This window comes from Lacerta agilis, chromosome 3 (genome assembly GCF_009819535.1).
Source record: "Lacerta agilis isolate rLacAgi1 chromosome 3, rLacAgi1.pri, whole genome shotgun sequence".
Lineage (NCBI taxonomy): Eukaryota > Metazoa > Chordata > Lepidosauria > Squamata > Lacertidae > Lacerta > Lacerta agilis.
This window is the reverse complement of record NC_046314.1, coordinates 103,480,890-103,594,391: the sequence shown is the minus strand read 5'-3', so window position 1 is coordinate 103,594,391 and position 113,502 is coordinate 103,480,890. Positions and strand designations below refer to the sequence as shown.

Here is a 113,502-nt window from a genome sequence, read left to right as displayed (position 1 = left end):
CCAGGTGTTGGACTGTCAACTCCCATCATCCCCGACCACTGGCCAGGCTGACTGGGAGCTGATGGGAGATGGAGTCCAGCAACATCTAGAGGCCACCATATATAGTCCATCCCTGTATTACACTCCAGTGTAGAAGACCACACCTGGCAATACATGCAGCTAGCTTGTTGGGAGTCACAGCTCCACTTCCAGCCCAGTGGCCTTCATGCATCAGTTGCTGTTTCTGGGTGTCACATTCCTACCTTAATAAAAGAAAACGGCATCTATCATTTGATTCCTTTGAGTTTTAATTCCATACTGTAGAAATGGGCTGGAAAAGTGGCTTGATCCCAGCTGGGCATTGACTGCCAACTCAACATGCACTTTAATGCAGAATTCCAGGAACGGAAATGAATGTATGTTATTATATAAAATTCCAGAACCAGAAGGTTCATTAAAAGTGCTAGTTCCTTTTCTTTCAGAAATCACCAGTAAATAATTGTATCTAGTTAGTATTAATTTGAAGAAATGCTGAAACACATGCCATATGAAACCATCACCCACATATATTTTCTTCTTCTTATATGGGTCTTAGTGGCCCTGCCAAAAAACATGATCGGCATGGTGATGCTTAGCCAATGCAACTAGATTGGCCTGGGTATTGAATACCCCATGAAAATAGACACTAAATATGTTTTCAAGGCAAATTAAAATTAATTGCTGAAAAAAATCCATAAAACTTAACAACTTTGTGAAACAAATACCTGAAAAGTAACGCCCTTCGTTGTCATTTTCATTTCATGACAATCCACTGTATTTTCATCTTTTAAAAGTTTGTGTAGTTTTGCCGCAGCTTGTGCAAAGGTTCTGTATTTCTGCTGTAAAATACAACACTTTCTGTTGTGTGGACCACCAATTTGATTCAGTAAGCACCTGTGATAGACATTTAAATCTTGCATGTTTATGCAACATCCAAGTGTATTGTCAGATAAATCCTTCACTACTGCATCTTTCTAGTTAGATGCTCCCAAAACACAGTTATTGTTGCTTTAGAAAAAGGCATAAATGTATCTTTCTGAATCTTGCAGTAGGCATCAATTAATAACCTTAAAGGAAAAGGGTAGGGGTTGGAATATGATGTTTTGACCAATGAATAATTCCCCCTTTCAGCACTGCTTGGCAGGTGCAGGGAGTGCAGCCCAGGACGCTTGCGTTTCCTTACCAAGATGGTGCCTTTCAGATGTTGTGGACTACAACTCCCATCATCCCTAGCCATTAGCCATGCTGGCTGGGGATGATGGCAGTTGAGGGAAGGGTACTTTCTGTATTGTTTCTACTTATATCCTTTGAACCTTTGACCTACCTATGACCTTGGTAACTATGGGCTATAGGTGCGGTACCAGAAATAGTCACTATATTTAACAAAGATGTTAATGTTTATTGAGTACACAAACCTATGTGGTTACTTTAATATGCTACTGCCTCTTTTAATTGGCATACACTGTCTGACTTGTTGCTGTCACTTAAATACCAACTGCTTATTTTACACTATTAGTAAACCAAGAAAATGTTGAGGAAGCAGTTATCCTGTTAAAACCCTTTTGCCAGATTGTCCTCATATTTTACTCCACCCCAGCTGAGCCTCACCAATGCTGTTAACTTAGGACTTTTGTTGAAGCCTCTGTCTCAACGCCTACTGACCTCCCGGAGATCTGTTTTTGCGATATTGTCCTGGAATCTTCCTTTGGTTACCAGACATTCCAAACTGCTTCTCCCTCATTTGCCCAAGCCAAGTGATTCAGCTACCTAAGCAAAACTTCGGCCACCAATCCACTCTGCCTTCCTTTCAGGTCTCCTTTTTCTTTTTCCTCGATCATCTGCTGTTGTCTTCTTCTGGCTGTCTACCACAGACACCAAGCCCCAACCAACACAGACTGACCCAGACTGACTAGCACCCAGCCCTTATATGCCCCACCCTGTCTAGCCCCCAACCAATCACATGGTCTAAGTAAATGTTCTAAACCTGCAACCGCCAATCAGAATAGACATACTCTCTATCCTTCTTTTGCATACTCAGGGTTCCATCTCCAACTGCTCCTCAGCTGTCAGTTAAAGTCCTCCAGTGATAGTTAAACCAACTCTCACCTGACTAAACAGAAGACGTCGTCCCCCCCCCCATAACACATTACAAAACAAATTACATTAACAAAACAAATAGCTATTATAACAGAAGTTCAAATAAGCAGGATATATTCAAGGGGTCCTGTGAAGGCACCATGTGGGCTAGTCCTGTTAAAAAAACACTTCTTTAATCTGAGAGGATCAGTTGCAAAGTGCAAGAATTATTTAAATTACTCCCATTCTATTAAAGCAGAAAAATTAATAGTTTGGGTGCTCTCATGCTTGAGTGGACTACAAACTTTAAATGCAGTGCATACTACATAGAATGTACCCAAGGGTATGAATATAAAGTCAAAGAACACACTAGGTGACACTATGGACTAAAAACAGCATTTGAGTGGGCATGTGTAAGGTAGAGAACAGTAAATTAGCAAAATATTGAAGACAGGGAAGAAAAGGTGGGGTGGAGATTGGCAAAGGTGAGAATCCTGATTAACCATGTTCTTTTTATAGTCTTCTGACACAACCATCACAGGCCCCTTTTACCCCCGACCCCCCAGATGTTGTTGAACTGCATTCATCAGCCCCAGGCACCGTGGCAAATAAACAGGAACTGTAGTCTATGATATCTGGAGGACACCATAATGTTTGCCACATATCTGGAATGGTGCTATCACATCCTCATCGTACCCCTCCAGGTGTACAACAAATTGTGTGCGGTGACGAAGACCTTGCCTAAGGCCACCAGATACAGCTGCCTCTAATTCAAACCCAACTCTTTCATCTCCAAATGCAGTATTTGGACAAAAAATAGGTTTAAAATAACTGAAGGTTACCTGCTTCGGCTAGGGCCTGCAGAAAGGCCATCCATCAAAAGAGTCCCTACCTTCCTTGCCTTGCAAGCTTGTTCTGTAGGCTCCCATGAAAATTGTGAATGTTGACCCTTCTTAATCATTCCAAGAAATGAAGATGGTACAACTAAGACAGCAGGAAGCCAGCAAGTTTATAAGCGAACAATAGGAAATGCTTGACTGTAAAAAGGACATTTCAAAGAGGAGTGGAATAGTTTGTGGCAACCCAGTGTACTCCATCACTGAAGGTTCAGACATGTAAACGTGCTTTTAAGGGCATCTGAGACAAGGGCTAGCCTCTACCATCTCCATTTACGCTGAGTAGGCTTGTGGAAATCAATTCTTTATTCCAATGTCATTGTTAGGAAGCAAACATTCTGCTTGCCTTCCTTTGCATATGCAAATCTGTCCCTCCATTGAAGTGAGTGGGAGAGCCCCTATCAGTACACAAGCACACTGGGTGTGAGGTTGGTAGGCTAGAGTTGATACATCATGTGCTTTTCGTTCATTTTATCAAAAGCAGAACAAGCAATTGAAGGATTTCCTGGAAGGATGGTTTTGGAATTTGAACATTAAGGCTGTTAATCTCACCCTTGATGGAACGGTTTATAGTTTGATTACAGGTCAGTATTTGTATGCCTTGTTCTGCTGTGTCCATCTAAAACTCCAAATATAGGGTTGTGTCTAACGTTGGCGTAGACAGTTGAAATTAATGGACATTACTAACTCCAGTCTATTATTTTAAGTGTGTTTAACTTAGCTGGATACAACCCATGGGAATGACATTGTGCTCTCTTGAGTATTTCTCGTTATGTCTATTTAAATATACTTTTAAGCAATCAGGAACATCTATCTCTAATGATAAAGCACTGTCCCGCTTTGAGTCTCAAGCATAAAATGTCACATGCAGACATTCCCACTTTGCAATGCAATTTTGTTTATATGGCCTAAAAATCCAACCTAGTAATTAACTTTTACTGCAAAGATGGCATTTCTTCAGACAAGAGTGGGCTGGAGTAGCATAATTGGATCATTACTGAAGATCTCTGACTTAACCAAAACAGTCCATTGCTTGCAAAATAAATGTTGTTTGTCGCTCTCATAGCACTTTCAAAACTTTGGGATTTTGAGTTTGTGTATGTGTGTGTTTGATATACTACTCTCAATTTCTTGTGCTCTCAAAATTATTAAAAGTCACACAGCCATCCATTGTAGTCGCTCTTTATTTCCCTATGCATTGTACAGAATTATTGCATTACGTGGACACAGTGCTGACAGTGAATGGACGTTGGGTGGGATTCAGCAGGGCTTTATTATTTTTTAAGGAGTGCCAGCATAATCTCCTGTAGTTCTGCTGGTTTGGTTTCCATATAACGGGCACCTGTACATCAAAATGTTCTTAACAGGGTGGCTTATCCTAATGAGAAGAATGGGGGAAAGGCTATCCAATGAAGTCTATTGGAAGATCACAACGTATATAGGGTTGCCATTTCCTCTTTTTCCAGGACCCGTCCTCTTTTTCATGGGTATGTAAAATTAGAGTCGTCATAGTGATCCATAGTTAAAAGTAGAAGTCGGCAAATGTGTCCTCTTTTTTGTTCTTCAAAATATGGCAACCCTATATAGAAGGAAGTCCTTCAACCACTCCATAGTTAAATTGTGGACCTGCCCACCTTGAAAAGAAACTCAGACAATTTAATGGGGGTCTTTCAATGGCAACCACTCATGATGGCTATATACTATATCTAGTATTGCTTCTGAATTCCAGCTGATGGGGAACAGCAGCAGGAAAGGGTTGTTTCATTCAGGTCCTGACTGAAGGAAATGAGCAATAGAAATGGCTTGACCCTGTTGCATTATCTCCCCCCACCTCACAAACTCCTCTGTATGTTTAAGTATAATCTGCCAAGTAACATTTAACATATCTGACCAAGTACAGTAGACTCGGGTCCAGAAAATCTTGGGCCACAATAAATCTTAGCCCTTAAGAGTGTCATCGGGCTCTTTGCTGAATATTTCTTAGAAACAGAGCCAAAGATGTGCGTGTCACCACTAACTTCCCAGTGTCCACTTTGGTAGGAATTCAGCTGAGTAAATCCTCAATTACTATATATATATATATATATATATATATATATATATATATATATATATATATATCTTATACCTAATATTTATCCCTCACATTGTAGGTAGACTTCCTCCTGTCTCCTCTTCCCGCGTTCCTTGTCTATCATCTTTAGTAATTTCTAAACCTCTTGCCAAATCTTATTTTCTATAAAAATTACTTAAGTGTTTAATCTTAACTATTTTACTTAACTCATATTCAACTATCTTAAACTCTTAACCTTACTCTAAATCTACAGTGTAGCCTTACATTCCTAGTTATATCTAATTATCAATCATACAATAATTTTTTTAATACAATTTAAATTTCTTCCAATCTTCTTCCACCACGTCGTCCTTCTGGTCACGAAGTTTCCCGGTCATCTCTGCGAGCTCCATATAGTCCATCATTTTCATCTACCATTCTTCAATCGTTGGTAATTCTTCTGTCTTCTAGTTTTTAGCTATCAAAATTCTAGCTGCTGTTGTGGCATACATAAATAAAGTTCTATCACATTTAGCAATTTCTTGGCCTAGGATGCCCAGTAAAAAGGATTCTGGTTTCTTTTTGAACGTGTTTTTCAACACTTTTTTCATTTCATTATAAATCTTTTCCCAGAAGTCTTTTACCTTTGGGCACAACCACCACATATGGAAGAAAGTTCCTTCTGCTTGTTTACATTTCCAGCACTTATTACTTTGTCCATGATACATTTTTGCTAGTTTCACTGGGGTAAAATACTACCTATACATCATCTTCATAATATTCTCTCTAAGCAAATTACATGCTGAAAATTTTAGTAAATCCTCAATTACATAGCTCTACCACCAGGGTACGGATCATTACTGGACACAGAAGTACCAGTATTCCATTTTGCGTGCAGCTCTTTGTAAAGAAAGATATCAATGGGAGGTCACAAGACTTGCAACAGAACTAACAAATATTGAAGAAACAACTTTTACCTAAATTACACCTTTCTTTCATCCAGAAGCCTCTTTTCACATACAAACTACGTTTCTGGTAAATGTTAGCTGTGTCAGTATATCCAAATGGCTAAGTATTTCCCTTGTCTCAAGCAACCGTTGTGAAAGGGAGAGGCCTAGGGACTTCTCCAAACTGCAGTTCCCAAGATTCCTTGGAGGCAGCCATGAAAAATATAGGAACATACCTGTAGGAAGCTGCCTTATATTGAATCATGACTTTTGGTCTGTTTAGCTCACATTTCAAGCAGAGGACATTTCTTCCCCAAAGCTATGCTGAGGTGTAAGATGCTCCTTGGGCAGTATGTGGACAAATGTGGGTGCCAATAAAGATGACGATTGTAGGACACTTCACAATGTAAAGTTCTACAGAAATTATAATGAACAGCTAAACACATGGACCGCAATCCACAATTTCAAAGGACAAGAGAGGAAGTCACTCAGCAAATAGGGAATAGAAGAACTCGCAACCCTACATATTGAAAATTGGTTGCCGAACATAGTATATATACCAACTCTAGGAAACAAATCCAAAGTCCATTGTAAGTACAGAACACATGAGTGTCAGACTTGGGGCAGTGATGAATCACATGCTACTGGCTACTTAATACATTTCTGCTGCTCAGGGGAGCTTTGAAAGAAATCAGTTGTATCTCTGTTCCACTATTAGCCCCAGACAAATCACACTGGGCAGGATCCAATATTTCCTTGAGTAGTCAGAAGGTATTTCTGCTTGCCTCTTTGTCCCAGATCCCCATCCATACCCAGCTGCACCCTCCCCCCCACATCGACAGCATTTGAGATGGTCCCATAACCCCAAGGGCTGAAGCAGAAAGTCCAGTTGTAAAAGCAAAATTCCATGCAGGATTATTTAGATCCCATCCAATATGCTAGCCATTTTTAATTCTGTGTCTTTTTGATAGTATTTTCCTGGGCAGATCCAGATGCCCATAATTTTTATTTTTATAAAAAGGCTACTACAACAAAAATTCTTAAGTAATTTGTTTTATTAAAACTACACACTTTTTAGATAAACATTTCCATTTCAATGTGTATCACTGGCCTAATAATTGGAACATATGTTTCGGAATAAACAGCACTGATAACATGCGCTGGAATCTAATTTTTGTTGCATGGGAAGAGGTGCCATTTCCACATTGGTTTGTACTTTTACCAACACTAAGGTGGGCGATAGCAGCAGCGGCGTTACATGGAACATTCTGTTTGCTTTGACAAGAAAGGCAAAGTTAAGTGTTTCTGTCCTTGTTAGTGTAGTAAACCAAAGCACATGGAATGGAGGAGGGAAGAGATGGGATTGTATATGTGGCACAATTTGCTCAGATGTTATGGTGAATCAAAATCTTGGTAGATCTTACTACAGCAGAAAGTCTCACTGCAAAGAACAAGCTACTGTCTGCTTTGGAAGTATGATAATCTCTAAAATACAACTCTTTGATGCATGCAAAACCAGAGTATCCCATATACAGACAATTATTAGCAAACACTGCTCTCTAATACACTTCAGGCTGAATAATTCACTTCTGAACACTAATATCTAAGACTACTATGCCAAATGCTTGTATGTTTGTGGAATGATATAGGTCAGGGCCAATGACACAAAACCTGGAGCTACTGTAAATCAGGCTGCTAGGACCCAACAGCTAAACTGCCCATGGCCCTCTGATTCCTACTCACAATGTCTCAAATTGCCTGCCATGCCATGCCTGCATGAATGGTGGACTGAGAATCCTGAAGAAGACCATGCTGAACTCACGTCTGGTTTAAACAGAAGCCCTGACACGAGTGAGATGGGGAAGGAATGGCAGTTTTCAGTTAAGAGCCATGGTGAACTGCAAGTCATCAGGACTCTTAAGGTCTAGTATTGCACTATGTAGCATCCCCTTCAAACACCTCCAAAAGATTACTAAAGTGGTCTTTACTGTCTTCTTCTCAATATGGATGAATGCATTAAAAAAAATCTGTAAATTCAACATAATGGCTAAATGTGTCAAATTTTTACGCATCAAAAATGGACTCCAGCAGCCACAATGAGACCGAATCATCATGAGGTATATAAGGCCAAGGCCAATAAGGGAAAGGAATATGAATTTTAGATTCAGCATTTGTTACTATTAATTTACTATCGTGCTGCCTGCTAAAATTTCAATTCAGGCCAGGATTGTTTTGCTACAGCTAAAAAAATGAAAAATAAGTATTTGTTCCTGGCATGTGCCAACTGAAGGAAACATTCAAGGCTGGTCAGGAAGTTTTCATACACCTCTAGCTTTTAATTAAAATATATACAACAAACTAAATATTTTATGCAAAAAAAGAATTTTGTTTTCACTTCCAATGCCTTTGCTTGGTCTGAAAAAAATTAGGGCTTTCAAATATAATTGCTAATATTTTGCTGTTAAGGAAAGTCAGAGCAAATGTTTTATTGCCAATGAAAACCAACATAATTTACCAGATGAGAACTTCAGGTTAAAGTATTTTGATGTAATTTCTCTTACAGAAAACTTTTGACCAGCTTTAATGTACCTGAGTATTGTTATTTTTTAAGGAAATGGAAGGGTTGTAGGGGTATGAAGGATCATGATTATGAAAAATGATACCAATTTTCTCATCCCCAAAGTGCTTATATGTCTCTAGAGGAGACTGGAAGACATCTTCATCACAGCAGAAAAAAAAATCTCCACCCATTCTAGACAAAGTATAAAGACACCTTCTATTTACTGAAGGAGTCTTTCAAACAACTTTTGAGGGTGCAATTTGTATTCAATACATCTCACATCACCCATTGGACCTGTACATCTAAATAAAATGGTCTGGAGATAAGAAAGAATCTCAAAGTCAGAGGAAGAAAGAATCTTAAAGAGGATGCGTCTGTATATGAGGTATAATAAAGATTTTTATATATTATCTATATGTAGGAGACAACTAAGAAACTTCAAAGCAAGGCAACAGAGAAAGAGAAGCTTAGTCACAATTAAATAGTTGCCTCATTTTAAAGGAGAAATCCTTCATTGGATTCTGAAATGTTTTCTTGAAAGCATCCTGAACTTTTGAAAGTTCTCAAATGAATTTCAGGACCAAACAACCATATTCAGCAACTCTGCAGTTGACAAGGGTAGGGAAACTCCTCACTGAACTAAATTCTATTAAAAGAGCAACCTGCAACTCAGGTAAACTAGATGCAGCACTGAAATATTAATAGCAGTTACATTTCTAAAGACAATTGCAGTTCATTTGCGTTTCCGAGTGCAAGGGTTTTTTGTGTTCTAAAAGCTGTTGCGGCCGAACAGACACTTGTAGGAATGTTCATAATTTCTGAAAGGTTTTTGCCAAGTCCTTCTTGTGCTTAAACTTAGTTGTTTTGATTTGTTTGGTTCTCTTGTTCTTTAGAAGAGGCTTGGGGGGAGAGGGAGAGAGACAAGCCAGCGACATTCTTTTCTTCGTATCTCTACTGCCCCAGAGGCTGGGTTTCCAAGTGTATGCATTAAGACTGAAGCAGGAATCTGTGACTTATTCAGTGTCTGGGTTTAAAAGAATGGCAGACCTTTTCTTGTAGATGACAACTTAAGTCAACCATGCAGTTAGTCCTCAGTGACGATGCTCATGTCCCAATTTCCCCAGGAATTCCCTAAGAGGGGAAAATACACACACACATATGTATCAGCAGTGTCAGTTGTTCTGGTACTTCAACTTCATCCATTCTCTTCCCACCTGCCCTTCTAGGGCCAGTAGATTTCAGAACTCCAAAATCAACTTAAGTTTTCCCACTTAGATGCTCTTAAATGCCCTACATTGCAGAGCAATCGCTCTCTTTCAAAGATGGGATCATGATACTTAAAAACAAACAAGCAAAACAGATGGACACAAACATACACATAATCTTACCAAGCAACTTGAAATTATGTTTGTAGCTGTTTTTGTTTTTATTTACATTAGTTTTCTATATCTTAAGATTTTTATTAAAAGTTTTTTGTAAAACAGTTAACACAAAAAAGCCCTTGAGGTTCTGGGTTGCAGCCTTTTTTTGCTTATTCACATGTCAACCCCACTTATACATTTAAAACAAGGGTGTGCTGCTTTTGCCAGTGGTGGTGAGAGAAGATGTATGACTATAATGTCAAAGGGATGCATAGGGAGTGGAACTTTCCCTGCCTTAGGAACACAGCATGCTGCGTTTCAGACACGGCTCTTTCCCAGCCCTAGTTCTAGGAGATACTAAGGACTGTTTTTATGATATGTTTGTAAATCACTTTGATGTACATGCAGCAGGCTATTCATCAATTAACTGCAACAATGAACCTTTTTCATACAAAGCATGTGCTCTACTACCAAACTTCCTTCCTTTCCCCTCTCCTAGACCTGCTCAGATACTGGATGTGAACCAGGGTGAGAAAGAAGCACCCTAAGTGAAGTGACAGATAAAAAGGAGGCAAGACAAAAGGGCGGGGGGGGGGGGAAAGGAGGATTGGCTACTCTCACCCACACACCCATTTTTATGCAAAACCCAAACCCACCATCCTCCCTTGCTTTAAATGCATTGTAAAAAGAGGAGACATGCAAACATGCATGACTGCACCAATCATATCTAGTTTGGCCCTCAGTCTCACACAAGTCGCGTGGCAAATGTTGCCGATTTAATCAGCAGTTACTAGCAATGATGTGCTTTTGTGCTTGGGTCCTACAATAAACCTCTGGGGTAAAGCGGAAACCAAGGGAAATTATTCCAGAATAAGCACATGCACACGCACACACACCCTTTAATTGCTTAATTGCATCTGTCTGTGCAAACAGCAGAACACACATTATGAGCGACCCTTTTAATTACCGCAATATTCGAGGTAGTTCTGGGCTCTTGTAGATGTATTTATGCCTGTAGCCTAGGTCTGTGTGAAATGGAACAAACTGTACTTTGTAATCACGGAAGCTCCGAGATGGGGCAGCAATGTTGTATAGCTGTAAAAGACATTTCAAAACAAACGCAAGTTAATGAAATGTATAGCCCCTCAATACAGAGCAGTGACAACGTTTATTTCTGTAACTATATTTGATGTAACTAATTAAGCACCAGTTATTGCACAGCAATTTCTGTGCCCAAGAAACAATCATACTTACTTCATGTCAGCTGGTTATATCACTCTTTGACCATTCTGTTCTACTTGAAACTGGGTAGTTACAAGAACGTTGAAGGGACAAAGTTTCAAAAGTAACTTTCAAATGTGACTTTATGGATTGAGGGAGAGATCAGAACCCCCAGTTTGTGATATGCGGATCTGTGATATGTGAAGCTGCAGCCACAGGTTTGTGATATGTGGATCTGTGAAGCTTTGAGTTTTAAGCTGCAATGGAAACTTTTCCAATGTTGTATAACAATGAACATGCACAAAGTTCAGTTGTTCATGACTTGTGTACACAAATATATGCAACATGGGCCTCTTGGACAGGTGTTGTTTTCCAAGGGAGGAAACCCATGTTATCTTTTCTAAACACAAGGGTTTGCCTGTGGAGCCTGATCTTTTTCTGACACAGGCTGCGGAAAGTCAAACTGATTCTCAAGTGAAAGTCCACTTGAAGGATAGGTATTTATGTAAGACACTTATGTACCACTTAATCATGTGTATGTGTGAATAGCATACATAAAAACAAACTTCAAAATTGCTTTATCATAAAACTGAACGCTGCTGGAACAAGGAACTTTTATTGATGTGTTCAGCAAGGAGGGGGCCTGTCTAATCCCACCTGGGAAGGAGTTCTACAGGCTTGGTCCCATTACATTAAATACATGGCTTCTAGTAGTTGCAAGTCATGCATTTGAGCCATGGGAGGCTACCAACAGACACTCTCACAAAGCCTCTGTGATTGGGACAGGGTATATGGGATCCGGCAGTCCATAAGTTGTCTTGGACCAAAGCTGCTAAGGGCCTTTGTAAAATTAATAGAAGAACCTTGGAACCTTGTCTGGGCAGCTTTTGAGTACCAGAGTTAGTCCTGCTGATAGTTTGTCCCCATCAATAGTCCAGCTGCACCAATTTGCACCAGCAAAACATAGTTCCAAACTCATCCCATTTATGTTTTGCATCACACTGTTCCTGAAGGGACAATGTCCTTGTCTGTCAGATAAAGAGGTGATTTCCATGAAGTCTGAGCCCTCAGAGAGGTGGCTTAAGAGCTTCTCACCCTAGACATGGGATAGCTGCCACCCCCTCAAGACTGAAGCACAAACTGGGCAGCAGAAATTACTCAAGATTAATTAGTGTAGAGTACAAAAGTTACAGTCAAGCATATGCTGCAATATTTTTGGCACCTCCCTTTCACCACTGCCTCTTAGGAGCCAACTATTCCCAGCAATTTTAGGAGCCACCTGTGCGGAGCCCTGTGAGCACCGTACAGAGAAACGAAATTTGCTTCAGGGCAGCTAAATGATGGACAGTTCTGGATTGTGGCAAAGGAAAGCAGAGGAAAGGAAATAAAAAGGAGGTTCATACAAAGCCAGATTCTGCCCACAGTTGTGTTCTGGTTAGCCCAGGCCCTGGCCCAGGGCTGAATTACACATTCCATGCAAATGTGTGCAGAACAGAAACTTAAGCGCTGCTACTACTTGAAGGGAACAGCAGTTTTGCCAGTATCTTGCCGAAAGGGAGCTGCAGTGTAAAAGCAGCAGGCAAGGAAAATGTTAGGCAATCTGAAAATAGCTTCCAGCCAAAGCTGTTTTTATCTAAACCAGCCACAGGGAAATACATGTTACATGTTAGTCTGGTCCATGGAACCTGGAACTAAACATGGCCCTCCAAAGCTCTCCCCCCAGTTTTTTGTGGGTTTTTTTTGTAAGAGTTTTTTTTGTTTTATATAAACAAAACAGAGAATCTGTTATAAACCACATGGACAGTAGGAAGTATATTTTTTTGTCATATAAACATGTATTGACAGAAACACATGCTTTATTATCAGGCCAACAAACTTCACTGAAGTTGTGAGCTACAGGAGATTGGAATCCTATTTGGGGGTTAATAAAATAGATAAACTGAAACCAAGACATCTCAAACATGTCATTTGTAGTTTCTCCTCTAGCCACTCTGCACTTTGAGGTTGCTCTCCCAGTTCTAATTCATTCAGGATATTTATGAGTAGAGATGGGGGGGGGGGGCCCTTAAGCTAAGGAAACACACCTTTTTTCCAAGATGAAATGGTACTACAGGATCATCTTCAGCATGAAGAATTAGCAGAGAGCAAGAAATATGCTTCACACTGTAAAAAAACAATACAACATTAATATGCATTTTTAGAAGTCTACCAACTCAGAATATCTACAGCTTAAGTCTACTGTGTAACTCAGAACAAGAAGTTTTATTTAAAATAAAAAAGAACATTTCTGGTTAAAAATGAAGTAGGCCTTATAGATCCCAACTTTCTAAGTGAACAAGTTCAATAAACAAAAATTTATGTTATGAAGACAGCAAAAAAGCAGGACTGTAGGAGCTATCCAGTGAGCTTGAGATTGTCACATGCCAACTAGGCAGAATTTATGGGTGTACTTGGTGCAATTAGCTCCTGGCACTAAGTTGCACAATTTGATCCCTTGAAGCCAAGGCAGACCTAGAGAGGCTGATTGAAGTGGAGAGATTTGTGGACTAGGGGATGAGACAGCAGCTTCTGATTCACAGGATTTGGAAACCTATCAGGAAAAGCCTCAGTCAGAAAGAAAAAGACAAAGAACATTCAAGAGATTTACTTACTTTTCATCATTTGCAAACTTAATTCCACTCGATGTGATGGGATCAAGGAAGAACCAATCAAATCCTGGGAAATATCTATAAATCTGAATAAAGTTCACAAGTATGTGAGTGATAAGAGTATTGAAGTTTCTTTAGAAGATTTTGGCTATTTGTGAACAAATAAAAAAATACCAAACCCTAAATTGACTATAGTCGCACATGAATCTAAAGAACAGGCAGAACAATGCAGACTGTGGAAGCATTTTTTTTAAATGAAATGCTGAGCTGCAACCATCAGAAGGTGATGGTTTTAAAATCTTCAATTAAGTTACTTTTTAAAAAGGTGCAATCTGTTCTATTACTTAAGATTTTTGCAAATGTTTAAGATTGAAAAGTTGGTCATAATATCAACAGCTTGCACACAGTAGCTCAGTTCTTATCGGGGAGGAGAAGGTGGGGCCAAATAAAGACATATTCACACCCTGCTCTTTGCGCTTGCACAGCTTATTCGTATAATAGAAAAAAGGAGTATCAGTTCTCCATTGGATGCTAATTCAGGAGTTGCTTCAAGAAAAAAGTGGGAAGTAAATGGGAAAGCAGGCTTCAATTCTTCCTTTCAAGAGAAGGACTGAAGCCACCTCATTCCCTGGTGATCATTTCCTATTGAGGAATATTTTGACGAGGACAGAAGAGCTGCATCAAGCTAAACAGCTAATTTAAAAAAAATAAATGGGCCAGAGTAATTGCGGAGGATGGAGGAAGGCTTCTTCTCCAATCCTAGCTTTTCAATCTAGTTCTAATATTTGACACACTATGCTAGAAGGACTCTCCTTTTCACTCCTCCCTCATTAGTGGAAAACACTCACATATTAGAAAGGAAGACTTCAACAAGCAGCTTACACTTTCCTCAATCAACCAACAGGTGGAGCACCAACAATTACTCCTCACCAAGTGTTCCCAGGATGTATGGCTCTTCACAGGCTCAGCAAGGCCCTCTTTAGAAGATATACAGGTGAAACTCAAAAATTAGAATATCATGGAAAGGTTCATTTCTTTCAGTAATTCAACTTAAAAGGTGAAACAAATGTATGAGATAGACTCATGACGTGCAAAGCGAGATATGTCAAGCCTTTATTTGTTATAATTGTGATGATTATGGCGTACAGCGGATTAGAACCCCAAATTAACAATTTCAACTTTGGGGTTTTCATCAGCTGTACGCCATAATCATCACAATTATAACAAACAAAGGCTTGACATATCTCGCTTTGCATGTCAAGGGTCTATCTCATATATTAAACTCCAGTAGCTAATGAAAACAATTGCTTCCATAAATGGATTTTTCCACGATATTCTAATTTTTCGAGTTTCACCTGTATATACCTGGAGAGTGTAGCTTACACCCATTTACATTTCAGAGTAACCTAAAAACAATGATGGTTTATAAGACCCAGTTGCAGGCATACAGATGCATTTAGAGCTCCTTGACAGATTATCCCAGCTTTGTGAGTCAGTATGAAAAATCGAGAAGTGCTACACTCCATCTTCTGAGTGCTGATGCTTATTACCTTTTATTTCTACACTCATCTCTTAATAACTTGGGAGTCAAAGGAGGTCAAGCTTCAATTATACTGTACTATTAGGAACGTATTAGGAATGCATTTGCAGAGTGTGCTTCTGATGGAATTTTTTTGTACCTCTGGACTGGCAAAGCTCTTGCAGAAGAAAAAACATTTCCAGAATGTGGAAAAGACAATACTTGATTTTCAAAGGCTAGATAGCTCATGAGCCAACAGACTTGAGGTACAATTAGAATTCTCAAGTGAACATGTGCATATACATTTTTACCAGATATGACATGAAAAGATAGGAAATCCAGCATATAAATCTGTACTTGCCACTGAAAAAGGATGGCTTTTTGCTTCTTCACGTATGTTCGTAAAAGGTGACTCTAATATCAGGGCATCAGGGGGAGTTTCTGAAAAACAAATAACAAAACTACAGTGCTGTCCATTTAAGACACTAATGAGGGTTACTGGTGATTAGTGTTGCTAGGCTAGGTTGTGGGAGACTAGGGTTCAAATTCTGATGCCTACTATGGGCTAGTAACTAGTCTCACAGGGTGGTTGTTAGGATAAAATGGAGTGGGTGGAAAAGTCTTTACACCAACTTGACCTCCTTGGAGGAAAGGTGGAATACAAATGTAAGAAATAAATCTCTGTGCTATGCACACTGAAAGATATGGAAGCTGCAAAGCAAATGCTTGGTATAATGCAAATAAATGAAAGGATGTTTGAATGATACAGCAGAATATGAATCCACAGCCTGAACGAAACATGAGCTGCAATTCAAGAACATGTTCACCTGATCAGAAATGAGACAATATTCTCTATTTCCTCACCCCTCCTCCTGAAAGGGCATGAACTGGTTACATTTTTAAAAGGTCAGCAGACAGGTGACACTCAACTGAAATCAAAGGCTTTGAGACGTGAAGCAGAGCATTTCTACAAATATGCGCCCTAAGCTTTGATCTCTGCAACACAGAATGCCACGGACTAAAATTAAACATGTAAATGTATATATGGCTTAAGCTCTCAGTCCTACTTTTGCTGAAAGGTGACAGGCAGATGCACTAAGATCATATAAATCCTACAGCCTTTAAAAATGATAATAAAAATTCACCTGCAGCTATTTTTAAACTCCCATAAAGATTTTTAAAGTTCAAAAAATCATTACTGCTAAACACAATCACAGTAACCCTATTAATCTATTTTGAAAGACAGCAGGAAGGTGGGATGATACAAAATGCTTTTTGATAACATCACCAAAATATAGCTCTCTTACCTCGCTCACAAAGACGCCTTACAAGATTGGTTGCAACTCTACAAAAACAAAAATAAAATCTACAATTAAAGGTACCAATTACAGAAAATTGTATCATCTTCCTTACAACCCAATCACACCCATGTTTACTGAAAAATAAGTCCTACTTTCCAGCGGGGTTTACCCCCTTCTGTGTATAAGATAGTAATCTCAGTACCAAGTGCTGCTCAGCCTTTTGGAATGCCTACAGGAAAAAACACAAAACCCAGAGCAAGAGTATACACCACAGCTATGAGGTGCATCTTTAGTTCTGTGATATCAAGATTTATTCACTGTAAAACACTCTGGGTATCCAGTTTGCAGAGTTCACTGGCTGGCAGTCATAATAATGCAAATTTGAAATGGGAATAAATTGACGCTGTAGAAGTGTCCCAATAAAAGGAACAAATAAAGAAGATAGATTTTAGGTTGACAGATATCCATTATAATTTCACTAGAGATGAATATGCTGCTCCAATAGGTTCTTTATATCCTAGGTTCCTTCTATCTTATTTTCAATTCATATTCTCTTGAATTCCATTTACTCAATATAGTCTATACTATGATTCAATATTTGTTCAAAGAGTAAACACAAAAATCAAACCACAGCAATTAATTTTAATTCACTGCTAATCCAGCAGAAAGTACTTCAGACTACAATTACTGTATTTGGCATTGAATTGTTGATTTAAATCCATTGTGTTTGAATAACGCAGCCTCTTATATTAAATGGTTGCCTTGTGCAATCTGAACCTACCCAGTGCCCAAGGAGTGTCCCCATATATACACTGGATTGTCTCCACTTCTTGCTTTTATCCAGTCAAAAACATGAAGAGCATCATAGGTCATCCCACTCTCTGAGGGAGTGCCTATTGAGTCTCCCCAGCCTGCAAAGACAAAAGGTATTTTATTCCAGGAATCATGTTTCAAGCCAAGCAAAATAAAGTGTTCTGGTTTCATGTCTGAATTAAGGCCAAATAAACTGAGTGGACCAGGGCACTGCAACTTAAAATATCAGTTCTTAATTGTCTTTTAACACCCTGGACCTAGCTGAGATACCCACTGAAGAAAAATTGAACTGGCAGAATACCAAAACTAAAGTCCTAGAATCTTTTTATTCAGTCTGGTTCTATTATAGCCTGAAATATTCCGAGGTAAACCCTCCCAAGAGTTCAACTGTGGGGGTTGAATAATACTGTAAAATGAATGGTACCAATTCAGACTGTACGTGGGAAATGCCATTTGTGAATAGATGAACTCTGTTCAAACAGAACACTAGAACATCAGAAAGGAAGACTCTGGCCCAGCCCTTTGTCTGTTGTCCTGCTTTACAGTGAGATTTAACAACGCAAATGTTCAAAAATATGAGCCCCCACCCCCACCCCAATAATATGAAGAAGTACAGTCCGTTCTACTTTCTTACTCTATCAGACTTGTCATTGCTTTCCAGAGGTTTCCATCTAACACTGCTTAAATGCGCATGGAACTAGTTTGAAAAAGTAGTATTTTTAAACTTTGCCCTTCTTATCCAAGTCTACCGGCTAGGGAAGGGAGAGAAAACAGAAGGACACCTGCCTGCTGAGAAAAGAGTTCAGTCACACCCAGCACTGAATGCTGCAGGGCAGAGCAGTGAGCTCTGTGCAGCTTCTCTTCTATCTGCAACAGCTGTCACATTATGTTCTCTAACAAAACCTTGTTCCATGTTCCCTCAAAAAAAGCCATTAGAACTATTAGGACACTGGGCCTTTCAGAGTCATGGGATCAGCTCTGTGGAACACCGTTCTCAGCAAGTACCTAATCTAATCCAGCAGGTCTTTAGGAAATTATGATTATTAGTTGTTTGAGGAAGTGATGAGGTTTTATCTTTAAAGCTACTGAGTGCCACAGGCTCTGTACAAGTAGTGTTTTAGGATTTTTTTTTTGCATTTTTGAAGTTCTAGTTGTGGTTTTATTGTTTAAAAAGGCAGGGTGAAAATATATAGAAAGCCTATCTTAAGGGGTGAACCTCACTCTAAGATTAAGGCAAAATATAGCTTAGGGCAAAGATACAGGCCCAATCATGGCTGCTTTCCTCCTCAGTCATTCTGCTGCTGTGCTGAACTAAGTCGTGGTTTGGCGTTGCATGTCATCTGAACCTGGGCTTGTGGTTCCACTGTCTTCCAACAAAGGACAAGCTATAATCAAAGTCTGTGCCATGGTTTACAGTTCACTGTTTGTCTGGAGAGAGCTAATATATGAGCCATGGTTCAGACAACATGCTATACCAAACCATGGCTCAGCACAACACAGCAGAAGAACAAGCAGGGGAAGTTGTGTGTGGCAGTTCCAAAGTGCAGCCACTGTCACACTAAGATATCAATCTCTTACAAATGCAAAAAGGGCTGTTCTGCAGCACCTGTAACAGTGCCAGCTCTACAGATAAAAACTATTAAGTCGGCATATATGAGGCTGGCCAATCTCGTATGTAAACTGGCCCCAAGTTGTTAAAGGGCTTTAAATGCTAATAGTAACGCCCTGAACATGGCCCAGTTGCAAATCGGCAACCAGTGCAGATCTCTGAGCACAGATGTCATTTGCTTACAAGCAAGCATGCTTCAGCATTCTGCACTAGCTGCAGCTGCTTGATCAAGTGCAAGGGAAGCCCCACATACAGTGCAGACTGCAGGAATCATTTGGTGAGTGAAGTAAGCAAGGATACAGCCCCTAGAAAAGTAATAACATGTCATCTGGATTTTCAAAGAGTTTATGAAGTATCCTATTGACTGATGAATAAAAGTCTAACAGATACAATTTGTTAGCATGAGTAACAGATGCCAGCTCAGGACAAAAGAGTAAGAATCTCACCTCGATAATCAAATGTGACCACATGGTAACCAAGAGAACTCAAAACCTGTAACAGAAGGCAAACAGTTACAGGTAGGTAGCCGTGTTGGTCTGCCATAGTCAAAACTTCTTCATAGTATCTGAAGAAGTGTGCATGCACACGAAAGCTCATACCAAGAACAAACGTAGTTGGTCTCTAAGGTGCTACTGGAAGGATTTTTTTATTTTTTATTTTGTTTTGAGAAGGCAAACAGTCACAATTAAGATTATGAAGTATTTTAAAAAGACAAATTGATACATACTTTCCTGTTAACAAAGTTCTTCTCCCCAGTACTACATATTTCTATGCAAAAAATATATATATATATTTTTACAAGGGTAGGGAACACTCAAACAAAACCATTCCAGAACAGGTTTTACCACTTGAGATTCTGTAAAGCACATAAGCAGCCTAAGGTAGTGTCTAAAGATGCATAGCTAGGAGTGTATTACTATTATAGTGCTAGCACTTTATGACTGTTCCTCACAAAAACTATAGAAGATAAATACCTCTGGAGCAAGCTTAGATAGCTAAGCTATTAACAGAATTGCATATAGTAGTATTTAGGTCATTTGACTAATATTACTGCTTTTCTCACCTTGTAAAGTTCCACACGGTGATCCCCTCCTCTATTAAAAGAAATTGGAAAATTACACATTAGTTTTAAAGCACCAAGACATATGGTTCTGGTACATTGTTTCCCTGATCTTTGAATACAACTAGGAGGACTTTTTTCTTTTAAAGACTAGCTAGTTGAGCATGGTTCAGTCAAATTAGCACATTGAAGCTGAATGGAATAGTTAAACGCATGCAAAAACTGCAATCCTATTCCCAGTTAACTGAGAATAAGCCCCACTGAATTAAATAGAACATCTCAGTAGAAATGTTTAAGATTGTGCTGTAAGGAACTGCAGGTCAAAGGTGAGCTTGCCTTGCCCTGCCCAGTGACATGGCTGGCCCTCACCCAATTTAAACCAAAATAAACAACAGGTTATCCTCCTTCTCACCCCTTCATTTATCTCTCTCTTACCTAGTCCCTGCATTTCCATGTAAGTAAAGGATCACAGGGTGGCTGGAACCCAAAGCATCCTCATACCACAGTTGGTCCTTGCCTTGAGCATCTTTCCATACAGCTGTGGGAACTGTGTGCCTAGAAGGAAATGGGAAATCAGGGAAAAACTGTGACCCTCCCAGGGCACAAGTCTGGGCAGTATGTACTGAGGTCCTGGGCTGCCCAGAGTTAAAACACAGTTCAAACTTTAACTGTGGTTTTACATGACATGTTGACCAAGCCAAAAAGTCAACATATAGGTCAAGTTGAGCTAGACATTATACAAGGTGGGGGAGTGAACTAGACATTGGGCTGCAGCAACCCCCGTTTCTTTGTAATGTGTTTTTCTGTCCTCAGTTTCTATGAGAGGTCAGGAAGAATGTGCCTGTTCTTCTAGGACAGCCTTTCTCAACCTTGGGTCCCCAGATGTTGCTGGACCGCAACTCCCATCACCCCTAGCTCACAGGACCAGGGGTCAGGGATGATGGGAGTTGTAGTCCAGCAACATCTGGGGACTCACGGTTGAGAAAGGCTGTTCTAGGACAAGACTTCCATGGTCAAGTGACCATATATATAAACATACATGGTCAGCTCACTGGTCCACCTAGCCCAGTATTTGTTTGGTCTGCCTAGCAGCAGCTCTCAGACTGAAGTCCTTCCCAACTGCACCCACCTGAGATCCAATTTAAACTAGAGATGCTGGGGATTGAATCCAAGATTATGCATGTGGGAGGCATGTACTCTACTACTGAATTTTGACTTCCTACAAGGAACAACCATCCTACCAGTTTCAGCTATAGAAATATTATTGATCATTTATTAGACTTATTAGTCCCTTGAATATTTAAAAACAGGTGACTATCTTTTCAGACAAACACCTACAATTCATATACACATACACAGTAACAACCCTCCCCTCAAGAACTACTGGAAGCTTTGGCAGCACACTAACAGCAAAACAAAGTAGTTTTGGGCTGCTCCAAATCACAAAAGTTTTAGTGTTTGCAGTAAATAGCTTTTCACTATAATGTGTGGCACATTAGTATCTGAAGTCTATAGCTGTATCACTCAGTGAGCAGTTATGGCAGTTCTCACAGAAGGAAAATGAAGAAACCAGGCACAGCCAGAAAAACTCTGGCAGAGAATTTAAAATTGCTTGCTGCAAGAGATCTTACAACATGGTGATTTACCATAAATCAAATGCACCCACTCATATTAATCATGCACCTCAGGAAAAAAACAATGACACCAAAAGTCACTTGAGACTTAAGTTTTTCTCCATGAACTAGGACAAGACTTCTTCATTTCCGTTAAAAGATAAATCACCAGTGAGTTTTGATTAACGATATTTCAGTTGACAAACGTTTTTGCCATCTAGTTTTGTAAATTTTCATTTGTTTTGATTATTATAGCTCAACACAAAATCAATGAACTAAGTTGCTCCAGGAGCCAACACAGGCACTATTACAAAAAAAAAAAAAAAATTAACAGAGCCAAGCTGCTCCAAGGCAATCACCTTTTCACCTTGGAACAATTTTTTTTTTAATCCTTCCAGTAGCTCCTTAGAGACCAACTAAGTTTGTTATTGGTATGAGCTTTCGTGTGCATGCATGGGTCTCTAAGATGCTACTGGAAGGAATTTTTTAATTTTGTTTCAACTATGGAAGACCAACAAGACTACCTACCTTTTCAGCTTTTTATTTGTGCCCTGGAGCAATCCCACATCATCCTGATTCACTTTCTTAGGTATTCTCTAAAGCATGACCTTCAACATTACAGAACTAAATTTTCAGCTTTGTATCACCAGCCTTCACTGCATTTTGGTCTAATTGCTCAATTTAGTTTAGCTGCAGCCCAGAGAACAATATCTTTCAAAAGAAAACACTGCATTCCCAGCAAAGCTCTCTCAACAAAGGGATCAAAAGCACAGCCTCTTTACATATGTTAAAAAGGACTCCAGTGGATAATGGGAGTGACAAAGCTTTCCTTACCAGACTCCAATTGTCACATCTTCTTCTGGTTGTAGGTAGTAGTTACAGGTGTGGTTCAAACCTTGGTCCTGAGGCTTTTTCAAGTCAATGAAGTAGGGTACTCTCACTGAGAAAGAAAATAAATATCCGTTTTACATTCCGTTTACCTACTGCTTGAGATCAAACACCCTTCACCAAAAAATAATTGTAATACAGAACCTCATAATGGTTATTGCACTAAAATTAAAATGCATTGGCGATGGCATTTTCAAATTTCATGAAAGAAGTGTACTTATTAATTGTAATGGTTTATTGTCAAAACAGATACCAAAGTGACTGCCCTATCTCCAAGAATCAGAACAGATGATTTAAAAATATTATTTCAAAAATCCTGGACCTAAATTTGAAGGGCAGGATGGAGGACAGTTTGAAAGATAGTGCCACTAAGTGACAGTTTTCCCATACTGTATATGAAACATTTGAGAAAATTGGCAGTGAACTTTCTACTATCAGGCAGGCACAGATTTTAGAATACTGTATGTTCATACCAAGCACAACATGGAAGATGTCACTAAAGAGAGCAGGCAGGGGGAACAATTGCTTTTTCACTAACTGGTACTAGAACATTCACTGCAGATGCTAACAAACAAACAAAATTTCCAGGCAGCATCAAGCTTTTCCTCTATCAGCACTTCATGAGCAAATAATAAAATACAGGCAGATGCTAAGAAATCTTGGTATTCTTTTCTCTTTCTTTCTTTCTATCATTATATAAAATCTAACACTGGATTTTACTGCTGGGAACAGCAATGGAGAGAAAGTTGCATGTGACTATGCAAAATGATGGCAGATCCTAATTTTATATTCTCATATGCATATGATAGGAGAGTTATCATGCACACAAGTTGGAAATGCTATTGTTTAAAGGAGAGCCCAGGTGGTGTCTTTTGTATAAAAAAACTAGGAACTTGTATATTAAAATGTCCACATGGTTTTAAGACACACAGAGAGAGGGTGGGGGAGAGAGAAAAGCAGGATTCTTACCAAAATTTAGGAAGACAAGCTTTGCCTGAATAGCGGGACAAAGTTTTACTAGAAATGGAATGGCTATGTACACTCCCAACAACCAGATTACTACCTTCCGCAATCGAAACCACATTCCATGTCTCCTGTAAAAGAGGAGGGGAAAATATAATTTCACACCACATTCAAGACACTTGTGAAGCAAGATCTACTCTGCCAGGAATATAGTGGGTACTATCATAAAATTGTAGAGTTGCCGCTGAAAGTTCAGGCTACTTCCATGCTCAAATACATAGCTATAGTCATCTGTTTTTAAACATGTATTGTTAACATTAATAGCTTCCAGTTTTCCTAAGCACAGCATGGACAGTTCCAGAGTTGAGGATACTTCTGTTATTTATACACTGCCATCACTTTACGTGGCCCCTTGAAAAGAGTTGCACACAGAGAGTTCTTGAGCAGGAAGCTTAAAAATTATGCTGACAGGAGGATGCAGAAGGCAAGAGTAGTAAGAGATGAAGGGAGGCGTCTCTTTAAAATGTAGGGGGGAAGCGAGAGAGATTTCCTGATCTGTCAGTGTCATGATTTGCCCTGGTACTGTTACACACAAAGATGCATTGGAGGGAAACAGCTATATCCCTTGAGCTGCTTGCCAACTGTCTAATTACATTTGGGAAACTGTTCTGTCTTACTCTGGACTATTCTTAGCATAATTTCAGCAGCATCCAGCTTTATGCACAGAACTAGAAAAGCAAAAACACCCTGTTTTTGGAACAAGTTTGGAACAAGGACATAAGGATATATGGGAATTTCCTCACACAATCTAAGTTGTTTGTTTCCCGGTGTATTAGAATTTTCACTTAATTCATAAACTGGAATATCCAGGTTTGGGCATGCTAAAGAAAGTTAATTTGGTATTTCTTAACAGGTGAATTTAAAGCTGTGTGCAGTTTTTATTATTATCACCACTACTAATACAGATATTAGTATATAGATAGGAATAAACTAGCATAAACTAAGGAGAGTAACAATAGAAATGTTAACAGGCACCAATAAATACAATACACAGGCAAATGTACAATGAGCATGCCTACTGGAATTATTTTTAAAACTTTTCTCCTTTGAAGGGTAAGAAATCATGCAACATCACAAACATTTTTTGGAAACTACTCACAGCTTCAAGAGAGAATTTTATTGCAGGAGAAATATATGCCCAAGGCCCTCTTATGCATCCCAAACTAGTTGCATTGTTTTTAGCTTCAGGTAAAGAAAGCCAAGGACAAGAGACTTAGTCCACATTTTGCCATAGAGGAGTTGACTGCCAAAACACAGATGGATCTAAGAAGTCATGGAAGCTTCAGAGCAGTGGCGTAGCTAGCCTCAGTGCTGCTGGGGGCGGCGGCAGTGCAGAGGCACCCCCCTGGGGGAGGGGCACGACGCGTGCGTCGTGACGTCATCATGACGTCACGATGCACGTGTATGCAGAAAGGGGGAATTTCCCCCTTTTTGAGGCTTTTTTCGGCGGGGGGTGGTGGCCAGCTAGGAGGGGGTGGCAAGCGTGACACCCCCTCCTCGCTGGTCGCCCCCCCCCGCCGGAAAAAAGCGGCGGAAAGGGCAAAAAGAAGCAGAGCAAGTGCTTCAATGCGCCTGTTCCGCTTCCTTTCGGCGGGGCGGGGTGAGAGGGGCCGGCCAAAGTGTCACCCCACCTCCCCTTGACCTAGGGGCGGCCCGCCCCCCCGCCCCCACCCTGCGACGCCCCTGCTTCAGAGTCACCCCAATACTTTAAGCAGCAAGTGGGGGGGGAGCTTCATTGAAGCTTCTGTGAGCTTGCAAACAGACCTCACAGACAGGGGCAGTTGTGAAAGTGTTTAAGGGAGAGGCCCAGAGTACTGTGTCTCAGTGTGCCTAGGACTCAGAGACATGGAGGGCGAGGGAGCTACTGCAGTGACCTGCAACATCTGTGCCATGTTTTTCTGCCAGAGAACATGTAACAATAACACAAGTATTTTAGTATTTTGTAAAATATCAGAAAGGGGAATGTTCAGGCAGGTAGAAAATACACAGAAAAGCATAATCAGAACTAAAGTGCACGTTTGTTGCTAAAAAGCAATCTTAAACCCATTTCATATCCCCATGATATCCTCTAATACTGTACAGGTATGCTTGTCCCCCTTGTATCACAGGTGGGGAATCTTTTTTGCAGCCAAGAGCTGCATTCTCTTCCAGGCAACTATCCGGAGATGACATGCCAATGCTAGGTGCGGCCAGAGCAACCAATGTAAATTTATCTTTGTATTTCTGCACACACCCTTTTCTATTGTCCATCCAGGCAATCACAAGCATTGTCCTAGTTCAAGGACATATTCCAGCTATTCAAGGAGGGTGGCAAAGCAGGGTTGGTAAGGGCGAAGTCCCAAGAATCAGACAGAGAGGCTTGGAGGGTTACAGTTGGCACCCAGAGCCGAGGTTTCCCCTGAGTGCCTTACATGCACCACACATTCTGATTCTACTTCTAGCCTATGGAAAGCATGAGGAGGAGCTCAAGAACCATAAAGCCTATAATAAATGACAGGACTGACCAGTTTTGCTCACCTGCAAGGATGGGCAAACCTGACAAGACCTCTTGTTAAATGGTGAACTGATCCCTAGCAGATGCCACACAGCTCATTAACTCTAGAGATTCTTGTGGAACCACGAGTTTAAGGAACTATATGAGTCCAACTCCTACCTGCATGACTTGGGTGGTTTAGTACATTCCAGTCATTGTTGTTTGTATATGAAGTTGCCTATCTGATCTCTGGTGTCATACAACCAGATGAAAACCTAGATTCTTGATACTTGGGTCCTATGACAAGTTTATCTTATATGAGACCATTCCCAATTTGGCACTGTGTTTTGGGAACAGAACAATAAATTACAGTAGGAGTCATTAGGATATAAACATGCAATCATGAATGACTTGGAAGGTAATGGGTTGTGGATTTTCATTTTTGTTTTTGCTTTACATGGGAAAATTCCTCTATTATTATTATTATTATTATTTGTCCATGCACCCATTTGGATATCTAAGCAACTGTCATGGGCACCACAAGGCTCATTTCTCAGACGAAACCATGCCAACCCGCCCATCAGCTGACCTCACTTGTGATGTCACCTGGTGGGTGGAGTTAAATCTTGCACTGGCTGCATGTGCCTATTTCCAGGAAGGAGCAGGGACACGCGGCCAAAGCAGAAGGATTTAACTCCCCCACTCATCAGCTGGTTTGCTAGCACAATGAATTGGTGGGTGTGGGAAAACTATGTACATCACCTTCAACTCCTTGAAGGAAGAGGAAGATATAATACAAATATTATATCCTTTTAAGGGACGCAGGAGGCACTGTGGTCTAAACCACAGAGCCTAGGGCTTGCCGATCAGAAGGTCGGCGGTTCAAATCCCCGCAACGGGGTGAGTTCCCGTTGCTCGGTCCCTGCTCCTGCCAACCTAGCAGTTCGAAAGCACATCAAAGTGCAAGTAGATAAATAGGTACTGCTCTGGCAGGAAGGTAAACGGCATTTCCGTGCGCTGCTCTGGTTCGCCAGAAGTGGCTTAGTCATGCTGGCCACATGACCCGGAAGCTGTACGCCAGCTCCCTCGGCCAATAAAGTGAGATGAGCGCCACAACCCCAGAGTTGTCTGCGACTGGACCTAACCATTAGGAGTCCCTTTACCTTTTTATTATATCCTTTGTTGAACAGTTTCAAAAGCATTCAAATTGTATTTATAAACAATAATTGAGGAAACTTACAATAATACCATCTTAAACACTGAATTTTTAGTGCCTCCAAGAAAGGTTATAGTGAAACGGACACACTTTCAGGGGCACAATCCCCTGAGAGGGAGGATCTAACAGCTTCTGATTTTCAAGGAGACCACCACTGGGTAATTGTTATCTTATTAGCAGGTAGAGGCACCTAGACTCATTATGAAAGGAGAAAATGGAAGACAGCACATCGTAACCCTCCCCACCAAGTTCATGTATTCCTAAAGATTTGGATTACCTTCCTCAACAGACTTCTGCTTCCTCAAAAAACAACCTTTCAGGCTTCTCTTCCTCTCCTGCTTCCAAATTTCCATTATATAACCCACACCTCCCCCAGCTGCAGTCCGTTTACTTTAATTGCAGGTTGGACTACTCATGAGTAAGCAGATGCTCTGGCAGCTTCTTCCTCCCTTCACACACAGAAACCTTTTTCTGTGCTGCCTCATCTAATTATTGCAAGTAGTAACCATTAATGCAACATTTATACCAAATTACCAGGGCAGTACCTGTTTAAAAATGGATCCAGGACAGATGTTCAGTATCACTGTTCATCAATAACCAGAACCACTACTATGTTGTTGCTGGGGGTTATTATTATTATTACTGGCATAAACAGGGAGTATGACTGAAGACTCTTTCATAGAACTTCTTTTTAAACAGAACAGGGCATCAGATCTTAATCAATTTCCCCCTGGGGAAAAGTACTGCAATAAAGCAAACTGTTCCTTTTCTGATTGTGTAACGGTTGGAAAGTTTTTTAAAATGAGCATATTTTAGATTTGCCTAAGTTAAATTATTAAGAGCATGGTCATGAGACAAATTCACTTACTGAAAAGTTAGCTTTTTTAACAATTGCATTTTAAGAAACATTTGGAATAATTCACAAAGGAGAATGGGGGAAAACAGGAAGAGAAACCAGTCACAGTCATATGACTATCAGTGCAGCTTTGTTGCTCAAGTAGTTTGCAGATAAGGGCTCATGCTTCTATTAAGTATTTGCAGACATTTCTGCTTTGTGCTGAAGTACAAAACCAGCTAGAAATAGGTTTTTGTTCACGAGCTGCTTCTGTGATAGAGGCTCAAGATAAAGATAACTTTCAGTGTAATGCAAAAATGTGGAAATAGGGGCAAAAAGGCTTCTCAGTAATTCAATCTTTGAAATATTTTTCAACCTATTGTAAAAGTTAATGTGTCCACTAAAAATGCAATCTATAATGCACATGCTCTACTTCCCTTATTGTTGCTGCCTGCCTGCTGTAAAAAATACTGACTTAGCAGGATTTGGGGTTCTTCTGCAATTACAGTACATTTTATGACTCCATTACCTTTAGTCTGTATAAGCTATATTTATTGGTCACTTTTTTACTAAGGCAACTCAAAGTAACTTACAATACATAACAAAATAAAAAATAAAAAATAAAATCCTTCCAGTAGCACCTTAGAGACCAACTGCTTTCGTGTGCATGCACACTTCTTCTGATACACTGAAACAAAAGTCACCAGACCCTTATATATAGTGAGAGAGTGGGGAGGGGTATTACTCAGAAGGGTAGTGGGAATGGGTGATTGGCTAATAGGTGGTCTCTCACTATATATAAGGATCTGGTGACTTCTGTTTCAGTGTATCTGAAGAAGTGTGCATGCACACGAAAGCTCATACCAAGAACAAACTTAGTTGGTCTCTAAGGTGCTACTGGAAGGATTTTTTTTTTTTACTATGGCAGACCAACACAGCTACCTACCTGTAACTGGAATTACAATACATTCACACACATACATTAACACCAGCATGAAAGAAAACCAAAGAAAATTCTAAAAGATAATCCTATTTTGAAAAGGCAGAATTAAAACATCGCACCGACACAAGGAAGCTACAGATAATTAAAAGCCAAAGCACTGGATAAAAATAAATGCTTTTTCCTGATGCCTAAAGCTATGTAATGATGGTGCGAGGTAAGCCTCCTTTGGGAAAGCATTGCACAAGAGGGGAGCCACCACAGAAAAAAGCCTTTTCTTGTGTTGCCACCCTCCAAACTTCTCAAAGGGGTACACAAAGAAGGACCTCAGATGACGACTGCAAGGCCTGGGTCAGTTCATATGGGGAAAGGCGGTCTTTGAGGTATTGGGGTCCTGAACCACATGAGGCTTTATAGGTCAAAATCAGCACATTAAATTGAGCCCAGAAACTAATTGGTAGCCAGTGTAGTCAGGCTAGGATTGCAACCTGCCCACTGAATTCTGCACCAACTTTCTGACCATAAGAGCTGTTTAACAATGAAACGGACTCCCTCAGGAGGTTGTGGACTATCCTTCCTTGGAAGTTTTTAAGCAGAAGTTGGATGGCCATCTGTCATGGATGCTTTAGTTGAGATTCCTGCATGGCAGGGGGGTTGAACTAGATGACCATCAGGGCCCCTTCCAACTCTACAGATCTATGCTACCATGATTCTACCTCCCATCCACCCAGTTTCGGAAACCACCCACTAACAGTGCCTCAGTCTTAGCTGAATTGAGTTTCGATTTATTGACTCTCATGTAGTCCATAATTGAGGAAATACATTGGTGCAACACCAAACTTAGTGTACATTTTAGAGCAATTAATTCATATAATTAAGATTATCTCTTGCACACAAACACAGGTGAATTACTCATCCTAAGAGACTACTGAATGTCAAATTTATTAGGCATTGTTAACAACAAAGTAAATATACAGATTCTGAATAAACCAGGAGTTCATACTCACTACTTTACAACACAGCATTTTACCCTTAAACTATGCTTAAAGTCATAGTTCAGCAGTGCAAACTCCTTTGTATATAGACTCTCACTTGCTTTTCCAGTTAAGTGTTTCCATCTTGCAAGAACCGCTGCTACAGAGAATAAATACATAGCTAAAGCTGCAATCCTAACCTCACTTTCCAGGGGGTAAACTCTGCTGAAATCAGTAAGACTTACTTCTGAACAGACAGAGTTATGATTGTACTGTAAGGGCATGAATGGTCTGATTCAGTATAAATCAACTTTATACGTATATATTCAGATCAGGCAGCTAGTTTATAACAGCATTTTAAATAGTGTGTTAAGCACATGCTCTGCAGCATCACAACTACACACACCAACATACACTATTCCTATTCAATTATTATTTGTTTCTTTTTGGAGGGCACAAGATCCTGCTGTGACAACCCAAATGGGGGCAGAAAGATTTCTCGCTACTGAGCTGAGAACTGCCTAACCTCAAAGCCGACCATCACCCTGATCTCTCACAATCTTCCACTGGCTCCATGAAGGAATAAAGAGGTGGGATGAGAACCAGAGTTCCACAGGCAATTATATAAAAGGACCTGGCTGTGAATTCATATTAATCTCTATTTGGACTCTGGCTCGAGATGAACTAGACTGTCTGTTGCACACCTACCTACCTCTGACCCCAGTTTCCAGGTTACTGAGTCCTGTTAGGCTATTAACTAAGACTATGACTGACTCATCCTACAGCTTCATCAACTATCATTACCTTCTAGTATTTAATACCCACTCCCAATTATGACTTGAATCTTATTTCATAGCTATAATCAACCTTTTGCCTTGTGACTCAGACCTAAACTTTGGTCTTGTGCCTGACAGATAAGCCATCCCTTATAGATCAGCAGTCAGGCATGCCAATCTGCCAAAACCACAGAGAACTTAAGACCTAAAGGACACCTTAATCTAGCCTTGCAAACCAGCCTGTAACAAATACTAGTCCACAAATACCTACCGGGTATGTATGACCTAAAAGAGAAAGGGTGCCAGCCATTTTAACAGTTCTCTGCCTAGAGTAAACTTTGGCCCCAGAGGAACCTAAGAATTGGCTCCAAGCAAGTTTTCTGTGGGGGGGGGGACCCATTTTGGATTTAAAGGGGAGTATGCATTACCAAAATGCATCTGAGATGCAAAAGTAGGCTTTGATGAAGAACAGCTGACTTCCCCCCCCCATTACCACTTTCCTGCCCAAACAGGGTAAAAAGGTAAAGGTAAAGGGACCCCTGACCATTAGGTGCAGTCGTGTCCAACTCTGGGGTTGCAGCGCTCATCTTACATTAATGGCTGAGGGAGCCGGCATACAGCTTCCAGGTCATGTGGCCAGCATGACTAAGCCGCTTCTGGCGAACCAGAGCAGCACACAGAAACGCCGTTTACCTTCCTGCCAGAGCGGTACCTATTTATCTACTTGCACTTTGATGTGCTTTCGAACTGCTAGGTGGGCAGGAGCTGGGACTGAGTAACGGGAGCTCACCCCATCGCGGGAATTTGAACCGCTAAGCTTCTGATCAGCAAGCCTTAGGCTCTGTGGTTTAACCCACAGCACCACACGCTGTACCATTAGGTCTAGTTGTGGACAACTCTGGGGTTGCGGCACTCATCTCGCTCTATAGGCCGAGGGAGCCGGTGTTTGTCCGCAGACAGCTTCCAGGTCATGTGGCCAGCATAACTAAGCCACTTCTGGCAAACCAGAGCAGAGCACGGAAACACCGTTTACCTTCCCGCCGGAGCGGTACCTATTTATCTACTTGCACTTTGACGTGCTTTCAAACTGCTAGGTTGGCAGGAGCAGGGACCAAGCAAAGGGAGCTCACCCCGTTGCAAGGATTCGAACCGCTGACCTGATCGGCAAGCCCTAGGCTCAGTGGTTTAAACCAAACAAAGTATGCACCCTTAAAATCAAATTTCTGACCCCAAATATCCTTTTGGGGAGTGAAGTTGGCCCACTCTTGCTGCTAAAAGATCATAAGTGAAGGAGGAATTGGGCTCCCCTGTGCTTTTGTGCATCTGTTACTGGTGATCTAGCTCAGTATCATCTGCCTGACTGGAAGTGGCTCTCTGGGGTCTCAGATAAGTGTTTCCATCAGCCTTGATACTAGGGATTGAACCTGGGAACTCCTGCATGCAAAGCATGATGCCCTGCAAGACATCTATTGTCTCTGTTCCAAATAACAATTGCTTTAGCTATTTAAAGCCCTTTGCACAAACACTGAATAATTACTCCCAATGGTGGCAGCAACTATGACACTTTGGGGATGGAGAAAGAGACTGTAGGGAATAGTTTAAGATTTATTTTTCCTTTTGGCTCATCTTCAGTAGCCAAAGGACTTTGTTGTCTAGTCTTTGTGTGTCCACAAGTCAAAACAGTGCAAAATGAAGACTGAGCATCTAGATTTTCTTAATTGCATGTAAACCCTGTAGAAATAATAAAACAAAGTAACGTTGTAAAATGGGGGTACTTTGGGGCAATTCTTAATTGCATGTAAACAAAAATATTAGTGTTATTGTTACAGGCGACAATTTACAGAGCAACATAAGCAAAAAGTAGGGTCTCCTAAGGAACTACAACCTAAATCTTGACAGTAGGGAAAAACAAAGAGAGGAGAGTGAGAGGCCAGGGTAGTAAAACATAAATGGATGTAGATGAAGTCAGACATACTTGGGTTTCATTTTGGTTGGGGGGAAGAAATAAGGGTTATGAAAAGGCTTTGCAGATAAAGGTAAATTTCAAGGAAGGATTTGAAAGAATTTATGACTAAGACAGACTGAACCATTTTAGAAAGTAGGAGATTAAGTTGGATTGCTGAGGATAGGAGAGCTATGGCCCTCTCATTTGCATAGCTAGGAATGCTCATGAAGTTCCCTTGGCAATCAGCATCTTAACTGCAACAATGTCATTAAAAAGCTTGATTTTTTAGGAGGAGGAGGAGGATGTCCTATAAGTCACACACAGATTTTGGACAAAAAACCCACTTTCAGACACAGTACACAACATGTTCATGTGTGCACAAGAAGCATAGTAAAAAAAAGGAACACTCAGAATACAAAATGATATAACAAAGCCTGCCAATACACAGAAACAAAGAAGTATTGAAAAACAGATATATACACACCCTCAGTGTCATTTGAAAAAAAAAACAACTCCATCTGTATCGTAGAAACAAGTTTTGTTTTGAGACCCTAAAGTAATATAATAAATAGAGTTTACTGTAACCTCATCTCAAGCATATCAAATTTGCTTCCTTTATTTCACTCTGAACTATAAAGCTGATTAAGCTGTATTGCCAGCTACATGAACACATTAACAGTATATTTTTGGGGGACAAGGTAAACAAAAGGTATGGCCAAAAACAAGCTACATACATAACTGATGCACCTACATGAAACAAAGGACCTTGTAGAATGTAATTTACTGATTTCATAGAAAGTAAGTATCCAGTCTTCATGACTGGGAAATTAAAAATGTGATAGCAAAACATACTAAAGGATATGAAGGCAACTGGAAAGATTAAAAGTCCATGGTTTTTGTAACTAATGATTTAAGAGCCTGCTGGTTTTTCAAAAGGCTGGCTCAAGTTTCTCATATGAGGAAAATATCTAAATACAATATTGTGAGAAGCAACATCTCTGCCAATTGTAGTCTGTTATCAACAAGTTGGTAAGATTTTTGTAAATTGCAGGTTAGCTACAAGTAATGCATGAAAAGATTTGCCCGACACAGTGTATTATTCCAGATATGATCCTCAATACCAAACATATTTCGCTCCTTTCCTACATTACAGCAAGGGGGGACACAGATAAATAGTACTCACAGCTCAGGAAAGCCCAAATTTCTTAGAAAAATATGCAGTTAAAAAGTAGCCTACAAGGAGAAGGTGAAAAGGCTTGAGGGCAAACAGCAGCAGCATTCTGAAGGACTTTTATAGCTTGTAAAAATCAAGTGCCAAATACTGTGCCAGATCATTACTGTGGTTGATTTCAAAGCCATTCATTCAGTAATCCTACCACTATGCATGCATTTGTTTATACTACATTTGTTTTTCCAGCAGCAGGTTCAGCTATGATATGAGTACTGGAATTCGTAAGAAAGTTTTCCACTATAGATTGCATGAAAAAGATCACATATGTATTTTTTAATGCCCTCTCTACTGTACTTCACTGTCAGACAATGAAAAAGTACACACAAGTAAGCTATAGAAGGCTAAATACAGAGACAATTCAAGCTACTTAATGGCTGTGTCTACACAAAACTAAATAATGGTTTTGTGTTCAGAGAACAAGCTTCAACGAGTCTTGGGACAGTACTCTCTTCTCCTCCTCCAGTATGGTTTCAAAATCAGAAGCTTCTGCTTCCTTTTTAGATTAACCAGCAGTTCAGTGTGTTGCCCAAACCCAAAACGGTGGCTAATTTTAACTATGAAATAAGCAAGCTTCATAAATTACGGTTTGGTGCTAGCTTTTTGAACCAGTTTCTTTGGATTCAAATAACACAGAGGTTGTAGGAAGTCATCCTCATGGATACACCAAAGGAAGAGGGGAGAGCAAACAAGTCTAAGGCTCTTTGTGGCTTTTTCTCGTAACACTAAACTATGGTTTAGCATTACATCCAAACCACCCCATTATTTATACTGATGCCAAACTCTGATCAGTGTCAGACTGAGATAATGAGACTCAAAAGTAAGATAATTTAACAAGGTTGATTTAACAAGGCAAATAAGGTATAGAAAGCACAATGGTACAAATAACCAAACAATTTACATCTCCAGTAGAAGTCTCCCAAGACTTTACTGAAGCATGTAAAGCACATGCTTCACAAACATTTTAAAGCCCAGATTCCATTTCCAGTTAAAGTTCCACAGAAAGCATCTCTGAAAGAGAATTCTGACACTGCTTTTAAGAGTAGACATTGGTGGACTAATGGATTGACTCTGATAAAACAATTTTTATATATCTAGATTTTAAAAATGGTTGAACCTCCACTCATTTTAAAGCATACTATCTCATTGCACAGGGAAAGCTCCAAGATGTCTTCCATGGACTAAGTGAGGCAAAACTAAGTGAGTACACATAAGCCTATACACCAATTTATAAAAGCAGGAAAGGTTCACCAAACAATTTCAAAATAAAATTGAAATAAACTGGTCTCAAAATTAAAAATCCAGAAAGGGAAAACTTGGAAATCTTTTTGAGGGAATAATATTTAAATCTTATTTTTATTTAGCAAAGGTAGTTTTATAAATATTTTAAATAAATAAAATATTTATGGTGTTTCTGCTTTAAGTATTCATTGCTAACAATACCTGAACTCAAAGAGGAATTGAACAGAAAATTTACAACAGCATAATGAATTACATTCATACCAGAAGCAAAGAAACCTTAGGACAACTTGGTAAAGGTAAAAGAAGCCTTAGAGAATTGTCCTGAAACAGCTCTGAAATTGTCAGTTATTTAAGGCACTTTTAACCCATGCTTCGTCAAAAAATGATGAAAGGGTACAATATATGATTCACAATAATAATAATAATAATAATAATAATAATAATAATTTTATTTATACCCCGCCCTTCCCAGCCAGAGAACCGGGCTCAGGGCGGCTAACATCAATTAAAATCACAACAAAAAACATAAAAACGATCAATTTAAAATAACAGATTAAAATACAAATTTAAAATTCAATTAAAACTGCAGGTCTCAATTTCAAAATAACCCACCAATAAAAGATGAAGCATAAATATTAAACAGAAACCAACCCAAAGGCCAGGTGGAACAGCTCCGTCTTGCAGGCCCTGCGGAAAGATGGCAAATCCCGCAGGGCCCTGGTCTCCCGTGAGACAAGAACATTCACAAGACCAATTTAAAATAATAAAAACTACAAATCAACACAACCACAAGAAAAGCTAAAAATACAAAATTAAAGCTTAACTTATCCATCCAACACAAAATTAAAGCTTAACTTATCCATCCAACACACACTCTAATGACCTACAAATGCAAACATGAGACAGTAGGTAGAAAAATGCTAAATGTGTCGGCACCAGGAATTATTTCACTGGAAAGACACTCCACAATCAGGGTACCACAATCAGATTAGGCCCTTCTGTGCACCACCACATATTGTGCACCTGCCACTGATGGATCCCAGAAAAATGACTCCTCTACAGATTATGACTCTTTTGTACAAATATGAAGCTTATAATCCTATGTGACCGAGAAATTCTACTGAACTCAGTGCTGCTTATGTCCAAGTAAACCTGCAGTGGATTGCACTGTATGTTCTTCAAGTGCTTATTGAATGATAATTTCATTTGTTGAGAAGTGATCTTTGTGCGGAAAATTCTTGGATTTCTCCACACACATTTCTTTGATAGAGATCAATTGTAGATGAAGTGATGGATTTGACATGCAGGCACCCAGGCTCATTCCTGAAGTTTGCTACATGGCCTGACCAATCCTTAGACTAGCCTTGTTCACAAGTTGCTGTGAGAATTAAAAACAAAGATAATCACCACCAAGTTCTAGAGCACTTATAAATTGCAGTGTGTCAGACAACAGCAAATGGTGGGGGGAGAGGTGGTCAAAAACTGATGACAGTGTAGAGAGGACTAGTCAGCTAGCTGCAGAGGAAAAGATGAAATGAGAAAACATTTGCTAGTACAGTATGATGCTGAACAGGGGCTTTGGATTTGTACACATTAGCAACATAAAACATAGCTGGATCATTCTTTTTCTCAATCCAGATCAAAGCTGGTTTGGGGCGAAATAACTCAAAACATAGTTTTACATAAGAAACAACAGAATAGATGTGGATTGTGGCTAATGTGTGTACACCGCTTTCCAAACAGTAGTGGGAGTGTGTGGGATACAGAATAAACAGAATTGCGGACACAGCTTTACTATTATTTAACTACAGCTACTCTCATGCATGGGTTTGTGAGGCAACTTCTTCAAACTAATGTACACTCTGGTGGCACCAGAGATTCCTCTGAGGACTGCAACTAAAACAGGGCATGCTCAGGGGACACCTTACATTTTATATTTATTTGAAATTTAATTAATCTTTTCTACTTTAAATCTACCATCAGAGATTATTGATTAATGGTTACTTGAGATTTGAAGGCTTGGAAGGTCAGTGATCTGATCACAGCTGTGAATTTACCATGCCTAATTACTTGCAGCAAGTCCCAACAACCACAATAAGACTTTCTACCAAAACATGCATGGGATTAATATGAAGATCTCATAGTGTTCTGACCTCCAGCACCTCCACCCCTTTAATGAAGGTGAAACAGAAGAGAAGCACAGATTATATTGTCTTTTAAACTGGTAATGTGTATAATATAAAGGCAAAGTCCCTTTCCAGCAGTATAATAGGCAAGCATTTTCTCATTTAATCTCTTCCTCTGATGCTAGCTGACTGGTACTCCACTCATTCATCAGTCTCTGACCACCCTCACCCCCATCATTTACTATTCTCCAACACTTTGCAATTTAGAATACAGAACGGTAAAAGAATAAAGATTCTGTGCGTTTTAAAATATGTGTTGTTGACAAGCTGAGTCAGGATGCAAGGAGGAGGGGGAGGGAGAAAAGAAAACCTCCCCCTATCCTCCGATTAGTCAAGGGCACATAGTTTTTAATATTTTTCAAGGGGGGGATACAGTAGTTCATTCATAAAAGATTTTGCAGCAATGCAAAATGATTATAACTAAAGACAAACACCATTCGACGTCGACTAAAACATCTCAAAGCTATGTTTTTCAAGGCCATATCCAAACCCCCCACCACCACCCACCACGAGAACCTCCATCCTCCGCCCCCCCCCCGCAAACCTGAATCGCCGTCCGGCTCTAACACACCCTCCTCTTCTTGGCCTGCAGCCGCACTCGGTGAACCCATTGCAGCAATAGGGGAGGGAACACCCAGCAGTGAAGGCCTCCGACCCTTTCACTAGCAAATCAGACAGCCCCTTCAGGCAGGGGCTCATTCCGTCACAAGGGCCGCCTTCGCCACCCCCCCACTCCCGTAACCTAGAACAAAAAGTCGGACGGAGAGGAACACAGCCAAGGGCATTACAGTATGAATCGCTCGGAGCTATACCGGCTGGCGACGGGGCTCAGGAGGGTTGCCATAGTAATGCCAGGCCCCCGTGTGAGGGTTTTCTTGGGGGGGGGGAGGAAGAAGAGGCGGCGGTTGAAAGGGTCAGAAAACTCGGCGATGTCGAGCGGGCCGCCCGTTGCCATGGAAACGGGGAAGGCCGAGGTCGGGCTGGCGGTTGAACTGAAGATGGAGGGGTTGCCATAGCGACGAGGGCCGGAGGGGGGGGGTCGCCTCACCTGCCGAGCGTTCGCTTCATGCCAGAGTCGCCGGCAGGGCGGGAGCTACCAGGCAGGCGCAGGCTCGGTCTCAAGCTGAAGCCCTTATCGGGCTGCTGGGAGGAGGAGGAGGAGGAAGACGCGGCAGCTGGTGCCGGAGCGGAGGAGGCGAAGCGCTCATGCTCCAAGGTGACGGACTCGTTCCGCTTTCTCATGCCGGCGGTGCGAAACGCGCGGGCGGTGCCAGCTCAAGCCGCTCGAGGGAAGACGCCTCCGTCCCGAAACCGACGCTGGCTTCCCCTACATTATGCCAACCACAGCCCAGCAACCGAAAGACTAGCGGCGCCTCTCCGGCGCCACCAATCAGAGGCAGCCTCAGCCCACCTGACCTCCTTACGCGGTTACGTCACAAGGAAGGGCAAACATGACTTCCTCCTGCCCCCGCTTTTATTTCAAAAACATGGTATTGTTTTGCCCACAAAAAATATGGCTCCTGCGTCGTAGCATGCCCTCATACATATCTGAGTACAACAGTACAGTAGTGTTGCAAACTCCTTTTCTTCTTCCCCGCCCCTCTCTGCCAACACGCATAACCCGTATGTGGCCATTTTGACTGAGGGCAACCGCGAAGTCATAAGCTTGCGGGCTGTACTGTTTGTCTTACCTGAACTCTGGGCTTCTCATCCAACACTGCGGCATTATTATATTATATTATATTATATTATATTATATTATATTATATTATATTAATTATATTATATTATATTATATTATATTATATTATATTATATTATATTATATTAATTATATTATATTATATTATCTGTTCTGTTTTTTAGACCTATTGTAAGTTATCTACATGTTAGAGGCTACACTCTGAAAACATGCTGCGGGCAGATGCTCTTTATAAAAACTTGAATGCGAGGTCATATTTTCCAAACCTCTAGTGGTAGCTAGGCTGCCTCCAAAATTCCAGCAGCATGATTCTTATTTTCCTGTTATTAAATGCTCTTTAAACTGACATCCGACTGCACTCCTCTTTTGCTATATGCATTCAAGGCTTTTTGCTTTTTGCACAGCGCTCAGCAGGACTGGCTCACCTATGAGGCAAGGTGAAGTGACCACCACAGGCAGCAGAATCCACAGCGGCAGCAGATCCAGCCTCGATGCATTGCTTACCACCGTGGCTGCTGCAGCAGCAGTGGCTGTGGGTAACATGCTCCTTGGAGTCTGGATCTGTCACCACCTCAGCAGCCCCACCCCAGTGTTGCCTCTACATCAGTCTCTCAGCAAATAAGAGGCACTGCTGGTTTCCTCCTACCCCTAGGGAGGAAATGCCCCCCTACACCTAGGTAGGCTGCCCTCTGGTCTCTGCACCCACCCAGCATGATTTAGAGCAGGCCCCTTCCCTGCTGCAATGGTTTTTAATTCCCACTTCAACAGTTGGGTAAAGTTCGATTTGATTCCCCCTGTTTCCAATGTATATCTTCACTCCCTGCTTGTTCCTGAAGAAAACCCAGGACCTTGAGATTAAGAGTCTCATGCTCTGCTGTCTGAGCTATCCCAGTGTGTTTGGCTGCATCTATCTGTATCTGGCTGTCTCCTTGTTGTCCTTCTGTTAGCAGGTGAATACTTTCTTGTGTTGTTGTTCAGTCGTTCAGTCGTGTCCGACTCTTCATGACCCCATGGACCAGAGCACGCCAGGCACGCCTATCCTTCACTGCCTCTTGCAGTTTGGCCAAACTCATGTTCTTGTACCAACAGGCTTTTGGGAACTGACTGGGTTTTTTTTTTTGTAATTATTTGTATGCTTTTGCTAGCTTTTATATATGTATATAGTTTTATTTCTATCAGTGTTTGTTTTTTCAATTATTTTTTTCTATGTTTTAGCAGTTTTCATTTTTATCTGTAAGTCTCCTGCCTTCCTCTCCACCATGGACACAAGCCATTGCAACCCATCAAGTTGGCCTGAGTCACCTACCGGTAAGTGCTGGGGCACACTGGTTATCAGAGACATTGCACCAGATCCGTGTGGAATCCATGGTCGACACCAGCCATCTACAACATGAAAAGCTCAGTCTGGGAAGGAGATGGTGTGCTGAAGGCTGATCTTGAGGCCCAGTGATTGTGCTGAGCCCTGCTTTTGGCCATTACCCAGTGGAGTCAAAACTCTCTGGAGTGACATGTTCATAAACTGGTCAAAGCTGATCTGTTCCCACCCCCGACTTTAAAAAAGAAGAAAAGGGTGGGTTAAATCATCATCATCATCTCACAGAAGACTGTCTTACAATATGATATTTTTTACAAAACAAAACAAAACCAGCTGAATCATGAAATGAATGTCACTGCAAAGCTGCCGCAGGAAGAAAGTGGAAAACAATATTTCCCCAAAGGAAATGTTTCATACATTCGGTTGCCTGAACCAGATCCCCAACGATCTGTCGCCACGGTGCAAACCTAGAGATTTCAAACACTCCGGTTAGGTTCCGATACGGAACGGAACTCCGTGTGTTGCAATTCCAAACAACCGCCGGCAGCAAGCTATAGGAAACAGCTGCGAGGGAGAGCTAAGTTTGTCCCTTCCCCTTTCCCGTACCATAAGAGGCGGTGCTTCTCTCCCTTGCCTCGCCTTCCTATTGGCCGAGGAGTTCAGTGGCGCGGGTTTTGTTGCCGCGCGCGCCGAGCGAAGGCCGTTGCGAGTCTGAGGGGAACCAAGCAGTCCGGCCGCGGTTATGTTCTGCGAGAAAGCGACCGAGCTCATCCGGGAGCTCCACCGCGCCAGCGACGGGCAGCTTCCTTCCTTCAACGTGAGCCTTTGGCGGCGCGGCCTCCCTTTCCTTCCCCCGCCTCCGAAGGGCCGCCCTCTCGCCCAGCCGCCCTGAGGGGACTTTTGTGAGAGAAGCGGACGGGGGCCCTTCGGAACTCCCTGCCTCTTGATACCAAGCCTTCCTTGAATTCCTACTTAATAATCATAATTTTATTAATTTTACCCCGCTCATTTGACTGGGTTTCCCTGATACTCAGGAATGGCGCTGTGGCTTTTACCCTGCTTTAGCATTCTAACTTCTTGTATGTTTAAATGTATTTCCCCCCGATTTTTTTTTTTTTATTTTTTTTTTACGACCAAGCGGTGTATAAATTTTATGAAGCAAACGAATGATTGGATGGCTAGGATTGCTTCGCAAGGCTATGCCTTCATGAGGTTGGCTGTTGGGGAACTGGATTGGCGTTAATGCCATAAAGCCCATCTTGGTAGAGGGTTTGATGGTGAGTAGGAAGAGTTAGCCGACTTAACTCTTGGTAGCCGTCTCCCCTCATGTTATGAGTGAGTGGATCTGGGAGTACCTGATTGCCTAATAAAATAACGTTATACAATATGAAAGCTGTTAAAAAAGAAGCTTACAGGCTTCCCATTAATTATCTGGTTGGCTAGTCACCATGAGACTGAAATCCTATGCATGTTCACTTGGGAATAAGCTTGCTGATTTTGCTGGGATTCACTTAGTGAGCATTTCCACACAAGCTTTACAAATATGTGGAGAGGAAAGTTAGACTGAAAATCTCAAGGACTACTGGGCCTGAAAATCAGCACTGATTTACCTAGAGAAAGAGTGTTCTCAGCTATGTTGATCGTACACATATTCTCTTCTTTAGCTTCTATAGAAAACGCCCTGTAACCTATGTATGACCATAACAGCTGAGTATATATGCATATTTGAGTGGAGAGTTGGAGAGTTGGCATGTGTTTCCTATTTTGCAATGTTTTAAATAAATATTCCAGCTGGTGTTGTGTGCATATCTCCTTCTGTAGGTTGAGTTGCATATGAATATTTCTGTGGTGGTGGTTGATAGCTACCTCAATTTTTATGGGAGGAAAGGAATGCATTTTTATTTAAGCATGTTTTTGTTTGAATTAGACAGAGTAATAATTTCAAATTATTGATGAAATTGGTGCTTTCCATGTTGCAGGAGGATGGAATCAGACAAGTACTTGAAGAGATGAAAGCATTATATGAACATAACCAAGCTGATGTGTAAGTAAGGTTCTTTCAGGAAAAACAGACCCAAAAAAATCTCTGCTAAATGAATTAAAAAATAAGTTGCAGAAGTGAGAAATAAAAGACTTTTTAATATTATGAAAACAACTTTATAACTACCATGAGTTTTCCACATAACTTTGTGGCTGTCAACAAACTTGGACTTGGTTTAGTAGGCAGCCATATGTGACTGTTCTCTATACCCACATGCAGAAAATGCTGTGAAAGAGTGAAAGGAATTGGTCTCTCACTTTGGTGGCAGCATAATCTAGTGTATAGTGTGGTGGACTATGCTGAAATGGTGAAAATGACCATGAAGATCAGACACCAAGATGATTAAAAAAATTAGTCAAGAGTGGAAAAAAAATTATAGAGTATCTTAAAGACCACTGTAGATATCTAAAAACACTAGCAGGATTGTCATAACACTTATAATGTAATACCACTTACTGGGTAAGTTAAAAAGGGGGATACAAAATGAATTTGAAAAATGTAATTAGATGCAATAGAATGAACAGAAAAAACTGGAAGCCAGGGGAGGATGGGGGGAAGTTGGAGATTTAAGTAATCTCAGATGTTAAAAAATTGAAAATGTATAAGAATATTGTTAAACAAAAATAAAATATATAAAAAGATAATACCTACAGCCTCCTGTATCATTAACTGAGATCCATCTTCCTCACTTACTTTGTAATGCGCTTTAGAGAGAGGCAGGAATTATAACATCACATTTTGACTGCTTCTGCCTTCCCTAAGCCACAGGTTGAGGTGAGATAAAACTCATTCAAATCCTTTCTTTGCCAGACATTGGAGGAAGCAGCATGGCTTCTTGAAAGCCTTTTGTGAAGTAATAAAAATGCCCCATTCCCCAGGACCATTGTGTGTGCCCAAGGACTTAGGTTGAGTCTTGTTTAACTTTATACTGGGGCTTAGAGCTAGAAGAGACCAACCCTGTCATTCCCTGCACCACAAAGTTCTCTCTTTCCAAATACAGTATTTTGCAGATCACAAAGAAACTGAAAAGGAAGGGATTTCTGTGCAGGATAAAGATTATTATTTGTTTACTTACTTTTACTTTATTAAGTTTGTATACCATCCATCCAAAGATCACAGAGCAGTTCACAACATAAAAACACAAAATGAGAACATAAAATACACAATAAAATATAAAGAAACCAATAAGCCCCTTCGCACAAACACATTTAAAAGGCCATAGAATGTTAATCAGTCAAAGGCCTGGTTATAGAGAAATGTTTTCACCTGGCAGCTAGATATATGTAATGGTGCCATGTGAGCCTCCCTGAGCAGAGCATTCCACAAACAGGGAGACACTGCAGAAAAGGCCATTATCATGTTCCACCCTCTGGACCTCTCATGGAGGAAGCACATAAAGAAGGGGCTCAGATGGTGATTACAGGTTCCAGGTTGGTTCATATGGGGAGAGGCACTCCTTGAAGTATTTTTACAATGCATTTACTTATTGACATTCTCATTTATAATTATTATTTGTATGTTTTAATTATTGATGTTCATTTGATTTGTTGTGAGCTGCTTTTTGGAGAAGAGCAGCGTGCACACAGTAAAAGAACTAGTAATGCAGTCATTGGATGATGGGTTAGGTATACACACTAATTAAAATGGTCCCCCTAACCACAATGTGTACTTTTATGTTTCTTGCTTTCAAAGTGTATGTAATATAGCTTGTCCTTCTATTATCAGAAATGAAGCTAAATCAGGACACAGTGAGCTGATTCCAACAATCAAGTTTCGCCACTGCTCTCTGCTGAGAAATCGCCGATGTATTGTTGCATACCTGTAAGTTTCTTGCAGTCCTCTGTGACTAGGGAAATGAGATAAAAAGCATTTGAGAAATTGTTTCCAATTCCAAGATTTTATTCCTTCACTTCTGGAACTGGTAGATTTCAGAGGGATTTCCCAGGGTCACTGGATTTGCACAGGAGTTGTGAATGTTTGGGCTTATCCATGTAACCTAGCAAATCATCCCCTGTGATTGATACTCCTGTGATTTGTAGGAGCAGTTTGAATAGCCTCAGTCCAGGAGCTGGCAAACCGGCACTATAATCCCAAATCAGGGACTTGCGATTCTCCATACATTGACCAGAGCAAAAATCTTCATTTTTTCATAATTAGTTAAGGAGTTAGTTATCGGATTAAGATAAAATTCTGATTAAGAACACTTCATTATTCATTAAGGGATGAAATGATGTCAATTTCTGATTATGAATACTTTTGTTATGCTACCATGTTTGTTTTCTTAGGTATGACCGCTTACTTCGCATCCGGGCGCTTAGGTGGGAATATGGTAGCGTGCTGCCAAACGCTGTCCGATTTCACATGTCAACTGATGAAGTAAGCCAATTTGTTATATGTATAGGTTGAAAGGACAATGATTGCACTCGAAATAAAGGAAAGTGTACAGAGTATAGTATAGAGTATATTATTCATAAATGTTGAGTAACTTAGCCATGTAGGCACACTTAAATAGACACTTGTTGCCATTTAATGTAAGCTGTAGCACAGTGGCAGAACGCATGCTTTACATGCAGAAAATGCCAGGTTCAGCCCCCAACTTTGCCAAATAGACTAATCTGATAGCAAGGCTGGGAATGATCTGCCTGAGAGCTTGGAGAGCCCATTCCCAGTCAGATATTAACTGTGTACTGCTTACTTGCAAATTCATAACTCTTCTGTTGCTCATTGAGAAAAAAGGAGTACAGTCGTACCTTGGTTTTTGAACAGCTTAGTTCTCGAATGTTTTGGCTCCCGAACACTGCAAACCCAGAAGTGAGTGTTCCAGTTTGCAAACTATTTTTGGAAACCAAATGTCTGATGGGGCTTCCACAACTTCCAGTTGGGTGCAGGAGCTTCCTGCAGCCAATCAGAAGCCTCACTTTGGTTTCCAATGTTTTGGAAGTCGAACAGATTCCATTCGACTTCCAAAGTACGACTGTGGTTATTTTCACCATCAAACTAAATAAATATATGCTTTAATGAATCCAGTAGAAATCCTGGTTTTCTTCCTCATGGCATTCTAATGAGCCATCATGAAATGTAGTCATTTTTGTTTTTCAACAATTTGCCCTATAGAGGGTACAAGATTGAAGTAAGCAGTTCCAGAACTCGCACATTACTTCCCCCATATCCCCTTGTCTTTTGTTTCAAATCTTTAGCTAATTTCTTGCTTGACGGTTTGAAAATAGTATTTCAGGATTAATTAAGCCAACTCTCTTATATAATTCCAGGTGTTGTGGTTCAACCAGTATAAAAAGTCTTTGGCTACCTATATGAGATCTTTAGGAGGAGGAGAAGGGCTGGACCTCACACAGGACATTCAACCCCCCAAAAGTTTGTACATTGAAGTAAGTGAAATTTAGAACTATGGAAGGCTTATTGTATTTGGATGTCATTGGCAGTGTAGTCATATGTAGGTACTAAGAAGTCAGTTCCTTGTTTCAAACTGGAAGCAGTTTGTGGCAAGCAGTGGAATCATAGAATTGTAAAGTTGGAAGGGACCCTAGAGATCATCTAGTCCAACCCCATGCAATGCAGGAATATGCAGCAGTCCCATATAGTGTTTGAACCTGCAACCTTGGTGTTATCAGACCTTTTCACAGAATTGTTGCAGTTTATTATCACAGACAATAACTATTGTTTAATGGTAATAAAAAGCTAAATTAAACTTACTGATGTGTTCATATATAGGAAGTATGAATCATTTTGTCTACATATAGCTAGTTTTCCTTAACACAGACTTCTCTGACAGTACTTTAAATTTGATGGTTATTTCTTTTTACAGGTTCGGTGTTTGAAAGATTATGGAGAATTTGAGATTGATGATGGCACAACAATTCTGTTGAAGAAGAACAGCCAGGTATTTATGATGAGACAGCAAACAGAGCAAGAACTCAATTTGGGTCCCTGTTGTTTAAGGAGCTAGATGGAAGTGGTTCTCCTCTGCTTCTGGCACAGTTTAAGATACAGGAAGTTGCCCTATACTGGGTCAGGTAGAGTTAGCCTAGTATTTTAACTGGAGATCCCAGAGATTGAACCAGATCCAGCTCCAGGTTTACATCATCCTGCCCCTCTGCCCTATAAAAGTCCACTGGCTGACAGGTGAGGGAAATCTCACACACAGCAAGAAAATTGGGAGGAGGATGCAGCAGTGCTGATGAAGAAACCAGTGGCATGGTGGGGAAGGAAGGAGCAAGGAGATGGTGCTGGGCCATTAGCAGCTGCCTGTTTGTGCTGCTGGGCCTGTCTGGAACCTTCTGTATGCAAAGTGTGTGCTATGGTTCCTCCACACTCTCATTATGCTTCCCATTGTCAGCTTTCATGCCATTCTATTCATTTTCATGAAAGAAAACCCTGGAGCCATTTTAGCACTTTCTATCTGGAAAGATTCAAAAGCATTTCATTATGTTGGTTTATTTAAGACATTTATCTACTGCTTAATCATTCATATTTCTAAGCAGTGTTAATAACAGCAGTGCACAGAACATGGGATTTACAGTAGCTATGGCTAAAATAGCAGGGGTTATTCTATTGGACTTCATTTGAAAACACGCAGTACAGGTAAAATCAGGAGTTACTACCTTAACTACACCATAAATAAGATCAGCTTTAGGTTTATAAAGGGGATGGTGAGAGATTGCAAATGTTTGCCTCGGCTTTGAAAACTGTTTGCTTCCCCATAGCATTTTTTGCCACGCTGGAAATGCGAGCAGTTAATCAGGCAAGGAATTTTGGAACACGTCCTTTCTTAACTTGAAGACTGATTTAAGTACCTATAAACATTTTAGCAGATTTTAAATGGGGTAAGTATAAAAACATGCCACAGTGTCTTCTGTTTTTGAAAAAAAATGCAGAGACACTTAACTGTTGTGGGAACTGGATACTTAGTGAAGAGGACAAAGAAGAAGATATGATCAACAATTTCAAAATATTGCTATCCCAAAACAGGTGGAATTTCTTTTAAGTTCATAGCTTCAAGTGTTGCCTTCACTTCTGGACACATTTTTAAGTACCATCTTTTTATTCGCTGCCATTTTTGTATGGCTCAGACATCGTCTTACTGTAAATGTCATGCTTAGAAGAAAGCCACAACATTTGTACTATTAAGTGTGTGCATTGTTAAAAGACCTCTGAAACGATGTAATAACTTAACTTAACCTGTATCACTCTTTAAGTTGCAGGTTAATTACTGTGAACACTTGTGTTTTCTCTAAGCTTTTATACTATAGTTCTCATTGAGCAGGGCCTTGAAGTAGATGAACTACAAGGCTCCTTCCAACTCTTGGAACAGAGGTGGGCTAAGTTTTATTTGGCCTGAGGCCTTGACCAGCATTCAGGTGGCTGTAGGCCAGCAGTGGGAGTGACCATTCCACATACACACAGATGCCCACTTTCTACAACTGATTTGTGCAAATTGGCTGGGTAGGTAGACTTATCACCCCCTCTCCACTCATCAAAACATCTATCTGATGACTGGGAAGGAGGTGATTTGCACCCTCTCTAGCCACCACCCACCTCAATTCTGTGTCTATTATAAATAAATGGCTCCATTGTCAAGCTGCTTCTTGTAAGATGTTCAATAAAAATGTTTGCTTTTTGGACCTTTAAGCCTGTTAGCTCTAGTCCTGTCCGCTGGAGCAGCAGAGAAGAAATCTTCTGTATGTCGGCCTTCATCCTTTCTCTTCTCTAGTTAAACATACCCAATTCCTTCAGTCTTCCCTCATAGGACTTGCTTTCCATACTACTGGCATTCTGTATTGCCTTATCCACTGTACCCATTCCAGGTTGTGCAGTGCCCAGAACTGTACAAAAGTACTCCAGAAGAGGTCTGCATAGTGCTGAATAAATTGCAGTACAAGAGTTGGTTAGGTGTAATCTTACATCATTTTGCCTTAATTACCAGATTGTAATTTATTAAAATTATTGATCAAATATCAGGAAATATTTTTATCTCCAATTTCATATGCCACAAAAAAAAAACTTCCAGAAGTTGTCACATTTCACCTGTATTGAGGTTGTTTGTAATGAGTCACTCGTTTCTATCAAACTCAAGAGTAAGCTTGTGCATAACACGCTTGGTCACAGGACCACTGGTTGGGAGAGACTACAGGGAGCCACAGACTTTGTCTGTCCTCCTGGGCAAAAGATTTCATTGCAGGGGACTGGAATAGATTACCCCTGTGGTTCCTTCCAACTCTACAAATCTGTGATACATGGTGTCTGTCCATAAACAAAACCATCCACGAAAATGATTGCTCTCTTACTCTAGTTTAGAGATTTAATCTGCTAAATATGAAGGTACTTTATTTTCTGCCACATTTTCCTTAGTTATTCTAGGACAGGCTCTTAGCCATGTCATTCCTCTCATTTAGTTGGGTTCCAGCTTTACCTATGTTTGCCGCTATCTCCTGACATATCTACCCCAGCCATTTGCATAGACAAAATCCAGTGACTGCACAAGCAGTATAAATATTATTTAATTAAAAAAGTCATGTCAGATTTTACCAAAAAGGAACATACAGCAGTTTTTTTTTCTGTTTGCATCTGATATACACTGATTTAAAGGGGTACATATTATACTTGTAGAAAACTGTACATATATATACACAATACAAGCCAGTGTACAGACAAAAGGGGGTTGAGGCACGGGGAGGTATGAATATTGCAATCACAATAAATATTCAGTCCTGAGACAGAATGAGAGCCAAAGAGACTTATGTGAAAATGATCAGAAGGCACTAAAAGCTTTAGCTTCCCCATTGCAAAAAAAATGAGACAGGGTAGTTTATTGCTACTGACTAGTAGAGCTGCATCGCCCTCTTCAAACTTATCCCTGAGTATGTTTCTCATGCTGGTTATGCTGCTTTCTGTGATGGTTTCCTCACATGAAAGAGATGAGGGATCCTTTGAATATCATGTCCTTTTTTAGTCTCATGAGAAGTAAATAATACTCATTTGGCCAAGATCAGAAATGTATACAGTGAAGTGGACAACTGCATGGAGTATTGCTTCTACCACAGATTGTCATTTTTGCTTTAATGCCAACAACTGAGAAGCAGATTTCATTGAGATGCCAGAGTTATTTCTCTAACTAATTTGTTCAAGGATGAAATTTTCTCTTCCAGTATTAAATTTCTGTTGTCGGTGCTCTTCTGCCTCTGTTCTGTAACCTGCAGAGTTTTCATCAGCTGTGCATTTTCCACATACAGGTCTTTCAGTAATAGATTAGACTTGGCATTTTTTTCAAACTGGAAAATAAAATGAATATCACACCGTTAATCAGTGTTTGGTGATGATACAACACTCAAAAACATGCTGCTTGCTCTTACTAGAAAACAGACAGTTCAATCATGAATATTAACCAAAAAACTAAGCAAGTGCTATGGTCCACTGGTTTTAAGTTTTAGCAACAGGTTTAAAGCAGGCTAACCTATGATGCTCTGTGATATTTGACTACAACTCCCATCAGTCCCAGCCAGCGTGGCCATGAGTTATGGGAGTTGTAGTTCAAAAGCATGGAGAGGAGGGCCACAGGTTAGCTGCCCCTGCTTTGAACAAATTGTTTTTATATCAAAACCACCATTCTTCCTCATTCCCAGAATGTAGCCCCTCTTAAACAGAAAATATGAACCAGTGCAAACAGGGACAATCACTTCTTTAATTAAAATGATGGTTCTTAAAACATTCTTGTTTAGACAAGAATACCCAGATGCTTAGAAAGTTGAGGTAATTTTAATGTTTTGGTGCTTTAACTTTTGTACACTTAGGTATGGTGATTTTTTTCTTGATTTTACTGTTTTCTGTAAACCACTTTGAGAGTGTTCTTTTTCTATCTAATTAAGCAAAATATAAATTTTATGAAATAAATTAATAATAATAATCAAACATTGATCCATAATAGTAATCTATTTGGAAGTAGCAATATGACTAGTTTAGAATAATCCCTTTTCATCCATCTTCCCTCTGTTAAAAAAATAACAATTTACCGGTATGTCAGCACATTTCCCATTCCCTTTGTGTTTTGACTGTGGAATAATTAGTCAATGTACAAACTGTCCAGAATAACAGCTTCGCTATAAATCCAAACTGGAAAAGTTTAGAACAGCCACAGATCCAGTGCTAGCTTGAAGATGTGTTCTAAGAATGGTATTGTGTCCTACCAAACGAGTGACTGATGGAGCCACAGCTTATACCAAGAGTGGAGAATCCTGGAATTTGCCACATGGGGCTTTTACGTGTTGCCTGCAAACCAAGCAGCTTGCAGTTCACACAGTGTGCAGGACACTTAAAAATGACTGGAGACGACCAGAAGCAGTAGCAACTATGAAACAGCGTCACTCAAATACAATATGCAGTGGTACCTCGGGTTACATACGCTTCAGGTTACAAACTCCCCTAACCCAGAAATAACGCTTCAGGTTAAGAACTTTGCTTCAGGATAAGAACAGAAATCGTGCTCTGGTGGCGCAGCAGCAGCGGGAGGTCTCATTAGCTAAAGTGGTGCTTCAGGTTAAGAACAGTTTCAGGTTAAGAACGGACCTCCGGAACGAATTAAGTACTTAACCAGAGGTACCACTGTATATGAAAAGCATTCAGTGCCAAATACACTGACCTACCGTAATTCGGGAAACATCTTGGTGGCGCCCTGCTATTTTTGGCCAGCTTATGTCCTTTTCCAGACAAATTATATATTTTTACATTTAATAAAAGTAAACAGATCATGGGCCCATAGACCACCTAATCCCCATTCCACTGACCTGCTCCTTGAGTTCAGCCACCTTTTCCTGAAGCATTGTTTGTACGTTCTTCAAATTCATCTCCAGTTCTACCACTTTTTCCTCCATTAATCTATGCAAGTTCTCATGCTCTTCCTGCAAAATAAAGGGACAAAGTCATAGCCTTGATATTACAACAGTTATGGGAAATAACTACCCTTGGGAAGTCAATTCACTTCAAACAAGTCCCAATGCTGCTTCTGAAATGACGATTTATTATCTCAGAATCTCTTTTCTTAGAACTTAAAATTCACTGGTTCAGGTCCTGCCCTCCAGAGCAGGGGAAAACAAGCTCGCTCATTCTACCATGTGATATTTCCTTTAGATATTTGAAGATGGCTACTGTTATCTCCTCTCAGTCTCCTATCCAGGCTAAACATGCCCAACTCCTTCAACTATTCCTCACAAGGCTTGGTTCCAGACCACTTATTATCATCTTGATTGCCCTCTTCTGTACATGTTCTAGATTGTCCATAATCTTATACCATGGCATCCAGAACTGGACATAGTACTTCAGGTGTGGTCTGACCAAGGCAGAATAGAGCTCATTCTCAAAACAATCCACAAAATATCCTAGATGTGTATCAGTGCTCTCTGTGCTGTCTGCAGCCAAGCCTTTACATAATACAGGTATTTTATTCAGAGTTAAGAGTCCACTTTTCACTAGGATATAACTTTCCCAGCACAGTATTTTACATGCAGTGTTGCCTCAGATACTTAACTGCATCTGGTGCTCCTGCACCAATAGCAAAAGGAGGCTTGTATAATTTATACAAGTCACAGAATTTTGCTTCAGGTGCTGAATCTATTGTACCTCTTTATTTAACAGGCATATTAAGTAAGGGTCCCCCCCCCAAAAAAACCCTGGATTCTCACCGTTAATTTTAATCTGATGTCTCTGTTGGATGGTTTTTGTAACTTTATTATACAATGCCTAGAGACTATGGCATTAAACGGTGTATAAATAGTTGAAATAATTACATAACAAAAATAAAGACTAGGCGAGAGTCACTGTTTGAAAGTGCCTGTTTCAGGTAGGAAGAGGCTGTGTAAAAAAAAACACATGTACACATACTGCGTTTTCACCTAGGGAGGCTTTATTTTTTTTATGAGACACAACTCGAGCACCATTCTTCCCTACCTGATATGTGGCCACCTGCCACCTCATCTGCTTCGCCTGGGAGTTCAGGTCTCCTTGCAGCTGCCTAACCACATTCTGTTCTTCTGCCAGTCTCTTTTCTAGCTCTGCAAGGCAGGCCTTGGGTACGGAATTCCCTGCCTGGCCCTTTAACTCTTCCAGCTCCTGTGAATGCCGAAACCTGGCCATGCTCAAGCTTGTATTGGCTTCTAGTAGCTGCAATGCAAGAGAAAATTTAAAACATCATTAAACGTTGAAATGCTGTAGACCAGGAACAGAGCACCTTTCTTGGACTGAGCATTGGGGGAAACTCGGGGGCCGCAATCTAATAGTGGGTAGGGACAAACCCCACCACAAAGCTATTTCTCATAGATGCATGCATAATATTTAAATCTAAAACTTTGTTCTCCATTTTATTCATACTCTGGCTTTTTTTTCTTTTTTCTTTTTTCTTTTTACAAAAAAGCAAATACCTTTCCAACACCTTTCATCTGTCCTGGCTGTGCAAAAGGCAGAAAGAACTTAAGGAGCTTAAAATCTGCATTTTGCACAACAAAGTCCTTTCCCCTCCCTACTTAATAGTTGATGGCTGGGCCCCAGTAGCACACAGAGAACTGAAATACCCCACAGTCCATTTAAAGGTTATTTCTCCTCAGATCAATTCAAAACAAAGTAGTGGTACTAATCCACTAATTCTCTTGGAGAATCTAGAAGCCAGTATTTATTTATTTTTTGCAATGCATATCCAAACATAGGCAAAACAGGCGAACTCCAGTAGAAACAGCCCTGGTCCTTGTTGGTTTTGCAGAGTAAGACGTGCACAACCAGTGCCAAAGAATTCATCTAGCTCTGTTTTTCTTTAATGTTGCAAAACAGCAACACTGCTATCCCGCTACAAGAATGCTACCCTCCCCTCAAATCTGTGACACTGGGACTAGATTTTCTCTTAGGTTTAATGTTTGGACACATTTCTTTGACCAGGTGTAAAGGCGCTTGAGTCCTGCTCCTCTGTCCAACCAGGGGCATGCACTTCACTGCTGTTTCAGCCGTGCCGAGGCCCTAATTTGTAACAGCCAGTGATGCTCCCAGTGAGCCAAAAGCAGGCCGTATTCAGCTGCACCAGCGTACCCGATCCTGGCATTCTTCCACCTCTTCTCTCAGCTGTGCTTTTGTTAGCCGTAGCATCTGACACTCCTGTGTCGAGCGTTCCAGTTCAGCCTCCAGCTCCTGAGACTGGCTGGCCTGTTCAAGGAGAGAATGGCAGGAAAGGATGAGGCCAGCAACAATGTGGGGTCTTTCAGTACACAGCATACTCAAGGCACAAATCCTCTTGGTGCACGCCTGCTTGTGTGTGTGTGTGTTTCAGGGAATATAGGGGCTTTGGAAGAGTTTTTGAGCATCCCTAGTTTTTCCCCTCTGTGAAAGGGGTATTCCAAGGTACCTCTGACAATTTGTTAGATTCCCAGGTATGTCCTTGGGCCCGAAAAGGTTAGGGACGCTTGATTTTGTATTTATCCCTGCAAACCCAAACCGTATGTGTGACCATTGTAGTCTTCCTCAGATATGCCTAGAATGACGCTCCTTCTAAATTCCATTGCATTAATAAATTCACCTGGCAACCCAATTACACTCCAATATTCACAGACTTGCTCTTTGCAGCTGTATGTGGACAGCCCATTTCTCCCTTTATTACTCCCAGAAAATAACTGCCACTAGCCATGGACTAGCAGTACACAGCCGAGAGATCATAAGCGTGCTCAGATAGTTTATTATTTAAACCAAGTGCGCAGCAAAAAGTAGAATGGAATAATTTTCATTGTTAAGGCTCCTTTTGAAAGTACTACTCTTCCCCCATTCAGCACTTCTATTTTTTTATTTTATATAACAATATGCATACTGCTTGATTGTAAATAAAGCCTCTCTAAGCAGTTTATACAAGGAATACAAAATACAAACTTTAGTTTTAGTTCTAGTAGAGGAATGAAGTAAATGCAAGGCGCTGCAGAATTTTCACCCGCCTTCTCCCAGAAGGCAACATATTTTAAACTATCTCTTTTGCCTAAACAAAGCAACTCAATGACGACCACAGCAACCCAAGCTTTCCATCGATGTAGTAAAAAGCAGTGCATCCCTGTATCCATGGTCCATGTGTTAGGCCTTAGAAATTTCCACCAGAATATTGCATGGCTGGCTCAACATTGTAGGTGGGTTTGTGCAGTGGGACATGGCAGCCTGTTTGTGCCCCTTCCTCCCCGTTCCGATCAGCCTTACCTTTTCCCTCCAGGCCTTCAGCTGCTGCTCCAGCAGGGCCTTCTCTCCCTGCCATGCCAACCGCTCCTGAAGATGCTCCTTTGTCAACTCAGCAGAGGCCTCTTGAAATTGCCTGGCAACCGCAGCTTCGTGGTCCCTTTGGCTCTCCAGCTCGACAAGCCTCCGATTCAGTAAACTGACGGTATTCCGGCTGACACTGTTATCACTGCTCAGTTCAGAGAGTTCATGGCTCAGCTGATCTATCCTGGCGTTTAACTGGAAGATTTCCACCTCGTAGTGCTTATTCTAAAGAGGCATTTCAGACATTCAGAGCTGCGGCATTCATCCCACCCAGGGGGAAACATCTTAACATCTAATCTTGAGTACTGCATCAGGGGCTGTCTCATACTGCTTGCCCACAAATAACAGGTGCAGGGGTCTTCTCCCCGTTTTTTGGAGCAGTATCACACTAGTGTACATTTCTTAACAAGGGTGGCGGAAGTTAAGAAATGCCTTTTCTTGGGATGAAAGGGCGGGTTTGTTTGATGGTTGAATTACCGGAGCTACGGCAGGCAGAGCAAAAGGGGGCACTGCCAGAGCAACCCATGACTGACCACATGTACTAGATTCAAAAGGTTGCAAAAGAACTCAACTCCTAATGAATCAGCATTTAACTCTTTGCAAGGCGGGGCAGTGTATGGTTTTGGCACTTGGAAATCCAACTTTCAGCCAAAGCCGATAAGATAAACCTTGGGCAAAACTGGTGTCCCATCAGCCTAAGCTTGCGTGGATGAAGTTAGAATGACTGTAAAGCATTTAAACATTGGAAAGAGGATACAGAAATTCAATCTCTTGCGTCTCCAGATGGGGTTGAAACCCTGTCCTCTGCCTGAAACCCTGAAGAGCCAGCTGCCAGTCAGTGTAGACAATACTGAGCTACATAGACTAATGGTCTGACTTGGTATAAGGTTGTGTTTTTTATGACTGGTAGCAGCTTTCCAGGGTTTTAGGAAGAGATTCCCCCACCCTTCACCTGCTAGTAGATCATGTAAAGGCATATCTAATTGTGCTCTTCTCTCTCTATATATAATTTACCAGTTGATTTAATTCTTCTATTCCATGCATCGCCTTCTCTTTTTCCACCATCAATTCGTCAATATGTTTTCTGAAGAAAGGAGGGAAAACAATTTAAATTGTACAACCATTTAAACATATTTTGCATAGATTCTGAAGCAGGAGCAGGAAACATGCTGCCACAAGTCACAGCTAATGTTTCACTATTGTTTGCAAAATCAGTGCAAGTGGCTTGCAAAGAAAAAGGGGAAACGCAGCTTCAGAAAATGTTGGTCCTCAATTCTCAAGCATCTTGAAAATGTTAAAAAAAGAAGAAGAATATTAATAGTAGGTCTGCTAAAAGCAAAGCTGCTTTTCATGGCAGCTGGATCTAGCCCTCTTATTTTTAGTCCTCCCACCATGTCTATGTACAGATTTAAGGTGGCAGACCTAAGGACCAGACTGGCAATTCTTGTATGTGTATTCATACAACGCTATAACTGAGCATCCCATCAGGTACACTGGAGCACACACTCCATTGCACTGATGCAGCCACATTCTGAGGGCTCGCTGTGTGCGGCTAGACCCTCTCGCCAATATTTCTGTTTAAAATTACACAATCCTTTTATTCAACGAGTTGCCTCTTGGGAAGATGTATTTTCCGAGCACAATTCAAAGTGTTGGTGCTGACCTTTAAAGCCCTAAACAGCATCGGTCCAGTATATCTGAAGGAGCATCTCCACCCCCATCGATCTACCAGGACACTGAGGTCCAGTGCCAAGGGCCTTCTGGCGGTTCCCTCACTGCGAGAAGCCAAGCTACAGGGAACCAGGCAGAGGGCCTTCTTGGTAGTGGCAACCGCCCTATGGAATGCCCTCCCACCAGATGTCAAAGAGAACAACAACTACCAGACTTTTAGAAGACATCTGAAGGCAGCTTGTTTAGGGAAGTTTTTAATGACTGATTGATTATTGTATTTTAATGTTTTGTTGGAAGCCACCCAGAGTGGCTGGGGAGGTCCAGCCACATGGGCGGGGTATAAATAAATTATTATTATTATTATTATTATTATTATTATTATTATTATTATTATTATTATAGTTTCACATTTACAGTTCCACTGCAAGTTTCCCAAAGAACCGCTCCACCCCCTTTCTTTAACCTGTGCTTTCTGTTTGCTTCACCAACATCCTCCACTTCTTGCTGAAATCTTTCAAGTTTATTTTTTAGGATGAGGTTGTCTTCTGAAACTCTGTGGAGCTCAATTCTGCATCACAGGAGAGAGAAAAAGTATTGAAGGACCAGAGTTAGTTTGGGGATGTTAAACAAATCAGGCAACCGGATTAGCCATACTCAAGCTAAGAGCCATCAAAATAAATATGTCTGAGAACAGGCAGTGGAATTGGACAATCCCCTAAAAGAGAAGCTTAAAAAAAATCTTATTATATGCAATGCTTTTAAAAGTAGCTGCTTCCAGATGTGCTGTTTATACCCACTTACATCACAGAAATCAAAGTGAACACTTGATGGATGGATGTTATTCATATGATTCCATTACACCACTTGCTCAGTAAGGGTCAAACTACATCAGGTGTTAAAGGTAAATGGTAAAGGAACCCTGGAGGGTTAAGTCCAGTCAAAGGCGACTATGGGGTTGTGGCGGTCATCTTGCTTTCAGGCCGAGAGAGCCAGCTTCTGGCGCAACGGAACATCGTGACGGAAACCAGAGTGCATGGAAACGGCGTTTACTTTCCCACTGCTCTACTTATCTACTCACACTGGTATGCTTTCAAACTGCTAGGTTGGCAGGAGCTGGGAACGAGCAATGGGAGCTCACCCCGTTGCGGGGATTCGAACCGCCGATCTTCTGATTGGCAAGCCCAAGAGGCTCAGTGGTTTAGACCACAGCGCCACCCCCGTTAAATGTGTGCCAGCACTACACATTCACTTATTTTATTCTTTGAATGGCAGCTGTTGGGTGGGTGGGATTAACCCTTTCTCTGTGTGCTACGGACTTGCCAAACATCCCTCCTGAAAGTACTGGCTCCCGGGTTTTGCTACTTGCTTATCCTGTTCACAGGCAGTCTATGACTTCTTTTTTCTATGAGACAAAACTAGAGCTCTGTGCTATGGCACGGGACACACAAACCTGATCCCAAGTCACTATGAGAATAGTAGTTGTGACCCAGAGATCTAAAGTGCCCCATATAAGAGCACATGCTCTGTTCTCTTTGATGTCAGGCATGTTTCGTGTAGTTGCATCTATTAAGCATCCCTCGCAGAAGAAAATGCATCCACGCACACCAGCACACGAGAACTGAAAAGAAGCATACACATCACACATTTAAGCACACACACCTCAAATCCTGCAAACCATTGTTTGTTAAGGGTGTCACAAATCATAGTGCTTCGGGGGGTGCTTTAAATAGTCAGTCAGAGTTTGAATTAATGCATACTATGGAACAGAATTTCTGTGGGAAGATGGATCATCTCTACTATAAAACATAGCATGTGGGAAAAGCCCAAAAGTAATAAGCAAGCATGCAGTGATTAGTCAAATCGTTTTTAAAAGGTGAGTGCATTCTTATAGAACCACCATACATTTCATTTCATTTCATTTCATAGAAAAGTAGCTGTGAAACAGCATATTAGCAATAATTATTTAGCTGGCGCATGTAGAGCCGTTCCAGAGACAGTGTGCCTGCCAGCCAGTCAGCGGCCTCATGGCAAAAAAATGTCACAATTCCCCAAAAGTGAGAAGGGAATTGGACCGGGTACCATACAACCACATTGGTGAGAAAGGCTTTTGCCTAAATTACCAAGGATTCAACCATAACACAACATAGCAAAATATGAGACTACCATTTATATTGCCAAGTGCCCATGTTTCAAAACGGTAATGTCACCAGACCTCATGAAGTGTGTCTCAGCCTCATGCTTCATCTTCATGTCTTCTTCCAGTCTGTCCCTTTCCTGGGCCAGTGTCTGTCCCAAAATGGAAATCTCTTTGGCATAGTACTGCTCCATTTCTGACCTCTCCTTCTCAAAGTTCCTCTCGAGTTCTTGGGCGGGAGCTAGTTTCTGAAGCTGGTCTTTCAAGCCATCTATCACCTCCTGGCATTTGGCGTTCAGCTCTTCCAAATCGCTCTTCTGTTCCTCCAATTCGCTGATCTCAATCTTAAAACCTTGTTCAACATCCTTTCTTTCCTTTTCAAAGTTCCTTTTCATTAGCTCAATTTCTCTTTCGTAGTAATTGACCTAGCACAATAAAACCAAACCAAAGTTTTGTTATGCATTCTTTAGGTAGCATGGTTAATACATGCACAAACCGGTCGAGAGTCCTTACTTCACGTTTAACAACTTGGTCCTTGAAGTGAGGCATTGCAAGAGCTAGAAGGCTATGCATTTCAAGAGAGCAGGATTTTATACAGAATGAGAGCATTTAACAGCAGGAAATTTTGTGTAAAGATTTCTTACTCCATTCATACAGACTTACTCCAATCATAAAGAACTAACTTGTCATCCGCAGCTGAACCAAGTCCACCCTTTTCTACAAAGAGCCATAATATGCCATCCCAAATTGTCCTAATTTACATTGGCGATGAGAAACTTAATTTACAAGAGCGATGGAGAAAAGCACCACAAAAAAACCAAAACATTTCATTGTCATGAATGAGTTTACATCTATTAAAAAATATTTAAAATGATGATTTATTTTAAATTTAACAACAAAAGCTACATCATTTGGTCAACATACTCAAATGTATCCTGCTGAGCAAGTAACCTGAAGACTGCATTCAGAAATATATTGAGAGTCTACTGATTCTTATGACGATTTTTAACTTGAACATAAATTGGCGTTTAGACACCTGCTTGTGTCTTCCTCCTCGACTCACCTTGGTTTCCAGCTGAATTTTCAGGTCTTGATGCTGCTCCTTCAGTTCTTCAACCAGAAGCTCCATTTCTATACTTACTGAATAGGGACCGGATTCAATGAAAACGACACCTATAAATAAAATTATTCTTAGAAAAAAACAGGCCCAAGAATGCAGAATCGTGGAGGATAAAACTACTACTACATGATGGTCATGCCTCTATGAATGGATGAAGCATGTTTCTCAGTTGCTGGAAACCGCAGAAAGAGAGAATGTTACTGAACTCAGGTCCTGTTTGCAAACTGCGAATAGGCATGTGGTTGGTCACAGTGAGAAGTGGATACTGAGCTAGATGGACCAATGGCCTGATCCAGCAGACTCTTCCTGGAAACAATGCCTTATGAGGAACGGCTTAGGGAGCTGGGTATGTTTAGCCTGGAGAAGAGAAGGTTAAGGGGTGATATGATAGCCATGTTCAAATATATAAAAGGATGTCATATAGAGGAGGGTGAAAGGTTGTTTTCTGCTGCTCCAGAGAAGCGGACACGGAGCAATGGATTCAAACTACAAGAAAGAAGATTCCACCTAAACATTAGGAAGAACTTCCTGACAGTGAGAGCTGTTCGGCAGTGGAATTTGCTACCAAGGAGTGTGGTGGAGTCTCCTTCTTTGGAGGTCTTTAAGCAGAGGCTTGACAGCCCTCTTTTGGGAATGCTTTGATGGTGTTTCCTGCTTGGCAAGGGGTTGGACTGGATGGCCCTTGTGGTCTCTTCCAACTGTATGATTCTATGATTCCTGTGTTCTTAGAACACTAAGGAAACAAACTGCCAAGGTAGACCATGTATCTGGGGTGTGGTCTGGTTGCTTTTCCTCCACCAACGCAGCATTACATAGGGAGCATGGAAAGGGGAACAAGAGTGCAATGGCTTGAAGCATACAACTGTCTGCTCTACAAGTACGTGCTTAAAATGTGGGCCCGTTATCAGAACTGATTACTGACACACTGGAAAGGTTTCAGAGTCTAGACGGCTCAGGGCCACAATACCTCAAGGACCGCCTCTTTCCATATGAACCTACCCAGACCCGGAGATCATCTTCTGAGCCCTCCTTTGTGTGCCCCCTCCTTGAGAGGTTCGGAGGGTGGCAACACGAGAACGGGCCTTCTCTGCAGTGGCTCCCCATCTGTGGAATGCTCTCCCCAGAGACGTTCGCCTGGCGCCTTCATTATACACCTTTAGGCGCCAGGCAAAAACACTCCTCTTTAACCAGGTATTTAGTTGACCTGAGGGACATCCTATGCCCTTTTAAAATGTGGCTCTTTTTGAGGGGGTGTTATTGGGTTATTGTTCTTATTTTGATTTTATATATTGTGACCTTTTCTGTGAACCACCAGAGACCTCCGGGTATAGGGCGGTATATAAATCCAATTAAAAAAATAAAAAATGATAACAGTTTAGAAGAGCTACAGGTTGCATAGGTCATGCAAACCTATTAAAAACAAAAACAAAGGAAAACACACACACAGGCTTAAAATGCATGTGTCACACTTGCTGGGAATGTGGGATTGATCATAACACCCCAGGAAACAAATCTTACAAGTCTTGAAGGGAGAAAATATTAAAAACAACACAGGAAACTGTTTTAGCTATCTGGAGGGGGAACATGATACATTATTCTTTTAATACCCACTGGATAAAAGAGCTGTGGGTTGAAATTACAGACCACGATACCTGCAGCTGAAACATTTGGGGAAATATCTGTAGCCCATGAAGAAGCTGCCTGGGAATATTTCTATTTGGAGGTCATCCAGAAGAAACTGGACAGGTTGTCAAGAGACGCTTTTGATACTGGATATCGTACCACCCATGGCACAGGGGGTGGATTAGTTTTCTCTTGAAGAGTTCTAGAGCTGGCGCATATCTTAACACTTATTCCTTCATAGAAAATGCACACACCTGGGAACATTTCTTACCGTTTTGGCCTGCCACCGGAAAGTGATGGTGTCCAAGAAGGAGTTCCTCATCTTTTTGCATTGTGTCTTAAAAGAAAGAAAAAGGTACAAATTATGCCAGAAGGAGTTCTTCAAAGATTTGGTACAGCAGAAGGGAAAAGGCAGAGGACCTTGTGTGCCACAATTTGTTTTAAGATGTTTTCATTGCTGTATTTTAAATTGTTGTGACCCCCTCTAGGTTCAAGGCTGGGTAATAAATCAAATCATCATCATCAACAACAACAACAGCAGCAGCAACAACTTGCAGCAGCAACAACAACAACTTGCCCTTATGGTGCAAGAGAGAAGAATGGATGCAAGGACCATTGTGCCAGAATGATGCATATATAACATCAAAGCAGTGCATCAGGATACTCAGTTGAGCCCCCCCCCACCACCACCAAAACTTTGAATTATACAACCACACTAGGGCACACCGCTGATATGGGGAGAAAAGGGTACATAGCATGAAAAGGGCTGGAAAATTTAAAAGGCAACTTCCCCCATGCTAATAGGACCTGGATACAACACTGTGGACACAAATACCAAGCGCCAAGGCTCAACAGTCCCCCTGGGACATAAGGTTTTTCAAAAGGGCAAGGAAAAGGCTATGGCAACATAATGAGGCACATCGACAGACCCCCCACCCCACCCCACTGAGAGACGCACATCTTTACAGGGAAGGAAACAAAGCAGGTTTCTGGCAAAACGAACAAACAAACAAAAAAGCCTGAAGGGTGAAAAATGAACAAAGCAGGGATAACGTATGTTTCATTTGTCACTTAGCCTTATGGCAAGCCTGAAAGAAACCAGGGAAGTTTCTGAACTCCTGGCAGCATGTGTTTTTATCACATTATCGCAGTGCCTTTAAAATATAAACAGTGGAGAGGCAATTGATAAATAAATGCTTGACTCTAACCTTCATTTATGAATTCAATCCAGCCTAACCTGATATCCACCTGGTCTAGCCTTCCGACTCTGATTGATCCATCAGAATTGCTATTTATTTATTTGTTGTTGTTGTTGTTCAGTCGTTCAGTCGTGTCCGACTCTTCGTGACCCCATGGACCAGAGCACGCCAGGCACGCCTATCTTTCACTGCCTCTCGCAGTTTGGCCAAACTCATGTTAGTAGCTTCAAGAACACTGTCCAACCATCTCGTCCTCTGTCGTCCCCTTCTCCTTGTGCCCTCCATCTTTCCCAACATCAGGGTCTTTTCTAGGGAGTCTTCTCTTCTCATGAGGTGGCCAAAGTACTGGAGCCTTGTATATTTATTTATACAAGTCTTTATATACAGTGGTACCTTGGGTTAAGAACTTAATTTGTTCCGGAGGTCCGTTCTTAACCTGAAACTGTTCTTAAGCTGAAGCACCACTTTAGCTAATGGGGCCTCCCGCTGCTGCTGCGCTGCCAGAGCACAATTTCTGTGCTTACCCTGAAGCAAAGTTCTTAACCTGAAGCGTTATTTCTGGGTTAGGGGAGTCTGTAACCTGAAGCGTATGTAACCTGAGGTACCACTGCACTGCCCTCTTGCAAATAGGGCTAAGCGATATATCAATATATCGTCCAAAACTGGCTTGAAGTCCATATCGTGATATTGGTTTCAGTTTTTGACCTGGCAATATATTGCGAATCGTGGTGTGTGTGTGCGCGCACAAAACCAGCCAATGCTCCATCCTTATTTCAGACATTGTGATATATTGTGATGTTTAGCTGGTTATATCGCCCAGCCCAGCCCTACTTGCAAAGCATTTCACAGAAAAATCCTTTAAAAGCAATACAAACCAATCATCAAAATGAATGGCTACTCCGGGGGGGGGGGGAATAAACTCCATCTGCCTGTTAGCATAAAATAAAAGTGTCTTCAAGAGATGCCCAAAAGCGAAAAGTTGAGGATGCCTGCCGAATCTTCACAACACTAAATGCCTGACTTCTGACTGAGGTCAGTTGGGCCTCTGCAATGTGGGGGACAATTAACAGGGCTGCTCCAGGTGATCTCAGTGATCAGGTTGGGCTCGTAAGGGCTCAAGCAGTCGTTAAGCTATACTGGACCTAATTTATTCAGGGTTTTATGTATCAGCACAAGAGACATATACCTGGCCTGGCAGGATATGAGCAGCCAGCGTGGGTATTTCAGCAGAGGTGTCACATGCTAAAGCCTCCAGGCCAGGTCCAAGGGTGGCCCAACACAAAGCGCACTGCAGTAATCCAGCCCTTGAGGTTACCGGCGCATGCACTACAGTGGCCATGTTACCCACTTCCAGTTACGACTGCAGCAGGTATAACCAGACATAGATGGCGAAAGGCACCCCTAGCCACAACAACCTAGTGCCAACTGGCTACCTTTAACCATTCCCAAAGAGCAGGGGTCCAGAGGGTAGGTGGTCAGACGCACTGCTGCAAGTATCTTGTCAACACCATCAGGCTTCATCAACAGGAAATGGTCCCATTAGAGTGGGCCAGATGTTGCATTAGATCTCTCAGCTGCATCTGCTGCAATAGGGGCAACCCGTCATTCCTCTATTCTGCCTTTCAGCATTGGGGGTAGAGTGGGGGGAACAGAAGGGTCTTGTTCCTAAACCCCTTGTGACTAACAGACACGACTGCATTAAACATATTTGATTTAACCCATATTGATGTTCTAAATGCAACTTGCAATACACACCCAGAATTCTGGCTTTTACATTTTCAGGCAGCAGCCTTTCTCCAAGTCTGCTGGCCTTCATTTTACACCAGGCTAGACCATGTTTGCTTTCATGCAGCTGAGAACGCAGTTTCTCCACCTCCATTTGCAGCTCATCGTTTTTGTCGCGCAGCTCCTGAAAGGGAAGAACCCGGAGGTTCAAAATGTGGAACAGCCTCCCTCGGATCTACCTCGTTGGGTGCACAGCAACCGTCCCTCGACGGAAATAACCAGGTGTGCTTGCAAATAATTCTCACAGAAATGCTATAAGACAGTCTTTAAAAAACACAAGACACTGGAACATAAGAAGAGCATGCTGGATCAGGCCCGTGGTCCATCTAGCCCAGTGGCTCTCTAACTTCTTTCTCTGGGTCGTACTTTCAGGAAAGGAATGTGGTCGCTTCTTGCCACGTTTTTTATTGACAAGAAATACAAAAAGAAGCAACTCCTAGCAGTGCTTGATTTATAGCACAGAACAGTTTGCTGCACAGTATCATACAGTTAAAGTAAAAACCAATCAAACAAAACTGAAAGGTCAGAGGGAAGCAGAAATAGGCTCCAGCAGAGCCCCCTCTGACCTTTCCCTCCAGCAGAGCCTCCAGCAGAGCCCCCTTCGAATTATATGCTTTGTGCAGATAATTCGAAGTACAGACTCCCAATGTCTGAGTGTTTATTCTCTTTGCAATGCTTTCTTAAAGGTAGCTGCTTCAGATGCTGCAAGAGCACTGAACCCTTTCCAGCAAATTCTTAACTTTTTGTAGCACAGCTGTTCTCCCTCACTGGATCATCACCGTGTCGCGGCGAGTGGGCCTGAACGTTCCTGGGATCCTTGTGAGCTGTTGAACTGCAGGAATTGCTCAAAAACAAAAGCCTGCCACTCAGTTCTGAAAGACACCTGAGTTTTCTGGAGCCACTGCGAAGTCTGTGGGGGAGGGAGAATTGGGAGCTACAGACAGAACTGAATTAAAAAAGGTCTGTACTTCTCATTTCCTTAGCTGACAAGGTACACGGACGATATAAGTTTACAAGTGCAGAAGTGACTAGAGGGGGACAGGACTGAGGCCTACTCAACACAAAGGAGGTAAAAAGCAAGCAGCGATATAGAAGTCCATGGAAATGTGAACTCAAGCATTTCCGAAAACAAAAAAACCTTGTAACACGCAAGATCTCAGGCTGCAACAAGACATCATGCAGGTTTGCTAAATAATAGTATACCACTACAAACAAGTGGATCGTGCACACACCTGAGGAGGGGAAAGTGCTCACCTTCACTCTCTATCAAGATGTAGCAGCAGCAAAAGTTGAGAGTTTGGGGAGAAACAGGGAGAACTGAATTGAAACAGCTCTACTACAACAGCAGCACTGTCGGAAATGACAGTTATTACCAGTACATTGTGATTTCCTTCTGACAAGAAGCAGAGCTGGAGCAAAAACGGCAGTAGTCACATGCTCCAAGTTATATCTAAAACCATTTGGTAAGGTGTCCCCAATTTTTATTCTAATAAAATATAGCTCTTTGGTTAGGATCTCACTGTTCTGGTGTACGAGTGCGGCTCTCCATCTTCTGGTAAGGAGAGTTGTATAGCTATCTAGGGGCTCTGTAATTAATGAGAATACATTTAAAGCAGTATCATACTACTTTAAACAGTCATGGCTTTCCCCAAAAGATCCTGGGAGCTGTAGTTTGTTAAGGGTGACAAGAGTTGTTAGGAAACCCCTATCCCCCCCCAACTACAATTCCCAGAGTTCCCTAGAAAGAGGAACTGACTGCTAAACCACTCTGAGAATTGTAACTCCGTGAGGGGAAAGGGGGTTTCCAACAATTCTCAGCACTAGTAACAAGCTAGAGTTCCCACGATTCTTTGGGCATAGCCAAACCATTGCTTAAAAAAAAAATGTAACAGGAAACCATGGTTTACAGCTAACCAGGAAGTAACTAGCTAAATATGCACAAGGGAGGGAGGATTGCTTGAGATCTGATCGCACAACATCAAACTATGGTTTGACGCTACGTCTGAACTTACCCTCTGTGTTGAACTTTGGTGTTTTAACTGCTATTCTAAAACGTGCCATTGAGGAAATGGTGTAGGTGCTTATCAAAAGATTGCTGATCTTTTAAAGAAAAGAGGCATGAAGCCTTAATTTTTATGAGACTTGAACGAAGGCTGTTCTTTCCGCACTCGGATGGGTCCTCCCTACATGATGCCATTTATAACAAGTAAAGGCCACCTACCCGGCACTGCAGCTCATATTCCTGAATGATTTTGGCAAAGCGTTCTTCTTGATCAAAGAGCTCTGTGCTGTGTGGATCCAGCAGCCCCAACTAAAGCAAGCAAAGAGGTTTATTTAAAAAGTATTAGTTGAGAAATTACTATATATATTCATTCATTCATTCATTCATTTATTCATTCATTCATTCCAAGAAATTTATACACTCGATTGTAAAAACAAACAAACCCTCAAGCAGTTTCCAATTAGCTGGTGGGAGCCAATTTTTCGGCAGCGGAAGGCTAGATTTATAGATTGACCTTAAATGCATTTAATTTGGAAGCTCTGTCAACTTCAAGAAAACATGATTTTTAATACATGCATTTATCTTTGTGATTAGAAACCAAATAAGGCCACAACAGAAAGTTAACTGAAAGAGGTCAAAATCCTACAACAGAGATCAATATTATTGGTTTTCAATATGAAGAGGAAAGCTTTTTCATCAATCTGAAGCTACCTTGTCTTTCAACATGAAGTCGAGATCCTTCTGAAGATTTAGTACTTGTTTTTCAGATTCAGACAACTTTTGAACCACTTCAACAAGTTCACTTTGTAAGCGACTATTCTCCTTTAAAAAAAAAGAAAAAAAAGAAAAAAAATGAAATCGAAAGTGCACATTTACGCTCATTAAATATGACACTGGGGTACCTTTTGCAATTCCTGAGCAAGATACCAACATGTAGGATACAAAAAGGTTAGCACTCAGAAGCAATCCTGAAAAACCAGCTCTACCCAACCAGGTGCCCCAATCCTTTAGGGGGCTGGGAGAGAAGTGGGATAAGAAATTAAGTTTCCACCAGCCCTAATAGCTGGATGGATCTCTTTGAAAAGTGGGTTAAATTCATTTAAAAACAAGATATAACTCTCTAGTCCTCTCGGCTGCAGATTAAAGTGTAGCAGTAATGCCTGGTGAAGTCTCCGTAAGTCAAGAGACGAAAACATATTTTTACTTAATATGTACTATTTGCAGAATTCAGCCTCCCTTCAGGCAGCATTTTTACTTTATTCTTACTTTCAAGCTCAGAATATGCAGTCTTGCTGTAGGCTGCACTGGCCATCCTGAAGATAACAGATGCTCTGAATCTTTACCTTGATCACTAAGCTCAGCTTCTGCCTCAGGCTAGATTCTTCCTCTTGAAGAGATCTGATGTCTGCTTCTAACTTGGTTTTCTGGTGGTTCCCTTGTTGCAAGAGCCGCTCCTTCTCCATCTCTGCTTCAGACTTCATAACACTGAGTTTCCCTCTGTAGTCTTGCTCAAGGTCTCTGCAAGATACAAGCACTGTTACTGGTATGTGCAAATATTTTCCATGTAAAAATAAAAACAGAATGATCCACAAGAGAAATGACTAGTGAGACTAAGGAGTTGGCCTCTATACAGTCACAATTTTGTGAACATTGGCTGCTGCATAGCTTATGCTGTGCTGTTTCACTGGATGGCAAGTTGGGTCTGCTCTTCACACTCCTCCTTGTGCATAAACCCCATCAGATAATGACACCAAAAAGCTGGCTCACGTACTTCATTTTACTCTCATTGTGGTGCTCCAATGCACTATTGTGATCATCCACCTCCTCAAAAAGCTGCAGCTTCCGCTTTTCCACCTTCTCCAATTCGACTCGCGCTTTGTCTCTCTCAATGGATATTTGCTCTACCTGAGCTCTGCAAAGACAGTGAAGGTGCTGTTAAGTATGCATCCGAAATGATGCAGAAGCATCTTTCTGTTCAGTTTCTATCCTACCGTTTCCCATGGTATCAGTGCAAAAGAACAGCAGATTATTATTATTTATTTAATTCAATTTAAAACTGCATGTATTTGTTATCTTCCTATATACATAAAACAGTAAGGCTGTTGCCACGCTGCGGTTTGGGTAGCTACCAAAAGATGGCCACGCCAACTCCTGGGTGACAACAGAACAGCAGGCGAGTGAGTGAGAAAGCAGCACTGGGTGGCAGACAGCCCAGACAAGCTGTTTAACAGAGGGAGGGAAGGTGCTTCAGAGAACAGTTTGGACAAACAGCTCTCTGAAGTGGTCCCCCCTCTTTTAAAAGGGTTGGGAGTTGGGGTGAGCTAGGAGGGAAGGGGTAGGTTTGGGCAAACTGAGGTGATAGGTGAAGGGGTGGGTGAGGTGTAAAGGGAGAAGGGGTTGGCCAGGAATGGGCCCCCCGCCTAAAACAGCTAAAGAACAAGTTACTCTAGATGGCGAAGTTCATGTCGGTAGGAAGCAAACGTTGCCTGTTGAAGTCCGCTCTTGGGAACTGTTATCTCCTCATCAAGGGCTGCAGACAGCTCCAAGAGGTTAACTCTCTCCTCCATGTTGAAATCCAGACTCTGTTAAAAAACACAGAGAGAGCTTCTCAAAATCAAGGGAAATGTAAGTCAAGAGGTTCTAAAACTACTGCTGCCAGTATTTATTCAACACCAGTGTGCTAGGTTCTGTATACAGAACTGGCAATATCCACAGCCAGAGCAATTGAAGGAAGGGGGCTTTTAAAAGGCCAAAAGCAGGAGGTACAGAAAGCGTGTGGCTATGGTGTTCCAGAAAAGGCTTGGCAGAAGTGGAATTTAGAGGGGGTCTGCCTTAACAGAGAGGGCAAAGCTGTTTCAGCAGGGATAGCCAAAATGGTGTCCTCCTAATGTCTTGAACTACAATTCCCATCATCCCTGTCTGTTGACCATGCTAGCTAGGGGCTGATAGGATTTGCAGCTGAAAACATTTTGAAGGTGCCATGTAGGCTATCCTTTCATCTAAGCCAGTGTTTCCCAAACTTGGGTCTCCAGCTGTTTTTGGACTACAACCTCCATCATCCCTGGTCTTGCTAGCTAGGGATAGTGGGGGGTTCAAAAACAGCTGGAGACCCAAGCTTGGGAAACACCGATTTAAGCCATCAGAAGAACCTTGGGCAGAAGGAGGAGAAAAATGGTCAACAACAGGTGGGTTAGTGCAGCGTGGAGCAAAGAAAACAAGAAGGGGAATAATTTCAACACCCAGGGTTCTTTGTAGGGTGCCACTGTTGTACTAGTTTCTGAGTAGCTTAAAACGTGTCACACGGATGCTAATTAATATGAAGGTGCTGCAATTCATCATTGGGATCTTTAGTGGGAAAGAGGGACGCAGGGGGTGGAGTGGGGGGGGGCGAGAGAGAAGTGAAAACAAGGCTTTTTTCTTGGGATGAAAGGAAAACCAAAGCCTTCGTAATCCGCAGGTAGGCAGTTAATAAGGAGCAGCTGTAGAAACCTTAAGGATCTCCTTGCAGTTTTCAACCCCTTCCTGGGCCCAGATGGAGACAACTTGCTCAGGCCTTGCAAAGCCACTGCCGTCATCGATGCTGGAGAAAAGATTCAAGGCCACGGAGCCAGATAAGAAGGATGGAGTTGTGCTTCTGTGCCCACCGTCTTTGAAAATCTGGGGGCGGATTGGGGAGGGAAGCGATGGAGGGAGGAAAAGAATGAAAAGTCAGTTTTAGACAAACAGTGTAGCAACTGAGATAGACAACTGTCCTCTGAATGGTTTCAGATTTTGAGTCTTAAAACTATGTTTCTCACGGAAGTCTCTCTTTCGGAAATTATGCTTTGACAGTTACCTGGTGGGATGGTGATCTCTGACCTCTTGGTTTGAGAGGTGTGGAAGAAATAGGGCAAAGAATGGGGCTGTGGTTGAACAAGCCAAGCTGGAATTCCTTTAAGCTCACTCTGCCATCTCCATCACTATCCAACTGGTTAAACAAATCTTCAAGATCCTGAACAAAACATTTTAAAAAAGCAATCTATCACAAAGTATCAGGCATTACCTGTATATTTAGGGGGGGAAATCACCTGAGGAATTTTATGCTGTCCACAAAAAAAATAGAGAAAGTGGTATTTTATAACAATTTTAACTAACAGATGTTCTTGGAAGCACAACATTTCCCCCTAAAACAGTCCTTAAGAGGAATAAATTGCCTTTTGGAAGGTGAACCTACTACCAGGCAGAAACACAGAACACAAATACTCCAAATAATGCCCCCCCCACATCAAAATACATTGATTTGTTCCAATAGAACCAATAGGCAGCCTACCACAGCAGCTCACTGGGTTGTGACCGAAATTTAATAAAGTCTACCCAACCTTAAAGACTTGGAGGAGGGACATTGTTAGTGCTTTCAAGCTCTTTGCAGTTAGTGGGCAACTGCTGCAGCACTATCGCCCTGGCACCTCTCTTCTGCTGCTTTGAGGACTGCAACAAAAAGCTGCAGCACCACCTTGGTGGTCTTTCTGGCCAGAAAAAAAAGGAGTGTGGTACTACAACATCTGCAAAAAAAAGTAACACGGGGAAATGCCAGTATGGTACAGTAGTTAATAGTGTCGGACTAGAACTGAGAAGACCTACTTGGTCAAGGAGCCACCCAGAGTGGCTGGAGAAACCAAGCCAGATGGGCAAGGAGATAGATAGATAGATAGATAGATAGATAGATAGATAGATAGATAGATAGATAGATAGATAGATAGATGAGATAGAGATATTATTCCCAATCTCATCTATCTATCTATCTATCTCCTTGCCCATCTGGCTTGGTTTCTCCAGCCACTCTGTGTGGCTCCCAGCAGAATATTAAAAACATGATCAAACGTTAAAAACTTCCCTAAACAGGGCTGCCTTCAGATGTCATCTAAAAGTCAGATAATTTCCTTGACATCTGAAGGGAGAGCGTTCCACAGGGAGGGAGCCACTATCGAGAAGGCCCTCTGCATGGTGATGGTGAGGGGGGGAGGTGGGCCAGTCACTCTCTCTCAGCTTAACCTACTTCACTGGGATGTTGTGTGGATTGAACCAGGGTTGGGGGAGAACAATGTACCCCACCCAGAAGAAAAGCAGGCCATAAATGCAATAAATAAGGATTGGCAGGAACATGCTCTCAGAATTATTTGCAAGGCTGATCTACCATACAGGGTTGTTGTAAATACTGCCTAAACGACGTTGGAGAATTGCCTTCAATACCTGGCCAAGCAATTTCCAACAGCTGAATTTACCCCACCTCTTTTTCCATCTCTTTGAGCCCAATGTTCTTACAAACGGTAGCCAGCTCTTGTTTGTTAAGGTGCCCGTTCTTTCCAACGCCAAGATCTTCCCAGATGTCCCGAACCTGATTCTCAGTCATGCCAAAACACGAGGGGGAGACCTTTCTGGGGCTATCATAGAGGTCATCATGCCAGGTACACCTTCGCCCTGTAAATATAAATAAATTCCATTAGGCAAAAAGAACGGCATTTTACCTTTAAATTATTCAATCAGTCATAGCAAAGACTGCCCCTTCCACAAGCCTTCAGCCATTTAACAGAGAATCCCACAGTTCAATTACCACTCTCCTCTTTAGACTTAATTTTTCAAAATTGCTTCCTCCAATATTTGCCGAGAGTACGTGAGCCCCATGTGAAAGTTGCAAGACTCCAATGCTCTGCGAACCAAGTACAAAATATACCAATGATTTTATTTCCCCCGAAAATAAACACTGTTTACAATGTAAGTAGGGTTTCCACTGTAGATGGAAGTATATAACACAACGAAATAAAACGGGATTTCCCCAGGAATGCATGGAAGCATTATCAGAAGATTCAGCCGTCTGCTTATCCTCAGCCTTTGCCGACCTTGAAGATTGCATGTAACGCAGGAGCTTTTTAGCCATTGTTTAATTCCTTTATATTGTTCCTATTGATAGAGCTTGTTCCTTTGAGGAAACTGGATTTTCACCAGTGAAACGGGAGAATTTTCACCTGGCAACCCGTCAGGAAAGATGAGGAATTTTGCTTGAAACAGAATATTACTGGATATCAACACTTACCTGGAACATGTATGATTCCTATGTGATTTATTGCACTACAGACTGGTATTGATTAGTAGTGTTTATGCACCATTGAGTATCCGTGTCAGGCTATTGCATTTACATTTTATACTTTGTAGCTATTATTCTCACTGTTGCTATAGTGTATTTATACATTTTTCACTGTCCATTGTCATGCCTTTTTGTTTTATGTTTGCTTATATCCTCTAACTCAGGCTTCCTCAGCCTCGGCCCTCTAGATGTTTTTGGCCTACAACTCCCATGATCCCTAGCTAGCAGGACCAGTGGTCAGGGATGATGGGAATTGTAGACTCAAAAACATCTGGAGGGCCGAGGTTAAGGAAGCCTGCTCTAACTGCATCTTTCCAAACAACGTAAGCATGGCGTAGTGGTCAGAGTGTTGGGCTGGGACCTGTTTGAGCAGGGTTCGAATCCCTATTTCGCCACCGAGTTCACTGGGTGGCCTTGGGCCAGTCACTGCCACTCAGATGAACCTACCTCACAGGGTTGTTGTGAGGATAAAACTGGGAAGGAGGAGAACCACGTATTGCTCCTTGGAGGAAAGGTGGGATTTAAATAAATGAGCAATAGTTTTCAATGCTAAATGTTAGCCCCATAATAAATCTGAGGGAAGAAAAGTTTAGGGCGATTGTTTTAACAACTAGGGGAAAAAAGAATACTGATGTGCTGAAGTTATCAGGTTGTCTTTTACCGAGTTGGACCACTGGTCCACCTCACTCAGTACTGAGCTGTGAGAAGGACTTTGCACGCAGAAGGTCCTGGGTTCTATTCCAGCATCTCCAAGTAAGACTGGAAATAATCTCCTTCCTCAAACCCCAGAGAGCCGACTGCCGTCAGTGTAGACAATACTGAGCTAAGGTGGACCGAAGTCTGACTTGGGATAAAGCAGCTTCTTGTGACTACTCTGACAGGCAGTGGCTCTCCAAGGTCTCAGAAAAAGGTTGTTTTCCATCACTTGCTTCCTGTTACATTTAACTGGAAATATCAGGGACCTTCTCCCTGTGAAAAACAGATTTTGTTACTGAACTATCGCCTCGTCCTTAAAGCCAACTATTCAAATCAGATGACCAGAAAGTTAAGGAAGGAAAGTTTCCATCCTCGGTTTTGCTTTTTCTGATTTCCTTGTTTCAAAAGGAGAGAACCCGTTCTAATATTTTTAAACATGCATTTTGAGTTTAGGTTTCTCCTACCTTGACCCTCAAACATCTCATGCTGTTGTTCTTTTGTGCTTTCGGCCTCTTCGTCTGATTTAAGGCTCTGAAAATAAGAGAAGGATTCACTGTTTCATGCAAGCTAAAGAGCCAAGCTTTTGTCATGAGTCCTGCGGGGGTGTCCTGGAGGGGATGGTGAGATCCTGAGGAGGAATGGGAGGAGCTCAGGGAGTTGACCTGAACGAACCTGGGGAGGATCATAGTAGAATAAAGGAGGTGGAATTGGGATCTCAAGAAGTATTTGCACTGGGGGGGGGGGATCAGTCGTCTGAAGAATGGACAGCTGGGTCCAGGAGAAGGTCAAAGCAGATTGGCAGAGGGGCATTCTGCTCCTGCAATACTGCATACACCTAGTCAGATACCTTCTGCTATGCAGCCACACGAGTGACTTCTCCTGCCAGAAAGAGGCTCCCTCCAGAGAGACAGGCAACTGAGAGCATGTTGGATGCTGAGCTGGCCCCAACCCCACGTGTCTCTGAGGACACTATACAGATGCCCTGGTTCTCTCCAGCCTCATCCTAAGTAACTTCAGCTTCCTGGATGCCGGCTTTGGATACAGAAACTGTGGGAATGTTCAGGGTGGCAGGAGAGGATATATTGTTTACAGTATTAATATTCTTCCTAACTTGTGTTAGCAAGTTCCTTTACCTAGCAGAGTGCATTCCCCTTTACACAGCAGAAAACTGGTTGCAAACTCGTGTGAGTTTCTTAAGACAATACGCCATTCAATCCGGCTTGTCCAGATTGAAATGTGTTCTAATATTTTCCTGGCAAGACCCCTTGAATCCCTCCTAAAAGAATAAAGACACCACAGTCTTCTTCATAAGCAATAAAAAGAAGGTTTACTCACAATCAGGCAGAGCACAGTGTGATCCCTAAAGGCAGGCTTAAGGCTTAAAGTCACAAGCATATACAAACAGGTTTACCCCATATGTGGGTTGACCTAGTGACTGCAGTTAGCAGTCCAGGAAGTTCGCAGGATGAAAGGAAGATGGAAAAGAGGGAGAGTGGAAGCATGCCTTTTACCAGGTCTGGAAAGATCACGCCCACCAACTAGACACATGCAAGGAAGGATGCTCCAGCTCAGGAGAAAACAGGAAGTTTCAACTGGCTGGACCAAACATTCCTTTGCATGTCCACTCTAGCAAAGCAAGGAATGCTGTATTTGACTGCTCCCAATGGATTACATCCCACAGAAACATGCAAACACCTCCTCTGCAATGACATGTTCACTGCCTTGATACCTGAACCTAATATTTGTTACTGAATGCTGGGCAGGCTTTGGGAACTTCTGAACTTCTGGGTAAGCATGAACTATGAAAGAAGCCTCATGTTTACAAGGCTGCTTCTTTTGAAGTAACATACAGTAAAACTTGACTCAACCTCACCTCCACACTCTCCAAAGATGCTGAGCGTCTCAGCTGACTTTTCCCATTTGCCTTTGCCTGCTGCTCCTGTAAATACTTGGGAGTTTCCAGATTTGCGCCCTGCAGTTCCGGCCTCGTCCGGCGGCCGTACCACTTGGCCCCGTGGATGTATTTAGGCTCGACTTCATCTGGAACAGCTAAGAGTTGGAAACACAATTGTAGATAAGGATCACCAGTCCGATTGCAGCTCTGCTCTACAGCATACTTAAGCTTAGTGGTCAATAGCCCACTAAGTAAACAAAGGAACTTGAAAGCAATAAATCCAAAACAAGTAATCTTTTAGCACCACCACCCCACTCTTCACCCACCTGGCTCCAGGTAACTGCTCTCATCATCTGAAAGACCAAGACTGATGCTTGAGGACAATATGGTCACAAAGCCTTCCTTAAACTCTTCAAAGTTAACCTAGGAGTGGATGGACAGGAAATTGTTAAGTCAGGTGTATACCAGGAATGAAGCTCAGTTCTTGTTTCTGCTTTATGCTGAGTCAGACCATTGGTCCACATAGCTCGATATTGTCTACACTGACAGGCGGTGGCTCCCCAGGGTGTCATGCAGGGGGCACTCCCAGCCCTACCACGAGATGTCAGGGATTGGACCTGGCATCTTCTGCCTGCTAAGCAGATGCCCTACCACCAAGCCATGGCTCTTCACTTCTGCCAATCCAGCTTAAGAAGATCTGATGGTAAACAGGGCAGCACTGATTCCCAGCATAATCTTGTTCTCGTTCAGTTACTCCAGAACCTACCCCTACTGGAGAACGTTGCTAATGTTTGGTGAGGTCTCAAAGACCAAATTTAATTCACCTGACAGGAACTAAAGTGATACTCATCATCAGGTTTGGGGAATGAGCAATGCGCACATGCATTTTGCATCACTGCCCTGGCACTCTGGTTTTAAAGAGAGGCGCCAGCATGAATGCAATACATCAGATGCTAGCTGTCTAAAAGGAGACTGCTGATTGCTAGGCTCTTACAGACTCCACTACTAGAAAATGTACCGTTCCAGGGAACAGTAGCTTGAGCACCAGTGTGGCAAGCCAAAGTGTTTCTTTGGTCTGGCATTCGATTCACCAAGGTGTTTTAAGATGCCACCTGAACAATAAGTACACAAGTGTAATTTCAAAGGGTAATCGTCCTTTGAAAATGAGTGGATAGTTAATGGGATCAAGTCAGAAAGTTGACGAGCTCCAGCAGTTATTGTAGAGGTGCAAATGTGTGTTGTGTGTGAATGAGTGTATTTCATAAAAAGATAGCAAGGCAGAGTACAACATACAAGGATAAAATCCGCAAAATATACATAAAACCACCCTTAAATGTTTACTATACAAAGCTATCATCCCATAAACAAACCTTTAAAAAAATGCTCTATAGGTCTTGGGGTTCAACTTTTCACACCAGAAATATACATGCATTCTATTAACAAGCATTCCAAGATACTAGAATTTCCATGTTCTTTCTATTAAACGTTTTGACTATTGCAATCAGTCACTCTTATCTTCCTTATTCTTTACAGTTAAGAAAGAGAAGTCACTATATTTTTGCACTTGAGAGACCGAGAATATTTGATTGGCAGAAACCTTTGCAGGATCATTTGTAAGAAAGGGAACAATACCCTCAGTCAGTTCAAAAGTGCAGCTTTTGTTAACAGAGAACTTGCTTCCAGCTTCTTGCAAGTTCCATTAATCCAGGTCCCAATTTAGAAAAGACAGGCAACAATTTATAACTCTCTGCTGAAAACCCAGCAAGGATGCCCATGAATTCTCTTACATGGGAAATTAGTTTGAACTTTAGAAAGTGAGTCACATAAAACAAAAGAACGAACAGAGCTTTGCTTCTGCATCAAAAGATTTTGGCTACATAACTGGCTTGGAGGATTGAGAATAAATACAGCAGTGAGCTGCAGTCAAACCATTTCTCCTCTTCTCCAATAATGCAAGGGGAGGAGACTGGAAGGTGCTACTTAACAGCACACCATAATTTGCCTTTGTGTCCAAGTGCAATAAACTATGGATTGTCCATAAACTAAGATCCTAAACCATTCTGGATTGGGAATGAGCAGCAGTGAGCCTGGAAATTTGGAGGTTCTGGTTTGTATGCAAGTTTATATTTTGACCAAACCAAGGTTTAGCATAAAAGGTAAAAGGTAAAGGGAACCCTGACCATTAGGTCCAGTCGTGTCCGACACTGGGGTTGTGGCGCTCATCTCGCTTTACTGGCCGAGGGAGCCAGCGTACAGATTCCAGGTCATGTGGCCAGCATGACTAAGCCACTTCTGGCGAACCAGAGCAGCACACGGAAACACTGTTTACCTTCCTGCCGGAGCGGTACCTGCAGGTGAAACTCGGAAAATTTGAATATCGTGCAAAAGTCCATATATGTAAGCAATTGTTTTCATTAGCTACTGGAGTTTAATATATGAGATAGACTCATGACATGCAAAGCGAGCTATGTCAAGCCTTTGCTTGTTATAATTGTGATGATTATGGCGTACAGCTGATGAAAACCCCAAAGTTGAAATTGTTAAGTTGGGGTTCTCACCAGCTGTACGCCATAATTATCACAATTATAACAAATAAAGGCTTGACATAGCTCGCTTTGCATGTCATGAGTCTATCTCATATATTAGTTTCACCTTTTAAGTTGAATTACTGAAAGAAATTAACCTTTTCACGATATTCTAATTTTTTGAGTTTCACCTGTATTTATCTACTTGCACTTTGACATGCTTTTGAACTGCTAGGTGGGCAGGAGCAGGGACCGAGCAACGGGAGCTCACCCCGTCGCAGGGATTCGAACCGCCGACCTTCTGATCAGCAAGCCCTAGGCTCTGTGGTTTAATTAGCACACTTAGACACCAATTAGAAGTGGAAGCTTCTGATCTCCACACAAAAAACAACATGCTTTGGAAGATTGTCTGAATGCAGCCAACAGCTACCAAGTAACATATTCTGTTGAAGACGAAGACTACTCCATACTTCTGTAGGATAGTTCTGTATTAGGATAGCTCTGTATTCTCTTGGTTGCATTCAGGCAATCTTCCAAAGCATGTTGCTTTTTGGTGGACATAAGAAGCTTCTGTGACCATCTAGGTCAGTCCCTTGTAGGCACCTGCAAAGTACTGTCCTTGTAAGGTGCTAGTTGCTGCATGAATCCACCACCACCATTTTGAGGCACTGCTTTCTGGGACTTGGAAAAGAAAGATCTGAAGGGATGACTGGACAGTAGGCAACAGGGATGTGAACTCTAAAGGAGTTAGGATCCCCCTAATCACATCCTAGGCTTTGCAAGCGGGAGAGAAGAACAAGCCATGCCCAAAGTGAGACGGTTAAAAAAAATGACTCGAGAAAAGTTTAGGCCACACTCCATAATGTCCATCAGAAAATGAGTAGCACAAGGTTTTTTTTTAGGTCTCCCTGAAAAGCACAGGGATGGCATCCTATCCCACTTCAACACAGACACATTGAGTGGTGCATTTTTGGGGGGAAGGGAAATATGCCCCTAGGCTTGCCTTTAGGAGGCACCAATGGGATTTAAAAATGTTCAGGGCCAGACAGGAAGGATGAAGAGTGGCCAGCTGAGAATTCCATGCACGGGTGGGAACAACTGGTGGGGAAGGGCTGGGAGACAAGATTGCCATTTTAAACCGTTAAGAGAGAAGTGCTCCTTCACAATAGTCAGGCGCAGAGGCCTTGGGCCTACTTACTCTGGCAAAGAGATTATTTCCCAAGAGGGTCTCCAGGAGCAGGGGTAGCTGCCTCTCCAGGTGTAACTTGCGGCATAGCTCGGTCAGCTCTTCCTTGTCCAAATACCCGGTGCCTGTGGCATCGCAGCTGTTGAACACGTCCTTCAGCTGGGACACATATTTGTTCTCTTCCTCACCCATCCCATAGTATAAGACTCAGCCTAAAACGAGTCAGCTGGAAAGGGGAGGAAGGAAAGAGAAGTGGAAATATTAGAGTCAACATTCCTAGTAAGCACTGATATCAAACATTCAACCACCATTCTTTTCTCCTGTTGCTTTTTGTAGAACTGGGACTTTTCTTCTCTCTCTCTCTCTCTCTTTCCCCTGCTTTTAAGCGCCTAAATTTAAAATGTGGCATTTGAGCAGCTTAAGGGTAGCCAACATGGTGTTCTGAAATGTGCTTGGGCTACAGTTCGCATTATCCCTGATCACTGGCTGTGCTGCCTGGCGCTAATGACGAGGATCAATGCCGGTTAACAGCCCAGCACAGTAGTAAAAAGCACCAACAAAGAAATTCCAGGTTCAAAGCTGAGCAAAATGTGAGCTCACTCGAATTGCCCAACCTAGCACCCTTCTGATGTTGTCGGACCTTGTTGCTCCAATAGCAGAAGCTTTGATCCTTGGCTTCAGGGAGCCTCTACCCCAAGGATGGGGAACACATGGCCATCCATATATTGCTCCCAACAGCACCAGCCAGGATAACCAATGAACAGGGGGTGATGGGAAGTGTTATGTATTGGGTTTAACACATGTTACAGAGCTGGCCTCCCCACTCAGACCGCAGGTACCGGAGGAACCTCCTGGGTCACCCATTCGGGCACAGGAGCCACGACGGTCCCAGCGGGAGCGGAAAAGGCCAGCACACTTTGATGACTATGTTTGTTCCTTTTGTTAGGAAATTGGGGGGAGGAGTGTTATGTATTGGGTTTAACACATGTTATGATTCTAACCAATCATAGAAGCGTAGGTGGACGAAAGTTCTAATGGCAAGCTCTGTCAACTGGCAGTTCTTGTTGGGGCTTTCAGAGTGTGTTCTTGTTTAATATGGAAGTGAGCTGTTGAATAAACGAAGTTACATTGGGCTTCTGACTTTTCCTGAATATTTAATAGGAACCTTAGTCCTACAACATCTGGAAGGCACTAGGTTGGGTGAGGCTGGTCCACACTGATTGGCAGCAGCCCTTAGGGATTCAGCCAGGAGTCTTGTCAAGCCCTACTGGAGATCTGTGGACTGACCCTGGAGAGCTTCTGCATGCAAAGGATGTGCTCTACCACTGAGATACAGTCCATCCCCAAACTCATTCAGCTGTGCAGAATGGCTACCACTATCAATTTTCCAACACCCATAACCGTGTCACGTTCTGCCTAAAGCAGGTTAGCCACCACAATTTTCCATCCAAAGCTCCTTTCTCCACCCAGTTCCAGCACTAACTCCAGAAAGCAGAAACACATACTCAACATCTCTACAGAGTAGTTACGCCCCCAACTGTGTTGTGGGATTGTGTTTATAAAAAAAAAAGTTTTTGAGTATCCCGTGATGCAGGTTTTCCTTCTATTCTTCTTCCATTCACTTCTGCCTTCCTGTATATTTGATGGTTTCTTTCTTCAGTGCATGATGGCCAGATGCATAAAACTCCAACCATAAAGAATCAGTAGTTTTTAACTGGAGGAAAGTTTGCAGTGGATTTGAAGTGACAATTCTAACTTCTCACAACGCACTTCTCTACCCAGTAACCACCACACTGCTGGGGTATGTTGAGGCAACAGCTTCCCATGAAGTACCTCTTGCCCATCTGGTGGGAAACGGAAAGGGGGGCTTTGGGCAGGTTGGGGTAGCAGAGGAGACGCTGCAGGCTGGATCCGTCCCACAGTGCCCCACCCTTGCTAGGGGAATCTGAAGAGGAAGAACCCAATCTCCTTAAAGAATGTAAGAAGAGTCTCCTGGATCAAGCCAGTGGCCCATCTAAGTCCAGCATCCTGTTCTCACAGTGGCCACTCACATGCCTGTGGTAAACCCACAGCAGGATTCGAGCAGAAGAGCACTATCCCCTCTTGATGTATTGCCGCCTCCAAACATGGAGGCAGAACACAACCATCTAGTAGCCTTCAATGGCCTTCTTCCTACATGAACTCCTTCCAAATTTCCTTTCACTGGAGGGAGGCAGGGAGAAAACATTGTGTTTCTAAACCTCTTTTAAAAAGCTTAACTGTCAGCTCAGGTTAAATTTAATGCACAGACCTAAAAAGCAAAGGGGAAATTTGTGTTGTAACTCGCAGCCCATGTACCAGACAGCAACCCCCCCCCCGGGGGGGGAGACTGGACCTTAACATTTTAAGGTTCAGTCAGCAATATATTGTAGATGTAATACATCAAACAGCTGGAGAGAGAGATGGGTGGAGAGAGTGATTTCTACATCAAGAGAAACAGCAGAACAGCCTGAAATTAATACAACAGGACAAAGATTTAATCATTTATGTAAACAAACCCAGCTTCCAGCCACATACCGGTACCTCTTTTTTAGTGTCCAGAGGAGCTGGCCTCTCACCCACTGCTCTGAGCAACACCCACGCCAGGCCACTTTGCTGATCTGTGAGATTTGTGTTGTTTTAGGTGCTCAGTTCCTCGAGCATTCACCGCATGGCACAAATCATTACGTAAGAGTGGAATGTTGACAGCTTGTAGATAGAAAGAGAGCAAGGAGGTATAAAAGTCTGGGTTTTCCCTCAAAGTTGCATTCTTTTTAAATGAACTAATGGTTGTTGTTGTTGTTGTTGTTTAAGAAGTACACAGCATGCCATACATCCACTTCTATCCAACAAGGTAGCTTTGGAGAAGAGGGAGAGCTAGTGAGAAAATGGAAACTAGACAGCCTCCTTCCTCCATCACCAAACTCCTTGAAGACAGATTTTCATTTGGCACAGCCAATAATTTCCGCTCTGGAAGCATTCTTGGCTACACCAACAGCTGGAACTAAGAGGAATTAAGTCTGCCTTTAAGCCAAGCCAAACTGCATTTCTGGCACAGATATGCTTATCAGACAATCCTTACCGTCTCATGGCCAAACCAGCCAGACGTAAGAATGTGGACCTCTTCTCCATCCAGTTTTGCCCCCAGTATCCTGCTGCTGATTCCACCCCACCCACGCCCCGAAGAATTGGGCAAAAAACAAACCTGTTTTAAGATTCATGTAGGAAGAATTGACCGAATTCTAACTGTGAGCAAGTTTTTTCCCATCCATTTGAATAGCAGGCTCTTGACATATTTTGAGGAGGAATTCCGCCATGGAGACCACAGCTGCTCCCTCAGTTACATTCTCCTAAATTTTAATCTGCATTTACTTTTCTGAGATTAAAACAAAATAATAATAATGATATAACTTCTGTAGCAGCCAGAGAAGCAGAAGCTTCCCCAAAAGAATCTCATTTTGCAAGGCCATGCCCAGCTCTGGGTCCCGTTTGAAGGCAACTGTGGGATGGATGGACCGCTGACCTCACCAAGTACAGTTGGTTTTTGCATTCTTAATTCTACTGTTGCATAATGCTGACATTGATTTCATCGAGAGTTCCAGTAGTGGCTCCGGCAGTAGTAGTATCTGGAGTCGGACCAGGAGATGTCTCCGAAATTTCATTCTCCACATTAGTGACCAAGAGGAATGTCTTGGGTGTGCCATGCCAGTTATACTGAGTTTTAACATAGGACCTGTATTTAGCACAACACAACTATTTATAATGGAAACTTCTGCGGCACCAACTGCTTCAGCGTCCTGCACCAGTCAAGCACGCAGCCACCTGCTCTTGTGAGACCCCACTGTTGCTGGAGCTTAACTGAGCTGGAGGCAAAGAGCAAATAATGGAGGATTCTGCATTTTTTTTAAAAAAAAACAAAACCCTATCAACAGGATAAGCAGAAAAACAGCATCTGCATACGGGTTTCATTTATATGCAAGCGCTAATGTTAATTTCACAAATTGAATATGCAGGTGGAAAAAAACGAATTAAGTAGCGGCGGGGTTAGCAAATGTAATTCTGGTGCGTGGTAATGAGCTTAGAGAATGACCTCAGCAACTCCCAAGGGCTCATGGTTTAAATTTCGTTTTAAAATCAGGCAGCTAGGAACTTCTACAGAAAATAATATGGAGAATCTTCCTGCCCTCTCTCTCAGCTGCAAGCAAAACTTAGTATCGTAACGAACTCCAGCAACTGTAAGTATGGCACACTTCATCCAAGACAACATCTCCATGTTCATTCTGAAGGCATGGAAGATGCATTATCAAGGCTATTAAGTTTTAAACAAAAAATATCTCCAAGCTTTGGATGCACTTTTAATGTATCTTCTGGAGCAGTACCCGTGGACAACCTGCCTACAAAGACACCCCCCAAAATCTGGCCACAAAGCAGGTGCAGAGGAATGCTCACACTTCAGAAAAAACAATGCAGCCATGACCACACACACCAAGATACCTTTTTGCTGCTTGTGCTACCTGCCTCAAACCCTCGGTGTGTTAGGGTCTTCCCCTGCGTGTGAAGACGGGCTCTGGTGGATTGAGTGGATGAGATAACAGGTCCAATGGTCAAGAAGGTGGTTTCTGCACGTGCTGTAGATGGAAGTGAGGGGCAGATGGGGCTCGTCAACCTTGGAAGCTAGCCCATCTAGGAGAAGGAAACTATGACCCCAAACCTCCATTGCCTTGCAGGTTATATTCGGGAGAAGAAACGGCTGAGGAGTAAACCCTCCTCCAGAGTGGAGTCCCTAACATGGTTGGATAGTGCCTTGTATGCCTCTTTCCAGCAACTCCTGCAGCTAAACTGGTGCCAAACATTGCTCTGCTATCCTTTGGAACATATCAGTGAGGATGAGAGTGGGGTCTTGTCGTCTGGGCATCCCGGGACCACCTTAAACACTGCCCAGGGAAGTCACTTTGGTGCTGCTAACACAGCAGTTTGACTTCCCCTCCTGAGACGCACTCCATTGTTTCTCAAGACAGACGGATGCCAACAACAGGCTACCTGTACTTCCACATGATTATTAAACCGTAGGCAGGGGAAAGCTTCTTTGCAGATGCATCAGATTGAGCTTAGTTGAATGGGATCTTGTTTATCCCAGCAAGACTGACACACACCGTAACAATTGAGGGAAGGCACTGAGACAAGACACAACCTTCTGCAAAACAAAACAAAGCACAAGAGCCACTTCCGTGTGGGAATGTTTTTTAGGTACCTCTGTACCTGGTTATTTGTGCTTGTTTGTATTTATTTGGTGATATCCTTCCGCTCTGGAAGGAAAGGTAAAAAGGGGATCCGACGGGCAGTTTACTGTGTGGATCCCTCCGGGGGGGAAAAGGCTCCAACTTTAAATGTAGTAACGGTTGTTAGTCTTCTTCCCACCAAATGTTAGCACGGTAACAGTGCTGTGATTGGATGTTATGTTTGTTGTGTCGTCACTTTACTGTTCAATAAATAGCTGCCGCTCCCTGTTTGTGGTGTGGAGGAAGCCGAGAAAAGCAGAGGAGAAAGCGTGGAGAAAGGTGTGAAGGGCGAGGCAAGCAAAGATAGAACGTGGTAGCGTGGCAAGCCCAGATAGAATAGACCCACCACACAGGGTAGCGGTAGGCTCCTTCACCAGACTGCAGTCTCCGTTGTTTTATTTAACTTTGTTTTTTACTTTAAAAACCTTTTATTTGGCCACTTGGTTTTTGGCCATAGTTTAGTTAGCTCTTTTTCTCCGGAGTCTTTTTCCGGAACCTTTTGTTAGTTTCAGTCGCTAGCAGAGAACTTCGAGGCAACCATCCACGAACTCACAACTCAAAGACCTTCAGACAGCAGCCGGCGAACCCCTTTTTTCACGGCGCGGTGGGAGCGGGACTCCAGGATTACCGGCCGTTCCATCCGCAGGCTGCCCCAGCTGGTGCCCCGTGTGAGGCTACACGTGAGGCATCGGCAAACGCCACACTTCCGTAATATTACCTGAACACCATGGTGTCCCAATAGAAGCGGACACTGCAAGAAGCAGTGGAGTTTCTCATGGATGGTGCAATATGCATGTCAAACAAAAGGTTGAAAGTGCTCCACATTGCTCTTTAAACAGAAAGTATAATGTATGTCACAGGTGCAAGCTATGAATGTAAAACATAAGAGGGACCCTGGGACCAATGCCATTCTAGTAGCCAGGACTTTAAGAAAGCACCTGGTACAGATTTAACTGGGGTTAGAGGAAGGCAGACAGACTGGCTTTCACAACAGAAAGCCCTTTAAGTAGATACTAAGGTTATCTTCTCTTCTTGAGTTTTACCCTCAGTTGCCCAGATCAACTTTTCCTGTTATCTGCCACCCGTCTTTCCGGTCTTATGTAAGCTCCTTGTTATCCCACAATCCATTAGGCTTCTACCAATCCCACCCTAGCTATCCTCTTATCTTCCACTCTTGTCTCCTACTGTATTCAACATATGTTCTGCATCTTGCTATTGTAACCTGCTATTTATCGTTTATACTCTCACTCCTATTGTTTATTTTTGTTTAAACTTTGCCTTTTTACATTATCAATGACTAGCAAACTTGTAGCCACGTTGCACAGCAATTCTAATAGCCCACTCCCCTGGCCCAAAATCAGTGCAGTTTTGAAATCAGTTGTTAAAATCTGTGCAGTTCAGAAAGGTTCAGCTGCCATCTTGAATCAAAATGGTATCCAACTGTATCCAAACATAGAATAAAACCTGCTCCTTGATTCTCAGGAACCATCATGCAAAAGTTGGTTAAATCGTAAGAGATGTGGAAATGCATAGAAAACAAACAAAAGATATAGTAAATAAAAAATATTTTTTTGGACAGCTTAATGAAAATTTAAAACCTACAACTAAAAAATGCAAGAAATAAACAAATTTAGCAGCAGTGTTTTAACACCTCTTCTTTTGCTTAGTACAAATGCTAAAACTAACCTTAAGTGTTTATCTATTACTATGAGTCCCTCAGTCCAATACAGAGACATGATTTACAAAAAAAAATCACATTTCATCCTTTTTCAGACTTGTTTTGACTGTCCCTGTTCTTGTCTTCTGCTATACCAGCCTGCCACAACCTGGAGCCCTCCAGATGTTTTGGACTATAACCCCCATCAGGCCCAGCCATAGTCCAAAACATCTGGATGGCACCAGGTCGGGGGAAGCTGTGCTGTACTAACAATTAACACACTTCCTACAATCATTTCCTACCTTAGGGGCAAAAAGGTCTTTCCTACACTGTTCTTTTTGTGTTTAAAATTTGCTACAGAGTGCTTACAAACAAAATGTGAGACACAGCACATTTCCATTCCTCCCTCCAAACACAGCATATTATTCAGATTCCTGCTGCATCTGGAACACAAATTAAAAACATACTGATCAACAAATCAAAGGTTCCGTCTGTTCTGTTTTCTTGTTCACCCTCCATCCCAACGCTTTAGGTAGGCTGTCTGCCTTTTCATATATTTTAAAGATGACTATGTCCATCTTTATTACGCAGACATTTGACCACTAACTTTTTAATTGCAGTGTTGTATTTGAAATATTGTTTGAATTAGCAGGGCTAATCAATGCTTTGAATAGACAGCCCTTGATGCAACCAAGTAGAACCAGTTCCCATTAAAAATAAAAACACTTAATCCCGGAAAACAGATGGCATGTTTGAATAAAATGCATTGAGTGCACGGCCACAATAGGATCACTATCCCATATGCTCCAAAGACCCCTATTTACCGGGGACAGAATCTATGTGCTGCTACCTGTCCCTGGTAAATCCCTGTCCCTATTTTTTCCTTTGAGCAATATTAATGATTTGCTTTCAGCACGAGATACTAGATTTCTCACTTTTCATGGCTCAGCTCCTTCTTCAGAGGCTCTACAGAAGGATGGAGAACTTGGCAGCCCTCTATAATTTGTTCGGATTACAACCGCCATTATCTCTTGCCATTGGCAACACTGACTGGGACTGATAGGAGCAAGAATCCAACCACATTTGAAGAGCCAAAGGTTCCCCAGCCGTGCTCTTGAAGACAGCTCTCCAAGGAGGACGGAGGTGGCACCTTGTCTGTACATAAGAAGATAGGAAGAGCTTGCTGGATCAGGCCAATGGCCCATCTAGTCCAGCATCCTGTTTTCACAGTGGTCAACCAGATGCCTTTAGGAAACACACAAGCAAGACCTGAGGACCCTCTAGAGGAACTGTTTTCAAATATATGTATTTAATGTGCAAAGCAAAAAATAAGATTACACAGAGGTGAACATTATTTGAGACAGCTTTCTACTGAACTGGGTTTTCTTAAAGTAAAAACCACCATGGGATGGAGCCAATGTTAGGAAATACTCCAAGGACACCCATAGAAATTAATGGACATGGCTAACTTAGGTCCATTAGTTTCAACAGTCAACTGAACAAAACATTGCTTCCTTGGTTTCCAATAACCAAACTACTCTATGCAACATGATGGCACACAGAAAAGCAGATTGCTCATGCACAGGACTTTGTATAGCTGAAATCCTCAGCTAATTCACTTCAGAACCTTACGAACACATTATTTTTATGAGCCTAAGCCTGGGACAATTGATTGAAGATCACATCATATTTCTCTCACTAGCAAAACCGAAACACAGCCACAAAGCTAGATCAAAACAGACTCCAAGTTAGCTGTCATTAAGTCTTTTCTGCTGGCAGACATTTGTATTATACTTTTGACTTGTGTCCCTGCCAAATGTTCCTGCTTATAAAAACTTTGTCTCATCGGATCCAACTCAGAAGAGCGCAGAAATTTAAATATCACTGCATTTGAACTCAACTGCGAATAATACAGTGTCGTCCCATTGTTGACATTAAGCAACAATGCAGAAGGAAGGTCTAAGTTTTTCAACTCCCTCACAACAAATACACATTTGGGTTAAAATATATACGGTATATATGAAGAATGTTCTTGTGGCAATGAGATTCTCACTCGCTTCAGCGAAAACAAGGAAATCACTTTCACAAACTTGAAAAAGCTCCTTCTCATTGGCTAGAGCTGTAGCCCAAAATGTGGGAAGACACTGAACACCCACCAATTATTTATAAAATCTCAATATCCTGACTTTCATTTCAGTTGAGCCCCTAGGGTAGCTTACAATTACATTTAAAACATATATATAATCAAAATCACAACTAAAAAAAAACTAAAAACAGCAGCAGACTAAAATTTCAACTAAAAGCAATTTGCCTGGCATTGAAAAAATTTATACAGTATTTTAAGAGAACAGCAAGGTGACCACTTGAGAGTTCCACAAAAAGAGGGCAACAGCTGGAAAGGTTATTTTCCTAGTGAACATCTGCCTCACTTTAGAAGGCAGGAGCATCAAGGGAAGGGCTTCAGAACATTATCTTAGCACACAGGCAGGTTGTTGGGAAACTAAAATAATTATTTGCAAGCGGTACAAAAAAAAACACAGACCCATTTTTAACATACAAGGACCCTAGCTCCATTATTTCACACCCATTAACATCAATGGGTTCTTGGGTTCCATGATCACTGCAGATGGTGACAGCAGTCACGAAATTAGAAGACGCCTGCTTCTTGGGAGAAAAGCAATGACAAACCTAGACAGCATCTTAAAAAGCAAAGACATCACCTTGCCGACAAAGGTCCGTATAGTTAAAGCTATGGTTTTCCCAGTAGTAATGTACGGAAGTGAGAGCTGGACTATCAAGAAGGCTGATCGCCGAAGAATTGATGCTTTTGAATTATGGTGCTGGAGGAGTGAATTATGGTGCGGGAGGCAGTGAAGGATAGGCATGCCTGGCGTGCTCTGGTCCATGGGGTCACAAAGAGTCGGACACGACTGAACGATTGAACAACAACAACATCAAGCCACTTCACAACGAATATGGGTTGTTACTACCTAAGACCATCCATGCCACTTCTATCAGAAGACCCCTGACCCTGGATCACTGAGGAGGTAGTTGGGAGAGTGCAACAGCTATTCAAAATTTTTCTTCCTTCTATTTCCTTCCTTGTGAGTCTTATGTTTAGATTATAACCCTTGTGCCCATTTCTAATTTTTTTGTACAATGAGCCTAGCAAATTTAGAGGCTTAAATTCTGTTCCCCTTAAAGGAATTATTTTGCAAGCAGGAATGTAGCGAGGTGAATTTACAACCTCTTAAATAAATCTTCTTGGCAGATTAAAATTGACACCAAATTAGTTGTGTATTAAGAAATAATCTCCCTCAAAAGTCCAAGCTCCAAAAATTAAAGTACTTGTGAAAGAGAGAAATTTGGCAAACCACACACAGCTATTCATTTTTAATCATTTAAATGTAAGCAGAATTTCTGTGTTCTTCCTACAACTTCCAGGAATAAAACTCATTTCTACAATACTGTTGTGTCTTTCTTTCAGATGGGGCTGAACCAGTGGCAAATGTCCAATTGCCTGGGTAAGTCGATTTTTGACACAAATATCTAGGAATCTGAAATATTTCCTAGACTTTTTCTATGTTTGTTATCATTTACCTTTAAATTTTTATGTTCCTGCGTTGTCTCAGTTACACAGACAAACGGAAATTTTGGTAAAAGTCTTTAGCCTTTCCTGAGCACGCTGGCATTAAAAGTTCAACATTTGATTTCTAATCAGAAAAATAATAATTTTTAAAAATCACAACAAATGTTTTTAAAGGTACTGTTTTTCTACAGTTTAATGTTGAATACACCCACGAGCAGACAACTGAACCCTGACGCAAGTCCTTAATCTTCCCGTCACCTCGAAATTGATATATCTGAAATGGTGAATCCTGCATTCTTAAAAGGTAACTTAAAATGTAATTTAAATTCGGCTGTTTCATTATTCTGTGGTTAGTCTTTCGGTTGTACCTGCCCACTGGACTTGTATGATAGACTTTAAAAATAAACTGGTCTATACATACACATATATAACCTGAAAGCCATCCAGATCTCTTTAATTTCCAGCCACCCATTCATCTTCTGAAAAACATACAATTTATTTATTTATTTATGCGTTGCATTTATATGCAATAATCAGGAGTCTTTCCCTGCCCCAGGAGGAGAAACCGGGGATAGAACCTGAGACCTTCTGCATGCAAAGCAGATGCTCTAACCCCTGAGCTACATCCTTCTCCACAAGCTGCACCAGGCTGCAAACTGAGCAACCCATTACAAAATGATTGAGGTTACAAGAATGCTCAGAATCTGACAATGCAAAGTTGTTGTTTTTCTTCAAGTCACTCTCTGGGGTGGGGGGGTGGGGAGCTGTAAAATCTCATTACGGTTATAATATTGTTACAGACAGGCTACAATGCTTTCCCGCTGACTGCATTCAAGGTTCAGTAAATTACGAAAGGGTAGAATAAACCTCCCCCCACAAGGGCATAAATTGATACAAGGAGACATGAGCTTCCTTCTCAAGCCTCTACACAAAACAGAAAGGAATTATTATCTCAACTGGGCTTGCCTGCTCCCACTCATCACAAACCTGGCAGCTTTCTAACATCTCTTGAGAGAGAGTTCTGGGGCATTTATACCCTGCCTTTCCACTCTTGAGTTCTCAAGGTAGATCAAAATTGACATTAAAATGTTTAAATTAATTAAAAGCGTAAAAAGTACGTCAACACAGAAAATGAAAGCAACACAGGATACATGCACACACCGAGATGCACTGCAATCCTAACCCCATTTACTTGGAAGTAAGCCCCACTGAATTCAATAGGACTTCTGAGTTGACATAGTTAGGAGTTTGCTATAAACACCAACATGCGTTCATATGCAAAAACCGTCTTAACTTGGCACTGGAAACTATAATACACCAGTAAAACAATGAGGCACAGGGTGCCCTCATAAGGCAGGGAATTCCATAATCTGGGCAACCTCTCCTTTTCCCATCAACTGTGCCTCATCTGGTGGCAGGACACATAACAGACCCAGCTGAGCACATGGGACAGGTAGGATCATGTCTATCTGCTAAATGAGCAACGATAATGCAGATATCTGATGATATATGGGCTCCAATCCAGAAAAGCCTATACTGTAACAAATGTAACACATCGCCACAAGACTTTTGTCTGTCTTCACCCTAAGGTGCTGTAAGTGTACTCCTTCAAATTGCAGTGTGAACTGGGACGACAACAGCTCATCTTATTCCCCCCCCCTTTCAATATTTACTTAATTATATGCTTCTTTGAGAACCTTGAAGCCTCCCAACAGGCTGGTTTTCTTTTCAAAACAAAAAACCCACCATTAATAGACTTGGCTTCATGCCTGGGCCAAAGCTGAGCTCCATGGGTCAACTGATGTTTGTCTTTCTTACACTTGGAAAGATACAAACCATTTGACTAGTGGAAACTCGCTGCAACGAAACTTTGAAAATCCTTGCTCACAGCTGAGATACAGCCTTATTCTGATTTGAAGATGGAGGCACGCTTTAACTCTTGAAAACCCCAAAGCTTTGCTTTTACAGTAAGAAATGCATGGTGGTGATTTGTTCTGTCTTTCAGAATAATATGACGAAAGTCCCTAGGGCACACAAGAGCTTGCTTTGAGGCTAAAATGTCACTCAGGGTTCCTTGGAAGAACAGCAAGACACATGGGTTAACACAGGAAGCTGTCTTATACTGAGTCATAGTCTTGGACCATCCAGCTCAGTATTGTCTCGTTTTCAGGCAGGGAATATCTCCAAGCCCTACCTGCAGGTGCTTGGAATTTAACCTGAGGCCTTCTGCAATTGAAGCAGAACCCTGATACTTTGGGTTGGGCAGTCTAGAAAAGTAGGTAATTTGCAGTCCTCTGGTCTCTCATAAAACAGTACTGTATTTTCCTCTTTGGGCATGGGAAAACAATAAGGAACAGTGCAAAGCAAGTCTCATATAGGCCCTAAGGGAGCCTTCATCAACCAGGTGCCCTGTAGATGTGTTGGGCTACATCTGTCCCACCCAGCACATCCTGAGGGCAGAGGATGCTCAAATAGCTAGCTGTTGCTCAAACAAACTGTGGGAGGCTGTGGAAGACAGGAGTGCCTGACGTGCTCTGGTCCATGGGGTCAAGAAGAGTTGGACACGACTGAACAACAAATAAAAGTTTACACTTGTATAGGACTAACAGAGCAATCCTAACCATGTCACTTAAGTTCCTTTAAAAAAAAAAAAACAGCAACTGACTAATGAAATTAACAACACTGCTACTCATAAGTAAGTTATATTGAATTCAATGGAGCTTACGCCCAGGTAACCAGGGTTAGGACAGCTTCCTAAACTAGTTTAAATTTCAAGTGCAGTGTAAATGGGTCACAGCTGATGACTGGGGAGGTGGAGCAGAAAGGGGGTCAGCTGGGAAATTTTGCCTTAAATTTGTTGCAAGAGATGGATGGCCGAATTCCTCCTACACCCCAAACTCCCTCCACACAAGAGGAACTAATAAAGGAGGAGTTTATACTATAAAAACCAGACAAAACAACAGCTGGTGTTCCTTGCAACCTACTTCTCTTTAAAAACGGAGAAGGTGCGGAGACGAGATTTCAAAATAAAGTTTTGGTTGCTTTTAGGACCAGGCTCTTCATATAAATAGCACAAGCTGCACATCTGGCAGGAAGAAAGCACCAGGTAGGCTACATGAAAAGGAGAGGGATTTCAAAGCAGGGCACAGCCAGTTTGGAGAGCTGGAGGGAAGAAATGTGGAAAGAGTATCGACAAAAGGTAACCCCACAGAGAAAAGCTGGCGGGGAAAACCTCTTAGAAGTACAACCTCCCTGGCTGGTGAGGAAACTCGGATTTTCAAAAAAGACAAACGGCAAATGTGGTCTCAAGGAGGAGGAGGAGCCACGCCAAGAAAGATTCGTGCAAAAGTTGAAACGCAGATATAAGAACAGGATGGTTCATCCTTGCCATCGTCCCTCCACAAAATGTAAACACACGCGAGGCATGCTTTAGTTGAGATTCCTGCATCGCAGGGGGTTGGACTAGACGACCCTCGGGGGTCCCCTTCCAATTCTATGGTTCTGTGAGACAATCTGCCGGCCAAGTTGCAGAGCCAGGATCGCCTCCCCTCACAAAACTCCCTGGCTTCCCTTGTCCCAGAAGATAATTTGAGGGGCGGGTGGGGGAGCTCCACAGAAGCCACAGTTAACCTAAAGAGCAAAGGTGGGGCGGTGGGCGTCTCAGCGGTACCCACCTCTCTCTTCCGGCCGCCTCTGTCCCTTCTACCACCGGAGCCGCGTCGGCAGCATCTCCCCCTGCAGAAAACGACCTTCCGCCGCTCGCGGCCCCTTTGTGTCCCTTTGGCCAATGCCAGCGTGCTCTGCTTCCCTTTCTCCGGAGGCTGCCGCCGATGCTCCTCCCTTGAGGACGTCCAAGCTGAAGCGAGCAGCCTCCGGCTCGCAGGCGATTTTCCCCTTGCAGCCTCCCCAGGCTGCTCCGCCCACCCCGGATTCCTTTCAGGAGCAGACGCGGCGCGCAACGGCTCTCCTGCGCGCTCCTCTTCCCAGGCAGGGGACCGACCTCTTGGCGAGGGCTGCGCCTCTAGGGGACGAGCGGAGCGCACCGCTCTCGCCCTCTCCTCCTCCTCCTCCTACTGCCGGGCTCGCTTCCAGCGTGTCTTCATGGGCTTTCTGGCCTCCTCTGCTGGATTGGAGGAGTCGGCTGGAGCCAGCAGGTGCCCTGGCTGCAGGGCTGCGGAAGCCAAGCAGAGAACAGGGGAAGAGGCTCTGGTGGACACCACCGCCGGCCAGCAAGTGCCGGGGCGAAATTGGGCATTATGGCGCCCTGGGGAAGGGCAAAATTTGGAGCCACACCAGATATTTATTATTTTCGCAATAATTCATTTGGATACAGCTTAGGGCCCCACTCTCTTGGGTGCCCCCCAAAAATGTAAAGGAAATAAAAACCTGGATGTACCTTTCCAAAATATAAGATAAAAAACAAATAAAATAAAACCTACATACAGCAACAGTGATTTGTGTTGTGTAGGCTCCTATTTGTTATGTGAAAATGACTTTATATACCTATTAGGTCCATAAATTACCATATCCCCTGCCAACCTAGCAGTTTGAAAGCACACCAAAAAGTGCAAGTAGATAAATAGGTACCGCTCTGGCGGGAAGGTAAACGGTGTTTCCGTGCGCTGCCCTGGTTTCGGTGTTCTGTTGCATCAGCAGCGGCTTAGTCATACCTGGCCACATGACCCAGAAAAACTCTGTGGACAAATGCCAGCTCCCTTGACCTGTAAAGCGAGATGAGCGCTGCAACCCCAGAGTCGTCTGTGACTGGACTTAACTGTCAAGGGTCCTTTAGCTTTACCTTTAAATTACGGTACCATATAACATATATTCAACACAAAAAAACAGTGACAATTTTGCGGGGATTCGGTGCTGGAGCTTCCCGTGCGTGGGTCTAGGCCACCCACGCGCGAGATACCAGTTGCTGGGGATCTGCGGCCAGTGTTCCGCGTGCGTATTGGCACGGGCGCCGGCCAAGCCTCAATATCTGAAGGTGCGTGAGTTGTTAGCGTTGCCTCGAAAGTGAAAGGTTGCCTCGAAAGTGGATAGATGCCTCGAAAATGAATGGATGCCTCGAAACTAATCCTAAAATGACTGGTGACCTCCTGTACTGTTACTAAAGCAAAGCTACTAAACCAAGGGCAAAGTTAAAGCATGAAGTTAGACCCCTGAAGTTTTTAAAATAAAATTAAATAAACCTTTTCCCCAATAAAGACAGACACCGATGTTTCTTTTATGGCTTTGGCTGACCCGCATAGGCTCTTACACTGACTTTGACCTACCACTATTCTAATCTTCTTCCCTAAGCTCTCAGTCCCTGCACCGCCAAATCTTCCGCAAGGCTAAGGCTAGCTAGATCTATACCGCCAAATCTTCCGCGATCTACACCTATGCTAGGTCTAAAGCCTATCTAACCTTTACCGCCAATTCTTCCGCGAGCTAGACCCTAACTACCTCCTGCACGCGCTTCCAACCCGTCCAACCCAGCCAACCCTTAGCCCCAAAAACCCTTAAACTAAACTGAACTGAAAGAACTAAGCTTCTAACTGAACGGCTGTTCAATACTTTCTATCTCTAACTGAGTCCCAACTTAACAACCCAAAATAATCATCAGCCTAAGCGGGGAGCCGCAGCCTTTTATTGATAACCAAGTGTGACATCATAACCAATATATTTACCAATAGGAACGCTGTTGCTGCCCCCCAAAAAGGCGGGAAGCAGAATAAACGACCATTGATAACTTTGAAAACCTCTGGAACTACAATTTTAGGCGGAGTGATCTCAGCGGCAAAATGCCCACTGAGCCTCACTTTTACTTTCACTTTTGCGAGGAAGTTTACATAAAATAGTACCTAAATACACATAAAATTAACCAAATAACCGCGGATTCCAGAGAATCCACGAAGTGTATTCCGACACAATTTGTTGTTGACAAAGGACAGCTGGACACATAAAGGTACCCATAACCTTCAGTAAGTAGCTTAGGCTCATCAAACCTAAATCTGGCCCTGATACAGTTAATTTTTCTAATGGATCTACTCAGTAGGTAGGCCCATAAATACAGGCAGTGCTTTTTTTTTCTTAAAAAAAAAATATTTGGGGTACTCTCATTTTCCTACTCATATTGAAATACTGCCCCTCAATGAGGCCAAACTTAGATTCACAAAATGTTTAGGGGTATCCGTACCCCCAGAAAAAAAGCACTGAATATAGGTATTGTTATTTTGAACCCCCTCGGCTTGGCGCCCTGTGCGGTGGAACAGCCTGCACTGCTCTAAATCCAACGCTGGCAAGGGTAATTGACTTTCTGAGCTGCAGCAAATGCTAAGCATTTTTGCTAAGGAACAAGACTTTTGAAGAAGAAGAAGAGTTTGGATTTGATATCCTGCTTTTCAATACCAGAAGGAGTCTTTGAAGTTCGGTAGGACTTTCTTGTCCATGCACACCTTATGCAGACGGCGTTTCCGTGCGCTCTGGCTTCCGTCACAGTGTCCCATTGCGCCAGAAGCGGTTTAGTCATGCTGGCCACATGAGCTGGAAATCTGTCTGTGGAAAAACGCTGTCTCCCTCGGCCTGAAGCGAGATGAGCACCACAACCCTATAGTTTCTTTGGACTTAACTGTCCAGGGGTCCTTTACTTTCATGTGCTGTCTATACAGAGCCGTAGCTAGGTGATCTTGCGCCCCTAGCAGAACTGTCCAGATTGCACCCCCTAGCCATGGACAAATTAGCTCTTCTTACCGCCTCTCTTCTAACCCCCCGCACCTCCACCCATTCAATTCACCCTCTATTTAAAACCATTTATTATGAGGCAATAATATTTATATTTATGGACATATTTTAAAGCTGATTTGGGGGGGAGGCCCATCGCCTGCGCCCTTGGCGGGGGCCCACCTCACCATCCCCTAGCTACAGCCCTGTGTATATACAGTATTCAGCCATGTTCACACAATACATCCAAAGCACTATGATACCACTTTAAACAGTCATGGCTTCCCCCAAGGAATTCTGGGAGTCAGAGTTTGTTAAGGGTGTGGAGAGTTAGGAAGCCCGCCATATTCCCCTCCCAGAGCTGCAATTCTCCGAGTTCTCTGTGAAGAGGGATTGATTGATAAACTGCTCTGAGAATTGTCAGTCTATGTGGAAAATAGGGGGTCTCCTAACAACTCTCAGCAGCCTGAACAAACAACAAGTTCTCTGTGGGGAAAGCCATGACTGCTTAAAAGTGGTATCACAGTTCTTTAAATGTGTGGATGTGATCTCAAGAGTAGAGCTGTTGAAATTTGGGGCCTTTAATTTCATTTGGTCTATTCTGTGTCATGCTTAGTTGGGTAGAACCCACATACTTCAAACAAACCTCAAGCTTCTCTCAAACTTCTTTCGTCTAAATGGTTAAGAAGTGCTTCCTTCGTTCCACATTATAAAGGCTGAATCACTGCTATCTGTCCCCATCTCCCCCGCTCCCCATTTCTGAGAGTCACAGATATAGCATGACCAAGTGTGACTAATGTGTCTGACAGAAAACAGACTCGGATGCAGAGTCAATGTGTTTTTTAAAAATATATATATATATTTGGCTGAGGGCAGATGAAGGTTGGTGGGGCATTTGCCCTAATGGACAGGCCTCTGTCACGTTTCAAATGGTATGCTAAACCAACCAGATATTTCCCCCCTGCAGTTATTATGTGCATAAAACTAATTTACAGCATAGCAATGTTATATGCGTAACATTTTTTCCTGCAAACACCCCTTTACTAAGGGGCACAAATTTTAATGTAAGCACGAATGTTCTGCCCACAGAGCTGTGTTTTTGCATTATTTTATATGAAAAACAGAAAGCTATCCAACTGAAACACTTGGGACTTCCACTGGCATGCAGTGAGCTAACAGTTACACAGAGCATGAAAAGTAAATGGATGGGTTTATGCAAACACTGCACCAAAGACTATCACAACGGGCCAGCCAGACAGTTGAGAAATTGACACGGTTGAGAAAATCCAGAATTGTTGAGATTAAAGTGTCCGTCAATAGGCTGCTTGGTTGGACAATGGAAATAATAAATGTTGTTGGAGTATATTTTGGGAACCTGGAAACATTGCAGCAGCAGTGAGCACTTTACAGCCTCTATTTGCTCTTGGGTACTAAAGAATCCGTTGGAAAAGTAGTTCCTATGTGTTTCCCGAACAACTGGCATTGCTTCTCAGCCAATTGACTAAGATCAAGTGTCAGTATCTATTATTATCAGTGCAATATCTGGTATGTCTGCTACTTGTGGACCGTTCGTATTAAATGTATTTTTGGAACTGGGAGATAGAATAGAAACTTGTTCCATTCGCTCCCTGCATCAACTGGGTATTGCAGTATTCCAGGAATAGTGCACCACAATATTTCTGGTTCCAAATTAGACAAAACTAGTTTTTCAGGAAAAGAGGCAGCATTGGGAGCAGACCATCAGGCACCTGAGGAAACTTTATTCTGCTTGCCTGGCAAGGAGGAATGGCAGTAGGGATGAAGAATGTTTAGATGTATTCAAGTCTCCAGGGCCAGATGAACTACATCCAAGAGTATTAAAAGAACTGGCAGAGGTGATTTCAGAACCACTGGCAGTAATCTTTGAGAATTCCTGGAGAGCAGGCGAAGTCCCAGCAGACTGGAGGAGGGCAAATGTTGTCCCTATTTTCAAAAGGGGGGAAAGAGAAGACCCAAACAATTACCGCCCAGTCAGCCTGACATCAATACCAGGAAAGATTCTAGAGCAGATCATTAAGCAAACAGTCTGTGAGCACCTAGAAAGGAACGCTGTGATCACTAAAAGTCAGCATGGGTTTCTGAAAAATAAGTCATGTCAGACCAATCTGATCTCATTTTTTGACAGAATTACAAGCCTGGTAGATGAAGGGAACGCTGTGGATGTAGCCTATCTTGATTTCAGCAAGGCCTTTGACAAGGTGTCCCATGATATTCTTGCAAAGAAGCTGGTAAAATGTGGGCTAGACAATGCTACCATTCAGTGGATTTGTAACTGGCTGGCTGACCGAACCCAAAGGGTACTCATTAACAGCTCCTCTTCATGCTGGAGAGAAGTGACTAGTGGGGTGCCACAGGGTTCTGTCTTAGGCCCAGTCTTATTCAACATCTTCATCAATGACTTGGATGATGGGCTTGAGGGCATCCTGATCAAGTTTGCAGATGACACCAAATTGGGAGGGGTGGCTAATACCCCAGGGGACAGGATCACACTTCAAAATGACCTTAACAGGTTAGAGAACTGGGCCAAAGCAAACAAGATGAATTTTAACAGGGAGAAATATAAAGTACTACACTTGGGCAAAAAAAAAAAAAAATGAAAGGCACAAATACAGGATGGGTGACACCTGACTTGAGAGCAGTACAAGTGAAAAGGATCTAGGAGTCTTGGTAGACCACAAACTTGACATGAGTCAACAGTGTGATGCAGCAGCTAAAAAAGCCAATGCAATTCTGGGCTACATCAATAGGAGTATAGCATCTAGATCAAGGGAACTAATAGTACCACTGTATTCCGCTCTGGTCAGACCTCACCTGGAGTACTGTGTCCAGTTCTGGGCACCACAGTTCAAAAAGGATACTGACAAGCTGGAACATGTCCAGAGGAAGGCAACCAAAATGGTCAAAGGCCTGGAAACGAGGAACGGCTTAGGGAACTGGGTATGTTTAGCCTGGAGAAGAGAAGGTTAAGGGGTGATATGATAGCCATGTTCAAATATATAAAAGGATGTCATATAGAGGAGGGAGAGAGGTTGTTTTCTGCTGCTCCAGAGAAGCAATGGATTCAAACTACAAGAAAGAAGATTCCACCTAAACATTAGGAAGAACTTCCTGACAGTAAGAGCTGTTCAACAGTGGAATTTGCAGCCAAGGAGTGTGGTGGAGTCTCCTTCTTTGGAGATCTTTAAGCAGAGGCTTGACAGCCATCTGTCAGGAATGCTTTGATGGTGTTTCCTGCTTGGCAGGGGGTTGGACTGGATGGCCCTTGCTTCCAACTCTATGATTCTATGATTCTAAGAACTTAGGATTCAACTGCCACTTTGGGGGCTTCTGGTGCCTGAGGCAGCTGCTTCAGTCCACCTAATGGTTGAGTCAGCTCTGGCTCTATGTCACTCACAGCAGCCTGGCCACACACATAAGCTCAGACATTTGCTGGTTTTCTACTGCTGTGCACACTCCAAGTCTATGGTCATCCGTAGGAGAGGCACCAAGCAACCTGTGTGTCTGTTCAAGACAACAGTGTCTAATCTGCTCCGGAGGTAGACAGGTCTCTGTGGTGCAGTTGACCCACTCAGCCACAAATCCCTGGTGAATCCTATACCTCCACTGCAGGAAGAAACTGTCTAATGGTAAGAGCTGTTTAATAGTGGAACAGACTGCCTCAGGAGTTCATGGGCTCACCTTCACTGGAGGTATTTAAGCAGAGAACGGATAGCCATTTGTCAGGGATGCTGCAGTTCCAAGATCCCTGCAGTTGCCATGCTCTCTAGTGTCAGAAAGCCACCCCTGATCTCACATTTGAGACATTGCAGCTGAAACGATAAACTGTAATTTATCAATTTATTATATATTTAACAAAATGAACAAGTACTGTTCTCTTGGCTATAAAACCAGGTAAAGGTATAATATGTACACAACCTTACTGCACAAAGCACATTCACACACCCCCAGGAATCCCGGGAATTGTAGCTCTGTGGTGAGTAGACTACAGTTTATAGGATTCTTTATGGGGGTGCATGTGGGGTTTAAATGGATGGTGTCAATGCAGATGTTTTCAGTGAGATGGGTGGCAGGTCTATAAAATAAGCTTTGGGCAACTTTGTCAAACCTTTCAATCTGCACCGCACCGCTTTCCCATTTAAAACTCCTGCCTCAAACATGGCAAATAGACGTGCGCTTGCAATTCCTCACCCCCAGCTGCTCAAAGCAAAAGAGGAAACTTTCGTATTTTAAAAATACTTAAAACAAAATAAAAAAATCCTTCCAGTAGCACCTTAGAGACCAACTAAGTTTGTTCTTGGTATGAGTTTTTGTGTGCATGCACACTTCTTCAGATACACTGGAAGATTTTTTTTTTTTTTTACTATGGCAGACCAACACGGCTACCTACCTGTAACTAAAAATACTTAAAGTGACAACATTTTGTTTAACTGTTAATTATGATGCTGCTTTACATATATACCTTTATTACATTTTTTATTTTAACTTGTAAGTTTTATGTGATGTTTTAAGCTGTGTGGTAAACCATGTAACGGTTCCACCCCAGAAATGTAAAGCAGAACACAAAAATGTGAAAGACAGAAATTATCTAAACGAAAATGAAATTTGGTTCAGTCTAAAACACTCAAAACACACATAATTAGACATAGGCTAAAATCCACAAAGAGTTTCCTTCTTGATTTCTATGGAGATTTCTCCTTGGGTCCCCAGATGTTGTTGGACTACAACTCCCATCATCCCTAGCTAGCAGGACCAGCGGTTAGGGATGCGGGAGTTGTAGTCCAACAACGGTCAGTAGCTGGGACAGCTCAAGACGGTAAAACACGAGCCTCTTAATCTCTGAACAAAAAGAAATAATTCCTGAATCTTTCAGATCCGGACGATGAACCGCATGGTCCCTTCCAACTCTACAATTGTAACATATGGAGCTCAAGGTTAAGAAAGGCTGTTTCACTCTAAGAAATATCCGTGGCACCTTTAATTTCCTATCTCTATGGGACTGACGCAACGTCGCCCGGGCGCAGGATTTTGAACGAGCGTCGAGCGTGCTCACGTCCATTTGAGCGCGTCGGGACTGGGGCGCATGCGTAAATCCCCGGTGGTCTCGCGCGGGTGTGCGTGTCGTGTTAAGGCCTTCGCTCTTTCGGCCCGTCGTGCGGCGGGCATCTCCTCGGTCGAGGCCGGTTCGGTAGAAGAAGGCCTCCTGTGGCGGCGTCGGTCGGGTTTCGAAAGGGCTAGACGAAGCCGCGAGCGGGTGACAGGCGGACGGGATGTCTGGGCCTACGGGAGGTTCGGCGGGCTCGGCCCGAAAGCGGCTGCTGAAGGAGGAGGACATGACCAAAGTGGAGTTCGAGACCAGCGAGGAGGTGGACGTCACCCCCACCTTCGACACCATGGGCCTCCGCGAGGACCTCCTGCGCGGCATCTACGCCTACGGTGCGCGCGCGGAGCCGGGGGGGGGCTGGTTGCGCGGCCTTCTCCGCGGAAGTAGTGCGGGCGGGGCGGGAGGGAAGGGAGGCAGCCCCCCCCCCCCGGGACGGTTTTAGCCGTTATTCTTACTTGCGTTCGGTGCCTTTTATGCATCCTCCTCTGTCCACATAGGCGCCGCCGGTGTGAAATTTAAATAACGGCGTTAAGGTTCGGAAACAATTCAAAGGGATACTATATAAGATTTTTATTTTTTTTTAATGTAGTACTATTCGTCCCCACGTGTGTTTTCATTGGGTTATTTTTTTTTACTTCCATGAAATTTATACGCCGCTTGATTGTAAAAACAAAGCGAATTCCTCGAAGCAGGGAAGTCTCCTGCTTAATATCAATCGGCAGGGAGTTCCAAGGTGTAAGCGCTGCCACACTAAATGATCAAGTTCATGCAAATGCGGAATGGGTATTATGTAGCACCTGTAGCAGTTCCTACATACACTGTTAGTATGTATTGTATTGCTACTGCATTCAAAAACATCAGCTACATCAGTTTTTTTTAATGGGCGCAGTGATTTTTGTGCATTTTTGTGGGGGAGGGCCTCTCCTTTGTGTTGGTGTATCAAAGTCTACAAGACACAATACAAAAGGAAAAGGGGAAGAGGGTTGTGATGAGAATTGCTGTTGGAAAGTGTGCCCAAGATAGGATTTGTTCTGAAATCAACTTCAAGAATATAAAGCAGTGGACTTGAGCTCTGATCTGCCCCAACTACAACGAGGTGATGGTGTTGCATTGGGCCACTGCTACATTGGGACTTCTAGTCTAACAACACCTGGAAGGTACCATGTTAGCTACCCTGGATTTGAAGTTTCTTCCTCTTTTCTCCCATAAATGCAATAGGTTGTATCAGATTTAAACCATACTCAAGAGTAAACCAGTTGAAATCAGTGGACTGAAGTTAGCCGTTATTTACGGAGACATCAAACCAAACTTCCCCTTCTTGGTCATTTGTAGCTGCATCCCTCGTTGAATTTTTGCTTTGTGAATTTAGAGACGTGCGAAGTTTGCACATTGTCATTGGCCACTTTCATTCCCAAATAATAAATGTTGGCACCTGACTGTTACTTTTTTCCTTCCTCTCCCCAGTCTCCTCCCTAGCTCCTATTACTCTTTAAAATTGAGTGCCAACAGTTATAGATTTCAGTGCTTTGGTTTCTAAATGTTGGTTTTATTACAGTATTGCTCTGGCCAATGTTTTTAGGGTACATTATGTAATTGGAAGGGAAATCTAACCTTTACAAATGAATTTTGTAGGTTTTGAGAAGCCTTCAGCTATCCAGCAGAGAGCTATCAAACAGATCATTAAAGGAAGAGATGTGATTGCACAGTAAGTGAAATTGCGCGTGCACACACACACACACAGGACTTTGGGATATTGTCAGACTAAGAATGCAAATAGTTCATTGAATAATAAGAGTTGGAAGGGACTCTAGTCCAACCCCCTGCAATGCAAGAATTGCAGGTAAAGGCATCCATGACAGAAGGTAATTCAACCTCCACTTAGAAACTTGCAATAAGAAATGGGTTCCTATTAATTTATTTTAAAAGTAATAGCAATCCAATTAAAACTCCCCATTTTGGGGGATCAAGGGCTGCCTCACAGGATTGCAGTGTGTGTGTGCGTCCTCCACCTCATCCACACAAGCCCTGTCCCAACAGCCCCCCCCCCCCCCCCACTCACCAGCTTCATGCTTTACTCAGCTCTTGCCATGTTCTCAAATTGTAAGGAACAATGCTTTTGATTGCACAAGACTAGAGTTAAGTTCAAGAAGGCAGTTTTGGCATGTTTACTTAAAACTAAATCCCATTGGGTTCAGTGGGACTTGCTCACTAGTAAGCATGTGTAGAACTGCTGTCTCCATGAACCATTTAGAAAGAGATGCCTTTACTTGGTGTCTTTTACTCTCTGACACAATCCCATCCAGCCATAATTCTTACCTGTAGGTATAGTTTTTCATAGATTAAGATTACCAGACGTCCCCGTTTCCCAGGGACAGTCCCTGGATTTACAAATCAGTCCCCATACAAAATCCATTGAAGTTGAAAAGTGTCCCTGGATTCATTGAAAAAAATCTGGTAACCTTATCATAGATGGCATTCATAGGTAGCTGTAGGTGACCTCCCACATTAATCTCATTGTGACCATATAACTATAACTGTCTAAAATTAGAATCTACGTGTTCAGGAGAATTCTCTCTCACTTTGCATGTAGTTTCTAGTTTTTGCTTTTCCCATTGTAAACCATTTTTATCTTAGGTTAAGTAAGTTGTAATGCTGATAATCCCAGTAGACAAAGTTTGTTCCATTTAGAATCGATTAGCACAGCATACTGTATTAGTCTTAAATTTTATTTGGAGGCTGGTCTCAGGTAGATTTGTGTATCTGGTTTCATTAATGGATAATCTGTCAAAACTATTTTGATAGTACTCAACAAGGTTAATATTGTATATGGTGATATTTATTGCTTATGTTTTCAGACACAGCTATTAAAAATACTATTCTTTCTAGATCACAGTCTGGAACAGGCAAAACAGCAACATTTTCCATCTCCGTTCTACAGTGTCTGGACATCCAGGTACCTTTGGAACACAAATACCCAACCCTTTTTTTCCAAGATGCAAATAGTGTTCTTACTAGTTATAGTATACAATCTCATTGTCTTAACATTGACCAAGGACACATTTCCAGATTAATTACATTTTTTTGAACATTGGATTTCAACCCAAATACTCTATACATGCTTTGTCTCATTAAAGGAGATCATAAGTTGATATGTGAACACTTCAAATTTGAAATAACTTTTTAGAAGGAATGAAGGCTGCAACGCTTAACTGTTTTGTTTCAATCAGGTTCGTGAAACGCAAGCATTGATATTGGCACCTACCAGAGAATTGGCAGTACAGATTCAGAAGGTAAGCAAATCTTATACAAGATTGTAACTTATGAAAATGGAATGCTGCATCTCTAGGCCCTGTGACAAGCTCTGTTCTCCTTCCACTACAAGCAGCTCAGTTATCTCAGGTGGGTGCGGCATTATATTGAAGCCTCGGTGCCCTGTGGATGCTTCTAGAGTGGCTGCAAAATGTTTCTGCAACTGCCTAAACAGAATGGTGCTGCATACAAGGGCCCTTAGAGTTAACACTTAGCACAATCACAGTGGTCTTTCCTGATTTAAATTCTGAAAGCCCATAATTTGCCTACAGCAGCATCTTGTAATTAAGCAGCAAGTCTCAGGCATGGTTTGAGAACACAGGATTGCAGCAACCTTCCAAATGCTAAGCAAGTTTGAATTGGGTCAGTGCTTGAATGGAAGACTGCCAGGGAGCCCTTTGCATGCTGCCTGGAGTTATATGATAGAAGAAAAGTAGAATAGCAGTGTGATATATATAGAATGCATTGCACCGTTTAGCACTTTTGAATCTATCGAACAGCTGTAGAAATGGCTGCAGCAACAAGACAAAAGAAGTAAAAAACTCCTGATTTAGTTACAGGTAGGTAGCCCTGTTGGTCTGCCATAGGCAAAACAAAATATAAAATCAAAAAATCCTTCCAGTAGCACCTTAGAGACCAACTAGGTTTGCTCATACCAAGAACAAACTTAGTTGAAGGTGCTACTGGAAGGATTTTTTGATTTTATATTTTGACTCCTAATTTAGAAAATGAAATCGGAAAATGTTCTTCTGCAGTCTCTGACACATGCACTCACAGGAGATGCCATGGCTCTTGCCAGGGTCCCTGGTTCAGATACTGTTTGGGTTGTGTAGCACCCTTGAATATAAGTTCTTTGTGTGCTTGCTTCTGCAGGGGCTTCTTGCTCTTGGTGACTACATGAATGTCCAGTGTCATGCTTGTATTGGTGGGACCAACGTTGGTGAAGACATCAGGAAGCTAGATTACGGACAGCATGTTGTTGCTGGCACACCGGGCCGTGTATTTGGTGAGAAGATTAATTTTATTAAGGAAAACCAAAGAATTTGCCTTAATGTTTTGGGTAGACGCTTGTAAGCTTTATGCTCAAGATACTTTTCAGTCTTTAGTTCTGTGCTCCAGGTGTGGAACTACAGCTGTGGTTCTCTTACACCTGTCCTCCTCATTCCTCCCTTATTCTGCACTTGGTCTTAGTTTTAAACAATCTATGAAAGCACCATATAAACAGAAATTCAATGTAGGAACTACAGAAAATTAGGTTAAGTAGTGCTGTTGCTTTGTAACTTTTGTATAATCAGATTTTTTTGTGCTTGGGAAGTATACCACTGCTGTCATAATTCCAATTGAGATCAGACTCCCTTTGCTCCTCTGAGACATCAGTTTGCAGAATAAGAAGTGACTCTCAGCATTTCTGCTAGATCCCTGTTTCTTGACACAAACCTGAAATCTTTCAGATATGATCCGTCGCAGAAGTCTAAGAACTCGTGCCATCAAAATGTTGGTTTTGGATGAAGCTGATGAGATGCTCAATAAAGGTAAGGAATTATTTTAACCCCAATGTCCTAAACATTTGCTGTGGATGCAAGTCATGGGGTTTTTTTCTATAAAAATCCAAAATCCAAAACAAGTTTGCCTAAAGTGTCAGAGCAATGTTTGTTTTTCTGTCATAAAAATACTTGGAAACTCCTTCCAGGTGGCATCAGGATGGTTACTGAGGGCTAACTTGCCAGAAATCATGTGCTGTTTTTCATTAAGAAATCTGTAAGTGCATTCTAGGATTGCTACCACACAATGATTAAAAATACCATTATACAGTGGTACCTTGGTTTAAGAACAGCCCTGTTTATGAACTATTCATGAACTATTCGGTATAAGAACTCCGCAAAACCGGAAGTAGTGTTCCGATTAGCGAACTTTACCTCAGACTACGAACGGAAACCAAACAGTGGAAGGGCACCGGTGGCGGGAGGCCTCATTAGGGAAAGTGTGCCTCGGTTTAAGAACAGCTTTGGTTTAAGAACAGACTTCTGGAATGGATTAAGTTCATAAACTGAGGTACCACTCTACTTGTTAATTATTGGCAAGGCACCAAATAATTATTTGGTAAGTAGGCAGGAAAAGTGTGGCCAAGTGTCATCTGCAGCTATAGCCTGCCACACACTGAAGCTTTATGCCATAACATTGTACTATGTACAATGACAATAAAGTAGCTATCTAACATTAAAACAAGTGTGAGCGCACCTTACCTTTTTGGATTGGAAGGGTAAAGTGCTGAAAGATGAGTTTGAGCTCCATGTTGGACAAAATATTTCTGCATTGTAGGGGGCTGGACTAGATGATCCTTGTGGTCTTTTCCAACTCTTCAGTTCTATGATTGCCAGTGCTTCATTCATTAACAGCTTGCAGAACTAGAACTGCTAGCTTGTATTTTGTTTGGTTGCAAGTCACTTTGGTTTGTCCTGGGCAATATAAAATGACTAACAAATTTAATAATAATACTGAAAGTAAACCACTACAACAGATTATCCGATGTTATCAATGCAGTTGAAGCAGGTCAGCCACATATCATATATGCCTCTGTTGGGTACTAACTGGTGTTAAACAACTAGTAAGGATTCTTTTTGTTTATTATTCACAAAAAATATTAGTATATGCAATTTCATAAATATCAATGCATTTTACAACAATGTAAGACCACATACAAAATTTAAAACAGATCAAATATTACAGAAAGCATTTAACTTAATCGTTTACATAATATTGACGACAAATTAAACACTTCTGCAAATATTTAAAAGTTAATATAGAAGACACATGCCAAATCTCTATTGGAGGTGCATTCCACATCGCTGAGCCAATGACACCAAAGGCTTGGCTTTGGTTTTGGGGATGCGGGTGGCGCTGTGGTCTAAACCACTGAGCCTCTTGGATTTGCCAATCGGAAGGTCAGTGGTTCGAATTTCCATGACGGAGTGAGCTCCCATTGCTCTGTCCCAGCTCCTGCCAACCTAGCAGTTCAAAAGCACACCAATGCAAGTAAATAAATAGGTACCACTGTGGCAGGAAGGTAAAACAGCATTTCCTTGCGCTCTGGCTTCCATTATGGTGTCCCGTTGCGCCAGTCAGAAGCGGTTTAGTCATGCTGGCCACCTGACCTGGAAAGCTGTCTGTGGACAAATGCTGGCTCCCTTGGCTTGAAAGCGAGATGAGCGCCACAATCCCATAGTCACCTTTGATGGGACTTAATCGTACAGGGTTCCTTTACTTTTTTACCTTTACCTATGTCAAATGAGCCTCACTAATTCAGACAACCAGCAATACTCCTACCCAAGTAGTTCCTGGGGTACTCTGGACTTAAGTTGTCTGGGGCTTTGTAAATGAATACAGTGACCTTTGGTAGTAAATGGGCAGCCAGCACATTCTGCACCAGCTGGAGCTTCCAGACCAAGCCTAATAGAGTGCATTGTATTCCAGCCTAGAGGTTACCAACACATGGACTGTAGTGATCAGGCATGGATGAAACAAATTTGGAGTGGCTTTGGTTGTGATAAATGTGTACCAAGGTACAAGAAGGTTCTCAAATGTACCCTCTCTTGTTTGGTTGGTTCATCTAGGTTTTAAAGAGCAAATTTATGATGTGTACAGATACCTTCCTCCAGCAACACAGGTGGTTCTGATCAGTGCCACCTTGCCACATGAGATATTGGAGATGACCAACAAATTCATGACTGACCCCATCCGCATTCTGGTCAAGCGGTGAGTGAGTGGGTTTTTGAGTTTAGCTCACGTTGGTACTTCCTTCTATATTAGTAGTTCTGAATCTGATGATAGTGACAGTGTTAAATATCTGAAGTATTTTCTCTGAATGCATTTGATTGTTTCCTTCCTCATCCTTGTCCTGCTTCTATTTTAAGAGAGGGTATGGAAACTGGGATTTTGGCCCCATTGGGTTTTCTTGAGGCAGATACAAAAATGTTTTGTAAACATTGTACTTAGCATTTGTATAGCACTTTGCCCGCGTATTAAAAAAAGTACACTGTAAGGCATGTCATTGTTATCCCCATATTACAGATGGGAAGGTGCAAGTAGAGGCTGAGAGGTTATTGACTATCCTAAGGCCACTTAATAGGTTTGTGGCTCAGGTGGGGACTTTCTAGCTCTTATCCACCACATTGTGTCACTTTTCTTTGCCTTGTTAATTGCAGAAACAACTACTGAGTTTTAAAATTGGACAGATTTGCACTATCTTACCATCTGGCAATTTAACTATAGTCATTCCTGTAGACTTGAATGGACAGTTCTAGAAAATAACACCGCAGTGCTAAATGTTCAGTTTTATAAATGCAATGTCTTAGCAATTTAAAGTCAGTCAGCTCAAAATTTCTCCCCCCTCCAGTGATGAGTTGACGCTAGAAGGGATCAAACAGTTCTTTGTGGCGGTGGAGAGGGAAGAATGGAAGTTTGATACATTGTGTGACCTGTATGACACACTCACCATCACACAGGCTGTCATCTTCTGTAACACCAAGAGAAAGGTACGTCAGCAACGAACAATGCCTGATTTAGTCAAGTCATGGATAATTCATGTTGGCGCTGACAGTTGGGCAGAACTAAAACTAACTCTCTTTTTTGGAGGATTACTCCTGCCAAATGTAAAAATTAACTGCCTGCTCCCTGGCTCAGGTTGACTGGCTGACTGAGAAGATGAGAGAAGCAAACTTCACTGTTTCATCCATGCATGGTGACATGCCCCAGAAGGAAAGGGAGTCCATCATGAAAGAATTCAGATCTGGGGCAAGGTATGGCAGCAATTTTTGAATATACCGGTAGCAGGGATGGGAAAACATTTTTGGAAAGAGAGCCACGTTATCCTACTGGAAAGGTGTTAGGGGGTCGTCGTCCCCAACAGTGGGCAGAGCAGGACCCAGAATTTGGCAGAACAAGATCCCGAGCTATTTCCCATGGACACGGAAGCATATATATAATTATTGAATCCATTCATGTTTCACCTTCCCCCTGAGACTTTTACCAAGATTGTGTGTGTATTTTAAGTTGGCCAGTACCTTTTGTTTGTCCTCACTTTGTAAAAGGCAAAAACAAAAACAAAAAACAGGGTTATCCTAGCAGAAGAATGCAGATAGAATGAACAAGTCATGTGAAGTAGCTACATAGAACTTTGAAATGAAATTTCATCCTGAAAATTGCATGCATGCCATTGTAAAATCACGGACAACTCTTTGCATATTTGCAGAAAACACAAGTCTGTGGAGACATTTTACTTTCTACTTGGATCTTTTGCAGTAATTTTTGCAGACAGAGGAACAAGTGTAATTTATGAGGGTCTCTGCAGTTAAGTAACTGCTTTTTTCTTTTTCTTTCTATAGCCGAGTTCTTATTTCTACAGATGTTTGGGCCAGAGGTTTGGATGTTCCTCAGGTGTCCCTGATTATTAACTATGACTTGCCCAACAACAGAGAATTGTATATACACAGGTAAGTATTAAACTCTTATTTTGCAATGGGAAGCTTTGAAAAACGTTTTGGGGGGAACATTTCCCTCTCTAGCTGTCTAAAATGGGGGGCAAGTGAAAAGGGAGATATTTGGATGTTTTTTGGGGGGGTGCTTAAGATTTCTTTCAGAAAAAAATGATGGAAGATTTCTGAATACAGTGTTTAACAAAGAAAACGCTCCTGCTTTTTAAAGTCCTTCACAAAACTTATATTTAACATGAAAGATGTCTTTTTAGATGAATTGTTGTCTAGAATATATGGCACATGTCTATCATCAGTAGTTTTTTGGTTGGTTGGTTTTAAGTTGTTTTTGGTTGCCCTGAGCAAGATAAAGTGACTAACAAATGTAATAAATAAATAAATATAATAAATCATCATAATCAGTAGTTGGTTATGCCACCTTTAATAAACAGTATAATTTTTTTTTTGCATGATAGATGGCTTATTTAATTTCACTGATTCTGAGTCATGCTCTTGCCCCACCAGGATTGGTAGATCAGGCCGCTACGGCCGGAAAGGTGTCGCCATCAACTTTGTAAAGAATGACGACATCCGTATTCTGCGAGACATTGAGCAGTACTATTCCACTCAGATTGATGAAATGCCCATGAATGGTGAGTATCTGATTCTTTGCCTAACCTGGTCCTACTCAGGCAGATAGCCATCATCTTTGGATTTACTGTTTACATTGCATGTATGAAATAAATAGCTGTTCACTAATCAAACAGAAGCTTTGTGATTTCAAGATTGCTGAAGGGAAGGAAGATAGGCCTTCCATCACACGCAGCATGCCAGCTAAGTGATGAACAGGCTCCATAATTGTATTTCTATTGTACAGTACAGACAGATTAAAAAATTGGATCTGTTGCATTTTCTTAACCATATACATAGTCCATTATGGACTATGTGGTGGATATTAGGAATCCAGGGCTCTGTGCTGTTACTCCATGTTGGGCACTACCCACTGTGCCAGACTGTCCCCCCCAGCTTTCTGTGTATTGCAATCACATCTCTTCAGCTGGTCCCTAACATAATTTCATCTTTGTTCATGCACATAAAATTGTAAGCCATATGTCAAATGGATAAATGTTTGGCTTGACCCTTAAGCAGGCTGCACAAGTTATTGTAATAAATACTGTTTGCACTCTGCTCATTATCATGCCTTCATTATGTTATCTCTTTCTTTAATCTAGTTGCTGACCTTATTTGAAGGAACAGGATGGACTGAAGACTTTTAGCTGTGATTTGTTACAGCACCGGCTGCTGTTCACTGCTTATCTTAAGACCATATTGTTGTAACTCTAAAATAGCTGTATGTACATCTGATTCAGTTAGGCCTGTACTTCTGAATATGGTTCTGAAAGATCAGAGTTGGTGAAAATCATATTGGAAGCAGCTACAAGTTTGTGGTGATATTTTTTTTAAAAAAACATTTTCATTGTGGGAATATCCTAAATGTAGAAAACTGTCCTTTTAATTTTCTTGATGGAAGCTGTAAAAGTAGCATCTCTGTAAATAAGGTGTCCTTTGTCATCCTAACTTTTTGCTGATTAAAACAATGAAGTTTTCATATAAATTCCTTAAGTGGCTTTGAATGAATGGCAATTGGTGCTTTAAAACAAGTAGTTCTGGTGTCATGCCTCTCAAACAGGGTCAAATGATTTTTAATTAGCAAGTCAAGAGGTCAATTTAAATGACGTTTCTGATGCTATTTTATATATTTTCTAATTAAAGGTGCAGTGCAAGTCTGAATGCACTGTAGACATTTTCATGCTTTTTTCACTGTTATAAAATCTTATTTATGTATTTATAGCAGGGAAGTGGTAACTTACAATTCGTGTGTATTGCAAGTACTGATAAAAGCTTTTACCACGCCATTTTTTTACGTCAGAAGCAGAGGTATGTAAAGATTCACTGCTTTGGTAGAGCAGTATAGATGACCATACAGTATTGCCACATACTTATGTACACACTGAGTTACATTAGTCACTTTAAGCTATCAACTATCTGGTTAGGCAGCATTTGCATATGAACTTTCATTCTGTAGTCCTTTTTAAATGGTTGAATGCCGTTTCTAGCCTTTAGTGACCAACCTGAACATCATTGTTAAAGTGGTCTTCATTTGAAGTGAGAGCCCCTTTCCAAGGTGAATTTAATGAAAGTTAGCAGCCCTATCTCCCTTGGTGTTCCTGTACAGAATGCTTACTGTATTTAAACATCTGGGGGTTGAAACCAGCTGGACAGCTTTTGATCTAGCACATACCTCTGTTGATAGCTGACTTTTGCTGTTGCTTCCTCCCCATTGCAATACTTCTTTAAAATCTGTTCCAGAGAGTTGGAGACACTTTTCAGAACAAGGTAGAAAGCAGTATGGGGCGGCTGAAGGCTGAGTTGTGAAAAATAGCCTCCCCTCTTTAGTGGCAGCACCTGCTGGGTCAAAAACTGTTGGGCTCTTTGCTGTGTAATGAACTTTGACTGGCACTGGAGAACTGAACACAATTTTGTAAAAGTTACAGTAAAGTTACATCAACATTTCTAAATAAAAATCATGAGTTTAATTTCATATATACACAATTGATTTTAATGTACCGGAAAATAAATTACAGGAAATAACTTTAAAATGCAACTGAGGACAAAGTTTCACAACAAACATTCCCACTGATTTCCCATGGGGGTGAGATTGCAGTGCTCAAGGCAGTAAATATCACAAATATATCAAAAAACTCCAAATTGTGTTGATGCATTCACACATTTACATGAGCCACAAACATTCCTTTACAGGGACTGTACTTTGCCTATCACAGAACCAGGTTTTGCCATAAACTACAAAACTTTGATACAAAATTGTATTTATATATTTATATTTTTACATGCCCTGTGGTTTCTTAAAAAATAACTAGACACACTGTACAGACAATCCTAACTCATTGCTTTGTAGCTGTAGGCAACTGTTTTTGTTTTTGGATGGATTTTCTCCCCCGCAAGTCGTATTAATGGCATTATATATACACGAAGGCTAAAACTGCAGAGAAAATCTGCTCTCGTTTCTCAATACGCATATCCTGTAGGACAGTGTTTTTCAACCACTGTTCCGCGGCACACTAGTGTGCCGCGAGATGTTGCCTGGTGTGCCTTGGGAAAAATTCCAGCCAGAATATCAGCTTTGTGTTCAGCCAAACAGGCCCTGGTTGCACACTGAATAAAGTATTTTATAATTTTTCATATTTCTGTTTACTTACTATTTCATAATAAAGTAATTATAAAATACTTTCTTTGTGTTTATTTGATTCCTATTCAAGAGAATTACTTTATATATAGTCAATATAGGCACAGAGTTAAATTTTTTAAACATTTTCTAATGGTGGTGTGCCTCGTGATTTTTTTCATGAAACAAGTGTGCCTTTGCCCAAAAAAGGTTGAAAAACACTGCTGTAGGACAAGGTCTCCAAAGTTTAAAAGGCAAGACAATGTACACTTGAAGATAACTTCCTTGGTTACAATTGTTACCTCTAAATGTAATTTCTGTGGAGATAATACACATGCATTTGGGTAATACTGGTAGAAAAGGCAGAAAAGCA

At 41.9% G+C, this 113,502-nt stretch overlaps 4 protein-coding genes and 1 non-coding gene across 8 annotated transcripts; 3 read left to right on the top strand and 2 right to left on the bottom strand.

Annotated features, from left to right (window-relative positions):
- Positions 1-7,027: 7,027 nt before the first annotated feature.
- Positions 7,028-38,812, bottom strand: ABHD12 (abhydrolase domain containing 12, lysophospholipase). Of its 3 annotated transcripts, none has more exons than XM_033145044.1 (13): positions 38,470-38,812; positions 23,553-23,677; positions 22,530-22,635; positions 20,518-20,637; positions 20,086-20,116; positions 19,469-19,514; positions 17,382-17,511; positions 16,607-16,644; positions 15,661-15,740; positions 13,784-13,866; positions 13,217-13,295; positions 10,879-11,006; positions 7,028-9,681 (listed from the first exon to the last, which is right to left on the bottom strand). In XM_033145044.1, the coding sequence occupies exons 1-13, from the start codon at positions 38,661-38,663 to the stop codon at positions 9,642-9,644; spliced, it is 1,200 nt and encodes a 399-aa protein (XP_033000935.1). In that variant the 5' UTR covers positions 38,664-38,812; the 3' UTR covers positions 7,028-9,641. The 3 variants fall into 3 exon arrangements, with proteins under 3 accessions (XP_033000935.1, XP_033000936.1, XP_033000938.1); XM_033145045.1 differs by lacking the exon at positions 38,470-38,812 and adding an exon at positions 37,966-38,135; XM_033145047.1 differs by lacking the exon at positions 38,470-38,812 and adding an exon at positions 27,573-27,592.
- Positions 38,813-41,131: 2,319 nt separating this feature from the next.
- On the top strand, positions 41,132-47,360 carry GINS1 (GINS complex subunit 1). Its single transcript, XM_033145043.1, has 7 exons — positions 41,132-41,255; positions 42,418-42,482; positions 44,205-44,300; positions 44,765-44,855; positions 45,749-45,865; positions 46,303-46,377; positions 47,201-47,360. The coding sequence occupies exons 1-7, from the start codon at positions 41,181-41,183 to the stop codon at positions 47,267-47,269; spliced, it is 588 nt and encodes a 195-aa protein (XP_033000934.1). The 5' UTR covers positions 41,132-41,180; the 3' UTR covers positions 47,270-47,360.
- A 1,659-nt stretch (positions 47,361-49,019) lies between these two features.
- NINL (ninein like) lies at positions 49,020-93,220 on the bottom strand. 2 transcript variants are annotated; one of them, XM_033145041.1, is made up of 25 exons: positions 92,935-93,220; positions 78,730-78,943; positions 75,333-75,429; positions 74,986-75,161; positions 73,577-73,643; positions 71,562-71,752; positions 70,131-70,286; positions 69,785-69,952; positions 68,741-68,877; positions 68,067-68,207; positions 67,639-67,813; positions 67,007-67,117; positions 66,515-66,604; positions 65,548-65,556; positions 64,264-64,417; positions 61,581-61,646; positions 59,630-59,739; positions 58,645-58,991; positions 56,896-57,000; positions 55,776-55,845; positions 54,702-54,986; positions 53,559-53,672; positions 52,434-52,646; positions 51,275-51,388; positions 49,020-49,765 (listed from the first exon to the last, which is right to left on the bottom strand). In XM_033145041.1, exons 2-25 carry the CDS (start codon positions 78,907-78,909, stop codon positions 49,580-49,582), a joined length of 3,462 nt encoding a protein of 1,153 aa, XP_033000932.1. In that variant the 5' UTR covers positions 78,910-78,943; positions 92,935-93,220; the 3' UTR covers positions 49,020-49,579. The 2 variants fall into 2 exon arrangements, with proteins under 2 accessions (XP_033000932.1, XP_033000933.1); XM_033145042.1 differs by lacking the exon at positions 65,548-65,556 and having other exon boundaries at positions 92,935-93,218.
- A 4,229-nt stretch (positions 93,221-97,449) lies between these two features.
- LOC117044826 lies at positions 97,450-97,642 on the top strand. The gene has a single exon (XR_004426358.1). It is a non-coding gene; the product is annotated as a U2 spliceosomal RNA (small nuclear RNA).
- A 3,549-nt stretch (positions 97,643-101,191) lies between these two features.
- On the top strand, positions 101,192-111,457 carry EIF4A3 (eukaryotic translation initiation factor 4A3). Its single transcript, XM_033145040.1, has 12 exons — positions 101,192-101,440; positions 102,741-102,813; positions 103,995-104,061; positions 104,336-104,398; positions 105,291-105,423; positions 105,869-105,949; positions 108,029-108,170; positions 108,811-108,949; positions 109,098-109,213; positions 109,799-109,906; positions 110,411-110,538; positions 111,118-111,457. Exons 1-12 carry the CDS (start codon positions 101,275-101,277, stop codon positions 111,132-111,134), a joined length of 1,233 nt encoding a protein of 410 aa, XP_033000931.1. The 5' UTR covers positions 101,192-101,274; the 3' UTR covers positions 111,135-111,457.
- The last annotated feature ends 2,045 nt before the right edge of the window (positions 111,458-113,502 follow it).

What these genes read in the sequence shown, in the direction of transcription:
- EIF4A3 (XM_033145040.1), top strand. Translation starts at nt 101,275, where the DNA reads ATGTCTGGGCCTACGGGAGGTTCGGCGGGCTCGGCCCGAAAGCGGCTG. An exon ending in TGGCAGTACAGATTCAGAAG is followed by an intron (nt 104,399 to 105,290) that starts GTAAGCAAATCT and finishes TTGCTTCTGCAG; the next exon opens with GGGCTTCTTGCTCTTGGTGA. An exon ending in ATCCGCATTCTGGTCAAGCG is followed by an intron (nt 108,171 to 108,810) that starts GTGAGTGAGTGG and finishes TCCCCCCTCCAG; the next exon opens with TGATGAGTTGACGCTAGAAG.
- ABHD12 (XM_033145044.1), bottom strand. Translation starts at nt 38,663, where the DNA reads ATGAGAAAGCGGAACGAGTCCGTCACCTTGGAGCATGAGCGCTTCGCC. An exon ending in CATTTCATCTTGGAAAAAAG is followed by an intron (nt 11,007 to 13,216) that starts GTGTGTTTCCTT and finishes TGTCTTTTACAG; the next exon opens with CTATACAACATTGCTGCCCC. An exon ending in GAACTACCTCGAATATTGCG is followed by an intron (nt 9,682 to 10,878) that starts GTAATTAAAAGG and finishes TTCCCCTCTTAG; the next exon opens with GGAATTCCTGGGGAAATTGG.
- NINL (XM_033145041.1), bottom strand. Translation starts at nt 78,909, where the DNA reads ATGGGTGAGGAAGAGAACAAATATGTGTCCCAGCTGAAGGACGTGTTC. An exon ending in CATCTTTGGAGAGTGTGGAG is followed by an intron (nt 73,644 to 74,985) that starts GTGAGGTTGAGT and finishes TCTTATTTTCAG; the next exon opens with AGCCTTAAATCAGACGAAGA. An exon ending in TCAAAGAGATGGAAAAAGAG is followed by an intron (nt 70,287 to 71,561) that starts GTGGGGTAAATT and finishes TGTTTTGTTCAG; the next exon opens with GATCTTGAAGATTTGTTTAA.
- GINS1 (XM_033145043.1), top strand. Translation starts at nt 41,181, where the DNA reads ATGTTCTGCGAGAAAGCGACCGAGCTCATCCGGGAGCTCCACCGCGCC. An exon ending in GGCAGCTTCCTTCCTTCAAC is followed by an intron (nt 41,256 to 42,417) that starts GTGAGCCTTTGG and finishes TCCATGTTGCAG; the next exon opens with GAGGATGGAATCAGACAAGT. An exon ending in CGATGTATTGTTGCATACCT is followed by an intron (nt 44,301 to 44,764) that starts GTAAGTTTCTTG and finishes TTGTTTTCTTAG; the next exon opens with GTATGACCGCTTACTTCGCA.